Source organism: Lynx rufus, unplaced genomic scaffold (assembly GCF_022079265.1).
Source record: "Lynx rufus isolate CCGP_SWC_20201006 ecotype Redwood Valley unplaced genomic scaffold, mLynRuf1.p SCAF_8, whole genome shotgun sequence".
Lineage (NCBI taxonomy): Eukaryota > Metazoa > Chordata > Mammalia > Carnivora > Felidae > Lynx > Lynx rufus.
Genome location: NW_025814896.1, coordinates 74,783,338 through 74,927,516, shown reverse-complemented (window position 1 = coordinate 74,927,516; position 144,179 = coordinate 74,783,338). Strand labels below are relative to the sequence as shown.

Here is a 144,179-nt window from a genome sequence, read left to right as displayed (position 1 = left end):
CTCAAATGTAACAAAATTAGTACCACTCCAGCACCAGTGTGAATCTGAGTACCCAAAGACCTGACCTGTTTCAGAATTCTGACCTGAAGGCTAAGGGAGAACTAGATTTCTAAGCAGCATGTCTCAAATGACAGAACACTTGTATCCATAAAGAAGAGAAAACTGAATTATAAAATGGCTTATGTCAACTCTGGATACCATTGGTTCAGAGAAACCATAAGCATCATGCAAACTCAGAAGCCCTTCAGTGTAGAAATAGATACACCTCTTGGCCAACACCCTAGAGCACCCTGGTACATCATTAATAAGTCAGTAACTTGAGCAAGGCACAGAAGCAGATTTTAAAAACTTCTGGGAAGGAGGCGTCTGGGTGGCTCAGCCAGTTGAGGGTCCGACTTCGGCTCAGGTCATGATCTTGCAGTTCATGAGTTCAACCCCCATGTCAGGCTCACTGCTATCAGTCTGTCAGCGCAAAGCCTGCTTCAGATCCTCTGTCCCCTCCGTCACTTGCACTCTCCCAAAAAATAAATAAATATTTTTTTTAAAAAGAAAAGAAAAACTTCTAGGAAGGAAGATAATAACGTAAGCATAAATATAAGAGTGGAATTTGGGCACCTCTTCTAAAATCTAGAGGTTGGAAAGAAAAAACAAGTAATTGAGTTAACAAAAGGACATCATGGTAAAATTAAAATAAAACCAGAATTTATTAACTATGTATCAGATTTTGTACCAGGTAGACATTTGCACAATATTATCTCAGTTAGTTGTTAATAATGTCACCCACAAGTATTAACAATGCACAAACTGAATCTCCAAGAAACAAAATGATTCACCTTAAAGCACCACGCTGGTAAGTGTAGTACCAGGAACCACACCCTGCTCTACCTCACTCCAAAGCTCATGTGCTTCCCAACACATGGGCTTCCCTTATGCCATCTTCCACAGTCAATTGCAGGAGGGTTAATCCTTCCGAGTTTTCAGAAGTTATCTAAATAATTCTGACTCTGAGTAAATAACATGATCTTAAGAGAAATATTGAAATTGCAACTGTCTAAACAGATCCAATGACCTAACAGAAACTTCTGTTACATCCAAATACAAATCTATAGAGAGTAAGATCTAAGAGTTTACAGAATTAAGATCACAAATGCATACATTGCAATGCCCCCAAAGATGCCTGTAGGAATACTTTACTATGGATTTAGAGTCTCCCTTCCTTTGGTAATATCCCTAAAATCCTTGAACAGGATGTATGGTTTCAGAAATAGCTTACTTCTTGATACTTTGCTACTATTTTTTTTAGTTTATCTGGCCTATGGACTAACCAGCCACATTAGCATAGCTTTGTTACCAAAACTTCTTTATATCATTGCCCTCCTTTTCCCTTTTAAGTGCCCATGACAACAACCCAGTAAGGTGGGCAAGGCAGCAAAGTATGTGTCTATACTTTCCCCCTAGTGCCTTCCCCACTGCAGTTGTGGGCATGATATACCCTATGTCTTGGGTTCACCTGCAGCTCTTTATTTTCCTCATCAATATACAGTACTTCCAGTTATGACCTTTTTCTAATGTTTTCCAGTAGAGGGAAGAAGAACTACATCTTTATTCTTGCTATCTCTTAACAGTCACTTTCAGTGTTAAACCTTCTAGGAAGAAAGGGAAATCAAATCTAAGGTTAAGAGAAAAGAAAAAAAGAACAAGCCTGCATGTTGCTTTGGAGTTGGATCTGATTTATCCTAACCCCTTGAGAAGAAAGACATGAGAAATGATAGGCCCTTGTTTTTTGCTTAGGATAAAATCCTCTATTTCTTTTTGATCCTGAGCAATTTGACTCCAGAAAATAGACATAGACTATATTTTAAATGCTAAAGTTCAGTGAGAAGACATTTTTATTTCTCAACAAGTAGCCTTCTACTTAGGAGTTCATATGAAAAGCAAGATTATATTCTCTTGTTCTTTCTTAATTGTTTTGTAACTTCATATCTGCCTGAATTTTTTCCTTGAAAAGCCTTTTTTCTAACCAAGCAAATTATCATTATCCTAATTCTGTCAAGCCTCAGTTATTTAGGGACAAGTTATGAGCTGGAATCTATAATACTTTGCTTCAACAAACATTTCATTTAGCTCAACAAACTTTTATTGTGTAACTTTTAAGTAGTAGAGCCCATACAGAGAATTGTATGGCTGAGACTATAAAGATGAATAAGGGTGGTCCTTACATATAGGAGGTCATAGTCTAATGAGGGAGACAACATGTAAGCAAGAAAACATCATTGTGTATAACAGGTGTGAAAATAGAGAGGGTACAAATTGAACACAGAGAAGGGAAACAGAAGAGAGAAAGTGTCTGGTGTTGGTCTTAGATTGAATGTGTGTCAGTCACACAAGGTATGTATGTATGCATATGTGTGTGTATGTGTTTGTTCAAGGAGGGAGGGAGGAAGAGGAAACTGTCCCAAGTATGTGCAAAGGCATAATACAGCTCATTGGATTATGGAACTTCAAGCAGTTTGTTATAGCTTGAGTCTACAATTTAGGGGAAGAAATGGACTAGTATGAAATGAAACTAGAGAGAAAGGCTGGGAAAATCCCCATCAAAATGCAAATCCTTGCCCTAAACCAGACATACAAAATCAAAATCTGGACACGGACTCTGGGGATCTATGTTTGTAACAAGGTCCTCTGATGCTTCTTATACTCCCTGAAGCTGAGAATCCCCGCAGCAGATGATGGAGAACCTCTGCAGTCTCTCCCTCCTTCCTTTCTTGATCATTATCCCTATGATTGATCAGCCCCACTCAATGAATTAGAAGGGCGGAGGCTCATGGCCCAATCCAATGTAACTGAATAAAGCAGCATGAGCAAAGGGAAGGACACAGAAACTACCATCTAAAAAAGGTGAAGACCTGGACCCCCATTATCACACCTGCCCCTTTGGTGAGTATATATATGCTCATTACCTTTTTCACTTACATAATTGTTGTTTGTTGGTTGTTGTTTTTTTTTTTTTTACCTGAGGAACTATTTTAGGGTGTTGTTGGTATTCCCAAATTCCTTATAAAGCTTGCTTATAAATGGTTTTTGAGTGATTGGTTTTGTATCCTCCAATACTTACTGGTGTTTCTTATTATGTAAGGATTAAATAGAATAAATCCTTTCTAAATGCAAAAATTAGGACATGATATGCAATGCTGCACATACCAGCAACGTGTGAATATACGTTTCAATTCACCAAGAGAAGTAGCTTGATAACGTCTCACCAAGAAAAAAGCCAGGAGACATAGTAACTCTTTAGCCGATGTGCTCAGTGAATAGCGCTATGCTTTTACCCAAGGCACCCATGTGCCTCTGCTCACATGATGCTCTTCTTGCAGGTCTAACCTGGATGGCTGTGAGTTGGCTTAATCTCAGCTGGCAACTGTGAGATGTTCATACAATCCCCCACAGTGGTCTCTGGGATTATGCTAAACAGAGCAATTTCCTTGCCCTCATGGATCAAAAGACTTGTAGGCAACCCAAATTACAGTACGGAATTACTAGTTCATGACAAAAAAAAAAAAAAAAAAAAAAAAGCAAAGTTGCTATGGTTACTGTTTCATGTTCAACCTCTTTTAATCTTACTAAAGTCTTTTCTGAAGTCCTGCTCTACGAGAAAGGCAACCAGCCTTGGGAATTAATTTGTCTTTATTGGATTCATGTTCCATTTATAGCACTCCTTTAAGGCTCCTTGGTTTTTTGTTTGTTGTTTTTTTTAAATCAGCCAAGGGAGTTTGGTGTTAGAAGCTAAACCTAAAATGTTTTCCTTCTGAAAGCTCCTCCCACTCTTTCTGGGGGTGCTGTCAGATTCCAAGCAGTCCAAAAGAGGATGATCTGCCAGGCCCTACTCAAACTTCAACTGCCCAGATTCTCACACTGAAAGTCTCTTCCTCATTCCTACTATGAACGTTTCACATTCAACTGTCCTAATTGATACTGAAATTTAGAATCAACTGTGGCTCTGGCCTCAAAGACTTTTTTGAGCCATGCCCAACTCCAATTCTTGGTGACCCCTGGAAACAGGGGCAGAAGACTATTCTGGAAAAAGATTGAGAACAAATGTGATTCCTCAGGATAAAAAAATCAAGGCCAGTTCTCTTTCTCATTCACCCAGCAGCACCAAACCAATTAGATGGAACAAATTTGTAATTAATGTAAGATTAACTTTAGCAACAAAATGTATTAAACATGCTATTTCAAAGGTCTTGGCTGACATGTAGTTCCTTGGGTATCTTCAGGAAGAGAAGAAGCCTGTGTGTCTATCTGATTAGATTACACATCTGCTATTGTGACCTATTAGGTTTCCTTGCCAGAAAGTGATGTTGGGTAGTAGGAAGTCAGTTTGAGGACCAGTTATTCCCAGACTAACAGGACAAATACTGAAATATAAGCCAGAAAATAACTTACCTCTCATAAGAAGAGGGCTTCATATTAATCTGCATCACTCATTAGGGCCCTTTAAAGCTATGAAATTCTCCAGATATCATCTGTATCTTCCTGCTAGTTGAAATAGCCTTTTTTTCCCCATCAAACATTAAAAAATTACCAATTCCAATTCTTGGTGACAATTTTTCAAAAAAGATACATTCTTTTTTCAAAAGGAAAGAAAATTAATGTAATTAAATAGGACAAGAAAAGAATTTTATTTTTTTATTTTTTTTTTCAACGTTTATTTATTTTTGGGACAGAGAGAGACAGAGCATGAACGGGGGAGGGGCAGAGAGAGAGGGAGACACAGAATTGGAAACAGGCTCCAGGCTCTGAGCCATCAGCCCAGAGCCTGACGCGGGGCTCGAACTCACTGACCGCGAGATCGTGACCTGGCTGAAGTCGGACGCTTAACCGACTGCGCCACCCAGGCGCCCCAAGAAAAGAATTTTAAATAGATGAGCACATACTATGTTTCAAGAATTGTGTTTGTGGTCATGTTGGTACATGCGGTAAGTACTGTAGATGTTTGCAGTACTGTCTACACATCTAAGCACCAGGGGAGCTTTCAGAAAGGCCAAAGGCAAGGGCTTCATCACAGTTGAATTAAATCAGAATGACTAGGTGTGGGGCCTGAGCATCACTATTTAAGAGCTGCCCAGCAGATTCTAATGTGCAGTCAGAGGTGAGAATCAGTGTATGTGAGTCCAATGAGAAGGCTGTGGATGGAGTGGAGTGGAGTGAAAGAGAAACTGGTAGGAGATGGAATTGGAGCAATAACTGGGTGGTCCATGGTAAGGATTTGTGGTTTTAGTGTGAATGACTTGAGAAGCACTGGGGGAGAGTTTTTTTTAATTAGAGAAGTAGCATGACTTGTTTACTAGGTAACATAGATCGAATAGGATTTTCTCAGAACTTAATAACTTATAAACTCTAAGGAAAAACATGTGTTGTGGGCTCCAAATAGCAACCTTGCAATTAAACTTGAGAAGCATAGACCACAGGACAGGCAGGTTCCTACCAAGAGGAGAGCTAGTATAAAAGACCAAAGAGAAAACTGGCTCTGGAATTAGGAGTCCCAACTCCTTTTGAAAACTAATTAGCGTTTTTGCTGCTTTAAGGGGGGGGGGGAATCACGTATCTTTTCAGCCACATAGAATCTGACTTGAAAAAAAAAAAACTTAAAAATTTTATCACCCTGGTGATAATTAGCATCGAAATAAGGGAAGGCTTTGGCATCTCTGTCAATGAGACACCCAAAATATTGTTGTTGGATGGGATTAGTTTATGACAGTGCTAATAGAGGATAGAGTGCAACAGGGTTCCCAGCCTTTTCCTATGGAGGCTCTGTCTTTCTCACTATATGAGACCTTGTTAGGGCTCCTGGGAACCAAGTCCTCCCCTCAATCACCAGCACCTATAGTATGGCCCTTGTTCTTCCTTGTTACTACCTATACCATGAAGACTATCTACATCAAAGTGGAAGAAGCTGGTCTCTCTCCCAGAGCAAGCAAGCAGAGCCTACTGCCAGTCTGCAGGCCTGCACCTTAAATGTGTGCTGAACCTGTGATCCTGATCTGCTGCACTAAACCTGAACTCTATTCCTGCTCAGTGCAGCTGACCATGCTCTCTTCATCCTCCAGCCTGTGTGTTCCTGTCTGATCACAGATTGCAACTCACTGTGGCTCTAAGCATTACTCAGGTCAGACCTCACCTCTACACCTGGATTTGGCTTTGCACATAGGAACCATGGTGACCATGTGTCGCCTACAGGCTTCACTATTTGGGGCCCCATGTAAAGGGCATCCCAAGGCTGCTTCTTTAGATCTTGCCTGATTCTTCCCTGACCAGTTGTGTCCCAGCATGTACTGCACATAAACCTGTGGTGCTTAAAACTTGCCCTGAGCGTTCTCTATGCATCCCTGGCTTTGTCCTCAGGTGTACACTTCGAGCTTGCAGGTGTCCCACCACCACCCAGCCCTGGCTTCTACCAGAGTGACAGAAGTCCAGAGATCCATTGATTTCCCCACTGATTTCCTAGTTTTCATACTACCTTCAGTTCCCCAAATGAGCGAAGGTCTCCTCCTGAGCTCATTCCCCTGGACAACTCTTACTGAACCTTCTTAGTGCTAGAAATCAACATTTCAGTCCTGGCCCAAAAAGTGAAGTAAGATTACCAGCCTTCCTTAGACCATTAGTGCTAGCAGTTCAGCTGGCCCAGAAGGCTGACCTTGGCTTTCAGGTACTGCAGGGAGCCCCATGCTGTAAGCCCAACTTGACAGCAGGTTTTATTTATTCCATTAATGAGAACAAGCTAGCTAGATGGTGGTCATCTTTCTGCCTTCAAAGGATTTTATCGTTCTCTGCTTCTGAATGTATGTAGTAAGGAATGTGGGCAGGCTCAAGTCAGCCAGCAAAAATTCCATCTGCCACCAAGAAGGCCTCTGAAGTCACTGACAAAGTCAAAAAGCCCAAGGCATCCTAGCAGCACCCCTATGCAAGCTAAAAGTGACCCCAGGCTCACAATGTCTGTCTTCTCTGTACATCCAGATTAGAACTTGCTGTGGCCCTCTCCAGGCTGTACTACTGGAGAATAAATAGTCGTTGAATGCCCAGAAAGGCCATCTTTGTCTTCCTTTGTCAATTAATTAAATTACTTTAATTAATTAATTAAAAAATCAAAACTAAACAACAGAACAAAGAGGGTTTATGTGTCCAGTGATGATTGCAAGATCTCAGGAAGTCTACAGCTGTCCATCCTATCTAAGACAGAGCTGTCTTCCATGAAGGTGGAGCAGGGTTAAAGAAACCTTTACTGGTTACAGATTCAATCCTCTATTGGCTAGAGCACTTTGATATTAGTAATCTTGCCAGGTACCCAATTTGTACCTGTATAACCCATTCTTCTGAATCATTTTTGAAGCCCAAACTTCTCCTTAAAAACACACTTTCTTTTGGGGGTTATGGCATTATTTAATTTATAGTCTCAAAACCTGCTGCACTTGTATCCCACACTCTACTAGCAACGAACACTGATAGTCTGGAGGGGGTAAGGATGGAGAAGGTTCCAAGCTCAGCCAACATGCTTGACCACAAAACCTGGTTTCAAGTTCTCTCTGTAAGGTACAGTTGCTTTTCATGTTTCATTCAACAAGTACTTAATGCCAGTGAGGTACCAGGCCCTGTATCGGGAATGCAGCAGTAAACAAACCATCCCTACCCTAGTAGGGAGCTGATTGTGAAACCAATCATGGAAATATCTCCATTGTAATTATAGATGGTTACCTGCTATGAGCAAAGGATGGGGAGACCTCATCTGAACAAGGTGAGGTTGAGATTCGAAGAATGGGTAGGAGTTGTGGGAACAGCATGGTGAAAACCTTGGGAGAAGGGAGGAGTTTGATCAACTCTAGGAACAGATAAGTCTGCCACTTAGCTGTACAACATTTTTGTCACCTGGAATGGACATACCAGGAGGCTCTCTCTAAAAAAACCTCTGGGAGATCTTCCAGAAAAAGTGACCCTCTTCTTTTTGGTTCTATTAGAGACACCTCAATTACTGGGAGATGCCCTTGGCCTATACAATGCTCCAAAGATTGCTCAAAACTGTAGCCTAGATTTTGACATTCTCCTGTTTCATAGCAGCCTGTCTCTGAGTTGTCTTTCCTTACTATCATTTTGCTCCATCTACAGGCAGACTAGCTCTATTTCCAAACTCAAGTAATCCAGAGAACTGAAGAGTTTTTAATCTATGATTTTTTTTTGGAGTGAAAGGAAATGAAAAGAGAAAGTTGCAAATGTATTCCTAAAATATCTGTAGTAATATGATGTCTAAAGAGCAACATTCCTGAACTCCAATAATTACTAGGATTTGAATTTCTGTAGATGGCTTCATTCTGGTCCTTTTTCCTTCTAGATCATCACACTCATTTTATCACAGTCCTGGTTGATCACTTGTTTCCAATAGCCCATATAGTCTCAGACCAGGATAGAGCAGTTGTTCTCAAATTATAGTCTCTGAACTATATCACCAGGGAACTTGTTAAAAACGCTGATTCTTGGGCCCCATCCTAGAGCCATTAAATTAGAAACTGATTGTGTATCCCAGCAGTCTTTTAATAAACCTCTGGACAATTCTGCATGCTCAAGTTTGATAACCACTGGCCTGTATAGGAGCTTTTACCCAACTCCATGAATCCCTCTTTCCCCACCAAACTCCTTGTAGCAGTTTGTAATTAAAGATGATACTCCCATAGTCAACCATCCCAGCCACCATGTCCCAGTACTGAGGAGTTTCAAAACCTGTTGCAATACTATACTAGGTACTCCAAATAACCAATAGCCTAGAATCATGACATGTGGGCAAATGGACTTATGTTACTTTTGATAAATGACGCTATTTGAAAATTACAGTGGATATTTGCAACAATCAAATCTTGAGGGATCCTGTTCTTCACCTATTTTTATTTCCTTATTACATTCCTTCTAGCTCACAAATGACATAATACCACCTAATTTCCCAGACACTGCTAGAGTTGTTAACTTAATTCCCTAATCTGCCAAATCTACCTGCTAAACCAAAATTATAAGAGACCATGAGAGCTATAGGAAAATATGGGCTGACTTTTCAGGTCCTGGTCCTGGGATTGCTTCTCCAACAGAAGTCTTCAGGGTCCCCAGAACCATTCTGTTTATAAGTTCTTTGGCTTTACTGCAATACTCTCTATGAAAATATATAAACCTTATATAAACCTCTATATAAACCTTAAGGAAATGCCTGTTAAACAATTGAGATAACGTACTTGATCATAGATAAGAACTCCGGAAAGAGAATAAGATGGAACTTATTTTTATGATAAGCTAGATAGAGTGTTTTAGTGTATTCCAAAATTAAACCACTGATAGAATTAAAACATGGTGAAGTATTAACTCTTAGGCCTACTTGGTATTCAGATAAATGAAGACAGAGAGCAATCAGTGGACTTTCCAGTCTCCATTCTGTGATCTCCACTTTGATTCTATTTCCAAATCCCCTACCCTTTATGTCTAAAATATCCCATGTAAACCAAAAGTTCCACTGACAGAAGGGCAGGATTTCTAGGTAATACTAGAGCCCTTAATTAATTCTATATTTGGAGGAATTTTAGAAGACTAATTAGAATTTTCTGATGAGATCATCAAAAACTGACCTGCAAAATGATCAATAAGATAGGAAACCAGTAACATTCTTGAAATTGTGTATCTGACCATTATGTTCTTCTTGGTATCCTATGCCTCTTATATCTATTAATTCTAATTCTAACCTTATCATTTCAGTGAGCGAGAATTCTAGAATAAAAGACATGATAAATCTATCTTGAACATGTACATGCAACTTATCCTAATCAATGAATCCAAAACTAAATGCTCACCAGGTTGTCTCATTCAAATCTCCTTAGGATTTTAATATTTTTAAATTATCCTTTAAAACAAAAAACAGAAACAAGTGGCTTAAGGCAAGCTGTTTTTAAAATATCCTCTCTAAGGGGCGCCTGGGTGGTGCAGTTGGTTAAGCATCTGACTCCAGCTGGGGTCATGATCTTGCGTTCAAACCCGGCATCAGGCTCTGTGCCGACAGCTCAGAGCCTGGAGCCTGCTTCAGATTCTGTGTCTCCTTCTCTCCCTGCCCCTCCCCAACTTGTGCTCTGTCTCTGTCTCTCAAAAACAAATAAACATTAAAAAAAAAAACTTAAAATATCCTCTCTAAAAAATACTTACCCACACTAGTTTGCCATGAAATACATGATTATACTACACGAGTCTTATACACATCGTGTTTGCAATGTGTCTCTTGGTAAACGGGAAATTACTCATTAGTGTGACATTAGATTGATTTTATCAAATGACAAGAAGCATTACTTAATGGCAAATTTTATATGTAGGAACAAAGGGAACAAAGTTGTTGCATTTGGAAATAAATACTTTATATAATTATTATAGAGTTTTTGATGTCGTAGATACTGCATCAGGAACTGATTGGATAAGAATGGGTCACCATCAGTTCCTAATGCATTGCCTTCAGCATCTAAACAAACATCAGTGAACACCTCATGTTAGATGTGCATGATGTGTTTATGGCTAGACAGTAAAATAAGCACTCTTAATTGACCCCTGAAGAGAAATGTTTCTCAGAGAAGTGGTCCCAAAATGCTAAATCACCTATCATTAGCCTACCACTCTTACAGATTTATCACTGAAACCAAATAACTTAATCTGGTTCTGTGTTATAACACACTGGTACTTTCCTTGCTAAATATATAACTAAATAAAGCAGCCTAAAGTTGCTGATCATTTTTATAACTTGGGGAAAAAATTAAAGACAAATTTTGGGTTTTCTTTGCTTTGTTTTTAAACTTAAGGGTCTATGGGGTTTAAATAGGTATTGCGATTTGAATTGGGATTATTTCCCACAGCTACCACTGAAATAAATGTAATTATAGGAAAAAATGCTACCAAGAAATTACTATAAAAGATAACCTGTTAGTTAAATTCTACTTTTAATTAGCCTAAAGCCATTTGTACTTCTAGTATTTTTTAGTTAAAAGGTTGAGGCAGTTTGACAAACTAGTTCATTTTACTTCACTTACTATTCACCTATCAAACATTTGCTGAACATCTATTGTATAGAAGCTACTATCCTAGGCACTTGTGATATAGGAGTGAGTAAAATCATTGTGCTAATGAAGGATACCTTCCATACTAGTGAAGGGAGTGGACTAAAAGTTAATTTATGACATTCTGTGTGAAATCAAGAGTTTCCAGAAGAGGGGTGCCTGGGTGGCTCAATTGGTTAAGCATCCACTTCAGCTCAGGTCATGATCTCGCCATCTGTGAGTTTGAGCTCCACATCAGTCTCTGTGCTGACAGCTTAGAGCCTGGAGCCTGCTTCAGATTCTGTGTCTCCCTCTCTCTCTGCCTCTCCCCCGCTCGCTCTCTCTCTCTCTCTCTCTCTCTCTCTCAAAAATAAACATTTATATATACATATATATATATTTTTAAAGAGTTTCCAGAAAAATAACAGTCTTGAAATAGATAGACTTTAACATGGTTGGAACAATATTGTATACAAGCAATAATGCAAATTTTGTGTATACATACTTATTAAATTTCAGAAGCAATGTAATAAGTTCCTTACCGTAAACTGTTATATATATATTTTTTTCATATGTTCAGCTGAATATGTTCCCCAAAGAGAAAAAAGGCTACTGCATAGGATCTCTGAATAGTCATTCCTACAGGTAATGTGAGATATAAATTTAACATTTATTACATTAAAAAAAAAAACAAATATGGTCATACAGCCCACTTCCAGTGGAGTGTTCTACTAAAAGAAACACAAGCTAATGGCCATAAGTATTTATAAAAATAATCCCCAATTCTAGTCATTAGTCTGACAAAAACCATTAAAGGAAAAGCAATTTGGGGCCCCTAGGTGCGTCAGTTGGTTAAGCGTCTCTCAATTTTGGCTCAGGTCATGATGTCACAGTTTGTGGGTTCAAGCACCGCATCGGGCTCCATGCTTACCGGGCAGAGCCTGCTTGGGATTCTCTCTCCCTCTCTCTCTGTCCCTCCCCTCTTTGCTCTCTATCTCTCTCTCTCAAAATAAGTAAATAAGAAAACATTAAAAAATTTTAAAGGGAAAGCAATTCATAACCTTGAGCCATGCTTATAGGAATCTCCTCTCTTGTTCTTACTGCCCCACAATTGCTTGAGAGCCTCTGAATCTCAACTCTCTAAGAGCTGCCAACTGCAGGACCCCAGCCCTCCTGGCTTTTTGTATCTTTCTTCTTCTCCTTTCCTCCCATCTTCAGTTCTCTCCCTCTGCCTCCCCATTTCTACCTCCCTTCTCCCCTCCCCTCTCCCTCTCAAGACCCTACAGAACCTGGATTCTCTTCTAGTTCCTTCCATTCTTCCTTGCTTGCTACTCCATTCCCAACCACTCACATAGCTAGCTCTCTCACTTCAAGTCTCTACTCCTCCTCAAAAACACCTTCCCCAACTACTCTATTTAAACTAGGGGCGCCTGGGTGGCGCAGTCGGTTAAGCGTCCGACTTCAGCCAGGTCGCGATCTCGCGGTCCGTGAGTTCGAGCCCCGCGTCAGGCTCTGGGCTGATGGCTCGGAGCCTGGAGCCTGTTTCCGATTCTGTGTCTCCCTCTCTCTCTGCCCCTCCCCCGTTCATGCTCTGTCTCTCTCTGTCCCAAAAATAAATAAAAAAAAAACGTTGAATAAACTAACACGTGTGTCTGGCTGACTCAGTCGGAAGAGTCACAAAAGTGTGACTTTTGATCTTGGGATTGTGAGTTCAAGCCCCACTTTGGGTGTAGAGATGACTTAAATCAATAAATAAACTTAAAAAAAAATAAGATAGCAACTCTAATTTCTGCCACTCCCTACTTACTCAGCTTGATTTTTCTTCATAGTATCTATCACTACTTGACATTTAGTATATTATATTTTGTTTGTTTGGGTTTTTTTATTCTCTGTCTTGCTTATCAAAGTTTAGGTAGCTTGAGGGCTGGGACCATGTAGTGTTCACTGAGGTATCCCTAGCATGTAGAAGATTCCCTGGCATCTAGTGGGCTTTTAATAATTGTTTCACCTTTTGGGATGAGCACTGGGTGTTGTATGGAAACCAATTTGTCAATAAACTTCATATAAAAAAAAATAATAATTGTTTGAATAAATGTGTTTTTTTGTACTGGAAATCATCACTTCTTCTTTTCAGAACAATAGTGCATATCTAAATATGAAATTTTAGAAAGACCTTTAATTAGTCTCACCTAAGGGGTGGTGGGAGGGTGAGAGGTTTTACAATCAAGCCCTATACCTTTAAATACAATCCATATGCTGATGAGTCACAAATTCGTATCTATAGCCCTGACTATTCCCTGAGCTCTAGACTAAAATATACAACTCTTGGATTGGATAGATTGGACTTTTAAAAAATTTTTTTAATGTTTATTTATTTTTGAGAGAGAGAGAGAGAGAGAGACAGAGCATGAGTGGGGGAAGGGCAGAGAGAGAGGGAGACACAGAATCTGAAGCAGGCTCCAGGCTTTGAGCTGTAAGCACAGAGCCCTACATGAGGCTTGATCACAAACCACAAGATGATGACCTGAGCCAAAGTTGGACACTTAACTGAGTGAGTGACCCAGGCACCCCTTGGATTGGATAGATTGGATGCAATGGGATCCTGAAAGTTGAAATGAGGACAGGTCGGAAGTCCATGATGAAGCTGGGGACGTTGAACCTCTAAATTTTGAGGAGTTTGGTAGTGAAAGTGGCTTCTCTACCTCCTCTTCCTTCCCTCCAACTTGAGGGAATTAACCCTGCATTGCCTGAGAAAATTGTAATGACCTCTACTACAGTAGTTTCCATGCCAGACAAAGCTGAGTCTCCTCAGGACCCAATCCCCACACCCTTTTTTGCTTCTAGACCTGTAAGAAGACACAGTCCCAGCACCCAGCAGGCCCTTAAAGGTGAAGTACAAAATGTGACCCATAAGGATATGTGCTCTACTCCAGAAGAACTACTTGAGTTCTCTAACTTACACAGATAGAAATCCAGAGGATAGGGTAGAAAAGGATAATAAGAGTGTAGAAAAATGTTGGAATGAACATAAAGCTGAATCAGGCCAAATTCATTGATATGAGCTCACTAAGTAGAGATTTTGCATTTAATGTTGCAGTGTAGAGAGTTAGAAAGGATCATAATAGTTTGGTTGGTTGGCTGATACATGGACCAAAAAAGGTGATCTACAATGAGTGAGTCAGAAATGCCAGACTTACCTTGGTTTAATGCAAAGAAAGTGTCCAAAGTCTTAGGAAGATTGGAATGTTAGAATGGATTTGTCATTTAAGACTTGCTCACCTACCTTAGGAGGGTCCAGGAAGACATACCTTGACCGCAACTGTGACATACAAATTCATGAGGGAACCATAGATCCTTGAAAAGCTCCTCTAGAAGCCAGATCTTATAGTGGGAACTGCCATCATTGAATTAGGGAACCTAAATATGAGGGGAATAATTGGATCCTGAAGGGGTCGCAGTGCTCAACCAGCAAAGGTGAAGGGGGCATGGTTTGCATAAGCGACAGTGGATTCAAAGCAGCAATCAGAACAGTCTAACTCACGTGGACTATAACACTGGTTAGTCAATCATGGTGTTCCTAGAAGGAAAATACATAGGAAGCCTACTAAATTCTTATTTATCTGTTTAAGCAGAAAAGTTCTAGGCCACGTGAACAAAAGTCTAATCTGAACCATAAAAAGTCACCACTCTCCATCAATTCCCAGACTTGAACCAGTTTACATACCCAGAACTCCTGGAGTGAATGGGAGACTGAATCCCCTTGAGGCAGAACCCCAGGACAGTTAAAAACTTATATTGTTGGAGCATCTAGGTGGCTCAGTTGGTTAAGTGTCCAACTTCAGCTCAGGTCATGATCTCATGGCTACTGAGGTCAAGCCCTGCATGAGGCTCTGTGCTGACAGCTCAGAGCCTGGAGCCTGCTTCCGATTCTGTCTCCATCTCTTTCTGCCCCTCCCCTGCTCACACATACTCTCTCTCTTAAATATAAATAAACATTTAAAAAATTAAAAACAAAAAACAAAACAAAATTTATACTATCTTTTTCCCAGTCATTCCCAAAGAGACCTCCAGCCTTTTACCAGGGTAACTATGAATTGGGGAAAGGAAATAATCAGACCTTTGGGGACTATGGACACTGGCTCTACACTAACACTAATTCCATAAGGACCAAAATGTTACTGTGTTCCACAAATTATGGAGGTCAGGTGTTCAATGAAGCTTTAGCTCAGGTCTGTCTTACAGTGGGCCCAGTGTGTACCTAGACCCAACCTGTGGTTATTTCCCATTTTCCAGAATACAGAATTGGAACAGATATACTCAGAAACTGGCATATTTTTCACATTAGTTCCCTGATCATAATTGGCTACTATTGTGGGAAAGGGTATGTGGAAGTCACTAGAACTGTATATACCTAGGAAAATAGTAACCCAAAGCAATGCTTCACTCCTGGAGGAACTGCAGAGATTAGTGCCTTCATGAAGGACCTGATAGAAGCCAAGAGTGGTGATTCCTACCATATTTCCACTTTCTGCCAATTTGGCCTTTGCAAAAGACAGATGGATCTAGAAGAATGACTGGATTATTTCAAGCTTGATCAAGTGCTGTACCAGATGTGGTTTCATTGTTTGAACAAATTAACACATCCCTTGGTACCTAGTATATAGCTATTGATACGGCAAATGCTTTTTTTCCATACCTGCCAATGGGGACCACCAGAAATAGTTTTCTTTCAGCTGGTAAAGCTGGCAATACACCTTCACTATCCTACCTCAGAGATATATCAAGTCTCCAGCCTTCTGCCATAATTTAGTTCACAGAAATTTTGATCACCTTTACCTCCACAAAATATCATACTGGTCCATTATATTGATGACATTATGCTGATGGACCCTAGTAAATGAGTAGTAACAATTAATCTAGACTTATTGATAAGATATTTACTTGTCAGAAGGTAGAAAATAAATCTGAAAAAAATTCAGGAGCCTTTTACCGCAATGAAATTTCTAGGGATTTGCTAGTATAGAACATGTCAAGAAAGCTCTTGTGAGGTGAAGGGTAAGTTGTATCTGGACCCTCCTACAACAATGCACAGGCACAATGCCAGTGAGCCTTTTTAGGTTTTGGAGACAACATCTTCCTCTTTTGGATGTGGTACTTAAGCCCATTTACTAGTAATTGAAAACGCTGTTCATTTTGAGCAGGGACCAGACCAAGATAAGACTGCAACAGCACAAGGCTGCTGTGCAAGCGGCTCTTCCACTTGGGCCATATGGTCCACAGATCCAATGGGGCTTGGAATGTTAGATAAGTATGTTGTTCAGAGCCTTTGGCATGTCTCTATAGGTGAGTCACAGTTCAGACCCTTAGGATTTTGGTTCAAAACCCTACCAACCTCACCAAATAACTATTCTCCTTTGAGTAACAGATCTTGGCCTGATACTGGGCCTGAGTGGAGACTGAATGCTTTACCATGGACCACTAAGTTATCATGTGACCTGAGATGCCCCTCAAAAAGTGAGTGTCATCTGATCTAGCATGCCATAAAGTTGGGCATGCACAGTAGCATTCCATTATCAAATGGAAGAGGCATATATGTGATGTGGCCTAAGTAGGTTCTAAAGACACAAGTAAGTTATATGAAGTGGCCCAAATGCCCTTGGTCCCCCTTCCTGCTACACTGCCTTTTCTCTCCCAGCCTGCTCCTATGGCCTCATGGAGAGTTCTCTAGGACCAGTTGACAGAGGAAGAAAAGACTCAGGCCCGGTTTACAGGTTGTTCTGCATGATAGGTAGACATCACCCAAAATGTACAGCTGCAGCAGTACAGCCTCTTTCTGGGATATCTCAAAGGATGGCAATGAACGCAAATCCTCCAGTGGGCAGAACTTCAAGCAGTTTACCTAGTTGCTCAGTTTGCTTGGAAGAAGAAATGGCTAGAAATATAATTAGGCATTGATTCATTGGTTGTGGCCAATGTTTTGGCTGGATGGTCAAGGGTTTGGAAGGAACATGGTTAGAAAACTGGTGGCAGGGAAATTTGGGGAGGAGGTATGGGAATAGACCTTTCTGAATGGGCAAAACAACCGTGAAGATATTTGTGTTACATGTGAATATGCACCAAAGGGTGACCTCAACAAAAGAGGATTTTAATAATCAAGTGGATCAGATACCCATTCCATGGATAACAGTCAACCACTTTCTCCAGCCACTCTTTTTATCCTCCAATGGGCTAATAAACAAAGTAGCCATGGTGGCAAGGATGCAGGGTTTGCATGGGCTCAGCAACATGGATTTCCATTCATCATGGCCAATCTGGCTACTGCTGAGTACCCAATCTGTCAGCAGTAGAGACCACCACTGAGTTCCCAGGATGGCACCATTGCCTAGGGTGATCAGCCAGAACCTGGTGACAGGTTGATTACATTGGATTACTTCCACCATGAAAGGAGCAGCATTTTGTTCTCACTAGAATGGACATTTACTCTGGATATATATTTGCCTTCCCTACATGCAATGCTTCTGCCAAAACTACTATGTGCATGGGTTTATAGAATGCCTTATCCACCATCATATTACCCCACCCAGCATTTTTTCTGAGCAAGGAACTCATCTCACAGACAAAGAAGTATAACAATGGACCTATTCTCATAGAATTAAGTGGTCTTACTATGTTTCCCACCATCCCAAAACAGCTTTCCTGACAGAATGGTGGAATGGCCTTTTGAAGACTCAGTTACAACATCAGCTGGTAATACCTTGTAGGATTGGGGCAAGGTTCTCTAGAAGACTGTATATACTCTAAATCAGCATCCATATATGGTATTGTTTCTCCCATAGCCAGGATTTGCAGGTCCAGGAATCAAGGGGGGGGGGGGGGGGAATGGGAGTGGTACCACTCACTTTTACCCCTAGCAACTCACTAGCACAACTTTTGTTTCCTGTTCCCATGACCTTAAGCTAGAGGTCTTTGTTCCAAAGGGAAGAATGCTTCCACCAGGAGACACAACAATGATTCCATTGAACTGAAAGTTAAGACTCTTGCCCAGCCACTTTGAACATCTCATGCCACTGAATCAACAGGCAAAGAAGAGAGTTACTGGGCTGATTGGGGTTATTGATCCTCACTCCCAAGGAGAAATTGGGCTCCTACTCCACAGTGAAGGAAAGGAAGAGTATATCTGGAAAACAGGAGTTCCTTTAGTGTGTCTTTTACTATTGCCATGCCCCATGATTAAAGTCAACGGAAAACTACAACAATGCAATCTAGGCAAGACTACCAATGGCTCAGACCCTTTAGGTGTGAAGATTTGGATCACCCCACCAGGTAAAGAACCATGATCAGCTGAGGTGCTTCCTGAAGGCAGAGAATACAGAATGGATAGGAGAAAAAGGAAATTATAAATACCAGTTTAGCCACATAACCAGTTACAGGAATGAACACTGCAATTGTCATGAGGGGTTCTCCTTATTTTTAATGAGTATGTTTGTGTATGTGTGTGCACACACATACACAGCAAATATCTTTGTTTTCTCTCTTGTTCCCTTATCATATAAGTATTGCTAATTTTAAATCATAGTACATAAGTTATAGAATATCAAGAAGAGTAGACTTTACTCGAAGACCTCCTTCTTCTGGGGAAGGGATTTGTGCATTTTGGGTTATATGCAGGATAGTCCTATCATGTTAGGTGGAATGATAACCTTGTTATTATATTTATTTGGAGATTAAGTATGGATTAAGGAGATGCTGCTGGGTGGCTAAGATGACAAAGAGTGGACTGTGATAGTTTTATGTGTCAACTTGACTGGGCTACAGAGTATCTACATATTCGGTCAAACAGTATTCTAGGTGTGTCTGTGAGGATATTTTTGGATGAGATAAACATTTGAATCAAAAGACTGAGTAAAGTATATTGCCCTCTGTAAAGAGGGTAGCCCTCATCCAATAAATTGAAGGCCTGAATAGAAAAAAAGAGGCTGAACTTCTCACATGAAAGGGGGAGCTCCACTTGCCTGACTCCCTTGAGCTGGGACATCGGTCTTCTGCCCTCATGCTGGAACTTCCACCATTGGTTCTTCTGGATCCCTAGCCTGCCAGCTATAGATCTAGGGACTTCTCAGTCTTCATAATTATGTGAGCCAATTCCTTATAAAAAGCTCTCTCTTTCTCAGTAGGTAGATAGATTAGATAGATACTTTTGGTTTCATTTTTCTGGAGAACCCTAATGTAGTGGGCATCCCCATTTTGATGGACAACATTAACACACCAGAACATAAATTAGTTTTTTGAACTCATAAATTTGCATTTTGCCTATCTTCACCATCTCAGCTAAAAGCACTGGCATCTGTCTAACTGCTCAAGTCATGATGCTAGGATTCACTTTGACCCCTCCCTGTATCATTCCCTCCAGCTCATCCCAACTATAGACCATATCTGACAACCTTCATCATTACTACTGTTTCCATCATAGTCCAAGTTCCCCTGTCTCCTGTATTTCTGTAAAAACTTCCTCCAGGTCCCCCTTTCCATTCCCAGGGAGACACTTCTTAATTGTTAAGAGTAAAGACTCTAGAGTTGGAATGTTCCACTACTTAGTGTTATTGAGAGAGTGGCTTGACTTCATGTGCCTCAGTTTTCCCATCTCCAAAATGGAAATAATAAACTCATGAGGAGCTTATGATGATAAGAGAAGAGTATACATTTAAGTGCTTAAAACAATGTCTGGGATAAAATAAGCCTTCAAATATTAGCTATTAACATAATAATTATTCATTTATTACTTTATTACTATTATGTGTGTGTGTATTTCTAAAAGCCATTTTCTCCCTAGATAGCCGGAATAATCATTAAAAAAGGGAGGGGGGACAATGGAATACTACTTGGCAATGAGAAAGAATAAAATCTTGCCATTGGCAGCAATGTGGATGGAACTGGAGGGTATTATGCTAAGTGAAATCAGTCAGAGAAAGACAGATATCATATGTTTTCACTTATAGGTGGGTCTTGAGAAACTTAACAGAAGACCATGGGGGAAGGGAAGGGGAAAAAACATAGTTACAGAGAGGGAGGGAGGCAAACCATAAGAGACTCTTAAATACAGAGAACAAAATGAGGATTGATGAGGTTTGGGGGAGAGGGGAAAGTGGGTGATGGGCATTGAGGAGGGCACTTGTTGGAATGAGCACTGGATGTTGTATGTAAGCCAATTTGACAATAAATTATATTTTAAAAAAGGGAGGGGGCATGACTTAGACCTACTGTGGTGATCATTTTGCAATATATATAAATATTGAACCATTATGCTTTATACTTAAAACTAATATAAAATAATATGTCAGTTATGCCTCAATTTTTAAAATACAGAATATAATTCAAATATATGTAATGATGTCATTGCCGTTGGCTACCTAGAGATGAGGCTTGACCACAACTGAGAGAACCTCCATACACATATGAACAATAGATATTTCGAAGAGGAGTGGAGAAACAAGGGGCATGATTCCCCTGCCAAAAATCCTCAACCTCACGTTAACTGTGCAATACAATAAATGCTGGTTACTGCTGCCTAATTTGCATGTTTTAATTAATACCTACCCTTCCCAGGTTATGCCAGATAATTTGTTCCCTGTATTTAGGAGTCCAGGTTCCAGCAGAAACCTGATAGACACTCTAAAAGGTAACTTAAGGAACTTCACAAAGGCCTAGACAGGGTTAAAGGACTCAGAGTCTTTGAAGGACCCAAGGACTTTTAACTGTGGCAGTAGCAGAGATCCAATACCACTAGTCTTGGAGGGATGAAAGTAGAAAGAATGGTCACCAGAATTGGCCCTAAGAAAGGAGCCACTGACAAGTGTATATATGTCTTAAGGCAGAGAGAAAAATCTCTATGAAATCATAGCCTAGATGGGTGTGGGAGTTCAGAAAAAAATATTGTAACTTCTTTCCTCCTCTTGCCTTTTGAGCTCCATCTAGTGTTTCCCATTGGTTAAACTCACCTGGAAGACAAAAGGCAAAAGAGCCCAGATTATATAGTCTGAGAGGTGAGCCTACTGGTACACAGAAGAGTAGAAAGTATATATGGAAAGGTAAATGCAAAATTTCCAGTACAATTCATCACTGTTTTTCCTCAACATTCTCTTCTGTCCTTTATCTGTATGAAAAACGCATGTACTTTGAAACAGAAGATCCTGTACCCATTTTATTGACGCTGGGTATGATGTCAATTCAGTTACACCTACCTCGAACCTAAATTGCAAAGTTAGTCATCACCAGTGTTCTTCAAATGTGGCAGAAGATGGGAAGGAAAAGAAACAATTAATGTTCAAACACAGTTCTATTAACTGAGACTCCTGTGAGCTTTTTAAACCACTACACCAACAGGCACTTCTTTGTACTGTCCAAAGTGATTGGCCTCAATTACCAAGGGGAAATTGGGTTGCTGCTACACAGTAGGGGCAAGAAAGGTTATGTCTAGAACCCAGGGATTCATTGGAATACACCATAGTACTCCCAAACACAGAAATACTGGTCAGTGGAAATAGTGGTGGCCCAATAAAGACAAGACCACCAGGGACTTTTATTCTCTAGGTGCAAACATTTGATTTGCTCCACCAGGTAAAAATTCCTGATGAGCCAAAGTTCTGGCAGAGGGTAAGGAATACAATACAATTGATGTTATGATTGTCAACATAGGCCTGTGACCAGCTACAGAAGCAGGAACTACAGCAACCTCCGATTTCGCAGAATTCTGACTTCGGTGCCCTGGTGGAAGTGGATATTCTCTTGGATACTAGGATCTCCAAAAACACCCATCCCAAGACTTTAAGGAGAGGAAGTAATTCCTTAGGTGGAATATTAAGTAAAATGTAAGAGAGGCAATTCCCATCCCCCTATCTCAAACACAAAGAGAATAGGGCCTAATAGATTAAACAACCTGCTCTAGAATGTTATTCCTTCAGTCTTTACACAGCTGCTTCTTATTTCCAAACTCAGCTCAGATGTGACCTCTTCAAAGAGGTCATCCATGACCACCTGTTTTCTAAAGTAATGCGTTCTCCCCACCCTTATAATCACACTCACTCTTAGGTATGTCTTATTTCCTTCCTAGCATTTCACACACTCTGAAATTATTTTTATCTCCTTGTCGACTCTATTTCTTCCTCACTCCAACAAGCCTATGACTTTGTCTTATTTATTCAATAGCTAGAACAGTGCCTGGTGTATAAAAGATGCTCCAGGGGTGCCTTGGTGGCTCAGTTGGTTGAGCACCTAACTTCAGCTCAGGTCATGATCTCGTGGTTTGTGAGTTCAAGCCCCACATCGGGCTCTGTGCTGACAGCTCAAAGCCTGGAGCCTGCTTTGGATTATGTGTCTCTCCCCGCCTCTGCCCCTCCCCTACTCACGCTCTGTGTCTCTCTGTCTCTCAATAATAAATAAACATTTAAAAATTTTTTAAAAAGATGCCCCCAAAATACTTTTGCATAACATAAAGACTGATGACCTCTAAGATCATAAAGCAAGAGAGAACCTCATGCCAGAAGATTTCTAGAGGAGTCTTTTCACTACGTGGAGAAACTCAAAAGTATAGTTCTAGGACTGACAAGAGCATTCTAAGATATTCTGTGATTATTCATACTATTCATACTCTCTATCTTAAAGTGACAATGATGGCATATGGATTCAGAAGGGAAATATTTAAGTAATGCTTGGATTTATTATGAGGACAAAAAAATATGGATTTAGGGGGAAAAGAGCACTAGATGTGACCCATATTTGTCCTGTTATAGTCTTTCTTTAAAAGAGGCAAAATGCAGTTTGGAATGTGTAGTGTGATAAGGACTTGCTTACATTACAAGGACTGTGAAGAAATTTGTGAGGTCCATGAGGACTGTGATTTATTCCTCTCTATCATGCCATCACTTAGAAAAGCTACTGGCAGTAAGAATGGGAGGTGGAAGGGTTTGAGAAACTTTGTGAAATCCTTTTGTGTCCATATCACAGAAGTAAAGTCAGGCACACCCAGCAACCAAATGCCACCATGGAAAATGTACCATCTGAGGTAACCTTTCATTTCCTTAGGAGGCAAGTGACAGACCACAATGCTGTAATTTCTCATCTGTTTAACTAAACAATCCCAATCCTGTTGTGCTTATTTGGACCAGAGACATAGAGTGGACGAGTCTGTTCCCCATTATTAATTCACTGAACTGGACTTACGAACAATTTGGGAATGGAGACCATGGCCCATATCATATCAATCACAGATTTTAAACACACACACACACACACACACACACACACACACACACACAAAAGTACCCTAGTTTAATAAATCATAGGTCCTCTGAGAACCCACATGACATCCCATGTGCTGGATGGTATTTCCGAAAGCTCTGAGAAAGCTAAAAATCATACACAGCAAGCAAGTCCCTGTTGAATACACATCTGAGGAGCTGTGCATGCCTTGTTTATTCCAGCAACTTTATGGAATAAATCACACAAAACAAATTAGTTTCAGATGGTAGGATATGAAGAGCTGATGTACAGTATAAAGGAAAGTGAACTCCCACTTTTGACCCAACTACTTCCCATCTCGAGCATCTCAGAATCCAGATGCAATTCATGCTGAAAATGCAATGAAGATCAGAAAGTTAATAATTGGTGAGGATTGGAGATTTCAAAAAGCAATCTATGAGTATTGTTAACTCATTGTATTGTCTTATGATTTTCTGTTGTTTTACGTGAAACTATGGGTAAAATTGAACCTATCCTTTTTTCTTCCCTTCATTATGGGTAGTAATAAAAAATAAATCTCTTTGTGACATTTCTTACCTGTACAGTAATTCCATAACAGATTCAAATCAATACACACTTAAATACCTCACTGCATAGCACACTGGGACAGTCTTTTGTATTCCTGAAAGAGACATAATGTCTTTCCCCCACCTCACCAATCTTTTTTTCTTTTTTAATGTTTATTTTTTATTTTTGAGAGAGAGAGAGACAGCGCATGAGTGGGAGAGGTGCAGAGAGAGAGAGAAACACAGAATCTAAACCAGGCTCCGAGCTTTCAGCATGGAGCCTGACACAAGGCTTAAACTCATGAACCATGAGATCATGACCTGAGCCCAAGTCAGACGCTTAACCAACTGAGCCACACAGGCACCCAATCTTTTTTCTTTTTAATTGGCTTAGTAAAATTGACTTGTTTTGATGTATAGTTCTATGAATTTTAGTACATGTATAGAGACATAGAACCACCATTGCTCTTCAGGGTACAGAACAATTTTATCACCCCCTTAATTCTCTGGTGCCACTAATTTATAAACTAGTGCCTTTAACCACTGGCAAACCACTGGTCTGTTCTCTGTCACTATGGTTTTATCTCTTCAAATATGTCATATAACCTTTGTTCTCATCTAAATGAAACTTTTCACTCATCTAAATGCCATCGAGATTCATCCAAATTGTTGCCTCTCTTAATAATTTGCTCCTTTTTGCTGCTGAGTAGTATTCCACTGTATGAATGTATCACAGTTTCTTTATCCATTCACCCACTGAAGGATACTTGAGTTTTTCTCAGTTTGGGGACAATTATTAATTGAACTGCTATAAAAATCTGTGTACAAGGTTTGTTGTGAACATAAGCTTTCACTTCTCTTGGGTAAATACCTAGGAGTGGAATTACTGGGTCACATGGTACATGTATGTTTGACTTCATAAGAAACTCCCCAACCTTTTCCAGAGTGGCTGCACACAATATCTTTTTCACAAGTAAACTACTAAAACCAGTTAAAAGCGACCCCCTGATAGCTTGCTCATTCACATCTAGGTGATTACAACAATGTTACTCACCATGATGAAATATTGTCCCTAAAATAATCAGAAGCATTTGATTTCATTTTCTTTCTTTTCACTTTTAAGGCATCAATCAAGTTTTTAATACTTTAACATGATGTTTTAAACAAAATTAGATGCTTGAAAGTTGTAGCAATGTAAAGCCTGAGGAATCTACTTTTAAACGAGGAAATTTTAATGAGAGAGGAAGAACTGAGGGAAAGTTTTCATCATAGCTAAGTTTGAGCAATTTAACCCAATGTCATATGTATGAAGTCCAATTTTCAATTCACAAATAAACCTCCCCCTCCCTTCCTTCAAAAACTTCCACCCTAGGCTAATTGCAAAAGAAGAAAACGGAACATGAGCTCCAGCCAGAAAAGATTCACAGCTGCCACTCTTTAGTTGCTACTTTAATGGAAAACACATGTGCAAGATACCACCCAGGAGACAACTGTGCTCTGACAAAAGGAACGTCACCAGAAAATGAGCCACGTGAGAGGACTTATTCTCTTGGATAGGCCGAACCCAGAAAGAAGGTTGATAGTATTGTTCTTATATAAATATGTGCTGGTCCAAAGATGAGATGTGGGACAGAAATTGATCTGTAGCAACCAAGTTGAAAGGCAATGATGTAAATTAGCCCTCAACAATTCTCACTCTACAACAATTTTACCATCAGATTTGAGGAGTTCTTAGCAAAGTTAACATGAGGAGAAATCCTGCAAAGGAATTGGAAGCCAGGGCACAATGATGAGTGCAATTATTAAATAGTACCATTAATACACATTAGTTTCCTCCTATTAGAGATAGCCAGCCAGCACTGTTCCAAGTGCTGTACACATAGCATTATGTGTGTGTATATATATACACACACACACACACACACACACACACACATCTATACATACCTAATTTATAGGGTAGGGATTATATGCATTAGCTTAGGCTGCCATAACAAAATACATAAAATGGCTTGAAAACAGGAATTTCTCAAAGTTCTGGAGAAGAATGAGATCAAGGTGCCAGCCATTTAGACTGATGAGGGCTCTCTTCCTGGTTCGCAGATGACCACCTTCTTGCTATGTCCTCACGTGGTGGAGAAAGAGAGGATGTGAGCTCTCTGGTCTCTTCTTATAAGAAGACTAATCCCATCATGAGGTGCCACCCTCATGACTTTACCAAAGCCTAATTATCTCCCCCTAACCCCAACTCCAAATACTGTCACATTGGAGTTAAGACTTCAGTATATGAATTTGGGGGGGGGGATACAAGTAAGACCATAGCATCCACATTACAAATGAATGATGTTTTGAGAGGTTATGGAGTTTATAATGGATCATTCAGTCAACAATCAGCACTTGAGCTTGAATCCAGGGCTGTCTGATTCTGGAGAATAATATCTACTATTTATTGACCATCCATTAAGGTCTGGGTGAATTTATACAATATCTCTAATCTTCACAGAAAATCTTGCAAGTCAGTATTCTTCCCATTTACAAATACGGAAACTCTGGCCTAACTCAGGAACCATCTGAACCTAATTTATTGCACATAATGTATCCTGGTGCTTCTAAAAGTATGGTCCTCAGACCAGCATCATTGCCATATTTACATGGAAACAAAATAGAAATGCAACTTCTTGGGCCAAACAACAAACCTACTGAATCAGAAACTCTTGGAATGGTGTCTACAATTTGTGTTTCAACATGCCTTCTAGGTGATTCTGGGTCATGTTAAGGTTTGAGATCAATTTGTTCCATAAATTTATTAGAATAATTAATATATTCAAAACTCAATAATAACTGGTATATCTGAGATTCAAATACAGGTCTACTTGGTGTCAAAGCCTTTTTCTAAATGACACTTTCCCATCTCAACCTTATCAAAGGAAGATCTTGAAGACTGAACATTTTAAATGAAGTGTGACTGCAGAGCATAATTCTGAATTCTGCTTTGCCACTATAATGCTAATCAGCTCTCCTACCTACAGTAATATGATATAGGGAAATGTTGGAAGGACAGTCCCTGAGAATTGACAATGATGCATTCCACTGATAAAAAAACACCTTGTGATATAAACTAGGAAACCAAGCTTTGTGAAATTTTAATTTGGGCCTGACAATTTTGTCTCTCATTTAGTGAAAATGAGAAATAAGCTAGTATAGGAAACAGTACAGAACAAAGTTTCTTTTTTTAAAAAGTGAAGCTAATACCCCTTTGATTTATTTTTTTTAAATCATGCTTAATTCATCTGATCAACCACTGCTTCATCTCCATGAAGTTGCTGTATAGTTACACCATTTTTCCTTCTGAGGAACAAGACCATATTGAAAGTCTGGATAGTTTACAGAAAGAGATAGAAGTCTGACTATAATGGAAATGGCTAATTGTCAGAGAGAGGTGAATAAAGGAGCTTGGTCTCATGTCAAGGCCTTTTAAAATCATTTGAAAGGCCAAAGCATTTTGATAGAGGTTATTGCCAATGCAATTACGATCACCTACACATGTGATCAGTATCACCTCTAAAGCATTTGATTGAAAATATTAATGAGCATTGCTAGTCCTGCTGTGTTTTACATGTAGTTAAGCTCCTTTAATCATCACAAACATGTGAGGTCAGTTCTAGGATTATTCCCATTTCACAGATGAGGGAATTGAGATATAGATAGGTTTAGTAACTTGCCAGATTAAGCCTATTAAAGAACATTTGCTGGACATTCGTTCAGACACGGATGCTTGACTCTGGATGGATGGGCTCAGTGTTGCTCTGCATCTGGATTCGTTCCAAAGGCCCATCTGTGAGGCTGCCTGACGCCTGGGGTGGGACGGTGCAGACTTCATAGCGTTGGCACTCCATCTGGATAGAGTGAAGAAGAGCAGCAGTGTGATGCTGCAGCCGATCTGACAGTCCCCTCGCTCTAGTGAGAGACCAAAGTGATAAAGGGACAGACTGGGAACTATAATTCTATTGGCCTATTTGTTTTCCACTTGATTCTTTTTTTTTTTTTTTAACGTTTATTTTTGAGAGAGAGAGACAGAGCATGAGTGGGGAGGAGCAGAGGGAGAGAGAGACACAGAATCCGAAGCAGGCTCCAGGCTCTGAGCTGTCAGCACAGAGCCCCACACAGGGCTCGAACCCACAAACCATGAGATCACGACCTGAGCTGAAGTCGGACGCTTAACTGACTAAGCCACTCAGGCGCCCCTTTTTCCACTTGATACTTGAAAATAAACCTAGTAATCATTTAGTTTGTGGTTTTCATAACTTCACTGACTCCTAACACATTTGAGTCAATGAGGCGAGGATTAGCATGATCTGTAGACGTTCAAACTTCTCATATGGAAGAGGAATTGAAATCCTTTAAAAACATATCACCAGCCAGCAGAAAGACGTCCGTGTTTTTCTGCTTCAGAGTTGTAAATGGATGTGACTTAAGCCCTAATTGGGAAAGACTGTGTGATTTATAATAGCAGATATTCTTTTAAGTAAACTTCCCATACTCTTTTATTCCATCTACCAAAAACAAAAGCTGTTTTCTGCAGAGCATGTGGAGGTGAAAAGGGCTTTCCAAAGAAATTGTTGTGTGTGATTTTTTATTCTGTCCTGGTTTGGGAAGTTCATCTGAGCCTAAGATCATCGTGTGCAGCTGACAGGAAGTTTGCTTGATGGCTTTTGCCTTTCACACCCCTGCTCCCTTTATCTAAACAGACAGATTTCCCACTTTCATACTTCTTCCCCCCTTCTTCCTTCCGTTCACGCATACCTTCACTCTGCCCATCCACTCTGATTCTATTCACTGACACCAGAAGGAACCCTCTGGAAAGGGAGGTAAAGGTTCTATAACATCCAGGGGAGGCTTTTAGTGCAGTAATTAATTAATCAATTGTCACTGCAGGCTATGTCCAGACTTCCCAAATTGTGTAGGTTGAGAGCCTCCTATTTTGAGCCCCTCTTTTGCTCCTTTGTAAGCATTTGAGCTCATTCAATGTGCTGGGAGCTCCAGAAAGAGCCAGGACCTATTCCTTGCCCTTAATGAGCTCATGCTTGCCTGGGTAGAGGTGAGTGGGTTTATGGGTAACAAAGCTCTCCCTAGTTTATCTGAACCCAAATAGATTCATTTACAGGGCAATTTCTCTTAAAACCCTGTATGAAGAAGGTCCTGTCAGGCATCAAATTCACAAATCTCCTGGGTCGAGAATGGTAAGATTTCTGGTGTAAAATGATGAGTTTGGGAATCAGACCCATTTAAGTCCAAATCCCAACTCTGCCTTGGACAAGCTACTGAGTCTCACAGCGTCTCAGTTCTCTGTACTATAAAATGGGAATGAAACTGGCCTCAAGAGTCTGCGTGAGGATTAAGTGAGAAAATGTCATACAAAGCACCTGGCATAATTCCTAGCACACAATAAAGGTTTGTTTCCCTTTTCTTTTTCCTCCCTTCTTCCCAGACCTCACAGGAAGAGGGGTGTGGCCTCTTTAATGAGAGGACATGAAAGAGGCTTTAATAATACCAAACATTTCTATATCACCTGCTACGTCCCAGGCACCATTCTAAACTCCTTACATATTTTAACTTCCCCCCAAAATGCTATGAGATAAGCACTATTATTATCATCTCCACTTCATAAGTGAGGAAACCAAGGCACAGAGATGCCAAGTAACTTGCCAAGGTCACACACACTGTGATTCATACCCAAGTTATCTAGCTCTTAACCATCATGCTATCAGGAGGCAGATCATGAGAAAAAAGCTAACTGCGGCTGGAATCTGAGTACACAAACCAGCAGTCCTCAGATAATGGGCTCTATTTGTTTGGCAGTGTTTTAAAAATCAAGAGAGTCCACATTAGAGCCTATATTTCTGACTTCTCGCAAAAAAAGTTGGAAGATCTGGCAATATGCAGCCATCCTTGTGGCAATAAGCCACTGACTGGTGACTACTCTCTGGACTAAACACATGTTCTCTAGTTCAGCACAGTTACCAGTGTTCACAGTTTTATTAGGTAGGCCCAGCTTCACTTCTGACCTGCACATGCATTTGAGCTTGTGATCCAGAATTAGGCAATGCACTAAACATACTCTTGTCCATAAAGATACAAGAACTATGTTCAATAATGTACACCCAATGGTCAAAATATTTGAATGACATGAAAGCACAAATGAATGCAGAAAAGAAGTCTGAGTAAGAAGCAATCAACAATCAGGTTCAAATCACAACCACTTATTTAAGTGTGGATTGGCCTTTGAGCCATATGTGCAAGACTGTACACATTTCCACACCTAAACCAAAAGCAAAAAATGCAGGTTTTCTTTTAGGCCATAGGGCTAAGAACCATTTGCCTTCAATGTTAAAAACATCCTTCTTTGTTTGGCATATCTGGATAAGGTAGCTTAAATTTTCATGTACTACTTAATTCAAACAATAACTTCTAACTCATTTTCTTCTTTTAGCTCTTTGGGCCTTGGTGATTGGCACGATCTTGGAGAACAGACAGATATATAGCAAAACTCTCCTAGAAACCTGGAAAATGTGGGGAGGAAAAGGCATGGAACCTTCTCTGTATAAGCCTATGAGAGAAAAGGAATCACTTCAATTTACAAGGAAAGAAACTGAGACTAAAGAGCTATCCAAGACCATATAGCCAGCTGACCCAGCATATTCTGAGCTGAGTCTATGTTCTTTCTAAGACTTAATACTACCTTTCTCAGAGTCTATCAACCTAAAAATCATGTTTAAAGAAGTGATCTATGGTATCACCATTTGTACCAAAATGATATCACACACCCTGTGTGATATCTTCCTAACAAATCTATCTTTGCCCAAGAGGGAGTTCTAATATTACTCATCAATAACCCTGGCTTTGTAACATCTGAATTGTTTTTGTTTTACCTTCTCAGTTTTATTAAACTGAGATCAAAATAAACCTCATTTTTTTTTACCAGTTTATAATCATTTTATTATGAACCTGCAGTAGGGCTTATTATTTACAAATCACTAAGTGAAATTTTTAAAAACCATTTTCTTCCTCTAATCTCTCCCATCCTGCTTTCTTAGAAGTACACAAAGCATTTCAACCACTCCCAAATTCCCTCTTGATACCCTTAATGATTCTGAAATATTTTGTTATTCCCCAAACACCGCCCTAAAGACAAATCATTGGACTCCAGGCTCTTTACACTGCCAAGTTGAATAGAATTCAAATGTTCTATCTAACTAGACTCTAACTTACAACAAAGACACATATAGTAGATGATGTGTAAGATATTCCAAAAATACCAAGGCAACAGGAAAAAAATCTCTGTCATCAAGAGGTCCTCCCAGAATTTCTTGTAATCTGAAATAATAATTTCTATCAGGACCCTGTAACCTGGTCATACCACATATGTGTATATCCTAATACACTAATAACATAAGTCATCTTTCATCCTAGTAATGTATAACTCAAGATTTCTCAATTAATATTACAAAATTTATTATTGTTTCTGTAAACATGAGAGCATGCACAAAGACTTGAGGAGGAAAAAAAACAAGGAAAATAAAAATATCCTGGTAAAATAAAAATTTTAAATAAAATTTTAAGTCATTTAAAATACAACATTGTTTTTTAATTAAACCATTCCTCAGCATGGCATAAATGTGAAAATAGGACGCAGAAAGACGTTTTCCAAAATAATATGGGACCCACTAGAAATTTCTTTTATGTTAAAAAAAAGTGGTCCATGGAAGAACAGTTTTCCAATTGACCAAAGCATAACCAGGCATCTCTTCCACTAGAAGTTTCATCAAAAGACACACTTCCCCTTACCTCAAAGTTTCGATTCCAGAACCACTTCTTGCCCAAGTTTACTGGGAGTTTTTTTAAACTTTGAGATAATCTCACTTAGAAGATCTTTGGAGGCATGTAAAGTTTAAGGTAAATTCTCTTACTATTTTCAGAAGCATATGAACAAAAAAGCAAACTATGTAAAGCTCCATAAAAAAATGATTGAATTTATTTTTCCAACTGTAAGCTCCTTGAAGATAAGGATTCTCCTTTTCTTCCATCACTGTTGTATTACCTGCATCTAAAATAATGCAGAGCACATAGAAGATACTTAATAAATTCAGTGCTTACATTAATAACCTGAAAAACTCTCTGCAGCCCTGCAATTTTCAAAGGTTTCATCATACAGTTTTCCATGGCTCTTCAGTTCACTAACCATAAAGCCACCTGACCTGAAAGAAACCCCAGAGACCGAACAGTAGTTTGCTCTGTCCATTAACTCACAGATTTATAGAATTTTAGAGCTATTGGGATATTGGAACCTGCCTTTGAACTCTTTTCTTTAACATAAGAGGAAAGTGAGGTCTAAGCTCTCAGGTTAAGTGACTTAGCCTTTATTATCCAGCTGAGAGGTGCCAAAGCCCATCTTGTTATTTCCTATACCTGCCTCTTCACTTCCCAAAAAAATACTTGTAGACTTGAGGATTTCATCTTTAATACCCTCCCAGAAATCGCACATGGTTTCCCCTTAAGCCGTGGTGGAATGGGCCACAATTTTAATATAATGTACCAATAGCCAGGGGTTTTGCTCAACTGAAAAACAGGTGTTTGACTGACTTGCAGGGTCTTGCTTTGGGGGAAAGATCTGTTGAGTCCACCTGAAAACCTTAAATGTTTTAATACTCTTACATTACTTAATGAATAGCTCAGGGGCTGAGGGTGGGGCAGATATTGTTGTTTCCTGTCCCTGATGTATTGAGACAGAGGAGCAAAAACTTCAATTTGGCCACAAGAGGGCAGCTACAACATTTCCTCCTTGATTTTTGCAGTTCTAACCCAAGGACAAACGTTATTTCAAGGGCCCAGCCTGCCATAGATCACTGATAGCAACTTTCAACTGAATCCTCAATATGTCACAAAACATTCTTTCACGGTGTTTCTTGGGACTTTTTTGTTTTGTTTTTAAACAAATTATTTTCCAACTTCTTTCCAGATCTAGAGAGCCCTCTTTTAGAACTCTGTGCCAAGATGACCATCTACAAAGATCTTTGGAGACCAATAAATCATTAGGCTAATTTGGAAACCCACAGAAGAGGTTTTATTTTAATTATGCTTGACCCCAGATAAAAATAAAAACAATAATGATCATTTGATTCCTCTACACTTAATAAAGCTTGTCCTGAGTGCTTTACAGGATTTGCCAAGTATTTACCCCATCTCACAGCCATCATTCGTCATTCTCATTTTTGTGATATCCTGAAATCTTTCAAGTCAAAATTTATTGTGGAATTTTATCACTTTTAAACAGTGGGAGGTCTGCAAACAAAAATCAGAGATTAGTGATAGCTAAATTCCGTATCCTTGTAGTTCTACACAAACATAAAGTCAAGTTTATTTCATTTTTTAGATGAATAGAGTTGAGAATTAATTTGAAAAGTAAATGCTAGGTTACATTTTTAAATGTGTGTGTGTGCATTTGTGTGTGCATGTGTGTACTCACTAATAATTACTGATAATAACTACATAGGATGTGTACTACTTTGAATTTGTACACAGGTAGGTATTTCCTTCAAGTTTTTTGAGGGGTTTTCCCTAAGCATCCTATTTTAAATTGCAGTCCCTCCCAATTCCCACATATTCTATCCCCATTCCCTGCTGTATTTTTCTCTATGACATTTATCAACATCTGTCATACTTTTTATTTTACTTGGTTTCTGTAAGTCTCCTCTTCCAACGCCCTCTCCCCAACTGGAGCAAAAGCCCTATGACAAAGGAAATTTTGTCTCTTTTGTCTATTGCCATGTTCTCAAAGCTTGAACAGTGCTTAGAACATCATAAGTACTCAGTAATTCAGCAGCTTGGTGAAATCACACACACACAAAAATGGGAACATGTTACTACAAACTGGCATTTTAAAATCTTCAGTAGTGCCTAATTTGTACTACATTTAAATAGACCGCCTTTAAATAGATATAACCTACTTAATCAGAATTGAAGCATATTTCTTAAGCAGGTATCTTAAACAATACTTGAGTTCACAATTATTGCTGAGAGTACCCTCTTGTCCCAGAAGTCAATTAAACCAGGACTGAATTCTCAGTGAACTTGATCCTTTAAGAGATATCACAGCATCACTTGAGCAAAGCAGTGGCATAAGAAAAGGAGCAATAAGGGGTTCATAGTTCTAGTTCTGCCCTGGCCATTAGTTAAACAGGAGTAAGGCAGTTCATTTAAACTGTTAGTGCCTTAACATATCCATCCAAGAAAATGGGTATAACACCACCCCAGTCTATATCAAAGAATTTTGTAGTCTCATGAAATAGTGAAATGTGAAAGTATTTTGGTAAGTATGGAGTATTTTTCAAGTGCAAGATGATCTTAAAATCAGTGTTTCTTGCTCTCTGCTATGTAATGCCAACATTTGGTGTGGTCAAAGAATTATATATGATGGTTTAATAGACAGTTATAGGCTAGATGCAGTTCTCTCAGTCAAGAGACATTTGTCAGGCCCTCCTTGGTACCCAGCCCCCAGACCTTCTTCTTGCCACAGCTGGGCATATTTGGCCCTGGCCTCTCTACCCCATCCTGTCTCCAGGATACATTCTGATCAAAACAGAAGGCATTTAAGGGAGCTCTGGCCCCATAACAAGGAATTCACACATGTCACAGTATTCAGTCCAGCCCTGATCATGTGCCCCGATGCTGGTAACTAGGTATCTTCCTTCTTTTCCCAAGACAACCAGATCAGGAATTCACCTCCTCTTGGAAGTATTTTCAAGAGGCATTTGTCTTAATCCATTCAGGCTGCTATAACAAAATCTTTTAGACCAGGTGGCTTATAAACAACAGAAATTAATTCTTCATAGTTCAAGATCAACATGCTGGCAGGTTTAGTGTCTGGTGACAACGTACTTCCTGGTTCATAGCTGTCTTTTCATTATGTCTTCACATGGGGTCTCTCTCAGAAGGATGCAAATCCCATTCATGAGGACTCCACCCTCATGACATAAGCACCTCCCAAAGGACTCCCACCTCCAAATACTGCCACAATGGGGAATGGGTTTCAACATTTAATTTGGGAAGACACAAATATTCAATAAATATTGCTGAATGAATGATAAAAGGCTTTATGCCAGTGTTCCCCTAGGTTTAGAGCTCTGCCAGGCACTTGCCAATATTCCCCTCGTATACAACACCTCTTACCTGCTGTCAGATTCTCTGATGCTGGCTGACCAATTAGCACTCAACACTAATGAGGTTCACTTCTTCCTCAACTTCTACCACTTTATTTAACCACCTTTGGGATTTGTCACTGATTGCAGTCGACTCTATAAAGTCAACTGCTTGCCTTGTATGTTCTTGGCTGCCATACCCAGGCCACCATGTTCTATTGCCACCCTGTACTCCCTCAGGACATCTATAGTGGTTCATGTCATCAGGGCCTGCCTCTCTTGGTTCCTGATGCAGCTCATGGCTTACCCCAGACTGAATGACCCTCACTACAGTTAACTGAAAGGATGCTATTTAGTCATGCCTATCATGGGTAGAGCCCTGGGAGTACACAAACAGGGAAAGCAATGCCCAACCTTGAAAAATGCTATGTTCCAAAAGTTTGTTTGTAAATACTTTCTCTAGCACTTGAGAATGCATTTCCCAAGTCTTCATAGACAATTCACTTATTTTAATAGTCATTCCTTCAAAAATATTCATTATCTCCCTACTTTGCACTAGTCACTGCTCTTGGCACAGGGAGACAAAGAGAAATGAGACTCAGTCCCCCATTTCCAGAAGTTCACAAAATAACAAAGGAGACAGTGGTAGAAGTAAATAATATATATGCAGTTCAGCATGTGTAAAAATAGAGGAATGTCCACAGCACAGCAAGGACAAGAAAGAGAAGGCGATCCCTCTGCATGGGCAGATCAACAAGGTTCCACAAAGAGACATTCCTGATGAGGCCTAAAGAATGAGGAAATGTGCACCGGGCAGATGAGTGGAGAAGGGTGTTCCTGGTATGTGATTGTCAAGCTGCCAGGCCAACACCCAAGTGTCAGTTTAACCCCTAATGTAGCTCTGCCAATGCCACAGCACTGTCAGAGACAGAAAGGGAACAGGTTTTTGTAGGATGGTCTAGGAAAATGTGTTTCTGTTGGGAGATAAGTTCTAAAACCTTCAATAAGACAAAATTGGTCCTGGGCTCATACCAACACACACACACAGACACACACACACACACACACACACACACACACACACCATCACCACCACCACCACTCATCATGTGGGACAAGAAAGAAAAGCAATTCAGTGACAGAAACAGTAATTCTTGCACTTTTACTTTCTTGCAAAACACGAGCTGAGTGCAAGGTCATGAGTAAAGCTTGTTAGAGACTACACATAATACACAGGTCCGTACCCCCAGGAGTTTAACAACTAGCTGTATAGGCAAGATTGGTGCATGTAAAGTAACTAAGAGCCCAAGGCAGTAGCTGCCAAAAGAATGACGCATGCTATAAGCACCGTACTTCTAGCCATCACTGCTTTCTTCAGAGAATAATTCAGTTTAGTTCAACAAGTGTTTTATATTAAATGCCCACTACAGGTCTGTTGATGATGTAAGGCTGCATTCTGAATTTCACAAGCAGCATCCACCAGGTTCTGTAAATGCAAATAAGTTTTCCTCCCAAAGGTATTGGGTTAAGTCAACTCTGGAAAGACTCTGAGGGGGTGGGGCACTAATTAATAAGAATTCTGTTTTACTCAATACAGGAAACCCATCAACACTGAGTAGGTATGAGAAAAAATTTCCCACCAGCCGGAGCTGTCCGAATTAGAATGAACCGCCTTGGGAGGTAATAAGTTTCCCGTCAGGCTAGATAATTAGTTGGCTGTAATTTGTAGAGGTGACTCAGGCATTCGATGACCACTAGGCTCCCTTCCAATCCTGTGATTGTGTGAACTTTTGCAGCTCCTATTTGATAGCACAATAGACGAGTCTGGGAACCCACACCACACAACAGCCACAATGTTGAAGATTAGCCATGGGTTAGGCTCATTCAGGGCACCAGAGCCCAGAGTGAATAGTGATAAGGAAACAGAGAAAATGGGAACGTGTAACTTTTACCAAGAGCCTAACCAAACTGCTGAGGTCAGAGTGTCTGGGAGAGCCTCAGAACACCAAAACTCATTAGTACTGAAAGGAGATAATGGCTATTGGACAAGGAGCACCCCAAGACAAAGTACGAAAAATATAGCCCATTGGAGAATACACGTAGGACTCTAGAGTATTTTGAAAGTATCATCTGATGCAGGCTTTCCTGGTCCCCACACTGAGGGGCCTTCCTGGACATTAAGGCATCAAAATTCTTGGGAACATTTAAGCAGAGGTGTTGCTAGAGATGTGCCCAGGAAGAGAGTATCTCCAAAGTGACACAGCAGGGGGTGGACAAAGCAAAGTTATACAGGCCTCCTGGCTGAAATATGTAGGCACAGGATGGTGGGTGTAAAAAGAGAGGCAACAGTTTGAAGGTCCTAGAAACCAGGAACTAGCTGTTTAAAATCCTGATGTCACTTGACACATCAGGACAAATTGCAAAGAGTGTAATTCACTGAACTCCAGGTTTCCTGTATCTAAACAAGGTAATTGCATTGATGTGGGCATGATAGGAAACGCAGTATGGAGTAAGAAAGTACCCTATTTAACTAATTCTAGGCTCTGTGACTGAGGCAGTTTCATTCCTATGAGCTTCAGAAAAGAGGACAGTGAAAGAGAAGACTTTCATGAAGTCCCTTCCAGCTCTAAGATCTGTAATCTCAATGCGCAAAGGAGAACATCTTATAGCTGAAGAAAACAGAAAACAGGTCATCACAAAATATGCTGGAAGAAACTAAATAAAGCAAAAACCGTGATTCCTGAATTTTGATCTGTGACCTCTTTTTTTTTTTTTCCTTTTGGGATTAAATTGTGGTTTAAACAGTTAAGCCAAATGAATGGAAGTGAAATCAACATACCACACACCAGCAGCATTCTTTTTTTTTTTTTTTCGGGGAAGGAAAACATGTATGTGCTATTTGATTGTGTAGGAAAGATCAATCTACAAAGCTTCCAGAGACAAAGTTCCACTAAATCAATAAGGGTTCTGCCCAGTGCCCAGGGAAACCCACCAAGAGGAGCCAAATTATTTCTTTTTTAAAAAAAAGCTATCAACTTAACATTACAAATCATTTGCTATTCCCAAGAGAATCGCCTGGTATTGCAAAACTTGATAATTACTGATTCATGACTGATTTAGGAAAAACATGGGCTTAAGTAATCAGGCCAGAGCCCTGCTGCTGACCGCAAAGCTGGCAGGAAACCTATCCTTTCTTTCATCATTCCTTTTATGAATGTTTAACATTCTACAAAATTTAGCTTTCAACATATTAATAGTGGTTTGGTTTCCCCAAAAGACTACAGAACATACAGTTGCATGTTATCAAGCACCTATATGTTCTCTTTTATTCAAGTATCACAAACCAGAAACTCAGGAAGCTATGAAAAAAGTGATTTCAGAAATCAGACTTGGTAAGACATGAGTTGTTTTCTGTAATGTATCAGATCTTAGACTCTTTGAAAGAATTCTGCAAACACATAAACATCCCTTCCATGAACTGACACTATGATCTATATAAGCTAGCAAGAATTTAATTAATGTTTTGAGCTGACCTTACACACCACAAGCGACACATGCCTACGTTCAGGTAATATATGTTTCTCTCAAAAAGTTTTGCTGAAGAATCACTTCATTTGGTGAGCAGATAACAAGCACATGATAAAATGTTCATCTGCACATGCCTGTGGGAAGACGATTTCTGTGAGGATATGTGAACCCCATATCTGCAGAGAGAAAGCTATTCCCTCTCTGTTGGAACTGCTTTTCTGCTTAAAATTAAGAAATTAAGAATATTTTCTTTTCTGCAGAGGAATTACAGAGAAATCCAAGCCAAAATACTGTCCCACAGATTCAAACAGACTGCCTCTAAAACCATATCAAATTCTCTTCTCAGATCTTTCTTTTTCTGAGATTCTGCTTTCCAAGTAAACATGCTTTTGTTAGTGAAAGGCGAACCCTTGTCATCAACTTCGTTTCTACTATCAGTCCTTAAACACATGTATCACGAAAAGTATCAGAATTGTAGGTTTATTCACTGACACACACCATCAGTGTTCTCGGAGGAAAACAATCAAGTATTTAAAGAGCAGAAAATTTAAGTAAACATTTTAGCAGGGCTGTGGTAAATAGGGACTCTTATAGATTGCTCGTGTGCATGTTGGTAGAACTCTCTCACAAGCAACTTGACAAGACATATTAAGGTTTTAAATATTTATACCTTGGATCCAAAAAGTCCTTTTTGGGGAACGTATCATTTAAAAAAATCTAGACTAATGTAAAGCTTTGTGCACAAAGATACTTACTGCAGCATTATTTATAACAGAAAAACATAGAAACAACTCATGTTGAACTTAAGAAAATAGTTAAGGAAAAATTAATATAACCTCTCAACAGAATACTATGAAGCCATAAGAAATATTTGTTAACATCAGTAATGACATGAAAATGCTTATATCATACTAAATTTAAGAGCAGAAGACAAACATATATTACCAATACACATAGATAAAAAAAAACACTTGCTTTTAACTATGCTTATAAGAACAATAAATGTAGAAAAAATGAAAAGATTGGGTAATTTTTTTCTCCTTTCACCTGTTCTATATCTTCCAAATTTTCTTCAATGAGCTCCTTTAGGAAACATTTTAAATAAAATAAGAGGGACAAAACAGGCACAGATTAGAGTTAATGCTCAATATTCCTGACCAAAATTAGATTAGGCCTGAGGGAAGTCAGATGTGGAGAAGGGATTTTGGTGGTATTAATATGTATTGAATTAACTCATAATTAATTCATTCAATAAATAGTTATATAAATTGACTGTGGGAGGGAGGAAGAGAATCACAGAAGTCATAGTTAAACCAAAAGAATCATGTAGCCCACATTATGCAGCAGCAGGAAGAATGAACCCTGGGGAGACCAAGATGTAATTTAAGAACTGGAATAATATAGCAGCAGAGAATTCATAGGAAGAGAAACTTTCAACAAAGCAGAGAAGATCAGAAATGTTAACGCTGCAGAGATGCAGGGAAGTCAAGGAAAATGAGGAGGAGGGAAAAGGCACTGGATTTAACAAGTTAAAGGCTAATCAGGAAAGTAAAGAGAGAATCAAATCCCAGAGGGTGAGTGGTGAGGAAATGGAGGCAGTAAGTGCAAAGAGAGATGGGAGGGGGTGGCAGACTAGACACAGGGTAAATTGTTCTGTCCTTTACAGAATAGGGAGACCAGTGTGAGTTTGGAGGCAAGAGAGGGAATGGATGACCCTGAGAGACAGAAGATTTGAGATGTGGAAATAACCCAGAACCATTCTGCTCCCTGCTCAGCCACAACAGTCAGAGGCTGACCACATACCTGCATCCAGCACAGAAGTATACTTCAGATTGGTTCTAAATACCTTTGGGACTCTATCTCGAAACCATCTCTTGACACAAATTGTCTCTTCTGATGAAACCATGCTTGCACTCATCCACACCTGCACTCACATGGCTCTTCCTTCCCTTTGGGACCTTTCCTTCTCTGCCTCTGTCACAGGTCCCCAGCTACCCTCAATTGCCAGATTCCAGGGTCCATCCCTAGTCTTTGTATTAGTCTCCTAGGACTACCACAACAAAGTGCCACAAACTACGTGGCTTAAAACAACATAAATATACTCTCTTACAATTCTCAAGACTGGAAGTCTGAAAGCAAGGTGTCATCAGGGCCTTGCTCTCTCTGAAGCTTTTAGGGGAGGATCCTTCTTTATCCCTTCCTAGGTTCCTGGCAATCCTTGGCATCCCTTGGTTTACATAAGCATGACTCCAATCTCTATTTCTGTCTTCACATGGCCTTCTCCACCATCTCTGCTTCTGTTTTTCTTCTTAAAAGGACATGAGTCCAGGAGCCCAGGTGCCTCAGTCGGTTAAGTATCCAACTCTTGACATTGGCTCAGGTCATGATCTTGCAGTCATGAGATCAAGCCTCGCATCAGGCTTTACACTGACAGTGCAGAGCCTGCTTGGGATTCTGTCTCACCCTCTCTCTCTGCCCCTCCCCTGCACATGAATGCTCACTCTTTCCCTCTCTCTCAAAATAAATAAACTTTAAAAAAAGAAGAAGAAGAAGAAGACTAGTCATTGTATTAGGGTTCATCTTAGTCCAGTATAACTTCATCTTAACTAATGACATCATAAACGACCCTATTTCCAAATAGAGCTATATTCTGAGATCCCAGGTTGACATGAATTGGGTGGGGGAGGGAATACTACTCAACTCAGTACAATTCTGAACCATTCCTCAGACAATGGCCATTCCAGTGTGGTCTCATCTATTTCCAACCCATCTAATCTCTGCTCATGACTCTGAAATCTGTATCCTCAGCTGTAATCACAACCCCACTTCCCAGGCCTGTATTTCCCATTGCCAACTGGACACAGATGAGCAAGAAATCCATGGGCCCTTTACACAAAATATGTCCACTTCCAAAAGAGAAGTGCCTCCTATGGTTTATGTTTTAATTCATGATAAATTCATCTGGTCTTCTAAGTGAAAAGCTTTAACATTATCTTCAACTTTCTCTTCTTCCTAATCTCCTCCCACCACATCAGATCAGACAATAGCCATTATGGATTCCATCTCACAAACATTGTTCAAATTTGATCTCTTCTTTCCATCTCTACTACTAAGGCTTCAGTCTTACTGGGCTCTCAACCTTTCCTTAAACTACTCAGGCTACCAAATAAGTTTAACTCACTGAAATATTATAGAGCACCTACCATGTGATGGTGCTACCTACCAAGTGATAGATACCAAAGGGGTTAAACACAACCTTGCCCTGTGTAGCTTTCAATCTTAGCTGGTCTCCCAGCCACAGGCTTAATGAATTTTCTTATAGGAAATAAAATCTGATGTCATGCTGTGACTTAAAACTCTCTTTTGACTCCTTTATTCTTCAAGATGAAACATAAGACCTCCCCTTATCATAAGAGATGTTTCACAATTTGCTTTCCCAGGTGCCACAACCCTCACCCCCAGCCTTTTGTCACTGCCATGGTGGCTTCTTTTCCTTTCCAGATCCATGCTTAGGAGGAGTGCTTTCTTTGATCTACTATGCGTTTCTTCCTTCTGCACCCTGAGAAGCCCCTACCTACCTCTAAAGTGCAATTCAAGGGGCACCTGGGTGGCTCCGTTGGTTAAGCATCCGACTTTGGTCAGATCATGATCTCATAATTCATGAGCTTGAGCCCTGCGTCAGGCTCTCACTGACAGCTCAGAGCCTAGAGCCTGCTTCAGATTCTCTGTCTCCCTGTCTCACTTCCCCTCCCCCATCCGTGCTTTCTCTCTCTCTCTCTCTCTCTCTCTCTAAAAAATAAATTAAAAAAAAATAAAAAATTTTTTCTTTAAAAATAAGGTACAATTCAAATGACTCCTCCTTTCTTACTTCCCATCAGAATCTAACAGTCCCTGTGCCCTGACAGGACTTTGTTCCAATCCTTATACAAGCACATTTACCACATTGTATTGAAATTTATCTTTTTACCTGTTTGTCTCCATCACTACACCGTGAACTCACAGAGGACTAGTACCAGAGAATACTCATTTATCTTGGTCTAAATGAATGTGGCTATGAATGCACCCTGTCCTCTGCTTATCTGAATCCTACTCAAGCTTCCAGGCTTGACTCAGTCCCAGCACTTTCAAAGACTTTTTCAGGGCACTCACTCCAGGCAGTGAGTGTCTCCCTCTTACACCACTTACCTTCTGTATCACCAGCTTGACATTTACAACACGATGCTTTGAACTATTAAATATCTCTGTTTTCCCTCCTACTGCACTTCAAAGCTCCTTTTCTAAACTTTACTTCAATATTTACATGGTTGTAGGTATTCCTTAATATTGGCTGATTTGGTAGATCTTTTAGGGGATGGAATTTTAGAGAAAGTGAGTGGGACACAGAACAGGTAGTGGTTTTAGCTTATGGAAATATAGAGTATATTTCCTCCCGCTAAACTAAACAGTTGAAAGGGAAGAAATAGAAAAATGATAAAGGAGAATACAAAAGTCCTGAGTAAGAGAGCCTCAATCTTATAAAAATAATCATGAAAAATTAATATACTAAGCTAAGTATGCCACACAAATGTTAAATGCAGCCAAGCAAAAACAAAGCAGAAATTACCATGAACGAGTAGATAAAGAGATGGCAAGAGTATGTGTAACTTATATACAATGGAACATATCATATACACATTTAACTTGTGTAAAGTTACCTCTAGAGACTTGATAGGAGAGGGTGAGGGAGAAAGAGCTATAAAGTGTGGACAATTCTGTCACCTATTCCAGTAAAGGAGCAAGCGATGCGGAACCAGTCAGATGCTCTCCCCACGCACCCCTCATTGTACAAGAAGCTCATGATGCTGAGGCTGATTTTGGGGCTTTGAATACAAATTCAAGCCAGGTTCCTTAAGGATCTGTTTATACAGTAAACAAAACACTAACTGAACAGAACTTGCTAAGAGAGAATATGTGTCGGTATCCAGTGTAGTACCTATTTATGACTATATATAGTGAAATTATGAGCGATTTAAGAGACTTTCAAAAATATGCACTTCACATAGTTTTTATATTGTGTATTGACTTTGGCACGTCTCCCCCAAGTAAGATGTGACTCCATGGGCTAAGTCATATATCCTCTACTGATACTTAACCTCCATTAGAAGCACTTACAGTACATGCTGTTTGCACTGTTTATTTTCACAGTTAGTCATACGCTGTCTTATGCCGCTATTTAATTGCCAAATGCTCAGATGTAAATATGATCACCTCATCCAGACTGTAAGCTGTTGACAGTAACCACATCTTAAAATTTTATACCCCACAGTGTGCAAGGCACAGTACCATGGAAAAAAGTGTTTAATTATTGACAGGTCACTTTATCAACATCACTGTCTCTATAGGCAAACTCAGAGTCTAAAAGATAACCAAATGTGTGATTTTCATATTCTCTATTGTGCCTTCTAGGGTACATTTAACAGCAGTAAAAAAATTTTTTTAAAAACCTGGCAGGAGGGGAAAAGCCCTTGTTTGATCCAAAAAATTTTTTTTAATTTTTTTAATGTTAATTTATTTTTGAGAGAGAGAAGGAGACAGAGTGCAAGAGGGGGAAGGGCAGAGAGAGAGGGAGACACAGAATCCAGAGCAGGCTCCAGAATCTAAGCTGTCAGCACAGAGCCCGGTGCTGGGCTCGAACTCAGGAACTTCAAGATCATGACTTGAGCCGAAGTTGGACACTTAACCAACTGAGCCACCCAGGCACCCCCAAAATTATTCATTAATATTAAATAATTGACTGTTATAGTCATTTGGGGAAGAATGAAGAGGTTCAGTATAAAAAAGGTAATAAAAAATATATTGTCATCAGCAATATTTTCTAGGGAGATAATAAAAAAAATCATTTGGGAAAGATGCCTGCCTTTATTAGTGGCCTGGGAGGGAACATCAAATCAAGCTAAGATCCACCCACTCCTTGAGAGAAAATAGAAAACAACAGAGCAAAATCTCGCAGGATTAATCAACAAAATATAGATATATGAAGAGATTAATCAGGATTTCTTCAGGTTTAACTAAATTATTATGTATCATTTCTAATTTAAAAACATTTTTAAAGTAAAATGAGGCTTTTGCTTCTGATTCCTGACATGCTATTTCCTTAACTCTTTTCATTTTATTAATATAACTGTGTCCACAAGGCAGCAGGGATCCGATGAAGATTGAGCAATTACTTAGTGTCATGGGATTATAAAGATAAGCTATTTGGATAATTTAAACTAAAAAAAAAATAACTCTCCTTTATCTCCTGGGTGGTTTTGGTGACCTGGGTTATCCAGATAATTTGGCCAACCTACACTTCATATTACCATAGTAGATATTTTAAATGTGCTTCTCACACTAGAAAATTATTTCAAACTGTTTTCAACATGTTCTGTGATAAAGAGATGTGAGGTTAAATATCACCCCAGTTAAAAAGTAAGTTTGCAGCTATTTTTACTGTATTGGTCAGCTAGCTCTTTTTAACTCTTGGGTCAAAGTTTTTGGACATTAAAACAAATAAATTCACTCTGTTTTTTCAAGCATAAATGATATGCAATAAGCCTCAGAGAACAGAGGTTACTCATTTGGGTTATGTTTTACTTTCTTGCAAACACATACTCATGCTCAATTGAACTGACTCCAAGTGATTTTTAAGTATTAAAGGTGAACACAGCCCTCCTTTTTCAAGGATATTTTGGGCAACTGTCATGAAACAAAATGCAAATCATTAAAAAAAAAACCCTGATGTTAAATAAAAAAGTACTAGTTAAGAAATCACTCAAAGTTAGGCTCACATAAAAACAAACTAAAATTGATGATGGGTAAGCACCTCATAACATTCGACAGGAAAAGCATTCAGAACTCTTGACAACGGGTTCAAATTTCCTGACCTGCTGAACAACCTTCCCTTTCCACATCTTTCCTAGATTCTATCAGGTCCTGTTTTTCTCTCTATAATAAACTGCCATTTATCTAGAATGCAATCAACCAGAATTTTAAAATAAATAGGGTGATGGTCTATGCTCCCTTTTCAGTTAATTTACAGATGTTTATTGAATGCCTATTATGTTCCTAACACTGCTTTGGATTCTATGGTATATGTAACAAATGTTGCTTAGAATTGCATAACTTCCCTTTTATAAGGAAAAAAATAACAAGTAAACAAGCAACTTCTAACACATCAGAAAGTAATGTAGTCCCCAAAGCAACTTCTAGCACATCAAAAAGAATCCTAATTCAATTCCAAACTGCCTTGTTCATCTCTAACCACAGGCCAATAGCAGCCAATGCTCTGATGGTAAGTGGAAAACACTATAACATCTGGAAGCATGAAACAGAGTCAAGTCTCTTCCACGGACTTTTAGTTTCAAACATACCCCTATTATTTGACTTTCTGGGGAAAAAACGTGGCTAATAATTCATATGTTCCATTAATAAAAATAGCCTCTTCTCCTACATTATAAATAAATGAGGGATGAAGTCTCTTTGTATCCTACACAAAACCCAACATGAGATTTCAAAGGGTCAACAAATAATTGCTGAATGATTGAGAGTATGTCCATAATGCAAGTCCTCATAGAACAGCAAATTTCTAGTTTGCATGGAAATGAATCTATAGATACAGGGAAACTTGACTAGAAAGCACAATCTAATCTATGAAAAAGAGCCTAATATTCTTCCATTGAGGTTATCCCTGCACCCCTCTCAAGTTCCAATTTCCCCTTCTAAATTAATGTGTATCTGTTTCTAATTCTCTAGTAGACCACCAATAATCATGTCACAATATAATTCAATTCATGAAATTCAATATATGCAAGATTCTGATTTCAGAAAAACAGAATCTATACATGAGGTCAGCAAAAATCTCCAGTTCCCCTGAGTTCCTTATTTTAATGCCCCATTTTATAGTATCCTGGGAATTTTTAAGGAAAAAAAGATATCTTCCACAATAGGCACTGGCAAATAAAACCAAGGAGGCAAAGTCCATTATCTTTGCAAGAGTACAAAGGAAATTAAGATACTTTAAAAAATACAAAACCATTCATTTTCATAATTGGTTTTCCATATTATGCAGCTAACAAGTACCCCTTCTCATTGGTGATAATTAATTCAGCCTTTATTATTTCATATTTTTATGTTTTGACAAATTACCTAGATTTGGGGACAACAAGTTAACTGCCTAAGAAAAAATAAAAGTAGATTTCTACTTCTTGTGTTTCATCGAGATAAATTCTAGGGGCGCCTGGATGGCTCACTCAGTTAAGCGTCCGACTTCAGCTCAGGTCATGATCTCATGGTCCGTGAGTTTGAGCCCCGCCTCGGGCTCTGTGCTGAGGCTCAGAGCCTGTGCTCAGAGCCTGGAGTCTGCTTCAGATTCTGTGTCTCCCTCTCTCTCTGACCCTCCCCTGTTCATGCTCTGTCTCTCTCTGTCTCAAAAATAAATAATCATTAAAAAAATTTAAAAAAAAGATAAATTCTAAATGAATTAAATATTTAAAACATGAAACCATGAAAGTACAAAAAGAAAATATATGCACATATTTGAATATTCTTGAAATGGAGCAGGACTTCCTAAGTTTAATACCAAAACCAAAACCCATTAAAGAAAACGTTGATAGATTTGACTACATCAAATATTTAAATTTCTAGACTTACAATTGCAGCAACATGGTGTACCCCCAAGGAATGTTTCTGTACCAGAAAAATTCAGAATAAAACATTTTTAAAACCTTTAGGACCATAGCCTCGATGGAAGAAAATAAAGGAATTCTTCAGAGGCAAAAATTATTTAATAGCTGGAATGCAAAAAGAGAGTCAAGCACTAAAGGACAGAGTTTTCTGAGGCCACTTGCTGATATTTTCTGATTTCTAGAAGTCTGAAGATTTCAAGTTTAATAAGGAAAAGGAAACAGAGTCAATTTAAGGCAAAAATTAAGATTAAGATACTTCCACAAAGCTGAAGTCATGAAAGGAAACATTCTCAGTGAAAAAAGATAAGCTGAAAAAAACAAACAAAATAAAACAAAACAAAAATCCCTATCCTCTGCCACACAGAGGAAGGGCTCTGGATTCCAGATTCTGGAAAAGATGGTGAGAATGCCTGAAAACTAATAGCTTCAAGTCAACTTTCCTTTTGATTTGATAACAGACTTCACATTATCTAAGTGGACTAAAAACAAAACAAAACAAAACAAATTTAAGGTAAACCAAAATAGCTCTTGATTTTGTAACACCCTAATTGGCTTACAGAAGCAAATGAAAATTGTCTCTTACAGAAGACACTTCCAAACCAGGCCTCATAGACTTCCCATGGACAGAGTTCCAATAACTGTGAGTTTACAAATAAAAACCACAAAACGCAGAAGGAACCAAGTCACCATAAACAAGAGTCAGCAGAAAAATCGATTCATTCAATCAGACTATGGAAATTACCGATATTGGAATTATAGTATATTCAATAAAAAAGTGTGAGTTTAATGTGTTTTTAAAAGTACTGAAAATTATGAAGAAATAAGAAATGAGAAAAAAAATGGACAGGATTTTAAAAAATGAAATGTTGGGGCACCTGGGTGGCTCAGTCAGTTATGCGTCCAACTCTTCATTTCAGCTCAAGCCATGATCTCAGGGTTTGTGAGATCGAGCCCCAAGTTGAGCTCTTCACTGACAGCATGGAGTCTGCTTAGGATTCTCTCTTTCTCCTTCTTTCTCTGCCCCTCCCCTGCTTGTGTTCTCTCTCTCTCACTCAAAATAAATAAATATTTTTCTAAATGAAATGTTACTTCTAGGAATGAAAACTACAATAATTAAGGTTAGAAACTTAATTGTCAAATTAATGATCAGATAAGACAAAACTGAAGAGCGAACCAGTAAACCAGAAGGTAAATCTGAGTATCCATATGCAGCAAAGAGAATCAAAGACTGACCATAAAAAAAGAGAGGTCAAGAGACTTGGCGGAGAGAAGAGATAGAAATATGTTTGAAAGGACAGCCAAAAGAAGATAATAAAGAGAATGAGGAGATGCCAGAGAATTGCTAGAACTGTAGAAAGATTTAAATCCTCAGATTCAAGAATTACAACAATGCCAGTGTAAATAAATCCTTATTTAGACACATCATGAGAAACTGCAGCATACCTAAATTAAAGAGGTCTTAAATGAAGTTAGAGAGAAAAGAAAGAATATGTACAAATGACCAATTAAAATGACTGCTAACATCTTGAAAGTAATCATAGAAGCCAGAAGATTATGGAAATAATACCTTCAACATGTTGAATGAAAATAACTCTCAGCCTAGAATTGTGTAGTAAACTTTCAAGATAAGCATAATGACATTTTCAGACAAAATTGGAGAAAGTTTATCATTGGCAGATGCTTACTAAAGGAACTTCTAAAGGAAGGACTCTAAGACAAAGCCCCAAAGATCTGAAATGCAGGAGGAAATACTGGGAGAAAATATAGTAAATATGTTGGCAAATTAAATAAACATTGAATGCAATGATAACAATGTCTAACTTGTGGCATTTTTAAAAAGATAAAACAAAGGCACCTAGGTGGCTCAGTCAGTTAAATGTCCAACTCTTGATTTCGCCTCAGGTCATGATCTCATGGTTCATGGCATCAAGCCCTGCCTTGGGCTCCACACTGACAGCACAGAGCCTGCTTGGGATTCTCTCTCTCTTTCTCTGCCCCTTCCCTGTTCACATTTGTGTACACTCTCTCTCTCAAAATAAAGTTTAGGGGTGCCTGGGTGGCTTAGTCAGTTGAGTGTCCGACTTTGGCTCAGGTCATGATCTCACAGTTCATGGGATCGAGCGCTGCATTGGGCTCTGTGCTGACAGCTCAGAGCCTGGATCCTGCTTCGGATTCTGTGTCTCCCTCTCTCTGCCCCTCTGCTGCTCATGCTCTCTCTCTCTCTCTCTCTCAAAAATAAATAAATATTAAAAAGAATTTTTTAAGTAAATAAACTTTTAAAAAATAATAAAAATAAATAAAAAGAACAAAAGTAAAAGAAAACAATAGTACAGAATATGGTTATCAAGAATATGGTTAAGGAGTTCTAAAGTCCATATAATTTTCAAGAGGATTAAGATAGTGATTATTTTTGAACATTTTTAAGTTAAATATACATACTCAAATTTTAAGATAATCACAAATTTAATAGAAAGGGTATATTTAATTAAAAACTAGAAGAAAAAGTAGAATGAAAAAAAACAAACATAATAACAAACAAGTCCCAAAGAAGGCAAAAGGGAGAAAAGAAGAACATAGAAAATGTAAGACAAAGAGAAAAGGAAAGTTAAGATGGTAGAAATGAATTCAAAATCATAATAATCACTATAAATAAACATGACTATGCTTTCTACTTCGAAGAGCAACATTGTTAGATGGAATTTAAAAAAATGATACAGTTAACCCATAAGGACTAAAAAATAGGCTGAAAGTAAAAAGATGGAAAAAAACTTAATAGGCAAATGCTAACCAGAAGAAAACCAAAAGACTAGAGATATCACTATATATAATGAAAAGAGAGACAATTGGTTTTCATCCAGAAAAAAAAAGAAAAGAAAAGAAATTGAATCAGCACCTGTATCAGTTAACTAGTGTTACAGAACTAACCACTTTAAACCCAGTGGCTTAAAACAGTGATGGTTTATCATCAGTGACAAGTCCTAATTATTTGGAATTCTATTGAAATCCATTGGGCTCAGCTCAGGTTGCTTGCTTGGAATAGCTCTCTTCCTCTTGGGACTGGTAGACAAGCCTAGACATGTTTTCCTCGTAGCAATGGAAGAAGCAGAAACACACAAGGCCTCTTAAGGCCTAGGCTTGAAGCTCATTCTGTTAGCCAAAACAAGCCAGAGACTGATCCCAATGCAAGAGCTGGTTAACAAACATCTAACTTTGTGGGAGGAACTTGAAGTCACAAAGAGGATAGGAGAAGAGGTGAAGAACCGGGACCATTAAAATAACCTTCTACCGCAGTGAAACCATTCACAAGAATCAATTTCAGGGGTGCCTGGATGGCTCAGTCAGTTAAGCGTGGGACTCTTGATTTCAGCTTGGGGCAAGATCTCACAGTTTGTGGGGTCACAGCTCAGGATTCTCTGTCCCCCTCTTTCTCTACCCCTCCCCCACTCGTGCTCCATCTCTCTCTCTCTCAAAATAAATAAATAAGCATTAAAAAAATGATACCTGTGATCAGTGGAGGCAGCAAAGGGGTTGACCACAGTGCCTACCATTTGGTGACTGTTAACTGTCATCAAGTGCTATTTAAAAAAAAACAATTTCAGATGTATAAAGGAACATAAATATGAAAAACAAACTTGTTTATCTTTCAGGAAAAAAAATAAGTGAATATCTTTATGTCCTTAGAGTAGAAAAAAATTTTAAGCAAGAAATTACAAAGCACAAATCATGAAAGGAAACCTTGATAAATTAAATTATGATGACACCAAAAGATACCATAAAAATAAGTGGAAAAAATAAGTCACAAACTGAGAGAAGGCATTTTCACAAATAAAGCTTATTTAAGATTAGTATCCAAAATATGTAAAGAACCCCTCAAAATGAAAGAAGAAAGAAAGAAAGAAAGAAAGAAAGAAAGAAAGAAAGAAAGAAGAGAAAGGAAGGAAGAAAGGAAGAAAAGGAAGCAAAAACAGACAACTCAACAGAAAAATGTTCAAAACGCAAAAAAATAAAATAAAATAAATAAAAAGCGTTCCTCAGAAGAGTATCCACAAATGACCAATAAACACATGGAAAAGATGCTCACTTCACCAGTAATATTTACAAAAGTAAACCTTTTGTACATATCTCCTGGTGCTTATGTACAAAAAGTGTATTCTCAGTATTGGAATTTTGGTTTGTAGGGTAATCATATTTTCTGCTTTAAAAAAAGCCAAATTGTCTTGCAAAGGGTTTGTACCATTTTGTACTAGCACCAGCAGTGTACAAGGTAGCATTATTATTTTATAATAACAAAAAAACTAGAAATAATAGAATTAATCAATAAATTGTGATCTGGCCACATAATGGAATGCCTTTACATGCATTAAAAAGGGTGCCTCCATGTGGGTGAGTGTCAATGGGTCATGTTTAGTTAAAAAAATAAATGGTGTTGGGCACCTGGGTGGCTCAGTTAGTTAAGCATCTGACTCTTGGTTTTGGCTGAGATCATGATCTCACACTTTGTGGGATGGAGCCCTGCGTCAGGCTCTGCACTGGCAGCATGGAGCCTGTTTGGGATTCTCTGTCTCCCTCTCCCTCTGCCCCTCCCCAACTTGTGCTGTCTCTGTCTCTCTCAGAATAAATAAATAAACTTAAAAAAATAATAAATAAATAAATAAATAAATAAATAGTGTCACAAAAGAATTTATAAAGTGTGATTCTAGTTGTATATATTCAAAAATATACAAAATTAAATAATACGTTATTTAGGAATTATCCATATATGACAAAACTATAAAGAAAAGAAGTCAAAATTAAAGAAATCTGTTGCCTCTGAAAGAAGGGAAAATGTGATACGATAGGAGTTTTGCAAATGTACTACCCTTAAACTGGGATGTGAGTACAGGGTTACTTGTTTTATTATAATTAGTGTTTCAAACACTGTATGTAGGCATGTTCTTTTGTACAAATATTTAATTTTTTAAATAAAACTTAAAGGTCTAAACTGCATATCAAAAATACTGCAAACATTGAAAGGCAAATGACAAAATTTTTTGAATCTTGTATCATATCTAATAAACAGAGTTATTGCATTTCTTAAATTCTATAAATAGACTTAATAGAAAAATAGGTTAAACACTGAAACAGACAATCCGTTTTAAGAAATCACAACTGTACCACTAAATATATAAAAATGTATTCAGCCTCACTGAAATAGAAATCGTGTGATGTCACTTTCAATAGTAAGAGAGCCAAAGATTAAAAAGAAAGGGATAGTATGGGATAAAATATCACTTATATTCAACAGGAAGAACTATATATTGATGTAATATTTCTTGGGACCAATTTGGCAAAGATATCAATGTGTGCTTACTCTTTGACCCAGAAATGATGCTTCTAAAAATTCATCCTGGGGCACCTGGATGGCTCAGTCAGTCGAAGGTCCGACTTCAGCTCACATCATGATCTCACAGTTTGCGAGTTCAAGCCCCACATAAGGCTTGCTGCTGTCTGCGCAGAGCCTGCTTTGGATCTGCTATCCCCCTCTCTCTGCCCTCCTCTACTTGCACTCTCTCTCTGTCAAAAATAAACATTAAAAAATAATAAAAGAAACAAAAATTCGTCTTAATTGTCAAATGCACAAGATACATGTATAAGGACACTCGTATACATTGGAAAACTCTTTATGACAGTATAAAGTTGGAAACAATTTAAATATCCAATTATTAGGGGTTAGCCAAATAAACCACAGGAGTCTACAACAACACCATTAAACAACTATTAGATGATAGCATTAATACCTAATCGTGGACAGGAGAATGTGTTTATAAAAATATTAGATGGGAAAAAATAGTTGTGCTCTAAGTAGGCATAGTATGACCCCATTATAGATACATAATACATGTATGTGTATAAATGAAAAGATATTAAAAGATATAAAGCATATCAAAATGAAAATATTAACACTTGTTACCTCTGGGTGATAGGATTTGAGTGATTTTCATTTATGCCTCTTTGCCTGTCATTTTCTTATTTTGTACAATAATCATGTATAATGAATAACTTCAAAAGAAAAAAGCTTAAATGTGGTATTTAGAAAAATAATACAGTGGGGCGCCTAGGTGGCTCAGTGGGTTAAGTGTCTGACTTCAGTTCAGGTCATGATCTCATGGTTTGCGAGTTCAAGCTCCGCATCGGGCTCTGTGCTCTCAGTTCAGAGTCTGGATCTTGCTTCGGATTCTGTGTCTCCCTCTCTTTCTGGCCCTCCCCTGCTCACACTCTGTCTCTCAAAAAATGAATAAACGTTAAAAAAAATTTTTTAGAAAAATAATATGGTGTGTAAACAGCACCAGAGATAATATTGCCACTTCTTAAAACTTCGCCTTTTTCTTTACGGTAGATCTAATGCTTTCCAAGGGAACATGCTGAAGCTCAAGAAATACAGGGGAATCCATGAGGCACCTGGGTGGCTCAGTCAGTTGAGCTTCCAAATTCAGCTCAGGTCATGATCTCACAGTTGGTGAGTTCAAGCTCCACATGGAGCTCTGGGCTGACAGCTCAGAGCCTGGAGCCTGCTTCAGATTCTGTGTCTCCCTCTCTCTCTGCCCCCCACCCACTCATTCTCTCTCTCTCTCAAAAATAAATAAACATTTAAAAATTAAAAAAAAAAAGAAGTACAGGGGAATCTAATACAAGACTATTCAACTAAAGAAAATAATGGAAGTCACAGGTGAAATTATTTTCAAACGCCATATTTGATGTGGACACAAATTTAATATAAAGAGAAGAAAAGAAGTCATAAAAATTAAGATCCAATATCAGGGGGAAAAATGAAAAAATCTGCAGAAATGTAACAAAGAAAAAGTTATCTAGAGTTCAATAATGGTATACATTAAATATGAGGACCTTACATCTAAAATAAAGAATTTTCTAAGGTATAAATTGTTTGTACTTTGTGCTTCCATTATGGAAATGTGATGTATCCCCTGACATTCTATAGTTAATAATGTAATGAGAAGAAAAACAAAAGGAACCAAAGAGGCCATGGGGATTTGTAATTGGACCTAGGGACTTTCACCTCTAGCTCATTGTTTGGAATTTGGCCTACATCAACAAATAACTCAGAATTACAACCTACACTTCATTCCCAGTGGTTACAAGCCCCCTTTCCTGCAGAAAATGTATTCAATCCAAAAAGCTACCTACTGAGGTAGTATTTCTACTAGGACCCTGCAAACTCTATAGAAATTAAAGATCAATCCTGATTTTTACTGATTCTCTAAATTACTGTGTATGTATAAAAGAGGTAATGAGAAAGTGAAAAATTCAGGGAAACAGGTGGCTTAAATTCCACCTAAAATCATCCAGCTCTATCTTTCACCCAAGTGTTGGTAACTTTTTGTTAAACAAACTAAACCATGCTGTAATTAGAAGACAAACTTGATCAGTCCAAAAATATCTTAAATTTCATTTCAAATTTGCTTCCCTAGCATCAAATTGCAAAGACTTCTGTTACATTTAAAGCATGATTTAAACCTCCCAATAATTACCTCCCCAAAAGTACCCTCAATTCATATATTTTATATTTTCATAGCAAAATGTCTTCCCAATGAAGAGTTTTCTATCAAATAATGAACAATTATGCCACAACTTACTAACAATTGTTCTTTATGGTTCTTTACAGTGAAGACCCAATTAGTTGTGTCTGTTTAACTCATGCTGACTTTCATTCAGAGACTAAATTTATGTGGTGAGACCAATTCTTTTCTAAAGATATGACTCTGGTGATTGAATAATGCTAAGTATACATGGCTAAGATCCCAAAATCTGACAAACTGGATTATTGCTTATAGAAATTTAAATTCCAGTTGAGACCATCTCACAGTTCCCAAGGGCTATCACATACTGTAATCATAAATGTTATTTATTCATGACTAAATAAGACAAAATTAGTAGGTAGGGGGTTAGAAGGGCAGGAGTGGGAAGTTATTGAAAGGATAAATCTGTCAGCTATTCAGGTTAAACATAACATTCAGAAGCAGCACTTTCAGCTATAAAATGATTTGGTAAATTTCTAACAGGAGATTTTTATTTTGTAATTTAACAAATATATAGAGACCCTAAAAATGTTACTAAAACTAGTAGATTCTGCCTGATCTCAGCAGCTTTTTTTTTTCTTCTAAAAACCAGATTTCAGATTTGAAACATAAAAATAAACTATGCTCAGAGTACCAGGTGCTCTTTAAAAATAAAATATTGCTGGAGTGTGGGGGAAAGTAAGGAAGGCCTTACTAGTCTGGAAAAGCCTATAATAAACAATGAAACCCTTTGCAGGCTTCTAGAAAGAATTCTGAAGATTAGGGATCAGATTGAAAACACAATTACTACAGGAGGATTCAATTAAACATACACTTGGTTCTATGGAATAACACGACTCCATTTTGGTAATATAAATGCTTTGACAGCTGGGTACAAAAATGGAATGACCTGCTCTTTAGCTACTCATGGAAAGCTTTACAATGGATGAGATTCCTGACTCTGGCTATGTCTACCACAAGCCCCGTGCACACTGAGTATTTTAGTGACAAAATAAATCTTAACTGTTTGTATGACAACACGTATCTGGGTCATATAAGAAACTATTCAAGTGTATTTTTATTGAACATTTTTACTGAATGTTTCTTTTTCCCATGGCCATAGCTAATTTAGGCCCATCTCTTTCATTTTATTTTGTCAGAAGACTATATCTTTACCCCTCCTTTCTTAAAAAGTCAATTTCCTGATAGCCATTCAAATGTTAGCCATTCAAATGGTCCCAGCACCATTTGTTAATTGTTATGGGCAACCAGTGGTTTTGAGTGGTTTAGTGCTCTCCTGGGGTGGAAAATAAATAAAACACTTTAAGTAGAACAACTACCTAAAATATACCAAAGGAATAAGCCATCATTCATCAATGCTAATGATGCCATAGACAGATTCACTCTTGAAGAGACATAAGCTTAGATTCCCTTTTCCTATGTGGTCATGGATGTGCCCTGACCAGCCATGGCCCCTAATAGTTTCCTTATGACAAAGGGAATTTGCCTTTATATATATATATATAAATATAAAATTTGCCTTTATATATATATATATATATATATATATATATATATATATATATATATAACTGTGTAGGCCTCAGTTTTATCTTTGTGCAATGCAAACAGAAATAGGTCCTACTTCCCAGTCTTGCTGTGTAGATTAATTTAAACCTAGTTCACAGTGAGTCCTAAAATTGTGGCCTCTTACTGGATAACAAAGCCACCCAAAGATAATATAAAATTACTTAGTTGTAGAAATGTTTTGCTTTGTTGGTTTCCAAGAATATTCTCTACTCATTGACACTTGTTTAAAATTTAAATGTGAGTGTTTATCCCTTCAGTAGCCTATTCTCCCAATTTCTTGTTCAAACTAGAAGCTTTAAAAACTTACATTGGGTTTCTTTTTCTTTTTTTCTTTTTTTTTTTTAAATGTATGAAATTTATTGTCAAATTGGTTTCCATACAACACCCAGTGCTCATCCCAAAAGGTGTCCTCCTCAATACCCATCACCTACCCTTCCCTCCCTCCCACCCCCCATCAACCCTCAGTTTGTTCTCAGTTTTTAGGAGTCTCTTATGCTTTGGCTCTCTTCCACTCTAACCTCTTTTTTTTTTCCTTCCCCTCCCCCATGGTCTTCTGTTAAGTTTCTCAGGATCCACATAGGAGTGAAAAAATATGGTATCTGTCTTTCTCTGTATGGCTTATTTCACTTAGCATAACACTCTCCAGTTCCATCCACGTTGCTACAAAAGGCCATATTTCATTCTTTCTCATTGCCACGTAGTACTCCATTGTGTATATAAACCACAGTTTATTTTTCCATTCATCAGTTGATGGACATTTAGGCTCTTTCCATAATTTGGCTATTGTTGAGAGTGCTGCTATAAACATTGGGGTACAAGTGCCCCTATGCATCAGTACTCCTGTATCCCTTGGGTAAATTCCTAGCAGTGCTACTGCTGGGCCATAGGGTAGGTCTATTTTTAATTTTTTGAGGAACCTCCACACTGTTTTCCAGAGTGGCTGCACCAGTTTGCATTCCCACCAACAGTGCAAGAGGGTTCCCGTTTCTCCACATCCTCGCCAGCATCTACAGTCTCCTGATTTGTTCATTTTGGCCACTCTGACTGGCGTGAGGTGATATCTGAGTGTGGTTTTGATTTGTATTTCCCTGATGAGGAGTGACATTGAGCATCTTTTCATGTGCCTGTTGGCCATCGGGATGTCTTCTTTAGAGAAGTGTCTATTCATGTCTTCTGCCCATTTCTTCACTGGATTATTTGTTTTTCGGGTGTGGAGTTTGGTGAGCTCTTTATAGATTTTGGATACTAGCCCTTTGTCTGATATGTCATTTGCAAATATCTTTTCCCATTCCGTTGGTTGCCTTTTAGTTTTGTTGATTATTTCCCTTGCTGTGCAGAAGCTTTTTATCTTCATGAGGTCCCAATAGTTCATTTTTGCTTTTAATTCCCTTGCCTTTGGGGATGTGTCAAGTAAGAAATGGCTGCAGCTGAGGTCAGAGAGGTCTTTTCCTGCTTTCTCCTCTAGTGCTTTGATGGTTTCCTGTCTCACATTCAGGTCCTTTATCCATTTTGAGTTTATTTTTGTGAATGGTGTAAGAAAGTAGTCTAGTTTCATTCTTCTGCATGTTGCTGTCCAGTTCTCCCTGCACCATTTGTTAAAGAGACTGTCTTTTCCATTGGATATTCTTTCCTGCTTTGTCAAAGATGAGTTGGCCATACGTTTGTGGGTCTAGTTCTGGGGTTTCTATTCTATTCCATTGGCCCATGTATCTGTTTTTGTTCCAATACCATGCTGTCTTGATGATTACAGCTTTGTAGTAGAGGCTGAAGTCTGGGATTGTGATGCCTCCTGCTTTGGTCTTCTTCTTCAAAATTACTTTGGCTATTCAGGGCCTTTTGTGGTTCCATATGAATTTTAGGATTGTTTGTTCTAGTTTTGAGAAGAATGCTGGTGCAATTTTGATTGGGATTGCATTGAATGTGTAGATAGCTTTGGGCAGTATTGACATTTTAACAATATTTATTCTTCCAACCCATGAGCACGGAATGTTTTTCCATTTCTTTATATCTTCTTCAATTACCTTCACAAGCTTTCTATAGTTTTCAGCATACAGATCTTTTACATCATTGGTTAGATTTATTCCTAGGTATTTTATGCTTCTTGGTGCAATTGTGAATGGGATCAGTTTCTTTATTTGTCTTTCTGTTACTTCATTATAAGTGTATAAGAATGCAACTGATTTCTGTACATTGATTTTGTATCCTGCGACTTTGCTGAATTCATGTATATGTTCTGCAGACTTTTGGTGGAGTCTATCGGATTTTCCATGCATAATATCATGTCATCTGCAAAAAGCGAAAGCTTGACTTCATCTTTGCCAATTTTGATGCCTTTGATTTCCTTTTGTTGTCTGATTGCTGATGCTAGAACTTCCAACACTATGTTAAATAACAGCGGTGAGAGTGGACATCCCTGTTGTGTTCCTGATCTCAGGGAAAAGGCTCTCAGTTTTTCCCCATTGAGGATGATGTTAGCTGTGGGCTTTTCATAAATGGCTTTTATGATCTTTAAGTATGTTCCTTCTATCCCGACTTTCTCGAAGGTTTTTATTAAGAAAGAATGCTGAATTTTGTCAAATGCTTTTTCTCCATCGATTGACAGGATCATATGGTTCTTATGTTTTCTTTTATTAATGTGATGTATCACAATGATTGATTTGTGAATGTTGAACCCACCGTGCATCCCAGGAATGAATCCCCCTTGATCATGGTGAATAATTCTTTTTATATGCTGTTGATTCGATTTGCTAGTATCTTATTCAGAATTTTTGCATCCATATTCATCACGGATATTGGCCTGTAGTTCTCTTTTTTTACTGAGTCTCTGTCTGGTTTAGGAATCAGAGTAATACTGGCTTCATAGAATGAGTCTGAAGTTTTCCTTCCCTTTCTATTTTTTGGAACAGCTTGAGAAGGATAGGTATTATCTCTGCTTTAAATGTCTGGGAGAACTCCCCAGGGAAGCCATCTGGTCCTGGACTCTTATTTGTTGGGAGATTTTTGATAACTGATTCAACTTCTTCACTGGTTATGGGTCTGTTCAAGCTTTCTATTTCCTCCTGATTGAGTTTTGGAAGAGTGTGGGTGTTTAGGAATTTGTCCATTTCTTCCAGGTTGTCCAGTTTGTTGGCATATAATTTTTCATAGTATTCCCTGATAATTGCTTGTATTTCTGAGGGATTTGTTGTAATAATTCCATTTTCATTCATGATTTTATCTCTTTGGGTCATCTCCCTTTTCTTTTTGAGAAACCTGGCTAGAGGGTTATCAATTTTGTTTATGTTTTCAAAAAACCAACTCTTGGTTTCATTGATCTGCTCTACAGTTTTTTTTTAGATTCTATATTGTTTATTTCTGCTCTGATCTTTATTATTTCTCTTCTTCTGCTAGGTTTAGGGTGTCTTTGCTGCTCTGCTTCTATTTCCTTTAGGTGTGCTGTTAGATTTTGTATTTGGGATTTTTCTTGTTTCTTGAGATAGGCCTGGATTGCAATGTATTTTCCTCTCAGGACTGCCTTCGCTGCATCCCAAAGCGTTTGGATTGTTGTATTTTCATTTTCGTTTGTTTGCATATATTTTTTAATTTCTTCTCTAATTGCCTGGTTGACCCATTCATTCTTTAGTAGGGTGTTCTTTAACCTCCATGCTTTTGGAGGTTTTGCAGAGTTTTTCCTGTGGTTGATTTCAAGCTTCATAGCATTGTTGTCGGAAAGTATGCATGGTATGAGCTCAATTCTTGTGTACTTATGAAGGCCTATTTGTGACCCAGTATGTGATCTATCTTGGAGAATGTTCCATGTGCACTCGAGAAGAAAGTATATTCTGTTGCTTTGGGATGCAGAGTTCTAAATATATCTGTCAAGTCCATCTGATCCAACATATCATTCAGGGCCCTTGTTTCTTTATTGACCATGTGTCTAGGTGATCCATCCATTGTTGTAAGTGGGGTATTAAACTCCCCTGCAATTACCACATTCTTGTCAATAAGGTTGCTTATGTTTGTAATTGTTTTATATATTTGGGGGCTCCTGTATTCGGCGCATAGACATTTATAATTGTTAGTTCTTCTTGATGGATAGACCCTGTAATTATTATATAATGCCCTTCTTCATCTCTTGTTGCAGCCTTTAATTTAAAACCTAGTTTGTCTGATATAAGTATGGCTACTCCAGCTTTCTTTTGACTTCCAGTAGCATGATAAATAGTTCTCCATCCCCTCACTTTCATTCTGAAAGTGTCCTCAGGTCTAAAATGAGTCTCTTGTAGACAGCAAATAGATGGGTCTTGTTTTTTTATCCATTTTGATACCCTATGTCTTTTGGTTGGTGCATTTAGTCCATTTACATTCAGAGTTATTATAGAAAGATATGGGTTTAGAGTCATTGTGATGTCTGTAGGTTTCATGTTTGTAGCGATGTCTCTGGTACTGGGTTTCTTTTTCTAGAGATTATCTATTACAGAGAAATCAAAGATGACCCAGATTTTTGTTTGTTTGCAATTTATATAATCTGGGGGCCCTCTTTATGAAAAAGAATATGAAATTAAAAATACAAGAGTAGGTATAAGACCCTAGAAATTAGATATACAAAATTAGGTAGGTGGCTGTGCAAGTGAGGGGGCTCTGAAATTTCATTAACTTCATGGTAAATCCACTCTTGATAGTAGTTTTAACAACAGAAGTATCATCTTTTGGCTTAATTTTTAATGCTGATAGCCTGAAAAAAATTTTTATTGGAAGGTAGGCAGCATGGTACTTAACAGGACAGGTGGACTGCTTTGTATGATATTTTGAATAGAGTATTCTTACAAAAAAATAATATTACATGTAGAAAATAGCCCGGGAAGTTCTACAACCAGTGTTTTTATAATGTCAAGAATTATTGTATGAAATGAAAAATTTACTTCCAAAAATTAAATTCTTGTTAACTGCTTTATTTATAGCAGTAACTACTTTAACATTTCTGAGATTCTATTAGTTTTATATGTACAACATAATGGCTCGATATTTGTATATATTGCTAAAGGATAACCACAATAAGTCTATCCATCACCATTTTAGACTTATGAAAATTTTAGTTACAAATTTTTTTTCTTGTAATGAGAACTTTTAAGATCTATCCTCTTAGCAACTTTAAAATATGCAGTATAGTACTATTAACTATAGTCAACATGCTGTACATTATGTCCTCATGTCTTATTTATTTTAACTGGATGTTTGAACCTTTTGACTACCTTCACTCATTGTACTCACCTGCCACCCCCGCCTCTGAAAACTACCAATCTTTTCCCTGTTTCCATGAGCTCAGTTTTTTTAAATTAGATTCCACACACAATATAATCTACTTTAAGTTCTCTCAATTAGTCACAATGAAATGAAACTTTGTAGAAACTTCTCAGATCTCATATGTACCATAATTCTTTTTAATGTTTATTTATTTTTGACAGAGAGAGAGAGAGAGAGAGAGAGACAGAGCATGAGTGGGGGAGAGGCAGAGAGAGACACAGAATCCGCAGCAGGCTCCAGGCTCTGAGCTGTCATCACAGAGCCAGATGCAGGGCTCAAACTCACAGACCAAGAGATCATGACCTGAGCCAAAGTCAGACGCTCAACCAACTGAGCCACCCAGGTGCCCCTCATATGCACGATAATTCTTAAGTAGAAGGCATTAACCTTGATCATGAAGACTTCTTTTTGGTGGAAACATTTTTATCACCTAACATTATTTTCTTCATGGTACTCTTGAAAAATAAAATTAACACATATCAAGAGAGATATATAATAGTAATACTATCCTCTCTTATTATAGCCAACCTAACGTTCCATACTAACTCCATACATTTAGTGACTTACAATGTTTAACTATTTCATAAATTGAATTAACTTCTTGACAGCAACTACCAACTCTATAGCATCATTTTTTATCCATTCTTCAACCTGCTACATTCTGCTTTCCACTCCCACCCCTCCCATTAATTGCTCTCTTCAAGGTCAAATATAACCTCTATTTCTAAATCCAGTTAACATTTACCAATTCAAGACAAATATACTTGAAACCCACTTACATAGGACCATGTAGTCCAGATTGCCTAGCCTGGCAAACAAAGGACTCATAATCTAGCCCTAATTTATCTCTCCAGCCCCAACTCCCCTATTTGTTCTCTCTACCCCAGTTATAATTTACTGCTTACTGCTTCTCTGGAGGCTCTCTGAGTCTTTGTCAAGGGCTGTTTCCTCCCTTGCCCTGGCTAACCCAATTTATTCTCCAGAACTCCCCTTAGATGTCTCTCCTTCCAAAGAAAAGCTTTCCATGACCTCCCAAGGAGGGATTAGTTGCCTCTTCCTTGACCTCTCTGTGCTGCCCTAACACATTGTGTTATAATTGCCTGCTTAGGTGTTTCACACGCCTCCAGACTATAATATCCTTAGAGGTATGGTGGTAAACCCATGCTTAGAACATAGTACTGGGTACTTTGTACATAGTCTGTTGATCAGGTTTAAATACATGACTAGGAGTTTCCTCACATAAACATTATTTCCACAGATCAGAAGCTAGTCAAACTTAAAGCATTACCACTTATAAATAACGGAAATACACATTCATTTCCATTTGGAAAGGAGTTTTGAGTTTGGGTGCTTTAAAATCTCACTGTTGTCCAAACAAAATGGGAAATTGAAAAAAAAAGGACATAAACCTTCACTTCTACAAATTTGCACTTTAAGAAAACTAGTTGGATGGACTAAGACATATTCAAATTTACTCTACTGTATTTCTAAGGTCTGTCAAACAAGCAGTCTCTTCAGGTTTTTCAATATTTAAACAAATAGTAGCAGGGGCACCTGGGTGACTCAGTCAGTTAAGTGTCCAACTTCGGCTCAGGTCATGATCTCATAGTTCGTGGGTTCGAAACCCGCATAGGGCTCTGTGCTGACAGCTCAGAGCCTGGAGCCTGCTTTGGATTCTGTGTCCCTCTCTCTCTCTGCCCCTTCCCCTACTTGTGCTGTCTCTCTCTCTCTCTCAAAAATAAATAAACATTAAAAAATTGTTTTAAATAGTAGCAAAACAGAGTTGAAAAGGAAACTGATAAACATTTGTTGAAGCCAATCACTCTTTAGCAGAAGGTGGAAAGAAGGAAGCCATATTCTTGATAATATCCTCATAATGTTCTGTGAGATTCTTCAACTAAGTTACAGCTTCCAGGAAAAAACTAACTATTCATTCAATAATTCATCCAAAACATTTTTGTTGAGAACCTATTCCATGGCAAGCATTGACACAGAATCAGACAGACAGAAACAGCCTCCGCCCTGTAGCACTTAGATTCAGTTGTACTCTATGTTTGACAGCAGCTTTTTACTGAAAAAAAAATCTGAATCTCTTAAGTCTTAGCCCCAATGCATTTATAATTTTACTTGTTATTATAAACTACTTCTCAGACCTGGATAACTACCTTATAAACATGTATTGTGTGTCTCAAAAAATATCTTTGATTCTTTAAGAAAGGATTAAGCATTATCTGTCTCCCCTCATCCAAATTAGAATGGGCCACAGTCTGGACTTTCTTTTTTGTATCCCTGAAACCAAGCCCAGGTCCTGGAGTATAGCAACCATTCAAAAAGCCCTTAAGAATGAATGAAGAGATGAATATTATATAGAATAAGAATCAAGAAAACAGAAATCCCAGACCCAGCTCTGCTGTTAAATGTGTGTGTGTGTGAGTGTGTGTGTGTGTGTACGTGTGTACGTGTAAATTTCTTCATCAATAACAGAGTAGGATTTAAGCTCTAGCTCTGAAGTATAATCATAAAGGAACAAGAATGGCATGGGAGGTCAAGGGATTAAAGATCTAGTTCCTATTTAATGTTGCAGAATTTTGATAAATATGAAAATATGAAAAACGAGAAAGGTCTAAAAAATGATTCTCAGGCTGAAATTTAGAAGACAGATGCTTTTATATAACCCTGAAATGTTTTATTTTATTTAAACTAATTCTTAACTTGCTCAACTCAAGTTTCAAAGCTCTTTGTAGAAAAAGGAATAAAAGTGAAAGGGACAAGGATACCCTTATTTTTTGTGACCCAGTTGTTACCTATTTCATGTCAATACAATGATGTTGGTTTAAGAAATCTGGCTTTCTTCAGCAGTTAGTAGAAAAATAAATGAAGGGCTAAAAGGTGCTAGGGAAGAAAGACATATAGCAGATACTATGCGGAAGAGAAGAACAGTAATAGCAATTAGGCATACCAGTAAGAGCCAGCATGTAGCAAGAATAGCAAAACTTGTCAAGAAAAATCCAAAAGGAATCCTAGAATTAGCAAATGTTCAAAGGTTCTTCACTCTGTGCTGGAAGCTCAAAATCCTTTTTATCTTCATTATCTTCTATCAACCTACAGATCACCTTTGCAGACTGAAGTGTAATTTGATATAGAGATACATATGTCATGTTCTCCACTGAAATCCAGACATATGCGTTTGTCTGGTAAACTGGTGGGGTGGGCCTGCTGGAAGATGATTTGCACTGGGAGACTGAGGAGCCTTCTGGAGAAAACCCAGTTTGACTCAATAGCAAAGACACAGTTGCTGGGGAGGAAGACAGGAGGGTAGCAGCATGTCTTGAGTATCATGTCATTACTGAGATTTGTCCCATTGGCCAAAGCCTCCCACATTGATTCCTAGACTCAAGAAACTGTTTCTGCTATTGAGTGTATAAATATTGATGTCCAATGAAATGCCACTTTGGTACCCATGTGATAAAATGTAGCTTAAGAGGAAGTAAAAGACATTTCCCTTATTTACCATGGGTCCAAGGCAGTGTCAGAGCATTGGAGGTCCCAGAAAACAGTTCACTTTGGAAACCTTAAAGGCTCCAATCCAAACATGGGAGCTTCAGTGCCCAGTATAATGCCTTAGACTACATCCTCAGGAGAGCTACTCCTGCAAAATGGCAGGCTCAGCAGCCCTTAGCTCTCAGCAGAAGTGAGAAGGACACATTCATGAGCCCATGTGGGACCACCAGTCCCAGGCCTGACCTGCCCAGAAGAAAAGACTTTAGAACTAAAGGTCCTGCAGTAACAAACAGATACAAAGGCCATAAAACAACTTATCATTCTCAGTGCAGGCCGCTGTGGTTTGCAGTAACTTCAGTAGCAAAGAAACTAGGGCGATCAGCCCTGCCCTCTAGCAAAGAGACCTAGACTAATTCTGCTCACTGGGATCATTTAATGTCTCTGGGCCTCCATTTCTTCATTTTTATTTAATAAGCATATATGGAGCACCAACTGGAGCCACACTGCTGAGTGCTGAGAATATCAAAATTAAAACAACCTGACCCTTCAAGGAGATTTTATTCCCACAGGGGACACAGACACACAGACATATATGCACAGTGCAATCATAGACTGTAGGTCAGTATAATGAGAAGGGAAATACACGTGGTGCTGTTGTAGTATAGACAAGTAAGTATTTAACCCACTCTGTGTCATAAAATGGAAGGGAAAATTTCCCATGAAAGCCAGATTTTCAATCTATGAAAGTGGAGCATGATTATTATCCAGGAAATTATGGTTGTACAATTCAGTAATGACCAGAACCTAGGTCTAGAGATTGCTCATAGAGAAAATAAGAGATAAGCTTTACAAAACATTACAAAATATGAAGAAATGTTCTAAATATAATGTTGAGGAGTGCCTGGGTGGCTCAGTCGGTTAAGCGTCCGACTTCTGCTCAGGTCATGATCTCATGGATCGTGAGTTGGAGCTCTGCGTCAGACTCTGTGTTGACAGCTCAGGGTCTGAAGCCTGCTTCAGATTCTGTGTTTCTCCCTCTCTCTGCCTCTCCCTCACTCACACTCTGTCTCTCTCCCTCTCAAAACTAAATAAATATTAAAACTAACGTTTTAAAAAATAAATATAATGTTGATAAAGGAAAAACAATAAACAACATTTGTACACGTGTATAATGTATAATGCTTCAAAATAACACCATTGTCTATATTTGCACATATACTTAATAAATGTGTAAGGAGAGAGAAATCAAGGAAGACTGAATATGTGTATATATACATATATATAAAAACAAATATGGAAAGAAATACAACAAAATGTTAACTGGTTCTCTTTTAGATAATATTTTCTTAATTATTTAAAAATGTTTATTTAGTTTTGAGAGAGAGGGAAACAGAGCACCAGTGGGGCAGGGGCAGAGAGAGAGGGACACACAGAATCCTAAGCAGGCTTCAGGCTCTGAGCTGTCAGCACAGAGCCCAACGCAGGGTTCAAACCCATAAACCACGAGATCATGACCTGAACAGAAAACACATTTAAGCTACTGAGCCACCCAGGTGCCCTTCTTTTAGATAATATTTAAGTTGTTTACGGATGGATAATGGATGACTTCATAGCTTCATATTTTCCTATATTTTGTAAAATGTGTACATTGAGCATATATTACTTTTATAACCAGAAAAAAAACACTATTATTTAAAACAGTCATTAGGAAGAAGAAAATTATAAAATGCTTAGAAACATAATAAATTCATTTTTAAATGTTAGCAAATCACTGAAAAAGAAGCTTCTAATCAAATTGCAATTGCTAAATTCATTGTTCTCTCCTTTCATATACTTCTGCAGAAGAAAAATATGTTTATTTTTTCTAAGATATAGCTGATTCACACATTATTTTATATTTTATTTATTTTTATTTTTTAAAATATTTATTTTGAAACATTTTATTTTTTTTAAATGTTGATTCATTTTATTTATTTTGCACGCACGTGCAAGTGGGGAAGTGGAGAAAGGGCAGAGAAAGAGAGGGAGAATCGCAAGCAGGCCCTAAGCTGTCAGTGGAGCCCTACATGGGCCTTGATCCCACAAACTGTGAGGTCATGACCTGAACCAAAATCAGAGCCTGTGCCCAACCAATGGAATCACCCAGGTGCCCCTGATTCACACATTATTTTTTAATTGCTAGTTGTTAGTTAGCTCCAACCCAGAATTTCTGAAAGTGTTTAAAAGAAAACTAAGTGATAGACATTCAGCATGTGTTTATAGCAAAATCTTTACTGATTAGACAGGGAAGAGAAAATAATCCCTTACTATAGCACAAAATTCTATCCAAACTAAGTCTTAACAATACTCAGAGAGGGAGAAAAATAACCAGTTCTTTATAGAATTCTCTAAGTATTTAAAACCAAACATCTGGAGGTTCAAGACTAAGAGTAGGTTTTATTATATGTATCTGAGTGGGATCAATTGAACCACAGGCCATTTCACATCACACACAGTGCTTAACATCATCTCTCCAAGCTAAATGTTCAATAGAAAGATGAAAAGGATGAGGACAAAGATAACACTATGACGTGTCTTCACTGTTCATTCCACAAACTCTATTAAGTATCTACCACGTGCCAGGCTATCTTCATTTCCTCAGCAATACAAAGATAAGACAATTTGAGGTCCCAAAGATAAGATAATTTCAGGTCCCAGACAAGCGGGGCATGGGCAGTAGGTTGGGCTGGGTGCAGTGCCCCAGAAGTTTGCAGTAGGGGCAGAGATGTGGATCACTTGCCCAAGGTCTGCAGAGCATAGTGTTAAGCAGAAAGAATATAAAAGGTCATTTCTAAGAGATATACAAAAATCAAATTCAGGCTGACCAAGAGAATTGTCAGTCCTAAAGGGGTACTAGAGAGGAGGACTCCTAGTAGGAGACAATGGAACAGAAATCAAAACAGACAAGAGGATTCACAAGGTAGGGACAAGTGGAGAAATTTCCTGAGGCAGAGTGCATTCTGCATAGAGAATATATTTGCAATGTGGAATGGGAAAGAAGTGGACAAACATAATCCCTGCCTTCAAGATCACAGCTTGGCAGAAAAGAGAGATAACACTCATTTCATTCTCTATGTGTCAGCGCCACCCAACAGTTCTAGAAATACACCTCAGTCAAACACTCAATTTGTGTTGTATGAATGGATGATGATAATGAAGATTGTCAAACAGACAAAGGAGGCTGTACATATTTTTTAATGTTTATTTTTATTTTTGAGAGAGACAGAGACAGAGTGCAAGCTGGGAAGGAGCACAGCGAGAGGGAGACAAAGAATCTGAAGCAGGCTCCAGGCTCCAAACTGTCAGCACAGAGCCCGAAGTGGGGCTTGAACCCATGAACAATGAAATCATGACCCGAGCTGAAGTTGGACACTTAACCAATGAGCCACCCAGGGGCCCCAAAGAAGGCTGTAGATAAAGAGGGCAGGGAGGTGGAATGCTCCCAAGTCGGGGAATCAAGACACCTGGTTCTAGTCCTTGGCTCTGCCACTAACTAGGGTGAACTTGGACAAGTTATTTAGGTTCCAAGTTTCATGAGGGAGTTGGAGCAGATGATTGCAAAGACCCCCTTTTCCTCTATTTCCTTTTTACCATAAAAGGAATTCATCTATCTTAAATCAGATTGTAAAGTCTTTTCTGATTTTGCCATTCTTCCAACTGAGTTGAACAAACTTGAGTGTTTTATATCTCTTGGTCCTTTTAAAAATCAACTGCATTTTGAAGCATCTGCTTGAACAGTTATTTAAAACACACACACACACACACACACACACACTTAAATCTAAGCAATATCCTTGTGATATCTCCCTTGTGGATATGTAAACTTTCAACCTCTTACCTTAGATAGAGTTTCCACATTTGTCCTATTTAATCAACAATAAAAGTCAGATATGTCATTCCTTATATTTTTTGCATTAGCAGCATACTATAAATTCCAAGTACAAAAGGTTTTTTGGGTTTTTTTTTTTTTTTGGCCCTTCCACATTCTACAGTAAGAAAGAAGTTAATAATAGTTAACCAAAATAATTTATGCTTTAAAATTCCTCAAAGAGCAAGGAGAAAATAATAATATCCATCCCAATGTAGGCTCTGGTCTCAGCAGTTCCATTTGTATAGGATATGACATACTAAGGGGAAAAATCATAAATCAGTATTATTAATATTATAAAAATATCATTACATTTTTCAAGTTTTAGATTTCAACAAAAACATCTCAATTTTGTTTGAACCATTGCTTCCTAAAAAGTTAATTTAAATATTTTCAAAGAGATTTTAAAACCCATTTTGTTATCTGCTCTCAGTATCAAGATAGATTAAGTCTTCACAAAAGGACAGATAAGAAGAATTTTCTATTCTAATAAAAACCCACAGAGTGAGGGAAAAAATAATGCACATAAGGTAAAATCAAGTTGGAAAGTAGAACATAGAAATTCTAAAAGCCCACAAAATATTATGTAAGGATTCCAAACTGGCAAAAGTGGGAGAGTGAGGGCCCATTTCTTTAAATTACATATTGAAATCAAATTACTAATTTTCAGGAGGTACTATTTCTAATTCCATGCCCCATATGCAATCATCTTGAAACCCCATCAGACTCGATTAGCCAAATGAAGTTTCCGGAAAAACTGTTTGAAAAGAGAGGGAGGAACTTAGAGCGGAAAACAAAATAAAGTTTCACATCTGTGTCAGCATCTGAAGTTGCTCTGTAAGATCTGATAACTTGTTAGAAAGCAATCTTTTTTGCAAGGCAGTGGATTTACATCATACATTTTATCTCTCCAAGGAAATTTTAATTACTGGTTCCAATCATTTCTGATTGATTTGCTTTTTATTCATCCAAGGTATCCTCCGCTCTGTGATGAAATCAAGCCTTCAATAAAATTCCAAAAATTTCAGAACAATTTACAAGCTCCAGATGACTGAAAGTTTTCTCATGTCAGTTTGGCATTCAGGAAAAGAGTTTCACCAAATGCATTCTGAAGAAGAATACATCTGGCATTCACTAAAATAAAAAACTCACCAATGACATACTTGAGGCAAATTAATGTCACATAAATACAAATTTGCCAATATTCTTCGAGGCCAGAGCTGCAATCCAACCTTCATGTATTTCAGTGAGTTCTCTTCTAAAGCGCAAGCCACCAGTCACATGGCTTAATGTTTGGGGTATTTTAGCAATCAGTTTAATAAATACATACCATCTTCTGTATACAATGGTTTGTGTATGTGTGTCTGTTGGGGGGAGGTGTATTAGAAAAGACTTCACATCTTCTGAAAGCCCACTTAAATTCATCTTTTCTCTTGACCTGATGCTGACTCCAAAAGACAAGCTAAAATCAAAGAATTTTAGAACTAAAAAGAGTATTAGAAGCTATCTCTTCCAAGGATTTGTTTCAATAATGGCAAGTATATCAGAAATCCATATGTGTATTCACCATGAGAATATTTTCACAGATAATAATGGTAAACTTAGCTATTCAAAAATATTGAATTTTTAAGCATCAATATGACAGCACCCCAAGAAAATACATAATTTAATCAACATTATTCTTGAAAGAGTATGTTACAGGGCTATCGTTAGTCAGTGATCAATTTTTATCATGTCACTAAGAACCCTAGTATTTAACAAATGAACTCTTTCTATGAAAGGCAGAGGCTTTTACAGCCAATTCTGGCTCCAGTGTTGGCTTTTCCTTCAACAGCTTCATAAGGGAATATACTTTTACAAACTGGACCCAACTATTGTCTGGTTTGGCAACATGGCCAGGAATTGTAGGCAAATTCTACAATTCATGTCTTGGGATACTCACTGTGGGTTCTTGCTGGGCACAGTTAGCCTATGCTTTTCAGTCAGTCACTCTTAGAACTGAGCCACACTGTGAGGACATCTTTGATTCAGATACACATTCTAAAGCATGTGGAAACTTAAAGTACAATGCATGGTCATCAACATCTGTGGATCTCTTCTGAAATTATGATATTTTCCCCACCAACAAGATCTTCAAATCTTTGAAATCTCAGGTTCCCTTGAGCTCATAGCAATTTAGCAAAGTGAATTCATTGCAGTCTCTAAGTGCAGTCTTCTCAATCTATTCATCCAGTTTGAATCTCTGGAGTTGCATTACATTGAAAACATCATTCATGACCCTATTCTGTCCCTACAAACCTAGATTCAGTTGATGGCGGGGAGTAAGTGACATAAAGGAGCATTTAGAGCAGGGGTTTTGACACCAGACAACCTACTTTTGAACCCCCACACTGCTGCTCACTAGCTGTACGATGAGGGCAAGTTACTAAACTACTCTGTGCCTCAATTTCCTTTTTAATAAAATAGGCATAGTAATAGTACTATTGAGTTAACACATATGAACTGCTTACTATAGTCCTGACACAGTGTAAATAATACATAAGTGTTAGCTATTACTATTTATTATCAGTAAGGAAGTATAATTTTATAAGCCATTTGAAATTCAGAATATTAGGTATCTCAGAGCCACTTATTCCAAAAATACTGTCATCTCAGGATGTTGCTCAGTATGGGGCCACACATTTCCATGACCCAGTCATAAAACTGCAGGGGACTAAGTGTCCAGACCCTGCTTCTTCTAAATATCCCCTGCACTACGAATAGTTACAAATGAAAATATGAAGACAATTTTCAACCTTAGTAACTTCTTTTATCCTATTATACAATGAATCTGATTTACTAAGCTTACAGCACAGACCCATGAGTGATAGGTCCTTGTGATTAATAATAACAGCAGCAATAGCTATGTGTAAGGAACTGTACAAAGGGCTTTATGTGCATTCTCTTAATACCATAAAAACTCTATAAGATAGGAATTATCACTATCCCCATTTTCCATATGAGGAAACTGAGGCCCAGAGAGGTTAAGGAACTTTCCCAGGTTCACACAACCAGTGAATGGCACAGTCAGGACTTGAACCCAGACTCCCTGGAATCCTAGTCTTCAGTGGGGGTTGTCTTAGGGTGTATCTATCATTTCTGACCCAATTACTTTGGATATAGGAGACTTGATATTATGACTGGCAGAGCCTGGGTCACATAAGCTCCATGCAAATCACACAGATTGGAAATGTTCAGGACTAAATCATGGTGTCTGGATTCAAAGATAGAAAGAATCAGCCAGCAAAGGAAGCAATAAAATAAGGGCTCCTGGAGGATGCCCCAGTGCCCTGCCTGCCTTGTAGCTCATAGAGGCCGGCCTAAAGCCTAGAAGCATTGACAGTCCTTGCAGAATGGGCTCTTTCCAGGCAGAGGAGCATGGAATTATGGGCCTGCATTCTTTATATCTTCAGTCTTATCAGCACGTGGAAATAACTTAAGACAATAATTGTGCCACATCACCAGACCTAATAACCATGTTCTGGGCCTTGACATTCTTTTTGTGCTGGCATTGGACCATTTCCCCTTATTTTTAGGGCCTACGAATTTTCCCTTTATGTATACTTAGTGGCATTCTACGGGAAGGCCTGGTTATGGCTTATCACTGTAAGAGTTGGTATCCAAGGGAAAATCAAGATATTATTACCAGAAAAAAAGGAGCTGGCAAAAACAAGGTGACAGATACAGGTAACGTATAATATAATAACTGCAGTTACAAATGTTGTTACCCTGGTCAACATTTGTGTAGAACTGATTCAAAGTGATGCCATGGTAACCCAGCTAGAGCATAGCAAAGTTCAGGCAGGAAGTCCTGGCTACTTGTCCTACTTTCTTTCCACTACACAAACCTTTAAATTTGTCTAGAACTGGAGACTCTCCCAAGACACAGAACTTTCAGTGCAGAAAGTGGATAAGCCCTGGACAAACTGGGGTGAATTGAGCACCCTGCTATTAATCCCTACGTAATTGTTTCATTTTTATTACCTTCCTCCTGAATTCATTATTTTTAATACATTTCATTCTCCAATTGCCCACACACCAGTGAATATTCTTTTTTTTTAGTTTATTTATTTATTTTGAGAGAGAGAGAGACAGCACAAGCAGAGGAGGGGCAGAGAGAGAGGGGTTGAGAGAGAGAATTCTAAGCAGGCTCTGCACTGTCAGCACAGAGCCCAATGTGGGGCTTGAACTCACAAACTATCAGACCATGACCTGAGCCAAAACCAAGAGTCGGATGCTTAATGGACTGAGCCACCCAGGCACCCCACCAGTGAATATTCTTAATCAGGTTTCAACCACAGGATTGGTTGACTCCATGACTCAGTTAACGAAAGAGCCTGTGGGTCCTCGATACTTCTAATTATTTTTAGGAAATTTTTTAAAAGGGAAATATTAAAATACAATATAAATTTTTCTTTGCAACACATATAGTGTAATAGTTGGTAAACTAGGAAGCAGAAGGCTCCCTTATAAAAGTTAGTCACTAATCACTTTTCAAATCACATGAAGAGAAGCCAGAGTTACCTTCTTGAATTAAAGGGAGAATTCAAATCTTAAATCTTTAAAAATCACACACACACACACAAATGCCAGTGGGTGGTGGGGAGGAATTCAGAAACTGATCCAAGCAGAAGTGGCTTGAACACTCAGCTTGCCCAAGGACAGAAAGCCTGGGAATCTCTCCCAACAGCCTCTCCCAAGAAGCACTCGCAGGCTGTCACTCTGGAGTGCAGGATGCAAGCAGGGGATATCACGAGGGCCTGAGCTCCCAGGGCAGGAGGCTTTGTCACGCTGCAAGTGAGTATATTTTCTGCCGCAAGTAATTGAACACCTGACTGAGACTGGCTTGAATCATAAGAAAATATATTACCTCACAAAACTGGAGTGCAGAGGTAGAACAGAGTCCACGTATGGCTGATTTGGAAGTGCAACAATCAGGGCCACATTATGACTTTCATGGTCCCTGGGCACTTTTGCCTTTATGGGCCCCTTCCTCCATTAAAAAAAAAAAATTATAGTTCATGACTGTAATAGAATTAAGACAAATTAATCCCGGCTGTATGACATTTATTTTTTCCTCTGACTTCATAAGAAAATAAAACATTGTGGAGAATCCCTAAAAGTATCATGGGTCCTAAGATCAGTCAGCCCTATGAAGAATCCATAAAGTATCTAGGTTCTGTTCGTGGTTGGCCACCCACATCATGTACCACCTTCGTGGACAGGCTGGCTTGCCTCCAGGAGATAACATGGCTGTCATTGGCAACTCAGGCAAAGGGCTCCATTGTTCCCGTCCACTGTGAGCTTTGAAGGCCTTTCCCCTAACTATGAAAAGGAAATACTTCCTTCTAGTTTTTATTCATTTGAAGTGGGACAAGTTTGGCACTTGCTTTTAAAGTTAAACATATTTTAGCATATAACCTAGTACTTCCTCTCCTAAATACCTTAAAGAAAGGAAAACATATGGCCACACAAAAAATGCATGAGTGTCCATGACAGCTTTATTCATAAACAACCCAAAATCTAGCAACAAGTGAACAGATAAACAAGTCAGGGTATAGCCACACACTAGAATACTATGCAGCAATAAAAAGGAATGAACATCTGGATGCATCTCAAAAGCATGCTAAGTGAAGGAAGCCAGACACAAAAGAGTACATATTCTAGGATCCGTTTATATGAACTTCTGCTGAGGAAAAAAAAAAAAAAAACTCCAGGTAGACCAATTAGGAGGCGGTCATAATAATCCAGGTGGAAGATGATGCATGCTCAAACCAGGATGTTAAGAAAAGAAGTGATGAAAAGTGGTCTGATTCTGGATATATTTTGAAGACAGAGCCAAGGGAATTTTCTAAAGAATTGAATACAAGGTGTGTGAGAAAAAGAGAAATCAAGGATGACCCATGATCTTGGACCTGAAAAAACTGGAAACTGGTATTAATTGGGATGGTAAAACAGGTGGATAGAGCAGGCTGGGAGAGAGGGTGAGACCCAGCAGACTTGCTAAGTTTGAAATGCCCACTAGGTGAGATGAAGATAACAATGTCAGCAGTTGGATATTCCGGCAGGAAGAGTTCCAGGCTGAAGATAGAAATTTGGGAGGTTCAACCCACTTTTTCTGGGGAGAGAGCAGAGGATAGATAGAATTTTAAAAAATAATAATAACAGAAGAAAATGTCTGGGTAGATCTTTTTTTACTAAACAAAGGTTTTTTAAGTTTGGAGGTCATTAATGACTAAGAAAACAAACTTTTTGAATTTGATAGTAAAAATTTTCAGTACTATTAGCAAAACCCCACATACTTATGTAAGGCTCAGGGCCATGAAGCTCCTTTGATCTTGCCCAATGTTGTGTGTCTTGTAACCAATCTGGCAAGGTCTGGGCAACCCACTGCATATCCCAGAGATAAGGAGTGAGGCCTCTACCCAACAGCCTCTCACTCTGGCACTGTCTACCACCTTCTCCCCCGTGGCCAGCAGGAAAGGGAGCAGATCCTCTCTCTCCCACCCTCTCTCTCCTGCTCAGTGTCAAGGTCCTTAGCATCTTCAGTTTGCACATTGTCTCATTCATGAAGTTGTAGTTGGCCGTTTGCTTCTTAGAAGACATGACCGCCTTGGAAGCAAACTATTAATCTGACTGTAGAGTTGGAGCCTTCAGAGATAACAGCAATCTGTGTGGTATGATTTGAAGAAGCCAGAAAAAAATTTTTTTGCTCTCCAGATTCCCGAAATTCCACCATTAGTATGAAAGGTGAAAGTGAAATGCCCAACTTTGAATGACCCATCCTGGGGACTCCTGCAAGTGAACCAGTGCAGAAAAGAGAAGCAGTGGATAAGAAAAAGGGCCCATAAAAAGAGGAGGTGTGTGAGACCAAAATCAAAGCTGGTTATTTTGTTAGTGTGTGTTATACCTGGCCCATTGCCAACCATGGCACATAGTAGGTCAACAATATTTGTGGAATGAATGGATTCTATTTTTTTCTACTTTTGAGGAAGCAGACCCTCCCCCACGAGCAAAAAAAAAAAAAAAAAAGCATTTGAGAGAAAAGGCAAAAGAACCAGTTCAATGAATGGGTTAATATACTGTCCTAGGAGTCACTTACTGGGGGGGGGGGGGGAAGATTAAGCAGTTCCTCAGGACCCTCAGCAGCTCTCTGGGAGAGATGTTTCCCCTCTAAAGGGCACAAGATACTGTCCGGAAGGCTGGAGCATCACCAAGGCTGATTCAAACCCAAGACCTCACACGCCAAACGTGCCATCTTCGGCCTGGGATTCCGGGTGTCTGGGAACTGGGGTGGGGGCTGACAGGAGAGGGCAGGCGCGGACGCAGAGTGCGCTAAGAGGAGGGGGCGCGGACCGAGAAGCGCAGCACGCTCTCCCGCCCGGCCTGCAGTGCTGGGCTCAGCTCTTGCACCTCCCTCCGCTCTCTCCTCCGCCCCCCTTCGCCCTCCCCCTTTCCCTCCCTTTCTCCTCCTCCTCCTCCTGCCGCCGCGGCCGCTGCCAGACCTCGCCAGTTCAGACCCACCGGGCTGCCCTCCCCTGCGCTCTCCCCCTGCTGCCCAGGCCCGGAGCGCAGCGCGGCCGCACAGGTAGGAGCCCCCGGTGCACCCGGTGCCCGCCGGGCAGCGCTAAGGGAAATAAGTGGGGGTGACCTCAGGGGTGCAGGGGTACCCGAGAACTGTCCCAGACTGAGCAGGATCTCTCACGCAGAGAGGAAGGTGGAGGTGTGCGGTCTCGGAATGCGATCTGTCAGCATGTGCGAGTACCCGGGTGACATCTGTTTGGATGGGCAAGTGTGTGCGCGCCGACAATCAGCCGACTGGGCTTTGCCCATAAACGAGGCTTTGAAAGTTTCAGGGGGCTAATGTACGAGATTTAAGCCACACCTGGATTCCACAGGAGCTAGTTTGAAGCCGGAGCGCTGAGCAGCTCCCGAGTACTGCCGCATGTTGACTTTCTGTTGCGAGAGGGACCTCACCTCCCCGGGCGCAGGCCCGCTGCCCCGAAACTGGACCCGGCTGCGGTGCGGTTCCCCGGTTCTGGCCCTAGGCAGCCAGATTCTGATACCAAAGGACTGATAATGCGCAGAGAATCAGAAGCTTTGGGCTGCTTCTCCACAAACCTGGGGCTTTTACACAAAGCTGCAGGCAGAGAACTGGCGTGAAAATGCCACTTAGAGAGTTTGTGTTGGAGGATATAAGAAGGAACTCTGAAGGGCAGGTATTCTACTAGGGAAGGAGATTGCTCTTCGAGTTTTGTTTTGGTGTTTTGTTAAAAAAAAAAAAATAGCTTGAAGCCAAGGTAATTCATATTGATTCACAGGTATTTCAGCTGAGCTGTGCAAGGAACTTCCTTTACTAGCTGGAGGTGAGCACACAGGGAAAGCCTTAACGTTCAAGGAATCTGAGATTTGCTGCCCCACGTTCTCTCTCTCTCTCTCTCTCTCTCTCTCTCTCTCTCTCTCTCTCTCACACACACACACACACACACACACACACACAAATGCACCATCTCCTTTGAAATTAAGCACCCTCTCTTTTCTTTTCCACCCCCTTTCTGGAGCCTGTTGTGTAGGTACAGTATAAAATGCTTGCTGAATATCCTTTGTATATGTTAAGCGCAGCTGGATGGAGTAAAGTGAAATGTAATTCTGCAGCCGTTTTACAGTCTTTGGTGCCTCGTTTGGCCACGAAGGTTGAGGAGGGGGAGGGGGAATGAGAAAGTAGATTGGAAATTGGGTATGATGGAACCTAAACCTCTCCCTCCTGCCCTTCCTTACTTGATACTTCACAGCTAAACTTTTGTTATTCCGCCCCCCACCCCTCCAGCAGATACTAAGCACCGGTTTGTCCTGTGTTTTCTTTGAGATTCATGATGTTGAAAGCCCTTTTCCTAACTATGCTGACTCTGGCTCTGGTCAAGTCACAGGACACCGAAGAAACCATCACGTACACGGTAAGGGGTGATGGAATTTGAGATAAGTGCGGTTCAGCGGGATTCAGTGACACAAGAGAGACTTTATCCACTCCTGCCAGTGTATGTGGGCTGTAGGCTGTGGAGGGTAATAAATTAAACAACACTTTAGTATAGTTCACATTTTAAGATTTATTTAAATTGCCCATGGTTCCTCCAAAAGTTCATTTAGATCACCAATTGAGATAGGGAGCAAAATGTAATGATTCTGCAAAACCAAAAAAGGAGAGAGACCCTTTTAAAAACAAAAACCTAAGTAAGGTACATGTTTCCAAAACATGCAATAAATTAATGGAGGTAAGGAATTGGAAAGCCTGGATCCCTATATACAGGCAGATAAAAACAAACATCACAAAGAAAGCATATGCCTCATTTGGGTGTGTGACTTATGTTCTCATGTAAATGGCCTGTATTGAATTTATAAAGGCTATATATTCATTTATAGTATAAATAATAATTCATATAAATGCCCTTCAGGTAAACTTTATGTGCTACCAGGATGCAGCATTGGCTAAAGTGGTCTTAAAATGCATTGTGTGAAATTTGGTTTTGCATTTTCTAATTAATTACATCTGATTATTTCCAAGTAATATTTGATTAATTAGTGAATTGCATGGGTATAACCAATGTTTAATAAAATATTGAAAACATCATCAGACCCATCCCACCATCAGGAATGAATGTGGTGAGAACAGAGGGCAATACTTAACCTCACTTCTGGTGAGTTTCTGTGCACCTCTGTTTTGTGTTTTCTTTTTGTTTGCTTTTGTTTTGTGTTTTCTACTCTTTAACCTGTGTTGTGAGACAAGTGGTATTTGTCCTGGATCATAATATGAAAAACATATTTTTCTATTTTCTCCCAATTTAAAATTAAGTAATCCTACTCAAAAGAATGTGAAAAATTTTTGAAAATAAAACTCCTAAAAGTGAGCTAATGTCAATTACTGATAATAAGCATTATCTCACTTTTTGGTATCCTATTATCCCTAGAATGTTAGTATTCATCTGGAAAATGTTCCTTGTTGTTGTTCAAATCAACTATAAATCAAATAAGTTTTCACATAAATATTTTGTTAACTTAATGATAAATATAGTTGCTTCCTCTGCTGAAGATAAAGCACAAGAAATGATTGTTTATCTTCAAATGAGAATGTTTTATTATTCAGGCTAAACTTACTGCCTTCTTAGGAAGCTAGAATGAAGTTAACTACACATTTTTTATATTCATCCAATAAAATATTTTATTGCTACAATTGCTTGTCTTATACCCCCTTCTCTTTGGTTAATCAGCTAAATCACATTCATCTTCAGCAGAGAAAGTTCCTTGTGGATTAAACACTATAATTTTAGACCACTAACTAGGGTTTATTATTTTTATAGCAGATTTTCCAGATATGACATCCTTTTTGTTTTAAGATTGGGTCTATTCTCTCTTGAACTGTGTATGCCTAATGATTCATGGTTAAAGAATAAGATGTAACTACTTTTTGAGTACCCCACTGTGGAGACACCATCTCCTTTCATTTTCGTGGTGGTGTATGAGAGAAGTGGTATCATCTTCCTTTCACCAATAGGAGAACCGCAGACCAGAGAGAGTATCTAACTTGCTGAAGGCTACACAGCCAGCAAGTGGTGAAGCTAAACTCAGTCCAGGCTTGTTTAATAGTAGATCCATATTAAATGTACTGGAACTAAATACCTAAAACAATCTGCATGTCTTCTCTAGTTAGCATACAGATTATTCAAGTGAACTGTCATTGTGCCTGACTTGAAAGGTAGAAGATTGAGCCCATATCCACAAGACAACCTCATATCCCCCTTCCATTTTAAAGTTAAAGTCTATTCAGCCATTTACTCACCAAGTACCTGCCATGTGCATAAGCAATTCTTACCAATAGCAAAAGAATTTAAGTTCTTTTGTTTATTAAGAAAATTCAGATCTTCATCTTAGAGAATTTACCCTGGGAAAATATTGTTGAAAACTACAAAGTTCCTGAGCAAGTACAAATATTATCATTATATAGACTATACAAGTTGCTAAAGAAATAGAAAATCAAGGAAGCAATTGTCAGTACCGGCATATTGGAAGAGGTTGAGCTCCATGCTGAACCTTAAAGGAAGTAATGACTTCAGATTAACCTAGAAAGGTTGAAGTGGCCCCTGAATCAGCGAAAGTGACATAATTAAAGTCTAGAGGTAAGAACAACCAAGACAAGTTGAGGAGATGTCAAGGTTAGATGGGCTGGAGCTGGGTAGTGGAGGGAACCTGCAGATAGCAGTAGTCAGAGTTGAGAGGTCTGCAAACCAGTGTGAGCTCTTAAATGCAGGAGTAACATAACCAAGACAGCAAGAAAGGCTGTCGTGGAAGCTGTGTGTGGCACACAGAGTTATGGAGACCTGCCAAGAGCGTTGCCTACTCATGAAGCCAAGAAGGCTTTCACCAACGTGGTAGATCTAGAAATGGACACAAGGTTGGCAGAGCTTGCAGGAGAATAGTTGGAAAAGTCAGTGTGGATATTAAGGTTGTAATCCTGGGTCCTAAGAAAGGTGGCAGTGCCTTGGACAGGTTGGGGAAACTAAAAAGAATTAGCTTAGAAGATAAAACGAGTTTAACTTTCACCCTGTGAAGTTTCAGATATCATTAAAATATTTTAACTGAGCTGTCTCCGTTCAGCAATTTACTTGCCAAGCATCTGTTGTGTGCATGAGCAACTCTCAGCTCTATTAAAAGAATTCAAGTTTATTTGTTTGTTCACTGTACTTTTGCTCAATCTTTCCTGAAGCATCTCCCTCAAATCTGCATCTGGTCAAATGTTTTCCTGAGCTTAAAAATTGTGGAGAGAAAAAAAAAATAATAATTAAAAAAATTCTTCAGGGGCCTCTTATCACTTACAGCAGTGTTTCTCAGGAAGTAGCCTATAGGCAACCTGTGACAGGGTCACCTGGGATGCTTGTTAGGAATTCAGATTCCAAGACCCTACCCAGACCTACAGAATCAGATCTTTTGAGTCTGCATTTTAACAAGCACCCTGGGTGACTCTTAAGCTTGATTATAAAGCTTGAGTTTCATTGACATTCAAGATAGAATTCAGTTCTTGCCTACCCCTCTAACCTCATCCTCCCCCCACCCAGACTACTCCCAGTTCCTCTTTAACAATGTCACACCTTTGCTCACATGGTTCCTCACCCCTAGAATTCCCTCATTTTGCCTGGGAAGAGCATATAAGGCCCAATTCACTTGTGGCCTCCCCCATAAAACTTCTCTGCCACCCTGTCATGCCCACATGCTACCCTGTATAGCATTCATCACTTCTTCCACATACATGCTTGTGTCACGGCACCTGACATCTTGCTCCAACTTGTCTACCTGTCTGTCTCTTCTGATCTGTGAGCTGCTTGAGAACAAGCACAAGGTCTTCATGACCTCTGCATCCTGAAGTACTAGAATGGTGGCTGGTAGGAGAAGGTACTCAGTAGATGGTTTGTTCAGTGATTGAACTAGAGAGGACCTGTAGGAATTGAAGCTAGGAGACAGGTCAAGGTGTGAGTGCAAGACTTGGGACTCAGTTGAACAGGAATAAGGAAAGCCAGCTGCTAGAATGCTTTAAGACAATAGAGAGAGGAGGGGAAGTGTCAAGTGAAGGAAAAAAAGAACTTGGTTGAATCTATCTTTCTTTCTTTTGGTAAAATTTATAATGTGGAAGGAGGGCAAATAAAGCAAAAAGAGCATTCAGGGAGATTAGAGAAGATGAGTATCCTGACAGAGAAAAGAATTCCAGCATGGTGATGGGCAATTGTTCTAAATACAACAGAAGTGGTGAGGCAGCTGGTGATTGAGAAGGGACCTCCTAAAGTGATCCAATGCACAGATATGTCTGAAAGAAAGAAAGAAAGAAAGAAAGAAAGAAAGAAAAAGAAAAAAAGAGAAAGAAAGAAAATCTAGAGAATGTTAAACTACCCATCACATCATGTATCTAAGACTCTAGAGCAAGGATTGTTGCCATAAGAATGAAGCTTTTAGAGTGACTTCTTAGGAAGTTGGATACACAAATTAACTGTCTCCTGGCCCCATCTTTGATGTTTCTTCACAGCAATGCACAGATGGATATGAATGGGATCCTGTAAGACAGCAGTGCAAAGGTGAGCCAACTTCAAAGACTTCCCATCTGAACATAGCTTTCTGTCTCCATCTCATGTCACTCTTCCTGTCCTGTTTATATTCTACCAAAAAGGCATGAGTATATATTCACATGTTCAGATTTCCCTCTGAGAAGATTCCTGATTTCTTTTATTGCTGACCACAGATATTGATGAATGTGACATTGTCCCAGACGCTTGCAAAGGTGGAATGAAATGTGTCAACCACTACGGAGGATACCTCTGCCTTCCTAAAACAGCCCAGATTATTGTCAATAATGAACAGCCTCAGCAAGAAACACCGGCGGCAGCGGAAGGTGTGGGTGCCACTGCAAATGCTGCCGCCACATCAGGTGCAGGCGCTGGGGGCATGGCAGCCAGTGGCATGGCAGCCAGTGCAGTGATGCCTGGGGGTGGCTTGGTCGCCAGTGCTGCTGCTGTTGCAGGCCCTGAAGTACAGACTGGCCGAAATAACTTTGTCATCCGACGGAACCCAGCTGACCCTCAGCGCATCCCAGCCAACCCTTCTCACCGGATCCAGTGCGCAACGGGCTATGAGCAGAGTGAGCATAACGTGTGTCAAGGTAAGCATGACTGATTATGCTAAGGAGAAAGTTCTTGTCCAGGTGCACCTCGTGGTGAGCACGATAACAGCTCACATTTGCTGAGAGCTTCCCACATGCCAATAATCATTGCAATAATGAATGATTATGAATAATTAGTCATTGTTAATAATAACAATTAATCATTGTAATAATCCTAAAAGGTGGTTGCTGCCTATATGGTCATCATTTTACAAAGGAGGAAACTGTGGCTCAGAGAGGTCATCAGGGCTTCTAAACCTTAGCTACACATATTTAGAGTCTCTTGGGAGCTTTTAGAACTTCTCTATATCCAAGCCACACCCCAGCCCAATTAAATAACAGTCTCTGGGGGTGGGTTCCAGGCATCAGTATTTTTTAAAGCTCCCCACGTGATTCCAGTGTGTAGCCAAGTTTGAGAACCAGAGGTCACACAGGTGGTGAGAGCAGAGCTAGCCTGAAAACCCCGGCAGTGGGGCCAGAGTCACAGCTGTCAGCAGGAGCAGTCAGGTTATTCATTCGGAATTTGAAATTGTGCCTGTCAAGCTACTCCATAAATGTCCTTTGGGTTCTCAAGATTTCATTTCACTTGCCACTAACTTATTTTCCTCACTGAGGGATAAAGAGATGGGACTTCTGTTTCTTGTTACCTTTGAGGGAATCTCCCCCACTCACATTTATGTCTTTTTAAGTTGTCATGGGAGTACATTTCACTTATATCACTTGCACCATAGCACCATCTACTTGGGTTTTTCTGTTTATTTTCACAAAGAGTACACATCACTGTGCATTATTCTAGAAACAGCTGTAGACTCATGCTAGCAAAATGATAAGAATCTTGGGCTTTGAAGATGTGTAGGATATTAGCTAACTGGACTGTGCTAAGAGATTTTGTTCCCCTTTTCCTTCTTTTTGTTATTTTTTATTTAAAAAAAATTTTTTTAACATTTATTTATTTTTGAGACAGAGAGAGACAGAGCATGAACAGGGGAGGGTCAGAGAGAGGGAGACACAGAATCTGAAACAGGCTCCAGGCTCTGAGCTGTCAGCACAGAGCCCGATGCGGGGCTCGAACTCACGGACCGCGAGATCATGACCTGAGCCGAAGTCGGCCACTTAACCGACTGAGCCACCCAGGCGCCCCTCCCCACCCTTTTCCTTCTTAGCAAACCCTTTCAGATCTGCCTGGTGTGGAGACTGTTACGAAGATGGGCCATAGGAGCCCCAGACTCCTTTTTCACTGCCAGGGGCTGAGACAGTAGACCCCATATTATACCACAAGTGCCTGGTGCACACTGGCCAATGGAAAGGGCCCAGGAGTTCTTACCTTCTACCTGCTCATGAGTGAGGAAGAGAGCACCTTCCTCCCTCAGCACTGAGGGGCTCAATTGGGATCACCTACATGCTACATTAAGTGAAAGAAGCATCTTCTGGTTCCCTGAGGTGCTGCCTTTCCTTCATTAGTGTTGAGTTTTATCTTCTGTAGGAGATAGATTTCAAATGGCTTATAAATGAAGTAAGGACACCTATCACGCTCTGACTTTTATTGTTTTATATTTTGTGTTCAAATTTTTAAGTACCCCACATCAAGAGCTAACCCGTGCTGTGATGGTGTCACTTTTCAGAGGGCGCATCATATTAGCATCTGTTTCGTGTTACTGTCATGAGTCAGAATTCCAATATTGATGATGAATGCTTCAGCATCTGCTTGATATTCTGATATTTAATTTAAGGATTATGTCAAGGAGATACCCTCACGAGGTTACTTTATGTATACGTATTTGAGTGAATATTGGTGAAAGGTATCTTGAGCTTATTGAAGATACCAACTTTTTAATTGTGTTATTTAAATATATAGTTGAACTGGAAGGGTTGGTGGAATTTTTCCTGAAACTGAAAAGTTATGCTGAAATTTTTTAAGAATTGACTTTTATGTACTGAATTATTTTTCATGCTTCAGATGTATATTTTAAATGGTACTTAGGAGAAAAAAAACATAAATGAATAGGTCATTTCCCAAAGTAGCTTATAGTCTATCATTGATGATTATGGTTGACTTCAAGAACAAAGCCTAGAACCAAGTGAAGAAGCTCTAGGATAAAGCATATTCAAGACTTAGAATATGTACTGGTTACAGTAGAAGCTGTGTAATAAAGTGTGAATAATAAAAATTAAATCCTATTTACTTTTTCTGAAAAAGATTTAGACTACCTTACAAAGTTATTTTTCACATATTACAACATTTGTAATTCTTACTTCTATGAGAATTTTTTTCTTTACATATAAGCTAAAACGATTAAATGCCGTGCTTATAATAGATGCTAAAAACATACACTTACTGTGTGCACACAGAGTATTCCCAGCCCAACTGTTCTGCATAATTCAACCAATTTCTAAAACTTGGGATTGGGGTCTGTATCATTGAAAGCAGGGTTAAAAGTTTTTTGGATGACTTAAGGCTTAAGTTGGATTTCTTCCCACCTCACAATTTTGCAAAGTGCCCATAAATGTGGATTTACTTAATTGTTGATAAAAGGGGGTTATTTCATATGATAACAACAGGATAATCTGTCTGGGGAATCTGACTAACATAAGTCGAGTCACACTTGTGCCCGTTTATTATTGAGCTAATCAAACATGCAGTCCAGCTTCTTCTAATTGCCTGCAGATGTATGACATTCCCAGTCCAGGCCAGCAGCACAAAATAATGTTTTATAACCAATGTGAAAGTACGGGGACCTCCGCTTAAAACAATAATGTGCTCCAAGGACCTATATTTCTGACATCATTGTGGAGTTTGAAGAGCCTTCTGTTTTAATAAAGACCTCCACTCCCTTTTAAATATTTCGTACTATGCCCAGTAATCCAAACACATTTACCATGGTTGCTGGATCGGAATAAATGAATGCCTGCAGATGAGTCATATTTGTATTAAAATTATTTCTTTTTTCCACATATATTTTTCAACAGGTACAGTTTATCATTACATAACCTAAAGCTAAGGACATTTTTTATTTAATGGCTGAAATGTGTACTGTGCTTTGGTGTTAAATTCAACTGTACCTTTGAACATACTATTACTAGCCACAGATGGCACCCAATAATTTAAATACCAGTAGGTATTTTTAAGTGTGTTCTGCTTTATAAATATATTTTTATTTTTATATTTTTAATGTTTTATTAAACATTAAAAGAGAGAGAGTAAGATAGACAGAGCATGAGTGGGGGAGGGGCAGAGAGAGAAGGAGATACAGAATCTGAAGCAGGCTCCAGGCTCTGAGCTGTCAGCACAGAGCCCGATGTGGGGCTTGAACCCACGAACTGTGAGATCATGACCTGAGTTGAAGTCCGATGCTTAACTGACTGAGCCACCCAGGCATCCCTATATCTTTAAACAACTGTCTATGTTTTAACATTCAGTGAAAACATGATTTATTATTTTTTTTTTACTCCTTTTCATGTATTTGTCCAGAACTTTTCAATTTAGTGCAAAAGCAAAGGGGTTAAAAGAGTAACATAACACGCAAATATCAATTCACACTGAGCAAGTTTTTTCAAACAAGTTTTGCTAACCATGGGTGATGCTGAAAGAGCAGTTTGCCCTGAGAATTTCAAATGAGCAGCACCATCCTTGGCAGCCATAAAACTACATGAATATCATTTTATTGCCACATACTTGGAGTCATATATAAATAAAGTTTTAGAAATTATTTCTCTATGAGCTGTCACCTACCTATAAGACAACAGATATTCATCTATTCCAAAAGGAAGTTAAATGAACGGGAAATACATTATAACCCATCAATGTGTCACTTTGTTTCTACAACTTCATTGCATAGTCTCTGTGTAATCTTCCTCAAAGGCAATGGCTTTGGAAATCACTAGTTTGAGTTAAGAAAGGATTTTTAAATTTTTTTTTAACATTTATTTATTTTTGAGAAACAGAGCATGAGCATGGGAGGGGCAGAGAGAGAGGGAGACAGAATCTGAAGCAGGCTCCAGGCTCTGAGCTGTCAGCACAGAACCCGATGTAGGACTCGAACCCACAAACCATGAGATCATGACCTGAGCCAAAGTCAGACGCTCAACCTACTGAGCCACTCAGGAGCCCCAGATTTTTTTTTAAATCATATACAACTTTCTAAAAGCCTCATTCTTCTAGGAAAAAAAAAAAGTCTTTTGGGAACTTGCAAGTAAGAGAAAGCATCGATTGCCCAATTTGAAGGAATTTGTTTACTCAATTGAACTTTCAAAAAATTAAACATAGCGCATTTTGTTTAGCTGGTAATTATGCCATTACTAAAATCAGTCAGGATTTACAGGTATCATTACTAATTTGCTAACGAAACTGAAACATCAAAAAATGAACTTGATACAAGGGCTTAATAAAGCTGATTATGGAGCCAAATCCAGGATGCAGCACCTAGCTTGTATTAGATAAGGTATAACTGAGAGGCGAAAATACAACCTAGGGTTTCCAAATGTCCCTGTTTACCCAAGACTATCTTGGTTTGACTACTGAAAGCCCCACAACCCAGCAAATGCCTCAGTCCTGAGCAAATGGGATGGTTGATCACCCTAGCACATCCTCAACAACCAAATCTCTTGCACCTCACTGCCAAGAGTAAGGAAATCCTAATGTTAAAGCCATTTTTTCAGGTTAAGGCATTGTTTGTCCAGTGGAATTGTTTTTTCAATTTGTTTTGAACTTTTAAAAACCAAACTTCACTGATTTTTAAGTACCTGGACAGAGTCTTTCTTTACAGTTGACAGGCTCCCACTTGCCAGTTTGTCAGTGAGCTGTTTTCCACATTGTTCTAGACTTTGCATGTGTGGAATACCTAGTCATTAGCACCTACATACTTAGATACATGTTATACCTTGGTGGCTCATCTTTCCACATTTCTACTGGGGAAAAACGTACCACACAGCCAAATTAAATACCATGCTTCAACTATAAAGTTTTGTTTGTCAAAATATTTTTTCTATTTTTAGCTGTATTTTAAATGATTCAATTTGATTTTTATCACTATTGTCTGTGATGCAGGAGCAACTAAAACACTAAAAAGAAAAAACTGTATTTTTTAAAAGCCTTTAAGAACAGAAAAAAATATGCTCAGGGTTTAAGAAGCTCTACGCTCTTGGGGATCACCTATTATCTTTTGCACATTTCTTCATAAACATAAGGATAACTAAGATACTATTTTGAAAAGGAAAGAAGTTATTATCTATACATCTACTTTAAAAAAAAGAGAAACTTGAGCTAACATGTACAGATTCTCAGATGCTAGGAACATCTTTCCTTGACTTCTTTCATTTGAAATTTAAATGATCGCATATCCAAAGGTGGATTTAGAAATTATAGTGTAATCAACTGTCTTAGCATACCTGACATTGTCATTACCAAAGAGCTTTCAAACACTACCTTTTTTTTTTTTTTTTTTTTTGATCCTCACTAATGTCATTAGGGTTTCTCATTGCTTTGGTTAGTTTTGTGAGGAAATGTCTAATTTTTGTTATGTATAATTATACAGCCCAGTGAAGGACTTTGATCACAGAAAATAGATATTTTGCTAAAGGAAGACTATAATTGAGTAAATTATGATATTAGCAGAAACGAATACTTCAAGCAGAAAATAAAATGGGTATTTAGTCTGCTTACTGCTTTTCATTGCTTTTAGTTGTTAGTTGCCTTTGAGTATCTAAAAATTCTCTAAAGCCAGGCCACCTGGGTGGCTCAGTCGGTTAAGTGTCCGACAGCTCAGGTCATGATCTCACACTCCGTGAGTTCAAGCCCCACGTCGGGCTCTGTGCTGACAGCTCAGAGTCTGGAGCCTGCTTCAGATTCTGTGTCTCCCTCTCTCTGCCCCTCCCCTGCTCATGCTCTGTCTCTCTCTGTCTCAAAAGTAAAAATAAAAACATTTAAAAAAATAAAAAAAATAAAAAAAATAAAAATTCTCTAAAGCCATATAAATGGATAGGAGTTGATTTTATGGTGATACCTTAATTACATTTTGAATAAGCTGATGCTGTGTGGATGGAAGTAATTGATTTTCTCCTGAAAAATCTAGTACAGTTTCATAATTTTGCTTCTCCAAATACCATAACCACTGACTGTTCAGTTAACTTAAGACTATTTCTAGGGGCACCTTGGTGGCTCAGTTGGTTAAGCGTCTGACTCTTGATCTCGGCTCAGGTCATGATCTCACAGTTCATGGGATCAAGCCCCATGTGGAGCTCTGTGATGACAGCACGGAGCCTGCTTGGGATTCTCTCCCTCCCTCTCTGTCTCTGCCCCTCCCCTAATAAATGCATATTAGAAATTGGACTTATTTCTAATATACATTTGTGAACAGTGTATATATGTATCTGATTCATGCACACTCAAAAAGTGTCCTTAAAATTGTTTCATAAAAATTGTATGGCAGCTATTAGGTAAAGGGATGAAAGAAGTCAGTATGATCACACTTCTGCAGCAAAAGACTATGCTATGTAACTACCCAACTCTACGATTTCCACAGTGTGGTCCCTAGACCAGAAGCATTAAGCATCATCCAATAATTTATTATAAATGCTCATTCCTGGGCCCCATCAGACCTACTGGATCTGGGGATGGGGCTCGGCAACCTGTGTTTTAACAATCTCATGATTTTGATGTGTGTTCAAGTTTGAGAACCAATACCCTAACTTAATCTTAACATCAGGAAATTGCATTCAGCTCTAAAAATCAGAGGGCAGGGTCATAATACTTCACATGGAAAATGTGCAGTAGAAAAGAGAAACCATCAAAAATATATATTCTATTTCTAGGATATTATAATATTTCTCTTTTACTTCTCTTACCTTTATTACTGTCATCATCAGTACTCTAATTCCTAAACATGAGAGGTCATGAGTCTCATTAGTAGGGCATGAGAAAGGGAAAGGAGGCATCTAAGGAAAAGAAGAGACCTTGCATCTCTCTATAAAACCTGCAAATGTGAAATACTCTAATGGTCCTTAAATTGTCAGTAGGACCAGTAGGACCTTAAATTGTCAGCAGAAGCTCTAAGTTCTGCTTTGGCTGTGGTAATAATTGGTGCTAAGAGATACTCATACCTCCTGTAGGCATAACCCTTATGCTCATGACACAAACTGGCAAGATGAGGTAATGCTCTTTGGAAGTTCAGTCCATGCAGAGTCACAAAAGAGGAGGTTGACTCTGACTTTGGCTTTAAAAGCATCTTTCGGGGCGCCTGGGTGGCGCAGTCGGTTAAGCGTCCGACTTCAGCCAGGTCACGATCTCGCGGTCCATGAGTTCGAGCCCCGCATCAGGCTCTGGGCTGATGGCTCAGAGCCTGGAGCCTGTTTCCGATTCTGTGTCTCCCTCTCTCTCTGCCCCTCCCCTGTTCACGCTCTGTCTCTCTCTGTCCCAAAAATAAATAAAAACGTTGAAAAAAAATTAAAAAAAAATAAAAATAAAAAAAAATAAAAGCATCTTTCATTTCACCAAAGTGATAGGAGATCCTTCCAATAACAGAGGCCCAGCTGACATCTCATTCTATGTAGATTCTGTGTCTATCACCAGATAATAGAAGAATATTCACATAGTGTCTCTGTTCAATTCAAACTTGATCAAAGATTTACTTCTCATCAAAGATGAGATTCTTGTTAAAACTAGTTAACACTTAATCTGTGGAATGAATTTCCCTCTCCCCATAGCAGCAAAAAGAAACAGATTAGAGTAGAATTGCAAGCTTCGGTAACTTCAGGAATGTGCACTGGTACTGGCTCATTCTTTCTTTCTCCAGCAGAAAGTCTCAAACTGTATTCTCTGAAATCAACAAGTTGCCCCATTTGTAAGGATTTGCCTTTGCACTTGCTGAATTACTGGCACAATTCTATTCTTTGAAACCAACGAGTAAACAAAATTTGTCCCAAATGTGTTTGATTTTGCACGAATGTACAAATAAGTAATTCATGCCACATCTGAAATCCATTAGCATGCTTCTTTTTCCAGGAGGTAACTGCAAATTGCACACTCAAAAACAAAACTGATCAAGAAAACTGCATTCAAATACTGGCAGAAAACTACAGCTGTCATTGCAAGCATTTAGCCACAATTTCGGTCTTGTAGCTTGAACCTAAATGATTTGTAAACATTTAATAAAGATGAAGTGAAGAAATGACATGAAAAGAAGGCTGAGTAGCAAGATACTGGCAGCAGCATGGATAGCTTATCGCTGTCAATTTCATATGACCGCAGATTCAAAGGAGGGAGAGACAGTGAATCAATGTTATGTAAATGTGTACTAAATAGACTAAAAAACTTGAGATTTGGGCAAAATCAATTTCGAAAACTTGAACTACTTTTCAAATAATTGTGCACCTGTACTAGTCAAGGGTAACCAGGCAATACCACAAGTGAAATTGATCAAACAGAACATAAACCCATTCAGTTCATGTTCAGTAAATTCAATCAAGTTTGAGAACCACTTTCTGTTGCGAGGCACTTTGATAGAATCGGAGTGGATGGAATGAGTAGTAATTGTCCTCGGGGAACTTGGCATCATCAACCCCTCAGTTACCAAAAAGTAACAAAAGAGGGGCACCTGGGTGGTTCAGTCAGTTAAGCGTCCGACTTCAACGTAGGTCATGATCTCATGGTTTGTGAGTTCAAGCCCTGCGTCCAGCTCTGTGCTGACAACTTAGAGCCTGGAGCCTGCTTCTGATCCAGTGTCTCCCTCTCTCTCTGTCTTTCCCCTGCTTGCACTCTGTGTCTTTCTCAAAAATAAATAAACATTAAAAATTTTTTTCAAGAAATTAAAATAAAAAAGCAATAAAAGAAACCAACAACAGCCCAGCAAAGTAACACATGGGACATCACAAGAAGTGCATAACAAACTGCCACAAGGAGAAGTAAAACAAGTGTGTGCTTTAGGCATCCTTCCAAGTTACTAAAATCCATATTTGGACATAAAAAGAAAACATGTCCCCAGAAATTTGGTCAAGAACAAAAGTCTGGTTCCTCCCTCAAATGGACCATTTAGAAAGGAATGATGAGGGGAAGTTGAGAGGTATAAAGTGGAAATTAAAATCCAAACAGTAGAGGAAGTAGCCATCATATAGTCAAGTGGAACTGGTAAGAATCAGCATTGTGTCCATGTTCCTTCTACCTTAGAATGGTTTCCCAGGGGAGTCCTCCAGAAACACAGTGCTGCAGATGGGAACGTTAATGAGGAAAGGGGTGGGAGGTGGAGGGGAGGAAAACCCAATCAGAAAATACTCATGATACTGAGCCACTGCACAGCAAACATCTGTGACTGTTTCCATCCTCAGCAACTCTCCCCAACAAAATACTAGTAGGTTCCTCCAGCTCTGCCTAAATATCATCCCGAACTATGTCCTGTTTTACTTATTTTGAATAGACACTAAGCAAATGCTTTGTGTGTGTGTGTGTGTGTGTGTGTGTGTGTGTTTAATTGAATAAATTAATGGTTTCTAACCATCAGGGAGCTCAGGCTTATTGTTTACTCTGAGTTCTAAAACCATCCTTGTAAATGAACTATTAAGTACCATATGTATATGAGGTATATTTCCCAACTATGTATTTTATCAAATTTCTCATTAGTAATGGAGGGCTTAGATATCTTGTTCCCATTTTAAGCTTAAGCCACTTGAAAGGAGCTATAAAGTCTATTCTTTATATCCTGGATTGTCAGGTTTTCAATAAACATTGGTGAATAAACAGGTTTCTATTATTCCTAGAGCAAGACTAGTAATTGGATATACCAAAAAAAAAATTTGTTTTTTGCTTTCTGGCAAGTCATTTAACTAGTGAATGCATCTTTGTATCAAATGTATAATTCCTCAGAAATCTAATGGTGAATAGTGAAAATACAGTTGTTTGGGGGAAATATTATTTGTAATATTTGAAGTGATATAATCATAGGGCTAGAAAATAGGTAAACTCTCTGATACTGTGAACAAACTCAAGGCACTTGATAAAGCTCCCTAAAACAAGGGTAAGAAAAAAGGATCAGAGAAATCCATCTTGGTTGTTTTCCTCAACTGCCAGCCAGAAATCCTTTTTTTGTTTTTTAATGTTTTTTTTTTTTTTGAGAGAGAGAGAGAGAGCATGAGTGTAGAGAGGAGCAGAGAGAGAGGGAGACACAGAATCTGAAGCAGGCTCCAGGCTCTGAGTTGTCAGCACAGAGCCTGATGTAGGGCTTGAACCCACTAACTGCAAGATCATGACCTGAGCTGAAGTCAGATGCTTAAACGACTGAGCCACCCAGGCGCCCCAGAAATTATCTTTTTTTAAGTCAATTTTGTTCAAGTGCTGAAGGGTAGAATCCAGGAAAGTCACTTAGTTGGGTATAGGTGACTTAAAGACGTGTAGTTCTGAGCTGGCCCCAGGGTAGGAAGAGCTGATTTGCTTAAGAGGTGAGAAGAAAAGCCATGGATCCCAAGGACCCAGGAAGAAAGAACCCAGTTTATGGAGAGCCTCTTGGGAACTTATGACTAGCTTATACTTGAACTGTAGATGAAATAAGAGTGTGAACCAGAGACATGCATAAAAGCAGAGTGTATGGCTTCTATATATTTCCAGGTAAAACAAGAATCATGATGGGATACATGATAATGAAATAAGCCTTGCACCCTAAACAGCTAGGTGTGCTGCAAGGAATCTAATCCTACTCCCTTGAGTAGAGGTGTAGAACATGATCGAGAATGAGAAACAACTCAAGGGGCTGTATTCTGTGTCCTCGCTGGAGACCAGGTCTATCACAATCTGGATTCAAAGATTTTTTGTTCAGTGCTGATTAGTTAATTTCACTTGTGAAATATTTTGCAGCAAAGCTCTCTTGTCATACATATATTCACAAATGAGTATGCCTTTAAATTGTGGCTGAATTTTTTACTATTTAGTAAAAAACTTAAATATCTCAGTATTTTTAATTTACCAAAATTATGAAGAGCAGTATGTCTGTTTCTCAGAGTCTGCTGTTGAACCTTCAAACTATTGTTGAAGAATCTTCTTAGAGAATTAGTTCAACTCTAGTTATTCTCCTAAAATATAGGAGCAATTTAGGTATCTGGCATCATTTAACTTTACTAAATCCACCAATGAATTTTTTTCTAGTCACTGCTTTTTCATAATTTGAATGCTGAAGAGAGATTTTTGTGTAAGACGGTTTTCTCTACTTAGCCATGTTCTTTCCTGAGCAGTTTGTGATATCAGAAGATACCTCATCTTTAAAAAGAAGGACATTCTAGAAGACATTATTAAAAGACACCCTAGGAATCTGCCTATGCAGGCCCAGTGCCCCCTTTCTTGCCTAGATTGCATTTATTCCAGCTCACACACATATATGCACACACACACACCAAGTTCACAGCCATTTATGGGCACATGCACAGACATATATGATGTACCATCATTTTGGTAGGAAATTTCATATCAAAATTAAGCTGATCAGGGGCGCCTGGGTGGCGCAGTCGGTTGAGCGTCCGACTTCAGCCAGGTCACGATCTCGCGGTCCGGGAGTTCGAGCCCCGCGTCAGGCTCTGGGCTGATGGCTCGGAGCCTGGAGCCTGTTTCCGATTCTGTGTCTCCCTCTCTCTCTGCCCCTCCCCCGTTCATGCTCTGTCTCTCTCTGTCCCAAAAATGAATAAACGTTGGAAAAAAAAAATAAAAAAAAAAAAACAAAATTAAGCTGATCAAAGCTGATAAAGCTTCTAAAATGATTCATTTACTCGCTCGTTATTTCTATAAAATCAACCCTGGAAACTGCTTTCTAAATTCATGTGTTTACCTACCGCAGGAAAACAGGGCACCTTGGACAGCTACTGAATTATTTAATCAACAAGTAATTACGTTAGATGGAGTAGAGTCAGGGTCAACAAAATAGAAGTGAAAGCACTACAGTGTAGCCTCAAAGGCCCTGCTCTCTTACACTTCTGAAGCGTCCTGGTCATCCTGCACATTTCTTTACTAATCTTTCTCACAGATTTACTGGGATTCCATCCTGACCCGCCTTTGCCTTCTACGATGGGCAACTGAATTTTTAACAAAATAAACTTTTTATGTAGACCATCATAGAATGGATTAAAAAATCACTTATCTGGACCTGACACTGAATCCCCAAGCCCTTTTATTCTTCAGACTTTGGCAAATTATATGGTCAGGAGGTAGCCTGGAATAAAACTCCACTCAACAAGCAAACCAGAAAATTCCAGTAATTCATGATTAAGTAAACTTCCCAGTAAAAGCTGTGGGCCCTTTTTGTAAAAATAGTTCATGACCTGGCATATCAGAAGAACCCTAATCCAGGGAGGTAGCCAGAGGGGGGGAAAATCCTCCCACACAAGCTGGTAAAGATGCAGGGCTTTGTTCTGAACTTCAATTGCATGACTTCCCTTCTTTAGTGATTGAAAAAATAAATAAATAAATAAATAGTTAATGATAAAAAAAAGAAGCTAAATGAAAGAAGGAAACTTAATCATCATGCGATTTACACAGCTAATGACAGTTCTGAAATAGCAGGAAAGATTATTGGGCGACTACCTCATTCAATAAAAAAGTTAAATAACAAAACCATTGTAAATTAGAGTTCAACTCTAAGTAAACTAAAAAATCTTCTCATTGATTTTTCAATTTAAGCAGAAAAATGGATTGTGTAACCATACCAGAGCCATAGTTTCCAATAAACCAAGCTGTCACAGATGGTTAATACCCCAAATAGACCATCAGAATATTGCTCTATTAGAAGATCGTGACCTATTTAGTTGTCATTGTAAAAACCTGGCCACAAACAATATTAGGGTTCTAATAGAAAGTTTTAAAGAATTATTGGAAAATCTGGTTATATCAGGAGTAGGCAGAACTACACATTACCAAAAGTGTGAATCTATTACAAAGTGCTTTTACCTGTATTTTTCTTTGAAAAAATACACTTTCTGGTCTAATATTAAATAGGGAACAGTTTATAGAGACACAAGAAAATAAGGAAGACCTCTAAAAGGAAGAGTACATGAATTATTTGATTAAGTATGAGTGGTGTTTTGAATTTTCTCAAGCTTAAAAAATCAAATAAAGGTCCTGTTAAGTGGGTAAAACTACCTGCTAGCAAAGGGCCTGCCTGTTACTCAGTGTAGATCTCAGGTTAGAAAAAGAAGAATCCGTGTAGATTCAAGTTCAGACCACATCTTTGCACTTGATTTGGAGAGCTACATTTACAAATTATTCTAACAGATGACACACCACTAGTATGTAAATTCTACTACCCAGCAGGAAAAAAAACACCACTTTCCCTTCAAGAAGAAATAATTTCTTTTCTTTGTTACAGTTAGGGGAACCTCTTATCCACAAAGTTCACAACTGAGTAAATCAGTTGCCAATAATTCATGACTGAAATATTGCTTTCTCTTTGATTGATTTTAAATGTGTATACCAAATATTATTGGGATGAAATGGCGATACATGTTATAGGACTTCTCTGGCTCCTCTGCTAAGTGACTCAACTAACAATGACACTCTCCCCCAACACCACCTACCATCACCACTTATCAGTATGAAAATCACTCATCTAGGAAAAAAGCAAAACCTGCAATGAACACCTGTTCAGGTAAAGGCCAGGACCATAGTCACACATTGGTGGAGAGAAAAAGCAAGATAGAGCAAACAGGTGAGTCATATCCTTCTCTTCCAGGAGTCTCCTCTTACCCTGAATGACAGGAGAAGCTGTAAGAAGACTGAGGGGCAGGGAAAAAAAATAAGAGAGATGTAGAATGGAACATCTACATCTGGAAGAGAGATGTAGAGAGAGAAAGAGAGAGAAAGGAGAGCAAGATAAGAACATTAAGGACAATGAGCAAGTGTAGACTATACTAATCAAAAATAGGTTCTACTGAAGTATCTCATAAAATAGTATTACAGTTACCAACTTCCCACTTATGTTCATACATATAAATGCATATTTTCCTCAAAGAAGAAACCGATGAAGGAAAAAAGGAAAGATGGCCCTGAATAAATCAGGTTTACTGTTTTTTTGTTTTTTTATAAAATTGGCTAGGGGAGTTTTAAATTTGGAATTCAATTGTCTAATGTTTTTTGAGAATCTTATATATGCTATGTGTGATAGACCAGTGCTTCTCAAATTGTAATGAAATATGAATTACCTGGAGATCCTATTAAAATGAAGATACTGATTCAGTAGGTCTAGGATGAGACCCGAGATCTCACATTTCTACCAAGTCCCCAGATTTTGTTGATATATAACAGAGCGTGTCTTTCAGTAGTTGACAATTTGTGCTTCCCACCAGGAAGCAGATATATCTAGATATACTTGCTGCCTTTAGCAAAATGTGGTATAATGTGGATAATTTGCATGTGGTGAGTTGTTTTTTGTTTTCAGAAAGGTATTTTTCTCCTCTGGTTAGTACTCAGTTTCTCCAATGCAAATTCCGTTGTAACAGCTACAGCTGTAATACATAGATATTTTCTTTGCTTACTAATTAATAGAATTTTCTCCTGCAGTAGAATGTTTTTATGCTTGAATGCTCAGGAGGATCCCAGAAAGTAGTCTTTGGCAGCCAAGAGTGGCAGAAATCCCATGAAACTCAGCAAAAGACAAAGGTTCCCATCTGGGTCTTCCCCTAAGTGACTCAGACTGTGTTAAACCAGTTAACCTCTCTGGGCCTCAGTCTTCTCAGATGTTAAAGTTAAAAGAATTGTCCTTTCCAGCTCTTATTGAAAATAATTTTTAAAAATGAGAGAAAGTAAGAGAGAGGTAAAGAGAATGCACTTTGCCTAGGTTATAAGCTTTACAAGGGTGGTAGCTATATGGCTCTTGATTGATACATGCCTGGTATGTCAAGTGGTTCTATTGATAGGAGTTCTTCTTTGCCTTTCAGATGGTATTTTTATCAGGAAAACATACCGGAGCAAGTTATAATCTGCCCAGGGAAGAATGCAGGTGCCTTCTGTGACTATAATAGCATTAATGACTCAGAAACAAAAAGCCAGACAGTTGTAATGACGTGAAGCTTTATTGACAAAACAGTTCACACCTTGTACTGGTTGTTTGTTAAAAGTCAGGACCAAATCACTGAAGCTTTAAAAGCTAGATCACTGCAGTCTTTTCTCCAGGCACTGACAGGGGTAATTATTGTGGTTCATGGCACAGCCCAGGACTCCCATTTCAATTCTAGCATAGAAAGGAGTTGTTTTTACTTTGGTGCACAGTAAATATACTTTTTGCATGTATTAATATAAACTGCTTTAAAATGTAAAGGTGCCAACACTAAATGTTAAAGGCTCTGTATTATCTTCTTGATTTTGAATTAAGATTTCCTGCCTTCCTAAGTACCTTTCAGCAAAGAACAACCTGTTCATTTCACATTTTGGGATTGTTTTTAGCCTCAGACTCAAACCAGATTTACAACCAAAATAACTAGTCCTTACTCAGCTTATGTTTTATTATCCATCACACAGAAACCATAAGGAAATCTATGCCCTAGTTATCTGTTGCCAGATAACAAATAACCCTAAAACTTAATGGTTTCAACAACACTTACTATCTCACATTTTTCCTGGGTCAGGAATTGAGGTGTGGCTTAGCTGGATCCCCTGGCTTTGGGTCTTTCACTAAGCTACAGCCATCTCTAGATTTGACTAGGAAAGACCCTCTCCCTAGCTCCTTCCCCAGTGGTTGTTGGCAGGATTCATTTCCTGCCTCTATTCCTCATGGGTTCTTCCTCCTTCAACTCTTTGCTGCATGTGCCTCTCCATAGAGCATCTTACAACATTGCAGCCTTCTTCATCAGGGTAAGCAAGTGAGGGGGCAAGAGAAAGTGCCAGCAAGAGAGAGAATGCTACTAAGACTGAAGTCACAGGCTTTTGTAACTTAATCATGGAAGTGACAACCCATCACTTTTGCCATGTTCTGTTCACTAGAAACCAGTCACAAGATCCAGTCCACTTTCAACGGCATAAATGCCAGAAGTCTGGAATCATTGGGATCCATGTCACTAGCTGCCTACCATAATGTGTAATTAAAATTCCCCCCTCATTGATTCCAGCCAAACCTTTAGAGTTACATCTAGAATTATGAATAGTTTCAAAAAGCAAAATATGAATTAAAAAGCAAAATGCACCCACCTCCACAGCAGTGCAAGAGACTGTATGACTCATTCAGATATAGAGTCTGATAGGTGTGGTTGAAATAGGCAAAGTACTATCCATAAGAACCTCACTCTTCTGACAGCTCCTTTTGAATGAATGGGCCTTTCTCTCCTTCATGGACTTGTAATTTCTAAAATCCTACCAATCCTGCCCAAAACTACTCCTAAGTAATTATGACCATATCCCTTGATTTGAAAACTTTGTAATTAAAATCTCCTTTAATCTACTCTACAAATAAACAATAGCCTTGAAACAAAAACTTTGTGAGCAAACACAAGAACTACCTTTGTTCTTGCAGATTAGCATAAGTCTACATGCCTGTTACCTAAAATAAATTTAATAAACATCCTTTTTGCTTCATGTTAACTTTTGTCCTAGACATCTATGATATTTGTGTGTTTGGTAGGGAATTGTGGAAAATGTTCTCCATCTCTCCCATAGAAATCTCTGTTTAACCATGTTTAAACATGTCTATACCTTTTGCCTCAAAAGTGTACTAGGAGACATGGGAAATATAACCTAAGGTTACAGTAAATAGGTTATGTAAGATTTAAAAATTCAGAAGCCATAAAATGTAACATGGACTTTCTTGGGATTCTAAGGAGTAGGTATCTTGATAAGGAGGCAGGATAGTGGCTTGTTTTTCAATAAGAAGACAATAATGAAGTGCACTCTGAAGGAAAAAAAAGGGAAAAGATACATAAGCAAAAACAGAAAAATCAATGAAGGTGGAAACCAAAAAATGGAACAATGTACAGAGGAAATTGTAAAATCAAATGGTGACATGGGTCGAAAGCCACCAGCCACATCCAAACTCTCTTAAAAGAATGTTCTAGTAGCTAAATTGTGAATTAGCCAGATGGAAAGGATAGATAAAAGGCTAATACGGCTATTAAAAGGAGTAATTAAAATCCAAAGGAAGTGTTTTATTTTTTCTTAAAATGAATATGAACCAAATGTTGTTAAATTGCTTTTTAAAGTGCATTAAACAGCTCTGTGTGGAGTTCAGTACCTTTTCTCTTTGGTTCACTTTCCCCAGAATTAGTTTCCAGATTTTCCCAGGTGTCTCTGATGCCAATAATAAAAATCTCTTTGGGCCTGTTGAGTAGGTACTAGATAGAGTACAATCCTAGGTACTAGGATATCCTAGGTACTAGGAAACCAGTTAGAGGCCAACCTCTGGCCTCAGGCCTGAAGCATCCTGGGGAAGTGGGTCTGGTTCATGAAGCAGTCAGTGAGAGCTTGGGCAGTCTTCAAGGGGGCTCCCAGTCAGATGTAGTTCCCCTTACTGTGAAATCCAGAAAGGGGAAAAAAAGTATTATGCTCATAAGATTTCCTCATATTCAGCCATCCATTTGCTAATACATTCTCTTGACATAAGTAGCCTACTAAATTCCTCTTTCCTCATCACTAACTCTAAAATGACAGCTTAAGGATTATCCTTTCTGCCATTTACCATGAAACATAGCTCCAAACCAGTTTGTTGTAGGTTTCTGAGCTTAACCACATAGCTCACATTGAGTGGATAATCAATCATTCTATGACTAAATCCATCTGGAACAAATTTGAAGAAGTGGTCATGTAGGTTTTTTTTTTTTTTTAAATTAAACTGAAACCAGAGTTGATTTCTTTTTTCAAAGATTTAAAAGAAAAAAAATTATAAAACTCAACAATGACTTCCCCCACCCCAGAACTCATGCATGCTCTGAGTAAGATTGGTTCTGTCCTGCCCCCATTTTGCATTTCATTTAATTTTTCAGAGAGATAGTCCTTGAGTGCTTTGGAGGAGAATCCCTTCTCAGAGAATGAGGTCACATTCCCTCCTTGGATGGAAGGAAAAGGAGACATTTTGTGGCCAGGTTGTCGCCATAACTTCATGCTGATCTTAAATTCCCAAACACAATCTTAAATTCTCAACTGAGTGATTATGGAACTAAAAAAGTCTGTTTCTAGCCATTCTTGCTGGATCCACTACTTTTTACCCTGTAGGCATAAAAGGATAATTTAAATATCATGAGGCTTGGCTTTAAAGAACTCCACCTTTACCTGGCTAGACCCCAAATTGTTAATGTAAATTTAGAATACATTTTCTCATGTACACCCTGAAATATGCACCATGCATGCATTCATTTGTTCAGCTTTTAGTCGTTTATTCTCCAAATCATGTATCGATGTGTTCAGTTTATATGTATTCAAACTGTACTAGATGCCTAAACATAACACCTTACTTGCAAGGACTTTTCAGGCTAGCTGAAGAGGTAAAGTAAGGTCCGATTTTTAAAAAATTAGATGACACAAATAATTCAGCTTAACAATTCAGGTCAACAAAACATTAGTTGAGAGCCTCATTCCCCATGTAGTCAATGGTAAAAGCAGTGGTAGAGTCCAGAGGAGGAATTGGTTGCTGCAAACAGAGGCCATAACGGGCTTTTTGGAGGTAGTGGATGTAATCAGAGTCATGAAGGATGAACTGGATATAAATAATCCTGAGAAGAGAAGGGGCAGGCTTTGCTGGGTGGATGTCCTGTATACAGAATAATGGTGACAATATCATGTCACTGTTTGGGGTGAGGGAAAGGGGGGCTGTTGTGGGGGCTACAGGAAACAAGATAGGAAAAGTCACTGAATCATTGGAGGACAGTTTATATGAACCCTGAATTCTTGGTTAAGCCATTCAGATTTAGTAATGTCGTAACTAGTAAAAGATTTTGAGCAAAGAATGACATAATGAAAACACTGCCTCCAGACAGTTGTAGGATGAGGAGGAAAAATAAATATACACATATGGTTAAATACGTTAAATCATCTTAATAGGACTGGGATGTATCTGACTTCTTGTAAAGTGAGTTCCTCAAAAAAGAATTGCATTAATTTTCAAGCACTGTACATATAATAACAATGCTAATACGAAACATAAAAAGAGTTTGATCCACAAGGACTATTTTCAGGATCACAGTAATTTGTTTAAAACTATTTCTAACAGACACATTCATTATTTTTGCATGTAAGTGATGACTCAAATCTTGAGTCAAAGATGACTCTAACTAAGTAGGGTAAATGGTTTATAATATTGTTTGGCAACATATTTATTCATAAGTATTACAAAGGTAAACATCAAATTGTAAATTAATAATATTTTGGTATAATTTCAGCTCTTACACCCCATGAAATAACCAGTTAGAAGCTAAACAAGCCCTTAAATGATCTCCTGAACAATCAGCCTTTCGACCTCATGTTCACATCCATTAAACTGTAGAATGTTCATTAGTCATAATATATGGCTGAAGGAATACAGAGTAAGTCTCTAACCATAAACTATGTCTGAACATAGACCTTTAATAGTAGTCTCCTATTTCTAATATGGTTAAGGCTGTGATGCTGTGAAATGCAATGAACATAACCGAAGCAGAGTCATGCTCTGATTATAACAAGGTTTTCGTAATTACAGGAAATTATGGCAAGAGGTAATTATCCATAGGCCCACTTTCCTCTATATGCCCCCTATCATCCATTTTGCATGTAAGCATGAACCAAGAAATAATCTGGTTATATACAGAGGAGAGCAAAAGTTCTCCTGGTATGGCTAGGGGAAATGCATTTCCTAGTTAAAAATTATCTTCATTAAAAATAAGAATTTAAATGGAATACAAAAAAAGAAGGGGCTGTTTGAGAGTGGGAGTAAGGCTGGACTGCTAAGCTAATAAAGCAAGAACTTAAGAACATAAGACTATATAGTTTACCTTATGAAATAATCCAAAGGAGTCTTAACTAGATTTAGATCTCCCTTCACTAAGTCGTGATAGTGTGTGGGTGTGTGTGTGCGCGCGCGCATGTGTGTGTTTAAGACCTACCCAACAGCTAGAACTTTGCAAAGGTAAAACACCTATTTTGTCTGTTTATTGATCTGTTTAAGCTTCCATTCTAAAACACTTCATAAGCAATAGTCACGCCTGTGCTTCTCCTTTACAAGAGTGGTGTCTTCTGGAGATTATGTATTAGTTGTCTAGATTTACTTTATTCTTTTACATTTGATTTGGGAATAATATGGGGAAAGAAAGTTTTAACATTTGCTTTGATAATTACAGTTTGGGAGATAGCACAAGACCACAGACTCACTATCCTATAACTGTAAGATGATTCAACAAGCTTGAGTTGAGTAACTATTGTGTGCAGAGCACACAATACAAAGATGCTGAGAATACAAAGATAAAAGCTTATATTGCCTGCCCACCCTCAAAAGTTCACCATCTATGAGGAAGTGGACAGCATTGACAACGTGGCATTTTGAGTCGCATTTTAAAGACTTCCCAGAGAAGGTGACATCAGGCTTCAGTCTAAGGAAGTTGTGGGCATTAGCCTTTAACAATTTGGAGAAAGAGAAGGGGGGAAAGGAGAAAGAATGTTCCATGCAGAGGGAAGAGCACTTGCTTAGGTCAGAAGTAAAAGACAAAAGAAGGGGACAGGTGTTCTGTATGATTCAGTGTGCAGCACATGACCGTAGGTAAGGATCAAATCATGAAGGGCCTTGCACGGCACATTAAAAAGTTTAGATTTCATCCTGAAGATGGTGGAAAAGGACATAGTGAGTTTTCCTCTGCACCAAGTGAAAGATGTCCTGTACAAATATGGGACTACTGCAAACCCAAAGGAAGTCTGCTTGCTTCGCTCACAGAGGAGATAAACACATCATTTACTTTTAAAACATTTCTGAATCCTAACTTTGTTGACTCAGATAATTTCATTGTAAGTAATCAGGACTGGTTCTAGTCTCCATTTATAACAGTGCTATAAGGGCAAATTAAGTATGCATTTCATTCTAAAAATAGCAGAGCTCAAATTTTTAATGAAATGCAATGCAATAGGGAAAATAGCTCAAGAAACAGCTAAAAACATCAGCATTAAATATCCACTCAGCAGTTAGTGCGTTGTTCCAGGCCATTATGATTTTATCCATCCAGAATATAACTGTAACTCGTAAAGGATTTTTACTACTTGGGATTTATTCCATCTTAAAGCTTGTACTAAAACTTATTGGAAGACTAATTTGAAAGTAAAATTTAACTCAGCCTTTGCAGAAGCTACAAGAAGTTCTATACATTCACCTTATTTGGCAGGGAATCCCTTAGTCTTGTAAAAGAAAAAAATAATGTCGTAACAATTGTATAAATACTATGGAAGCATTGAGTGTTATTTATTGTGTTTTGCCACGTTGTAATATAACGGTGCTAGAATTTATGCATCAAATCCAATGGAAAGCTCAGTTGGTACCTTCAACAAATTGGGGCCATAAAATTTATATGGGCCACTGATGTGTACCTCGGGTTATCCAGCAGCTGGTTTCCTAATAAAGAATGCCAGCATTCGGTAGTCAGAGCACAACTTGTTTAGGACCCTGAACCAGACAAAGGGGCATGCTTTTACCCTTAAGAAGGCTCTGGTTAAGGAGGAGGTTGGGAGCAACTATTTAAGACCTCTCAAGGCAGTTGACTTTCTAGAGATAGCAAGTTTGCTGCTACTGTTCTTTCTTAGCGAGGATACAGCTGTCCCAAAGTCAACTGGACAAGCTGCTTTCTGTAGTGATCTTACATTGACCCAAAGTAATCTGGGAAAAGAAGCATAAAGAAGGTGGGCACGAGCTGGACCTTGAAAAGAAATCTATCCTATTAAAGTACAGGGGCTGGGGAGAGGCTCATGGGGGGCAAAGTCAGACAGACAGTAACATGTGTCTTACACATGGCGGTATGTAGCCTGGCTGATGATCATATAAGAATACATTGATAAGTTGGAATTTAAGGAAAAGACTTGTTTTTATATTAAACCACCTGTTATGTTGCAGTGAGGTGCAAGCTAATCATACAGGACCTTCTGCATTTTATCAACATCTACATGAGTAATGATGAGACTAGTTGCAGGTGTTGGAGTTCTGGGAGCCTGGACAGCAGCCCACCTTCACTGAGGAGATAAAGATGGCAGGGGCACCCTGCTGAGCTCCCAAATGGTGCACTGGAGGGTCACAGCGCTGGGCCAGGAAAACAGCCCTCCCAAACCATTGGTGAAGCAGCAGTGCCCAAGGCCTACAAACCAGGAAGAGATGTCCTAACACTAGTTTGGATGTGACAGCAGTCAGAGCTCTCAAGTTAAAAGAATAGTCTGTTGCGGCACCTGGTGTCTCAGTTGGTTAAGCATCAGCTCTTGATTTCGGCTTAGGTCATTATCTCACAGTTGTGGGTTTCAGCCCCTTGTCAGGCTCTGTGCTGACAGTGCAGAGACTACCTGGGATTCTCTCTCTCCCTCCCTCTCTCTCTGCTCCCCCCCTGCTCACGCGCGCTCTCTCTCTCTCTCTCTCAAAATAAATAAACTTAAAAAGAATGGTCTGACTGATCAGGGTGAAATTGAGAAAGGGCAAATACAAAATTGAATGTTTAAAGAGCAAGAAGGAGTCAGAGGTGGAAGATACAGAAAGATAGTATAAGAAGATGACGGAAAGAAGTCAGCCTAGCCACCTGCCGGTTTGTCGCACTATAACCATATGCACAGTGTTTTTCTTCAAGCTTGAAATTCTTTCATTTTTTTCCTGTTAATTTTCTCAGTTAAACCCTTGATATCGAAACAAGAGTCTGTCATATCCACATACATAATTTACCTACGACTATAATGAAAGCATTGGGAAGAGGTCATTTAGTGTTTGAAGGAAACCAAAATTAATCTTCCTAAAGACTATTTTTTTTTTAATTTTTTTTTTCAACGTTTTTTATTTATTTTTGGGACAGAGAGAGACAGAGCATGAACGGGGGAGGGGCAGAGAGAGAGGGAGACACAGAATCGGAAACAGGCTCCAGGCTCCGAGCCATCAGCCCAGAGCCTGACGCGGGGCTCGAACTCACGGACCGCGAGATCGTGACCTGGCTGAAGTCGGACGCCCAACCGACTGCGCCACCCAGGCGCCCCAAGACTATTTTTAATATGCCACAGTCTTACCATATTACTAGCATTGCATTTACAACAACAACAACAAATGGCTCAAAATCAAACTTTCCTGTATGATGTGATTGAATGAATGCTTCATCAACTGCAAATTATGCAGATCACCATTATGTTTTGTGGAGACTCCTCATGTGAAAAGTCAGATGTCAATGTTTTCATCTTAGAGTCTAACTCTGAGCCTTGTCCTTATGAATAAACAACCAGAAATACTTGTCCTGACTTTACATGCAGTTGTTTCCACTACACTTGAAAATATTCCCCATCTGTTCTTTGGTTCTGATTTGTAACTTCAGCACTGTCTTGAAAGATGATGACCATAATATCCTCTTCTTAGCCAATATAATAAAAATTGCTGCTGAAATTTACATTTTCATAGCTTTTTCATAGTTGGAACTTGTTCACACAAAAGTTCTTTCTCAGAGTAACATATAGGTTCTAATTAGAGCTCTAATTAAAGCTATGTTTGCTAAGTAGCCTTTATAAACATTAATACTCCATTGCTGTGAAGCAATTAACTGTCCTTTCGTATCACAAAACAATACTAGATTTCTTTTTGTTTTGCCATATCTCCTTTGTTTAAATGCAGTTTCCCCAATGAGAAAAACTTTAAGAAAGGCTGATTTTGCCTATTCTCATATCCATTTATCTGGACTATGCCAAAGGAAGGGAAGTCATTCAATGCTGTGGTCATTCTCCTGACTGGATTTCAGTCATGACAGACCACATTCAAAATAGGACAGTGAGCAAGGAAACAAGGATAGGATATGTAATTATAGACAAGTGCATAGAAAATTATATTAAAAGCCCTGACTTTCTGCAGTTTTTTGCTTCCTTCCATCTGTAGACAACAGAGGTGCCAACCTGATATACACTGACTTATAGTCATCTCACAATGTTAAATACAATTTATTGAACACTTAGTGTCAACCAGGTACCATTTGCAGGAGAGGGGGTGTTATTTCAATTAGTACTCACAATACCATTATGAAATAGGTATTATTCCTCCTTGACAGATGTGGCAGTGAAACTTGGAAAGGTTAAATAACTTTCCCTGAATACACACCTAAAATGTGGTATTTCTTGAATTTGAACTGAGACCTACTCGATGCTAAGACCTGTGATCTTACCCACTCTTGTGTCTCAGTCATATTTCATATCATTCTGTCAGTGAGTTCCATAAGAAAAAAAATTTATTCTAGGGTTCTCAGACTTTCTAAAAAGATCAACAAGTCCTCCCATAAACTCTAATTCTTGGTATAATAAATTCTTGGTATAATTAGGTTAGAAAAAAGCTAGCACAAGCAACAAAAAAAAATCTCAAATATAATAACCTACGATTTAAAAATATTGTGCAGTGAGAAAATAGTATGATTGTTGTAACTCTGGAAGCCCTGAAACAGATCCCTGGCTGATAGGTCCTTATACCTATCTGGCAGCCTCACAATCATCCACATTAACCACATACATGCCTGAAGCCAAAGATTTTCATTTTGAGGTTTCCATAAACAAATTATTACATTTCTAGGGAAAAATAATTCCAGGCTAATTTCAAAATTAACAATATGAACTGTTCAATTTTTCCATTTTCTTCTAAAATGAAAACTTGGAATATGATAGACTCTACGGATGTGCTCCATGCAGTAACCATTTTGAGTATATATATATATATATATATATATATATATATATATAACAGATCTAAGAACACAGTCTTTCTTTTCTCTTCTGTGTTGATTCATGCCAAGAAATTCCCTTAAAGACTGACTTAGTTTGGCATCTACCTTTAACATATTGACTGTATAACTGGCAAAGGTCCATCTCCCTTTGTACTCTACAGACATAGAAACTGTGTATGGGGCGTGTTTCCCCATGAGATTTTTTTTCAGAGTTTATGCTGCCAAACAAGCATTAAGCAACTCTAAATTCCTGAAAGTATGTAACTTTACAGGTACACAGTAGTGCATTTAAACATGAAGGAGCACTTTCTGTTCATCCCACTCTGCTAACAGAGCCATTTAATCCTGAAAGATGAGTCCACTTTTAGATGCTCCTTTTATACTATAGATCAGAATCCACTGCTGAAAAATGAAAAAGAAGGGAAGAAGAAATAGAGACCTATGATCATGGTTCATCAAAAAGCAAGAGCATGTTATTCAGGTTTCCCAGGATCCAATATTTTAAGTTAGAGAGGGCAGAAGAAAGAAGAGTTGGAAAATGAGTATTTTTTACAACAGTATTCAGGAATTCGGTGAAGTAGGCGTTACTTTTGGATTTTTAAAACTGAAAGAGATCTCCGTCTCTCAGAACAGATCTCTGTCTCTCAGATCTCAGAACATACAGTCCATGAATTTGCGTGTCATCCTTACGCAGGGACCATGCTAATCTTCTGTGTATTGTTCCAATTTTAGTATATGTGCTGCTGAAGCAAGCACAGAGAATACATAGTCCAAATATAATTTTGCCTCCGATGGAAATGTAAGGTAAAATGCTTCAAACTCATTTAAAAGCCCAAAGACTATTTAATATGCTAGCTTGAGAAGTCTTTAGGATTGAAACACTCACTGGGTCAGTAGTTATATTGAACAGTATTTTCTTTAGTTTCCTATTGCCTTTAGGTACTCCTTGAACTAATACTCAGGAGTTACTTGAATGCTGTTACCTCACAACACTGAACGTGTTTTAACACGACAGGAGGGGATATCCCACATCCTGCGTATGTCAAACACAATTTATCAGCAACTTAAATTCAAATATGCATGATAATTCATGAATAACTTGGGGAAAATGGCAACTGTAGTATCAATTTGGAACAAAACCAAAAAGTCAAGTCTCACTTGGTTTAACAGTATATGAAAGATTTGGACACAAGCTGATAGTTGTTCAAATTTAACATTTTGATCACTGAATAATCTTATGCCTTAATATGATGAAGGTTGCAGAGCGTTCCTTCCTGAAAAATAATTCATACAGGACAAAAAAATACTAAGTCTAGATTTTAACTCCTACATTGCTCAAGGAAGAGGAATAAAATAACCACTGAAGATGAGATCTTTCCTTGCTATACTTTATCATAGAGCAAGGTTTTCAGATGGTAGGGGATAAATTATGAAAGTATAGAAGTAAACATTACAACTCTACAGAGATATATGTACGTGCATCATGTGTCAAATGAGAGAACGCATAGACATTGAATTTTGTTGAATCCTCACAACTTTCTACATTAGGGTTCCTGCAGCATCTGTTTTTTGATTTTTTGATTAACATTTTCAAACTCAAAGTTGAATGTGTGATACAATGAACATTCAACACCTGCCATCAGATTCAGATTCAGAAATTGTTAACATTCTGCCATATTTTCATGCAGTGCCTTCACATCGTTTTTAAACACAGATGACCTGTCAAATCCCCACCACCACTGAGATCCACATTACATCATTTGCATATTTCCAGGGACGGGAACCTCATTATTTATTAATATATTAAAATGTCCAATGACCATAGTTTTTTTTTTTTCTTACCCTGAACTAAAATCTGCCTTCCTTGGGGCCCCAGGGTGGCTCAGTCAGTTAAGCGTCTGATTTGGGCTCAGGTTATGATCTCGTGTTCGTGGGTTCAAGCCCTGGATCAGGCTCTGTGCTGACAGCTCAGAGCCTGGAGCCTGCTTTGGATTCTGTGTCTCTCTCTCTGCCCTCCCCTGCTCTCTCTCTCTCTCTCTCTCAAAAATAAACATTTTTTTTAAAAATCTGCCTTCCTTGAATTTCTACCCTTGTGTTCTAGTTCTGCCTTTAGAAAGACATGGTCAAGATTTTTCCCTTCTTCTCTAAGTGGCCCTTCAAAACCCTAAAGTTCACTTTATAACAGACCATCTCAGATACAAATTCTATTTGTATTTTCTTCTCTTGTAAATTGAGTGCAGTGGGTAAAAAGATAAGGAGGTGTAAGGAAGGAAGGAGGGGCTATAGGCCTTCTTAAGGGCCCACAAGATTTCATATGTGATATTTTCATTTTCATTCAGTTTGACATAGTCTCAAATTTCAATTTTATCTTCTTTAAACCATGAGATCTTTGGAAGTGTGTGTCTTCTTTTCCAAAAGAAGGAGATTTTTCTGGTTTTGTTGTCATCAATGTTGTTTCTATCAGATTTGCATTGTAGTGAAGGAACAAAATCTGTATATTGTAATTTTTGAAATGTATTTAGACTTGCCTTAAGGCTAGCATATGATCATTTTCTTTTAACATTCTCTCAGTGCTTGAATAGATTATGTATTTTGTGTAGCCTTCTATGTATATCAAGTAGTTCAAAGTTTTTAATCGTGTTATTCATATTTTCTATTCATTTCTGAAAATGTATGTTTATTTGTTTAGTTACTAAGAGAAATATGTTAAAATCTCTTAGTGTAATTGTGTGTATTCATTTTCCCTTTAGTTTTACCTACTTTTGCTTTATCTATATGGAGGCTCTGTGATTAAATGCACTTCTATCCTGAATTTCTACATTTTCCTGGTAAACTAAAACTTTTTTCACTACATAGTATTATTTTTTATTATCTAGTAATCTTTTTTTTCCTTAAAGTCAGCTTTGTCTGATATTGATATTGCAAAGCCAACTTTCTTTTGATTAGTGTTTGCATAGTATTTTTTCATCTTTTTTTCTTTAACTTGTGTCCTTATATTTAAATTGTTTCTCTTGGGGCATCTGGGTGGCTCAGTCTGTTGAACGTCTAACTCTTGATTTCACCTCTGGTCATGATCCCAGGGTTGTGGGATCGAACCCCACATCAGGCTCCAAGCTGGCGTGGAGCCAGCTTGAGATATTCTGTCTGTCTCTCTCTCCCTCTGCTCCTCTCCCCCACTCACTCTCTCTCTCCCTCTCTCTCAAATTAAAAACAAATTTTTTCTCTTAAAACAGAATTTTTAGGTTTTTTTCTTTGTAATGAACATGAGCATTTAATCTACTTATATTAATATAACAATTGCTTTGATTCGGTTTAAACTACCATTTTACTATTTGCCTTCTATTTGTCCTGCACATTTTAGTTTCCTTTTCTTTCTTTTCTTGCCTTCTCATTTTGTATTATGGCATTTCTCCCCGAATTAGATTTGTAGTTTTATGCTATTTTACTGTTCCTTTAGTGTTTTCCCTAGGGATTACTTTGATATGCATCCTTGATTTATCAAAGTCTAAAATAAATTAGTAGTCTTACTTCTTCCCAGACAATGCAAGGACCTTCAAATACTTAAACTCTATTTACCTTCCTGCCAACGTATTATTCTCATGTATTTTAATTATAAATACTTTATAAATCCCAAATATGTTATAAACCCCAAATATTTTATAAATCCCCAAAGACCTTCCTATTATTGTAACAAATACAGTCAGTATTCATTTAGATTTACTCACATATTTATCCTTTCATTGCTTTTCATTGTTCTGGAATTTTGAATCAAAAAGAGAAAGGAATTTAGTGCAAATTTGGTGAGTTCCACCCCTCCTTCATCCTACCTCTTTGCTTCATTTGGAATTCAGAAAAACATAAGGGCCCTGAGGCATATGGGGAAACATTGTGCAGAAACATCCTAAGTAAGATGTAATGAAATGGGTAGGAAAATATACACAAGAAGGTAACATGCTCTGAAGGCAAGAAGCACAAAGATGTGCTTTATTTAAAAAGCCTTAAGCAGTTAATGATTTGGAGAAGTATTGCCAAATTACACTCAGCAAATTTAGTAGTATGCCCCAATTTAGTGGGCACAAAAGCTGTTTATTGTTGAATGAACAACAAGTATAATGTAATTGGTTTCATACAATTAGGAGGTCACCAAGCCATGCTTGTTATAATTGGCATTGCCATAGCCAGGGGCTTGTGTGACCTCAAGCGATGATTGGCCTGAAGGAGTAAGCCAAGAATGTGTGTGCTTTGGGCTAGGAAGACTGACTAATCTGGCTGCAAGGCTCAAGGAGGGGGCCAGGAATCAAGTCACAGTGCTTAGGCAGGGCATGGTGGATTCAGCTGAATGTAGTCAGTCTCCATTCAGTTCATCACTCTCCAGGGGTTTGATCTGGAGCCGGGGATGGAAGGTGGTTGGGAGGAGGGAGGTAAAATGGTAGGGCACCAGGAAACCACAATTGAAATGTCAGTTCAAAGGCATCCCATAATAAGATGGGATCATAATGCTTCTGAAAGCCATCCAGTTTGAAGCTGGTCCCCAGCTTGTATGGAACTTTCACACAGACTGTCTTTAATTCCTGGTACTGAACCACCCTAAAGCAAAGATTAATGGTGCCATTTCTTTCAAAATACAGTTTTACCTACACAAGGTTGTGGGTTGATGACTGGTTGTAATATCAATCCAAATACCAGGGTCATCTTTTCCCAAACATATTTTTAATAGGTAATTAAGTTTAAGAAGTAAAAAAAAGGGAGTTTACCTGAGAAATGTCATATTCACAGAGGTGTGAGAGAACACTCTTGACGACTAGCAATCATTTATCAAGTAGAAATGTTTTTCCTTAAGATTCCGAAAGCAGTAAGTTTCACTTTGCAAGTGTGCAAAAAGAGCAGAAAAATAATTAAGGACTCCATTTCTTTGCTTGCTCTGTTTTGGCCTTGTGAGCAATTGGTTCCTTTCGTCTGTGTGTAGTACAGGTGAGTCACGAGTTGAACTGGTCATGTGTACCACTTGGTTTTCTCCCCCATGTTCATGAACTATGTGTCTAACCTCATCTCATCTGATCATCTTGCAAATGAGCACCACTAGCCACAGAGGAAACTGCTTGAGAAAGGGTCCATTTGTAGTGAAAATCAATCATCGTTGCTGGAAAAGCAACTCCAAGTCCATGTAGCATGGTTTTTCCATATGAGAACAGCATATTTCAAGGTTCTGATAGAACACAGGGCAATGACAAGGACTTCCAGGACACTAGATTCACCACCCTCTAAAACAAAGAAATGAACTATCAGTGAGGCTGATGTTTGTTGATTTTGGTGATATTTTTGTTTATCATTTAAAGCACACCAATTATTAACAATCTGTTTTGCCAGAACAGATAAGAATCTAGAACTATAAATCTACTGCTGGCCATAGATGAAGACAGTTCTCTTTTGTTACTTAATATCAGTATTTATTTTCTCCACTAGAACTGCTTAGCTTGGGCGAATTCTAGCTGATAATTTCAGAAGGGTGAAAAGCTAACTAGAACTGGGCATTTAGCCCAGATAAATCTGATTCCAGTACTATGAAAGAAGCAGCAAGGGAAATAGAAAGTCTTTGACAAAAATTGTTGATAATTGGCTAAGGACTGGGGAGGGAAACAGAAGACTTGGAGAGCTATGAATGTTATTCTAATAGAGAAGAAAGACACAAGGGAGGAATCAAGGTACTACAGATTAACAACCATCTCTTTAATTCTAAGAAAAATTGAATATATATACATATATAAAACTACAATTAAAGGTCTGCTATCCAAAACTCAGGAAATGAATCTTTCTGAAGACCAAAACTGCAGGGGCAAAATGGAAATCTAGCATTTCAGTTTCTACTCTGTGTGACCTTGGGCAGGTCACCTCACGAATCTACATTTCAGTGACGTCCTCCTGCCTCATCCATAAGTTGTGCATGATGTGACCACTTATTCCATAGAGCTGTTATCAGGATTAAATCTGAGGCTTGCAGATCCAAATTTCTAATCAAATAATAGATGTTTAAATATTGCTAAGTATTTGTCTATTTTTGTACCAATTCATGTTAGAATTTTAACAAGTTTGTATATGAAGTTATATAACATGTCACACACCACTTTGTTAATCAAAATTTAATCAAAATTCAGCTTATCATTATTAAGAGCCATGAATGAATGAGGCAGTAGTAAAACAGCACTGCTCTCAGCACTTATTCAGATGGTTCCTGCTTTCCAGGATTATACTGAAAAATAAGATGAAAACCCAGAATAACAGTAAGATCCTTACACAATGAGTCCCTTTTATTTAAAAAGTTCTAGGGGCACTTGGGTGGCTTAGTTGGTTAAATGTCCTACTTTTGATTTCCAGTCAGGTGATGATCTAACAGTTCATGAGATCAAACCCCATGCCCCTACCCTCTCAAAATAAATAAATAAACATTAAAAGAAAAAGTTTTATACAGTAAATAGAAACAGTTCTGGGAAACAATTTATTGTCCTGTCACTAGAAAGGATTAGGACCAATCATTCTGAGCAGATGGGTATCTATTTAAACTGTTAAGAATGTGAAAGAAAGGGAAGGGAAAGGGAAAGGGAAAGGGAAAGGGAAAGGGAAAGGGAAAGGGAAAGGAAAGGAAGGGAAGGAAAAGAAAAGAAAAGAAAAGAAAAGAAAAGAAAAGAGAAGAGAAGAGAAAAGACAGAGAAAGAAAGAAAGAAAGAAAGAAAGAAAGAAAGAAAGAAAGAAAGAAAGAAAAAGAAAGAAAGAAAGAAAGAAAGAAAGAAGCCAAGAAACCAAGAAAGAAAGAAAGAAAGGGAGGGGGAAAGAGAGAAGGAAGCCAGGAAAGAAGGAAGGAAGAGGAAGAGGCTAGGAGTAAAGTAGCTCCTTCTTATAGCAAACATGAATCCTTGACCTTTTTTTCCTACTTTACTCCATTTATGAGATTAAATTAGTATGGTTGTAGAAGATACAATAAGATTTTAAATCCACGCAGATGAAGAAATAGCAGCAACTTGAATTTAACCACTGCCTTTTCTTTTACCACAGGAGTTCAAAGGACAGCACCATCAAGTAATATTTACAAAGCATGCACAGTGCTCCCCACAGAACTAGTAAAGATATGGCCATTTTACCCTAAGTGTTTACAGTCTGGAAAACAAAAAGATATATTTTGAAGATTCTGAACTTCAAAAAATCTATGCATCATTAAGGATGGGCAGTCTATTTTACAGATGGAGAAACAGAGAAAAAGAATTGATGCTGTGGTCCTAGATCACCTAGGCAGTGACAGATGCAAAATCATTTCAGTTCCCTTCCTCCTATTTCAGTGTGTTCTCAACCTTGGTCAGTGGTGGCTATTTCCAAAGTAATTCTGATTTACTCCTTAAATCTAAAGCAACAGTGTCTAAATGGTAATCTAAAGCATTTAAGCTACAGAAAACATGTTTGCCCATGAAAACACACTGAATGTCCATGTCGTGGTAAGTTATCAAATTATGAAAAGAACATTGCAGAGATTAAAATGTTGCATAAGAGAGAGAAAGCAGCATGAGTCAGGGGTTTGGGAAATATGAGTCAGAATGACAGGAAGGAGCCAAAAACATAGAGAATGAAGGCCTAAGCAGGGACTTAATGGACACCACAGAGATGTGGACACAGTTGCCTCCATTAACTTTTGAGAGGAAACCAAATAAGCAGTTCCATAGACTGGGGGTCAGTGTGATAAAGAGGCTAGAAGTGAGAGCCGAGCAAAGATCAGACTGCATTATTTGAAGCAATGATGGTGCCAAAGTCAGCAAGAAAGGGCCCTACAACAGTATAAATCACTAGGAGGGAGAGTGTGGGCACATTTTTGAAAAATGAGGGAATCACCAAATACTGCCATTAGCTATTCTTAATGCATTAGAACGATGAAATGTGAGTTGATTTACGTGTTGTGATATTTTAGGAAGCACACTCTATTATTTTGTTCTTTGGCTATGTTTACATTAGGCTGTGTCTACATAGTTTAGTGCAGTTCCCTGTGGTGTTCAATTCAAATTCCAATCCCACCTTTCAGGCCCTGAATTTTTGCTTATGACTTGAGCCACCATGTTCTGAGCATCTTCAAGCAGGCACTGCACCAGGCTCCTCACACCGCCCCTCCAGCCGTGCTGACTCCAGCTGTCTGCCACTCTTCTCATGCAAACCTCTTTGTTTCATGGCATGTTTTCTAATGTGACCTGCCTCCTGCCTAGAAATAGCCTCCTCACCTTCTTCAAAATGAAGCTCAAAACTTACCTAGCCTGGCAAACCTTCCACAGTTGCCCACCTCTGATGCTGCCTTATTCCTCCTAGTTTCCGCCCTTCTCGACGCCATTGCTTTACTTCAGTTTCCGTTTGCTGACATCTTGCTGCTTTTGCTGTTTCTCACATCTTGCCTGTTACCCTTCCACGTAAATGATTAGTTCAATGAGATAAAACACTGATCCTACTTTCCTTACACTCTAGGTATCAGTTCCCATCAAACAATTATCATTCGCTCATCCATTTATTGAACAAACATTTACTGAAAACCCACTATGTTTCATGCACTCTGCTAGGAGCTAGGAATATGGGGGGTGGGGGTTGGGAAGTGGGGCGCCTGGGTGGCTCAGTCAGTTAAGCATCTGACTTTTGGTTTCAGCTCAGGTCATGATCTCACGGTTTGTGAAATGGAGCCCTACATCGGGCTCTGCACTGACAGGAACCTGCTTGGGATTCTCTCTTTCCCAGTCTCTTTACTCCTCTCCCTGCTCACTCTCTCTCTTTCAAAAAAAAAAAAAAAAAGGAATACAGAAAAAAGTGAGATATAGACCCCATCCACAAAGAGCTTGGGTCCAGGGCCCAGGGAATGTATTAAGTAATAACTGCTTAAGAACCAAGTAAGCTAGTTGAAAAGCAAAACAAAATTTCCTCTCCCCCAAGTACTTTTTCATAAATTACCAGGAAAATCATAGCTGACCTGAGTTGCTTCCCATATGAATAAAGCAGTGCTTTTGCCACTAGAGATATTCTCACCACAGCGACCTTTCATGAACAAAAAAGCCTGGGAAACCAGGTCTTCTGGTGCACCTGCATGAGGATAGATGTTCTGCTCCAACTCTCTGACATAGATGTGTGTTTTAGTGACTTTCCTATTACATTAACTTTCTGATATTTAAGAAATATAGAAATGCACACAAGTCGAAAAAAGCATAGGGGTGCCTGGCTGGCTTAATCAGTGGAGCATGTGACTCTTGATCTCGGGATTGTGTGTTTGAGCTCCACATTGGGTGTAGAGATTACTTTAAAATAAGATCTTTAAAAAAACAAGAGTAAAAGAGTTTAACAATTTATAATGATTCTTATATGACTTTCTCATATGACGTATGCTTTGTGAATAAGTAATGACAGGGTTTTAATTTTTTTATGGTTTTATTTATTTTTTTGAGAGACAGGGAGAAACAGAGCATGAGCAGAGGAGGGGCAGAGAGAAAGGGAGACACAGAATCCAAAGCAGGCTCCAGGCTCTGAGCTGTCGGCACAGAGCCCAATGTGGGGCTCAAACTCACGGACCGTGAGATCATGACCTGAGCCAAAGTTGGACGCTTAACTGACTGAGCCACCCAGGTGCTCCAACAACAGGGTCTTAAAGTACAACTTTTAAAATCATAAAATTGTGTTATTTAAATAAACTAATGAAAAAAAAATTTTTTATAAACTAATGAATTGATAGTATAATCAAAGATAGTTCAAAAAAATCCGGTCCATGTGTCCTTTAGCATTAGATAAAGTGCTAAGAGCAAAGGAGAGGATAAATATTCTCAGCTTGAGTTGGAGAAGCCATAAAAAAAAATGTAGTCAGTTCATTTCCTAGCAGATCCAGCTCTAAGTATGTGATGAAGCAAACAATCAACTCCTTTGGAATAATGTCTTAAAGGTGATTTGATGCAATTGTGTTTTATTGAATTTCAAGAAGTTTCCCATCTGAAAGAATTAAAAATTAAAGTGAGTCCAAGTATGTACAAAGTATGTTAAAAGTATCACAAGTCAGTGGTAGGTGCAGTGAGTCCTATGGAAGTTTTGGTTGTTTGTTTGACAGAGAAAGGATAGAATATAGTGGCAGTGGAATTTTTTTTTACTATTAAATTATTTTAACTCACTTAATATTTTTATTCAATAATCTTTCTCGGAAAGTAAATGGACCTGGTTCTTAAGATGGAGTAGGTCCAGGTGGCACAATGTTTATGTTTAAAACCTATTTAATGATATATTAAGGCCACTGGAAATATTAGCCTATTTATCAAAGAGCCTTAGAACTGAACGCAAGTAGGAAGGAAATTGTAGGACATGGGGAATGTGATGGGGTGGAGGCGGTTTGCAGAGAGGTCTCAGAAAGAAAAGCCGCCCTCACTGGCGAGGCCTCCCTTAGAAAATGCAGCAGCCAGCCCCAGTCCTTGATCTTCTGCCAGCGTGTACTGAGGGAACTTGCCACATCTGAATCTCACATTTCTGTATCTCTCAGGGCTGTTATCACTGCAAATCCTGGCAAATGTTCTTGACATAAAACAATAGGAATTCTGCTGTCATTTCTGCATTAGCGAGTCATAAAGCTCTGAAAGAAACCCCAGTAGAAATGTTTTCATCAAGTGCATAAGAGAAAATAATAGAAGACACAAAAAAAAAGAGCAGATAATTTCAAAGCAAGATCGTGGCATCTCTGCATAGGACCTTAGAAGGACAGAGTTACAATCACTGATGTGAAAATGATGGTGATGATGAAGATGATGATGATGATGATGATGATGGATTTCAAAACAAAAATTTAAAAAACGTAACAAAAAGTCACCAAAATTTTAAAACCAGGTTCAAAGAATTATGTGAAGTAGATGCTTTTATAGGGTATTATCCAATAAACAGACATACATCCCCCAAGTATTTTCATCTCCCCTCCCTCTTCCTTTTGGAAAGAATCTCTTTTATCATTCAAAGCTGACATCTGAGGACAAGTCTCTTCTAACCGGAACCTCCTACATTATTACATTAGTAGCGTAAGTGCAGCAGTTCTCCCTGGAAACAGACTTGAAAGGCAACATACTAGGAGCCACTCTCTGAGCTTCTTTAAAGGAAGTCAGGAATTGAGGAATACATTCTCATTGCAGATGGCTCATTTTTTGTATTGAATTTTAGCCCACTATTTGCTCCAAAGCACCACCCTGGGTTTGCCACAGTGATGATCAAAGGCTCCCTAAGCCTGTCTCAGTTTTTATGCAAAATTTGTCATCTAGGAATTCCAAGTTGTACAATTTTTTTTTAATTTAAAGATTTCTTTAATGTTTATTCATTTTTGAGAGAGAGAGAGAGAGTGAGACACAGAACCTGAGTGAAGCAGGTTTCAGGCTCTGAACTGTCAGCACAGAGCCCAACGTGGGGCTCAAACTCACGAACCATGAGATCATGACATGAGCCCAAGTCAGATGCTTAACTGACTGAGCCACCCAGGTGCCCTGAGTTGTACAATAGTTTTTAACAAAGCTTAGACTGTTCAGTTGTTGAGGAATGCCAAAATCACATAATCCTTTCATCTTCTGAACTCATCTATTTAACTTCATAATGTAAGAGAGTTAATTAAATGAGAAGGTAAAAAACGAAACAAAACAATGCGAAGGTAATGTTGAAAAGACAAAATTAAACTTCACTTATAAATTACTGTAATATGAGTGCACACACACACAAATTCACATCACACTTTGACCCCAGAGGAATCCATTATAACAGATTCATTATATTATGACAGCATTTTTTACTTTTCTAGAACTAGAAAATGTGCCCTAATCCTTAGGGCACACTTAGTAAATTATACAACTGCTTTGGGGAAATATCTGTTTTTTAACTGAAATTTAATGCTTTGGGAAAATATGTATTTTAAACTACACCAGTCTATCTCCCCTAGACAAATATGATCTAGTTGAATCCTTTGCATTTTGAAATTTGCAAGGAAAGGCAACAGGAAATGCATAGTATTAAATTTGATTTATACCTGGTTATTGGACAGATTTTTAGAGATTTGACAACATAATGATCTCAAATGCAATATATTGGATGGAAAAGGCAAGTATTATACAATTTATTTACACTTTAAAACACAAAACAATATTGTGTGTTCTAATGGATGTAGATCTATGTAATACATGTAAAAAAAAAACATCTCAGGGAAGGGTTCACACCTACCAGGATAGTGGCAGGTGGGTGAGTAAAGAGATGAGAATACAGTAAGGCTTTAGCTATATCTCAAATGGTTCATTTCTGAAAATAAAGTGAGCCAAGGCAAGTACAGCTAAATGTTAGCGTGTGTTAAATCTGAGAGGTACACACTGGCATCTACAAAATTGTTATCTGAACACTTGAAATCATTTATAATTTTAAACATTCCCAATATAATAATATTACAGAGTATTATCTTAAGAATAGGGCAAAAACTTTATTTCCTTAAAAGAAACTATGATGGCATTTCAGCATAGGGCATATAGTCAATGGTATTATAATAGCATTGTATGGTGACAGATGATAGCTACACTTACGGTGAGTATAACATAATGTGTGGGGTTGTTGAATCACTATGTTGTATTCCTGAAACTCGTGTAACTCATTTGTCAACCATACTTCAGTTTTTTTTAAATGGGGGAGATAGCAACATCTGCCCAAGCAACTCAAACTCTGTGCTACCTTTTAACAGACATAGACGAGTGCACTGCGGGGACTCACAACTGTAGAGCTGACCAAGTGTGCATCAATTTACGAGGCTCCTTCGCCTGTCAGTGCCCCCCGGGGTACCAGAAGCGGGGAGAGCAGTGTGTAGGTAAGTACAGCAGAACAATAAGCAAAATCCTGTCCTAATCCTCTTACTTGCTTAAACCTCAGTCATTCAAAACAAAGCACTCATATTTATTTGGAGAATGATGGCTAACAACTGCTTATTCTTTCATTAACTACTGATCCGTTTTCCACATTAATGAGAAAGAGCTAACCTAAAGGGTGAGCGTATTCTGGGTATAAAGTGTTGGTTACATGGTAGACTAAGCAAAAGCATAAATTTGGCATATGGATGGGACCACAAAAGCAACCAAGGAGATCATTTTAAATTAGCTGTTTGGGGGCCATAGCACTAAAACACTGATGATATGAACCTTATTCACTGGTTCATAAAATAGCATAGCTTATAGGGCAAATGGTGAGGTTCAAATCCCAGCTGTACCCCCAACTCACTTTGAGGCTCTTCACAAGTGACTTACATAGGCTGTGTGTTAACTTTTTTCCTTTGTGGTATGGAGATAATACTAGCCCCTACCTCAGGAGCTCACATGTGGGAGTGCTTAGAACAGCGCCTGGTCCTGGGTGGAATAGCTGTGTACTATCATTATGTGATGAGTTAACAGACATGTACTAAACATTCTTTATGTTGCAAGTGGGTGCAGTGCTGGGAACGCAAAGCCAAGTATAGCATGTGCCTCTACTTGAGAGCTCTACTTGAGCTACCTGAGGGCAGGGGCCAGATCTGGTTTGTGTCATTGCTGTCTCCCCAGTCTCTGAAGAGTGCCTGCCAAGTAGATGCTCTGTGCATTTTTTTTTTGAATGACTGTAAGAATATAGTATGAGGAGGCTGACTGGAAAATAAGAAGTAAACAGTAAAAAGTAAATGTGTTCTGGGATCAGTCATGAGGTCCAGCACCAGGAATGAAACTTTCTAAATTGACTCCCTGTGTCAATTGCATTCATATGATATTGACATTGATTTACATACCGCTTTTACCATACATCAGTGGAGAGTACTTCTTTTCTCTTAGTAACAGAGGATAAGAATGTGGGGACAGGGAGCTAGCATCAATTTTCGCCTGAGAATGCTGGCTGTTGACATCAGGATGTCAACACTGAGCTCCTCATGGGCCCTGGCCCAGTTCTGCCTGCCATGGGGTTGTGCCCAGGTGCTGGGATTGGTGCCCAGCCTCTGAGAAAGGCCCAGAATTTGTGGGACTGAAGCTGTGATTTAGGAAAAGACTGTGTGGAAAACTCCACAGGCACCAAAGTTTTGCCCACTGGATTAGTCAGGAGAATAAACACCTTAGGGTATAAAAGGTATAGAAAAAGAACTAACTCAACCTACTACGGGAACAATTAAAAATAAAATGTATTCTTATAGCCCTATATGATATGGCAGGAAGAAACATTCTTAAATTCAGATCTAATCATGGGGCTGCCCTGGTGTTCCCCTCACCCACAGAACCAACTCTATATTCGTCAACAGAACATATAAGATCTTCTTCCATCAGATCCTCTGTGGTATCAATACCTCCCCTCCCCCACAAAATATTACACTTCAGTCCTGTCCACTAGTTATAGTTCCGCACATACATCACACAATGTCACACCTTAGTGTCTGTACATAAGCTCTTTCAGCACCAGGAACACGCACCCCTGGCAAACTCCTATTCAATTTCCAAATCCCAGCTCAGGGTTACTTCTTCTGAGAAGTCTTCCATGATTTACCCAGATATGATTAGTTACTCCCTCCTCTTTGTCAGTACTTCTCAAACTTTGATGGATCTTTTTTTTTAATGTTTATTTATTTTTGAAAGAGAGACAGTGTGAGCGGGGGTGGGAGGGTGGGGGCAGGCAGAGAGAGAGAGGGAGACACAGAACTGGAAGCAGGCCCCAGGTTCCACGCTGTCAGCACAGAACCTGACGCGGGGCTCAAACCCATGAACTGTGAGATCATGACCTCTGAGCCAAAGTAGGAGGCTTAACTACTGAACCACCCAGGTGCCCCTTGATGGATCTTTTTTTTGTAAATTTCTAGTCTGTTACAGATCAATACTACTGTAAAATACAATAAAAATGTTGTGGCAATACCAAATTGCTATTCCTAAATACATATTCTGAATTTCTGTACTTATTTGTCGTGGACTGGTCCAAATAGTCCATGGATCAGCAGTGGTCAGCAGGCCACACCTTGAGTAGAGTGGTGCTCTCTCTGTACCTTGTGTAGCTTTCTTATTGTTGATCTTATCATTCCATGCAGTGCCTTTCTTCCATGCTAGACAAGGTACAATGTACATGTATTTATCATCATTAAAAACCAGCAGTGCCAAACACAGCACTTGCAAATAACAGTGATTCAGTAGATGCTTACTGGTTGAGAAGACATACATCAAGTATTACTGAGGGCTGACTATATACCACATACTGTTCTAAGTGCTGGGCCATCATGGTGAACAAACACAGTTTACAGAATCACGGCCCTCATGGAGCTATTAGAAGATACCATTTATAGAAACTAACTGTCAGTACTGGCACCTGGCTATAATACTGGGTACTAGGAAGAACCATGCTAAAATTGCTCTTAATTAGTATGAAGTCTACACTCATTCAACTAATGTTTATCGAGCACCTACTATGCCAGACTCTGCTCCAGGTATTAAGCACACAACAGTGAACAGACAAAAAATACTTTACCTTTGCCTCAAAAGGATACAGGTCTTATTTGCCATGCATTATAGTGAGGGAGACAGACAAGAGGCAAATAAACACATAACACAATCCCAAGGAGTATCAATGGCTACAAAGAAATATAAAGTAGGAAAAGGGGACAGATGGGGCAGAAGAAGCTATTTTATATGAATGGGCAGAGATGGCCTCCCTGAAGTGACATTTGAGCAAACACCTCAATAAATGAGGTAGAAAGCCATGTCAATATCATTACCTTTTATTTCAATATTCAAGTGAAATCAAATCTATTTTGCAGCTTATTAATAATAGCTGCCATTTATTTTTACCCATTTTGTGCAAGAAAGTTTGCCTACATAATTTCATGTTATCCTCCCAACAAGTCGACCATATTGTAGTATTATCACTTACAGAGGAGGAAATGGAAGCTTTGAGAGGTTAAGACCATGCTAGTAATTGCCAGAACAAAGATTCCAATTCAGGTTATCCTGAGGCCACTTGAGCATACTGCCTTCCACAGTTTTAGGTAGAAGGGTTCAGCATTATTGTTTTGTTTTTGTTTTTTATCAGAAGTTAGTGTCACTACATAGTCTTACATATTACGTGCATAATTGTTATTTTAAATCACACACTCCATGTTAGAATTGTCACAAAGCGTAGAGTTAATGAAATTTTATTATGCTTCTAAGATGTTAATCCTACTCTGCAAGTTCTCAGCTGAGCATTTTATAGTTGGAAATATTTATCTGAGAAGAACACAGCCTGGAACACTTCATCAGTGTGTCAGAGGTCACTCTCAAGAGGTAATTTGTGTAGCGTCCTATTCCTTCCATGGCATTCTTTCATTTGATTCTCACAGAAACTTCATAAGATACACATAGCAAGTATTACTATCCACATTTTACAAAAGAAAAAACCGAGATACCAGACGTTTATGTGACTTTGCCAATGTAACCAGCTGAGCAGCAGACCACACCTCCTGTCGCTTAGATTATGCTACATCGCTCGATTCTTCTGCAGTTTTTTACTTTTACCGTTACAAATAATTTTTTAGATCCCCAAACTAACACTCATATATATGTGAAATAGTCATAATTACTCTTCTGTCTTTAAATCTCAACCCACTCAACCAGCTTTATGAAGTCTTTGTTTCTAACATCTCACTCAGCTGCAGAATGCAGAGTATATTTAAAACACAAACACTAATTTAAAAAGATAGGGACAATTATTTTAAGGGAGATTTTCTCCAGCTAGGTTTCCTAGATAATGTCCTGCTGAGAACTTAAGAGCTAACAACTATGGATAGTTAATAATTTGGTTCTCTTTGTGTGTGTGCCTGATAACCCAGACATAGATGAATGCACCATCCCTCCATATTGCCACCAAAGATGCGTGAACACACCAGGATCATTTTATTGCCAGTGCAGTCCTGGGTTTCAGTTGGCCGCAAACAACTATACCTGTGTAGGTAAGCTTTTGGGGCGCTGCCATACTGACTGATTTCTATCTTCAAAAAAAGGAAACGTCATACCATGTTGTTCTATTTCCAGTTTTTCTGTGTTCTTGAGTGAACTGATTTCCATCATCTTCCCTGCACAAAGCTGAAAAGACAGTAACCAATTTGTCTCTTAAAACACATCAAGATGTGAATGGAAACTTTGTTAATGTTGGTTTTTAGTTGTCCTCTGTGGGTTTATCAAAAATATAAAAAACTACAGATCAACTGATATACGCACACCAATTAGTCAGCAGTGTGTGATATAAATGCTGAAGGTGCCAAAGGGTTACTGCAAGTTCAAGTACATAAACTTTCCACTGAAAGTGCATCTGATTTTTACATGCTTCTTCTCCCCTTTCAGAATGCAGTGTCATGGCACAAATTTTAAGATTGGCATGACATGGAAAGAATCTAGTGCAGGAAAAATGCCTTTTCACAACATTTTCAGTGCCTTGGAGCATTGCAAAACTCTGTATGGGTCTCAACAGCTTATGCTATAATTGTAATGGAATTTAACAGAACCCATTTAAAAAGTAATAAATAGCACAGATAAATCTTCACCACAGCATGCTGAGAGACTGTATCAGTACAAATGTCTTATATCAATTATTTATAGACTTGGCACTTTGCATTTGAACAACAATAAAAGAAAATAGATGCTGGAATGTATATTTATTAGAATCATTAAATTCTTTTGGAAAGACTCATCAAACACAAAACTAACTGTCATCCCCAGAAAGAAATATTCTGGTATTTCTAAAAGAAGTGTATGGCAGATGTTTGAAGTTATTCCAACAAATATGAAACCTGAATGGATGTTCTCCAGTGAGCTTCTGCAGGGCAAAGAATCCAACTAGGGAATTATTCACTTATTGTTAGATGACATAGGTACAAAAGAGCAAGGATATGGTTGAAGACATAGATATATGAGTGTATATAACTTTTCCTTTCAGATATAAACGAATGTGATGCCAGCAACCAATGTGCTCAGCAATGCTACAACATTCTTGGTTCATTCATCTGTCAGTGCAATCAAGGATACGAACTAAGCAGTGACAGGCTCAACTGTGAAGGTGAAATATTTTCCAAATAATTTGCAATAACAGTTCAATCCCTATATTTTCTGCTGCTTTATCCAATTATGTACCTGTTTATGAAAACAAATTTTTATCCATGGGAATTCTATTCTTTAATTAAGTTCTGTGATAACATTGGCTTTTTAGTTTGTCACCAAGAGAAAGGAGAAGGGACAAAATAACTGAAATATTAGATACAGACTGGGTCTAATAATTAGAAGGGGTGTTCTGGTGTCTCGCTTCTCAAAGTGATCTGATGGCCAGCAGCATTGACACTTCCTTTTCTCTACTTGCAAGAAATAGAGATCTCAGGCCCCAGACCAGACCTAGTGAGTTAGAGGCTGCATTTAACAAGAATCCCAGATGACTGGTACACACACTTAAGTCTGAGGAGAAATGATCACATTCAGAAACATTATAATATAAACCAAGAGACCTGTCCTGTAGTCTTATTCCTGCCACTGTTTGACTTGGGCACACATTTCTTAAGTTGCCTGGGCTTCGCTTTCCACATGAGTAAAAAGAGGGCCATTTAATTGGAAGGATGACCTTCAGAGTCCATTGCCCGTGAGTGTTCCACTGTGCAATTCAAAAGGCTAAGACATCCTGAGGGGAATGCCATTGACACTTGATGTCTTTGACTTCCTTCCAGCTTTACTTGGGGCCACAGAGGTCATACCCCACCTGGAGAGGTTTCACATCATGCCACTATGCTCAAAACCAAAAGGGCCTGGCTCTGGACAGCTGCTTCTGCCCTTCTGAGCAAACTACAAAGACATCACCATTGGGAAATACAAAGCAGTCTTCACTTGAATTCCCAATTCATTCATTCAGTCTGTTCAGTCAGTATTGTGAGGTCTGAGATTTGCCAAACTCTCAGCAATAATTGAATAAAACTGATGTGTGGCAAAGTTCTAGGGGAAATGAGCTGATATTGTATAATTTTCCTTTGAGCTTCTTATAAAGTATTATATTTCTGTTTTAGAGTTTATAGTATTTTTACCCTCTTACCTTATCTTTAAAAATATTACCAAAGTAGTGACCTGTACGTTTTTCAACTCTGTGTCCTTGCTCTTGTCTAATTCAACAGATATTGATGAATGCAGAACCTCAAGCTACCTGTGTCAATATCAGTGTGTCAATGAACCTGGGAAATTCTCGTGTATGTGCCCCCAGGGATACCAAGTGGTGAGAAGTAGAACATGTCAAGGTAAGCTTATTGTTTTCCTATCTGTTAAGTGTTCATTTTTAACCAGGAAAAGCAGGGACAGAGTTACAGGATTCTCTACCATAGACTTTCATTTTTTCCATCTTGCATATAATTTGAACTCTTTTTTCCCTTGCTCATCATCCATTATGCAAATCTCATCAAAAGGGTATTATTCAGTTACCACTGACTTTTTTGAAATTTAAAGTAATTATTTTTCTTTCTTAAGATGTAAGTAATTTTAATAAAATACTGATATCTCTTCTATATAGCCTATATAATCTCTATGATACACATCTTTTAATCACCAACCCAAAAAGATTCAATTATTAAAATATCTTGCCATGAGTTTGAGTCCAGAGAATAAACTTAACATGTGGGTTAGGCAAACCTCAAACTAGTCTCAATTCTCTAAAATACCAAGATTATAAATTGGGTAGTAATTTAGGTACTGAGAAAATCAGCCTCATGTGTCTTAAAATGAGCTTGAATTGTTCAGCAAAAAAACCCTATAGATCCAAAAATAGCTAATATCCTAGGGTCCAGTTTTAAAATAAACATTCAGGTAATCTTCACACCTATACACCTCCAATGCTACAATGTCGTTTAAAATTTCTTTAACAGGGAAAAGATTTGCTCGGATAGAACCAAAAGTATAGATAATCCTAGAAAGGCTAGTATAAACCCCTACATTTACATAAAGCAGTGAACAAGTAAAAAAAAAAATGACTAAACTTGAAGACAGAAAATCTGAGTCCTAGTCTTCTATGTAATTCTGAACAAATTATGAAAATCTTTGACCATTAACTTTGGAAAAGGGAGTTGTGAGAATGAAATGAAATAATATACATAAAAATTATAAAGCCTTACATAAACTATAAAGCCTTACAATCCAAGATTTTTTTAAGTTTATTTATTTTGATGGAGCGGGGAGAGAGAACGAGCAGGGGAGGGGCAGAAAGAAAGGAAGAGAGAGAATCCCAAGCAGACTCTGCACTGATAGCATAGAGCCCAATGCAGGGCTCGATCTCACATACAGTGAGATCATGACATGAGCCAAAATCAAAAATTAGATGCTTAACCGACTGAGCCACCCAGGCACCCCCAAGATGTTCTTGTAACATGTACTTAGCCATGTAAGTGACTAGTAGCAAATCTTCTCTAGAGAGTCCTTTTTAATCAGAACTGGGAAAGGACATACAGGAGCAATAAATCCTTCAAGAAAGGAAAAGACCAAGGAAAGGAGACACTAGGGATTCTCAGTCTATATCATGATTTTATAGGAAAATATTAATTCACCGGAACACCCAGGACCTGTGGTTTTATAGTATGCATATGGCCATTCAACTAGACTCCATCTACTAAATATGAGCATAATCAGAATGGCATTCATTGCACAATGAACCCCTTTAATCCCCTTTCCAGGTTACTGGGGACTTTAATGTTAATTGTGGGAAAACATTGCATTCCAATGATTTTGTTTTTTAAAGCCTAACTGAGACTTTTAACATATTACACGGAGGAAAATGTTAGCCAGTGGGATGTCCTAACCAATTTCCCTGGAGTCCTGCAAAAAAATGTCTATGTGTTTTTTTTATCACAAATGGATTTGATCCTCAGCAAAAGACAGAAGCAAATTAACATACAGTGGAATCTTACCTGCTTACTCTAGTATATGAAAACATTTCAGTTACAACTAAAGGTGAAAAATGCACTAGAATTGCAAATAAGGGATTCATGAGTGTTATATCTTGAAGATATGCAGCTCCAGAATGTTTGGCTAAGCCAAAAACATTTTTTATAAGAGAGACTTAACATTCTTTTAAGGTACAAAGCAATTGGTTTTCTCCACTAAAATCATCTCTTCCCAACGTCGTCCATAGACTAAAGTAAAAACGAAAGAGTTCAGATTCTTACCTTTACACAAAAAGCTCATTTTGAGGATGAAATAACTGTTCTCATTTCCACAGCCTTGCAAAAATGAAAACACTGTGTGTGTTTGGATGGGGTGGGGGAGGCCACAGAGAAGGAGAAAGACAGAGAAACAGAGAGAATACACATATACACAGACACACATTCATCAAATATTTTAATACTATTAATAATTTCTGAAAAACATTCCAGAATGATTAAGGTGTTAATTATGCTAGGCTCTAAATTAATGGAAGTAATAAATGAAATTATTACATAAAGTTTCCTTTTGCCCTTCTTGGTCTCCACATAACAAACCAGTCTTAGTTTTCCTTGTAGCTAAACAGCATCTTTATTTTTCAGAGGAGTGAAGAATATTGAAAGGACAAGTTGATTGTAATTTCTTCTAAGGGATCTAAATTCTTTCTTTAGCCGTAGCCACTCCAAAAGAAGACACTTCTTATAACTGACTCTTGGAAACTCTTGGAAACTTCCAGTCTCTCTTGGGTTCCAGATAGCTTTGGCCAGTTTGGAAGGGAAAAATACATTTTTTTTTTCCTCCAAAGACAAGGCATGGAATTATTCTCATTTAGAGGATGCAGTATCTTACAGTGGAAAGATGCCTGTCACTAACTGTATGAACTTGGGCAACTTACTTAACCCTTATCTGTTTTTCTTCCATGTCAAATAGAGATAATATCTTTCTCACCTATGTCTACATGATTTGTGTGAAGAACAACTTAGTTCAATTTAATATTTCTTAAAAGCCAGGTGCCCCTGAGTTACATTAATGCTAGGTGATGAAGGGATATAAAGATGGATACTACAGCCCTGCCCTCAAGGGGTTTATAAGCTAGTGGAAGGGTTAAGACAAACATGTAGATTTCAATAATGCAAAGCAGAGAGCAACAAAGGTCTCCCAAAAAGAACATGAGGTATGAGATTCTGATAGGAAAAACAGATTAAATCCCAGCAACTAGCCCATTGCTGGCTTGCAGCAGGGATTCAGTAAATTACTTATGGAATGAGTAAATTAATGAATGAACATACCTGATTATGAGGAGGAATGATTCAGAAAGGCTTATATTGAATAAAATCTAAATCATTATTCAAATGTAACAGGAGATAGACATAGCCAGGATGTTAACATTAATATAATTTTCATCATTGCTATTGTTGTTGTAAATATAATGGCTCTCCAGTGAAAGTGTTCTCTCAGATGTCATATGAAGGCTCCTAATTCCCAAATCTAAAACCAGTCCTTGTCCAGCCTGGCCTTTCTATGGCCCTCTTTTTCTGGGGCTCTCTTCCCTTCTGGCTTCCTCACACTGCCTCTTCCTGGGTTGCCTCTCATCAGAGCCCCTTCTTTATTTCCCCTTCTAACACACTGTCTCTAAATAGCTATCTATGCTGCCCAAGGTGGAACACTTCATAGCTTCACTTCTTGTGTTATGCTTCCTCCAGACAGTGTCATCCCCCAGAGCATCAAGTCTCCACCTGCATGCTGTACTCCACCCGTATGTCCACACCTCTAAGCCTCACCTCTTTTGGGAACTCCTGAGCCACACATTCAGATGCCCTCTCCATAGATTTTGCTTCCTGCTTTCTCAACCTGGAAGACCCTCCCTACCCCAACCATGAAAATCCTGTCTACCCACCACACTTCAAGGCCATACGGAGATGCCTCTTCCTTCCTGAAGCTTTCTAACCCTCCAGGCAGAATTTATTCCGCTTCTAATCTGCTAGTGCACTTATCTATCTCTTGTTTAATTCCATTTTATTTTGTAATTATTGCCATATCTGTATTCTTAACTAAATTACAATCTACCCAAGGGCAAGAACTGGTGTCTTTCACTTTTTTTTTTTTAATGTTTATTATTTATTTTTGAGAGACGTAGAGAGGGGTGTGTGTGTGTGTGTGTGTGCAAGCAGGGAAGGGGCAGAGAGAGAGGGAGACACAGAATCCGAAGCAGCCTCCAGGCTCTCAGCTGGTAGCACAGAGCCCCATGTGGGGCTCGAACTCAGGAACCACAAGATCAAGACCTGAGCTGAAGTCAGATGCTTAACTGACTGAGCCACCCAGGCACCCCTCTTTCACTTTTTTATAAGTATGGCCAATGGCTAACATTTGGCTTTGAATTCAACAGATGAACAATAGGTGCTTGATAAAAAATATTCTCAAATGACACATACTAATCTGTCTAGGATGACTTAGCTACATCTGTCCTGAATTAAATGCAATGAATTAAATGCAAGTCCTACTCAGTCTTGTGTCTAAAAACAAATGAAATTTAACCTAGATCCCCATATATCTCTTACCTTACAAACCTGAATCTGCCACTTACACAATTTATTTACATCAGTAAATTCTTTTACCCTATGTGTCTACAGATATAAATGAGTGTGAGACCACAAATGAATGTCGGGAAGATGAAATGTGTTGGAATTATCATGGTGGCTTCCGTTGTTACCCACGAAATCCTTGTCAAGATCCATACATTCTAACATCAGAGAAGTAAGAGAAAATTAGAACTTTTGAAAGCAGGAAGCTTCTGGTCTTACCAGCCAAACTGGGAAATATTTCTGTTTTTCTCTGCAGCCGATGTGTTTGCCCAGTCTCAAGTGCGGTGTGCCGAGAACTTCCCCAGTCCATAGTCTACAAATACATGAGCATCCGATCTGATAGGTCTGTGCCGTCAGACATCTTCCAGATACAGGCCACAACCATTTATGCCAATACTATCAATACTTTTCGGATTAAATCTGGAAATGAAAATGGAGAGTTCTACCTAAGAGTGAGTACACTGAGGGCAGCCATAGTTGTTGGGAAAAGTGCAAGTTTGCTGTTGCTGTTTGGTGGTATTCACTTGGAAGGAAAGCTAACATTTAAAGAGTTTTTATGTGCAAGCATTGTGTAAGGTCTTCCTGTGTGCATTATCTCGTTTAATCCCCTTGGTAACACTGTCAGAGAGATACTAACATTTCATCTCCATCTCTATAGAAAAGTGAGACTCAGATTTAGGAGCTTCTCTAAAGTCACTCAGAAACCGAGTTGAAGACTCTAATGGAGTTGTGTGTGACCTACAGAACACAAGCCTACACAAACACACATACCCCAAATAGATACCACAAATCAGTGATAGTTATTCAATTGTACATAGAAAAATTAATTCCTGGAGAACTTTTCAGAAACTATAAATTCCTTGTCACACCTGCAAAATTATTTCCATTCACACTAAAACTGAAACCTGGAAGTCCCTGAAAAATGACCCCAACCCCCTGCACCAAATGTGCCAGGAGTTGTACCATTGTTGCCAAACCTCCAGGCACACAATGTGAGGTCACCTTTGTGTTTTCCATTTCTTTCACTGCCTAGATGAAATCTCTCTCTAAATTCTGCTATTTCTTTCTTCACAGTATCTCCTGGATTATCTTTGCTTCCCCATGCCCCTGCCTCTCTTCCTTTAAACTGGCTCTCACCACCCCCTCATCCTTCCAAGGACTTCCGAGCAGATCTCCCTGACTCTGATGCCTCAGCCTTCCAGGCCCCCTGCAAAGGCTCAAAAAGTTCATTTTAGGTTAAAATTCTGACATATTTCAAATACGGCTCACCACTTCATGTGAAAATGATGGCACCCCACCAAGCAGTTTGCAGGGTTACGGTAACTATTTCACGCTAAGGATGTTATTCATCCAGTTACAATTTTCTCAAAACTCCTTTGGGCACTCTTCATTTTTAACCAAATTTTAAAGTCAATATTTCATTTTGAGAACATGAAAAGTAAATTGGGAAATTCATCTTTGTGGTGAAGTTTACAGATTTTTAATGTTTACATGTTTATCCTGTTCTTTGATATTTTAAGTTCCTTTCCAACTCCAGAATTATGTGATTCTGTTTCTTTGCCAGTAAATTAGAAATGATTAATTTCTTATGACCAACTTCTGAAGAGAAAAAATCCAACCCCAAATCTATTGCTATTCTTTTTTTCTAACAGCTAAGAATAAACTTCTTTAACATTTGATGCTTTCAATTTGAGATATACTAGATATTTGTAAGAAGTTTACTCTAAATGAATTTCACACAGTTCAGATAATACCAATTTAATAATTCTAGCCCAAACAAATGACATTATTTGTAACCCATGGCAATAAAACAGGTTCATCTCAAAATCTTTTTAAAAAATAACTTTCCATTTGGAACTTTCAGCTATAGTTTAAGAAAATAAAATTTCTAGCATAATCGACAGTTAAGCAAAGTTCCAGCATGTTATTTTCCTTGCAATAAACATAGCAGTTTAAAAGTTTTATGATTCATATCAGTGCATTTATCGACTTGATATTTTCAAATATAAATTCTCACAGTGTTTTTCTCAAGTAAAATCTTTTTTTCCCATAAGTGATATAAAACATTGCCAATTTTTATAATCCCAGACTAAATTTTAAATTATTTAAAACAAAAATTATTTGAAATAAAAAGCCATTCTAAGATTATTTCTTATCACGTAATTCAAAAAGTAGCGGGGTTAAATGCTACAAAATTTCTCCACTGAAAACCCACCTGTGTAGAAGGCATGAGTCAATCTTCAGGCCTTAATTAAGCACCTACTGTACCCTCAGACCGATGTGAGGTGTATGTAATACACGCTTATTTTAAACAGCTTTAAATATTGCTGTGTGGTGAAAGTTAACACCTTTGGGCAGGGAAAGGGAGCAATTTTATGTCTAATTCCGTGGTCCAAGACATCAAAGAATTAATGTTGGCTGGAATAGACAAAGAATGTTTTTTGGTGGTCATGATACTGGACCTGGTCTTTGAAGATTCTAAGATATAGGATTTTACTTATATTCCTTTTCGGAGAATACTGAGAAAACCTTCTTCCCTGGAAAAGGGGACATATTATAAAGAAGTAGTACACAAACTAGAAGGCAGAATACCATCCTCCCCAACCATACCACCCAGTATCTATGCCTTACTGAGCCTATTTTCTTCATAGTCTTTATCACCACTTTGCATAGTATTCATTGGTCTATGTCATGCACTACAGTATGGGTGTAATGAAAACAGACTTCCCCTGTTGATTCACTCTTCTATACTCAGCACATGGAATGTACCCGGCACTTGGCAGGGGCTCAAAAAATATTTTTAAATGAAAGAATTAATTCAACCAAAGCCTTCAAGGAATTACTATTACCTTCAAGGGGCAAGCACCTGCTGGATTCTAGAGACACAACAGTGAATGAAACCAAGCCAATCCCTACCCCAGTGGAGGTCATAGTCAAGACACTGAGCAAGTGCTCACAGTTATGCTGAATGTTACAATAGGGAGTTGCAAGTGCACTTGGATGCCTAACAGGTCAACTGCTAAGAAGATAGTAATGGTCTGGAAGCCTCCTGAAAGAAGTGGACTTAAGCTGAAGACTAGCAATTAAAGACTAGCAAATAGAAGGAATAAAAAGCAGTCCAGTTGGTCTGAAACTCCAAGTGCTGTCAGTGGAGTGGCTTGAGAGAAGCCTAGAGAGATGAGCAGGGCCTTAGGGATATTAAGGATTCAAGTAGAGAAGTTGCTATTGGATTATCATGTTAAAAATGATGCCAATGCAGAGCCTGGATTGGAGTAGGACAAGAATAGAAATGAAAAGACTAGTTAGTAGTTCAAGAGATGCAGTACTAGTGTGGTAGTGGTAGCAGTGAGTCCAAAAACAGTGAACAGATTTATGAAGATATAGGAAGAACTATATGAGTTGGTAAGTCATTTGCCATGGGGAAGTGGAGGAGGAGGAATCACCAAAGATAACCTCCAAAGATAAGTTTCTGCCTTAAGCAATAGTAAATGGTGGTGGTGCCATTTATTAAGATAGGGAAGAAGGAACCAGTGTGGAGAGGAAGGTGAGTTCAGTTTGTACATGCTTTAAGTTTGGACCCTTCCCCTACTTTTCTGAAACCACTGAGACCAACAGACATGAATTACCTGAATTTCCCACTCACCCCTGCAAATTAAGTTCATGTGTCCCCCTTCTTACCTTCTCCCTTGAGTTTTTCCAAGATGAGGTTTCACTTCTGTCAATCAAGGCCAATCCACCACCTGTATTTTTCCTTCCATCTCCTCTAGAACCTTGCTCCATCGAACTCCCATTTACCTCCTACGTTTTCAACTTGCCTCCCTCTAGATGTTGCCCTTGTTCTCCTCTCCTTTCCCAGCCAAGGTTCTTAAAGCACAGCCTGTAAACACAGTCTCTGCTTTCTCACCTCCTGGTCACCTTTCTATCTTCTGTTCCCATTACCCTACTGAAGTTGCTCTGAAAAAAAAAAAAAAGCCACCAATGACATCCATACTGCTAAATCCAGAGGGCGTTTTTCAGTTCCAGTCTCCCTCAGCCTCACTACTCTGTTGGACACTGCTGGCATTCATTTGCTTCCCATTTAATCATCTGCTTCTTCTCAGCTTCCCTCAATGGCTTCTCCTCTGCCTACTCCTTAAATACTGGCTTCTCCCAGATCCAGCCTTATCGCACATACATTCTGTCCCTTAGTTTAGTGTACACTCATTGAAGTGACTGCTAAATCCTAATCTTCTGTCTCTATCCCTGCTTTCCTCTGGCATTCAGATTCGCACATCTACTAACCTACCCCTCCAAACTCATCTCCTTCTACTCTCCAGCACTCATCACATTCTTCATCAGAATGAAACTGCATTCAGTTCTCCTGAACACACTTCTTAACAAAACTTCCAGTTATCTTTGGTGACTATCCTCACACATTCAAAAGCCTTTCCTCAATGCTTTAGGGTCCCTCCTCTTTTCCCCTGTATTTTTCACCTAGTGTATCTTCATACATACCCTACATAACCTCATATATCTTAGCATTTGCTATATTCTATTGAAATTAACTATTTACATGTCTCTTCACCTACTAGAATGTAAACAAATACATAATGCTAAGAAGTGAAAGATGATAATTTTGTTTAACAGTTCAAACATTATCACATTCTCACCTGAACTACAGTCTCTATAAAGACTGGTACTATCAATAAAAGTGAAGAGAAAAATTAATACTGAGGGATGTATAGAAAACACAGAACTATCAGAAAAGCAGGTCCCTGTAACTTGGAAGTAATGACTATTGTGTGGACAAGGGAAAAAGAAACAAGAAAGATTGAAACCAAGGCGGAGTTAAGTAGTGACTTTTATTCTACCCTCAAAATTCTTCCCCTAATTCTTATAGGATTAGGTATACTCACAAATAATAGAAATTGCAATTCAAGAAAAATTCTCCTCTCCCTCCCTCTTTTTTCTTTTATTTTAGCAAACAAGTCCTGTAAGTGCAATGCTTGTGCTGGTGAAGTCGTTATCAGGACCAAGAGAATATATCGTGGACCTGGAGATGCTAACAGTCAACAGTATAGGAACCTTCCGCACAAGCTCAGTGTTAAGATTGACAATAATAGTGGGGCCATTTTCTTTTTAGTCTTTTAAGAGTCCATATAGGCATTTAAATCAGCCAAAGAATATTGTTACAATAAAGCACTATTTTATTTATAGACGTATCTAGTACATCTACATCTATATGCTGTACACTCACCAATAATTCAAACAATTACACCATGGTATAAAGTGGGCATTTAATCTGTAAAGATTCAAAGTTTGTCTTTATTACTGTATGTAAATTATACATTAATCCACTAAACTGGTCTTCTTCAAGAGAGCTAAGCATACTCTATCCAATGAAACTTGGATTCTTTTCTGTAAAAGTGGGACAAAGCAATGATTATCTTCTGTGGTGCTTAAGGAAACTTACTACAGCCCCACTGACAGTCTCATAAGGAGGCAGCCTCATAACATTGAACAGCATGCAAGTTCAAGGATGAATTTTTTAACTGCTTTGTAACAAAATGGAAAAAGTCAATAAAGATATATTTCTTTAGAAAATGAGGATCTGCCATATTTGTGTTGGTTTTTTATTTTCATTATCAGTGTAAACACAGTTGTTTATTACTTAGTAATAAATAATTATTGTATAATATGCTGGTTTCTGTTGAATATTTTAAATTTTGTCAGGAATTTTTTATTATGAATGTAAACAAAAAAGTAAGCAAAATTTCCAAAATGAATAAGGTAGCCATAGAACAATTATTATGTGAAGAAATCTGCAGAGAGTAGATGAGAAAATAAATTATTTTTATACCATAGTGGAGTTGACCTGAAGAAGCAAATTCAGTGTGTTCATCAGTTCAAGCTGCCATAATAAAATACTATAGACTGGGTGGCTTATAAATAACACAAATTTATTTCTCACAACCTAGGGCCTGGAAGTCTAAGATCAAAGTGCCAGCATGATCACGTTCTGGTGAGAGCTCTCCTCAGGGTTGCAAACTCATATCCTCCCATGGTATAAAGACAGGAGTGAGCTCTTTTGGGGTCCCTTTTATAAGAGCACTAATCTCATTCATGAGGGCTCCACCGTCATGACCTAATTATCTCTCAAAGGCCTCAGTTCCTAATACTATCACATTGGAAGTGGATTTGGATTTCAACCTGTAAATTTGGGGAGGACACAAACATTCGATCCTTAACACTCGGTAAATGTAAGAACATCCCTGAATTCAGGACTTCCACAGGATGTGGAACAAAATGAAGAAAAGGTATTGTACTGAGGAAGTTTTAGTTTCTGAATAAAATTAAAATTCTAAGACTTCACTTATAACTAAAATTTCTCATCTTTATTTCTGATGCTCACAGAGGAATAAAATGGAAATTGTTCTTCTTGGCATCCAGAGTGACAGTGAACTAAAGCAAATTATCCTCCTTCTGAGTTCAATGAAAAGGTTTTATGTCTTGTTTAAAGTGTAACTGCTTCTCTTTGATGTATTATATTTTTTAAATAAAAATAAATATTCTTTTAGAGGATCACTCTATCTTTGGAAGTTTTTTAAAGGTAACCAGTAACAGCCAATATAATTTTGTCTGGGAAAAAATTAGTTATAGCTGCCAGAGCAAGAACAACCATTTGATTTTTTTAAGAGATAATCTAGGAGATAAGGGAACAAAAAGACTGCTAAAATCATGCCCCAAAAAGGTGTGCAGCCAATTTTCTCTTACATCCCGTTTGAAAGCACATATGAATAACTTCTGACCCCCAGGTAACCTCGACACTGAAACAAGTGTTTCTCAAAGAGTTGACTAAATGTGCAGTAATTGTCAAAAGGAAAGTTCACCAAGAAATCAAGAAACAAAACAAACTTCCTGTGTGAGCAGAGGATGGGCTTTTGTTAAAGGGGCACAGAAACAGTGATGAGAGAATAGGTCTAACCAAGAGCCATATGAGGAAGCAGAATAAACAGCCAGCCACAACACAGCAGGATGGTTGAGTGCGTTGCTCACTCCATCTGCATGATCACTTTCAGTCCAGATAAGTTAAGACTTGATTTAAACTTTTCTGTTTTAATCAGTCTATTGATTTTTCTACATGTAGTCACAGTTCTCAAGTCAGTGATGGGAATGGTGAGAGTTTAAAAAGAAAGTTTAAGATCTTCTTCCAACAGATTTTTGTGCTTAAATAAGGAGGCAAGGTCTTATCTGTGACTCCACAGAGGATTATAGAAGAAACAGGAATTTCTCTGAAATATTTATACATAAGCCCTGACCCTCCACCCCCACCTCTAAACAGACATATATCTTCTATAATTATATATATTATTATATAATTATATGTTATATATTATAGAACATATATTATAGGATAATATATTTTATATATTATAGAATAATATATTTTATATATTATACATAAATATATAAATTATTTCTGTATTACATAATTAATGTATAAAACATTATATAATATGTAATAATTTATATATGTTTTTATAATAATAATAAAATAATAGTGTATATATATGTATATTTGGGACATATAGAAACCATTAACTGCAGGCAAGATGGCTGCCCTTTCATCCCAAAGCCTAGCCCTATTCACACATCATAAACACATGAAAAGGGTTGATATAGTGAAGAGTCACAGAATTCCTTTTTTTTAATTGTAAAATACACATCCAATTCACCATTTTAAAGTGTACAACTAAGTGCCATCTCGTACATTACATTGTCATGCAAATATCAACACTATCTAGTTTCATACCTATTATAAACCCCATATCCATTAGCAGTCACTCCTCATTCCCCAACCCACAAGCACTGATAGGAGTTACCACTAGTCTACTTTCTGTCTGTGGATTTGCTATTCTGAACATTTCATACAAATAGAATTATACAATAGGTGCCCTTTTGTGTCTGGCTTCTTTCACTTATCATAGTGTTTCAAAGTTCAGCCATTTTGTAGCATGTACTTCCATATTTCATCCCTTTTATGACCGAATAATATTCCATGTATTACCACACTTGATCCATTTGATGTTGGCAGACCAGGTCCAAGGACCCAGAGGGGCTTCTGCAGGGCCAGCCAAGAGGGTCCTTGGCTTTGCACAGGATGGAAATCAAACATGAGCCAGCAAGAAGTGAGAGCAGAGTTAATTGAAGATATAGAGAGAGAAGATACAGATGGAGTGTCTGGGAAATCCAGAAAAGAAAGGAGAGCATCTGGTCTTTGCTTGGGGTCTGGGGATTTTTACTGAGGATTGCGGTCCGGTGTACGTGTCCTCTCAGGCATCCAGGGATTGGTTAGAATAAAGACAAGGGCCCAGGTGTCATTCCTTGGAAGCAGGGGGTCTTAGTGTCAAGAAGTCAAGCTCCGTTGGTCTAGGACATACATATGATGCCTTCCTCCCGTCATTCTCACTTGGTCCTTCTTTAGATGTTATCTATTCTAAAGAAATCCTTAACTCCTTGTTCCTTACAAGAAGGACATACACTACATCCTGTGGCACATGTAAAGTGGGGGGTGCAGGTTGCAGCAAGAATAAAAGTTGAAAAAGGAGCAAAAAACAAATTTTTCTGGAATCCTTCATTTTCCCTGTCTCATATTCATCAGTTGATAGACATCAGTTGTTTCCACCAGCAATTCCTTTTTATCTTACCTATCAAAAGGAAACGGATTTCTAGGTGACTCATCCACTCATTTCACAGCCTAAATCACCCATTCTTAGTTTCATTTTTAACTAAAAAAAAAAAATAGCAAGTGAAAAAAATTTTGTTTTTCAATTCACAGAAGCAAAATCCTGGAAAGAACTTTGGAAAGCTAACACATGAGCTCCCTTACAGGTACAACCATTCAAAGCAACATAAAAAATCTCATGTTCTCTTTTTAATGTAATTTGAAATTCAAAATAAAGTAAACATCTTCACTAAAAACAAACCAAAGCAGTAAGACAAAGACCTGCTTTGTTTTCAAACTACACATGACTCCCTCCCCCCTTCCTCTGTGAGAATCACTGATTTAAACCAGCTCCCCTAGATGGGAATTACAAGAAAAATTCATCTTCAGAGTCATTATTATTCAGGAGCAAACATTTATTGAGCAACTTCTATGGTAACCCCTTGCAACATTTAAGAGTGTGATGTAGTAGAGAAGAACCAGGATTCTAGACTCCGTTCTAACATTAACTACTTGTGAGACTTCGCTCTTGGGGCCCTGGGTTTTTCTTTACCCATAAAACTGAGATATCGACACCAGAGCTGTTTTTCACTTTTTAAACATGTTTATTTATTTTGAAAGAGAGACAGACAGAATGAGCAGGGAAGTTGCAGAGAGAGAGAGGGAGACAGCATCAAAGCAGGCTCTAGGCTCTGAGGTGTCAGCATGGAGCCCAACACGGGTCTCAAACCCACGAACCATGAGATCATTACTTGAGCCTAAGTCGGACACTTAACCAACTGAGCCACCCAGGTGCCCCTTCAGTTTTAACAACTATAACTAACCCCACCCCTGGGCTGCATTGAGAGATAAAGTGGCTCAATTTGCCAAATTTTTCAAAGCATCTGAACATTCCTTGTATGCAATGGCTACTGGGAAGCACTGGGCCTTGGTGGGAGAGAAAACTAATAGTTTCCTCCCCACAACAGGTCTTCACAATGTGGGTTTGTTATGGAGGTAAAGAACCAAATTAGCTACAAATTTTTAAATTACAATTCAAAGTAATTCTTTTTTTACTATTCAAGCTGTTAAATTATGCATGTTTTTGCTCCTTTTCACCTATACTGAAATATAAAAACTCATGTTAAATTAAAAGTCATTTTGCCTTGTTTCATCAGTGAAAACATCCAGCCATGGGTTCCCACACTTCCAAACATGCTTCCAGGGAAATACGTATATTCTTAGTAAGTCTCAGGAATGAGGTCACAACTAGTTGTTTCCATCACTTCACCATTCTGTTACTATACCTGGGCTCAGAGACTTCCATGCTCTTCGAATGGACAGTTACATTCTGACAGTGATTACGAAAGGCCTCTTGGTTGTTAAGATTGCCTCAAAACAGAGTACATTCCCTTCAGGTGCCAAATTTCCCTCTTGACTAATCTCATTGACAACTTGTAATCTCCACCCTCTCCAAACATAAAATCTCTTATTACATGCACTTCTTTTTAACAATAATAATAGGAATCTAAATTTAGATGCCACCTAGTCAAATCATCTCATTTTTAAGACTTGCTCAAGGTCACAGTTTGTTGAGCAACACTGCTGTGCCTAGAATGCAGGTCTTCTGACTTAGATTAGAGCTCTTTTCATTGGCCAAACTCCAAATTCCAACACCAACAAGCAATCGCTCTTCTTCCTGCAAAGCATCCACCCCAAATCATGGACCAGCTTTGCTGATTGTCATGACCAGTTGTCACCACTGCTGTTATGTGCAATTGTGTTGAAATAACACAGATACCAACCTGATTCTGATTTATTCTCTTAAACTTTAGCTGACTTGTTCTCTTTAAAAGCTCCAGAGAGGCAGAAGTAATTGTGCTACACAAAATACTCCTAAACTCTAGAAACTCAAAATCAAGAACCAGTCATGTAGACATTACTATACTGGAAAGGACAGCAATTCCCAAAAGATAAAGTCCATTACTAAAGATCCAGATGTAGTTCTCTGCATGGAAGAGCTTTGAGAGCAACAGTGGTGAGGAGGGAATGAGGCTGACGCTCTCCTGGCTCAGAAGCTGAGCCAAAAAGACTCTGTAAGAGTCCTTTCATAGGATTTGTGTAAGATAAGAAGCTAATGTAAAGATTACTGCCATTCCTTGACACCAGGTAATATTCATTAGGTGATTTTTAAAGGAAGAAACAATGAACATCATCACCTGGAATAAGATAAGATGACTCATTTTATTAACAACTCAGTCCTCAGTGGGGCTTTTAGTTCTTTCACAATATGTTTAAACAAAAATGGCAAAAACAAGTAGGGCTTTTTTATTGTAATTTAATAATGTAAATATTGAAGGGTAGAAATCAACTGGAAACCAATCCCCATGTCTAATAAATATAATCGTCTCTACCACTTTGCCTCTACAAGGGAGATGTTTTGGTGAATCCAAATGATGGAAATAGAAAGATCATTCAGAAAGACCACCTGAACATAGCCCAGTGGGATTATTATTTTTGGGGAAGCCTCACAAATACAAGCTTATTGTTGAATCCTGTTTCCATGACTCCAAGGAGTTGCTTATGTTTTGAATAGCCATGTATGCTTCTAACTTCTAACTCTTCTTTTAAAATATAGAACAGCTGCTGGCCTGCTCATATGGTATGCATAAGAAGTCCACAAGGGACAAAACCTTCCATTAATATGTCGAATTATTTTTAACAGACTTATATTTCTATCCCGAATCATCATCTCAGAAGGATGGCACGTTTCCATACTCCCAGCTGGGGGGAGCACCTGCAAAATACAAACCCAAACTGTGACACATCTGGTACCAAAAAACCGATCTTGTTTCATCTGGCCAGAAGACTAAAATATCAAGATCGTTGAACAGAAACAAGGCAAAAAGTTAACTGCCTCTCATATGTAGTCAACACAGATGTCTAGTTAAGCTGTTTATATTGTAAGTGCGTGTGTATGTTAACGGAGCACAGACCCCTTTCTTTAATAAGCCAGAGTTGGAATACAAACTCAAGAGAATTTTAAAGACCTGAATGTAAGAATTAAGTTCTTTTTTTTATCTCCCCATAGAAACCAAATTTCTGCAGAATCTCAGCATTATTTTTAAACAGATGCATATAACACAAATAAATAATTTTGTTGAGTTTTTTTGGTATCTCCAAATTATTTATTTCCTTTAAAAACTGTATTCCATGTTTTTGTATTTTAATATTTAGATTCCATTTCTTTAAGTGGTAAATTACTTGCATGTGACTTAAGCCAGGTATCTTGGTTTGTGTTACCCTCACACAAGAATTGAGTGTGGGTAGTTTGAGAGGTTAACTCAGAAACAACAGGCAAGGAAGTAGGGAAAATGAGTCCAGGAAAGGAGAGATGCCAATAAATGAGTGAGATAATGAGTAGATCACTTCTATGGGAAACTGGTACACATTTCCTTTAGGATCCTCTGAGAAATTCTGTGGAACTCACCCCAAAATCATCCCACCAGGAGCTTCCTAGGCTGGGACATTTATCTACCAACTTCCAACCTCTTGTGAGGGCTGCCCCCAGGGGCACTAACACCACACCCACTTATAACTTAAAACTACCTGCAGGAGAGGGAGCTCCCTAGCACTGGAGAAAGCACAGGCAGACAAGAAGAGACACAGAGGCATGTTGGATGCTGGCAGTGAGCTAGAAATTTCTACTGCAGCCCCCAGTAAACCCATGTGGCTGAAGGAATTGGGGGAGGCATGAAAATCTGCTGACTGAGGTCAGCACACTGTGTGATGAGTCTGACATCTGAAGCACATGTAACTGGCCTGATGGCTTCAAATCACATGAACCTCTTCCTGGACTTTTCCTGTTGGTTCTCCATTTTTTTTTCTCTTTCTTCCTCTTTCTCTTCTTCTACTCTAGTTTTCTTCTCTTCTAAGTATCACTTAACAAATTAGGCACCAACCATGTCCAAGACACATGGTTCCAAATTAGATGCAAAGACACACAAGATGTTATATAAAGTGGAATCATATAGTTAACACCATGAGCCTCAGTGATTCCAGAGCATATCACAAGTCCAACTACAGACCATTGTATAAAATTAGTTGTCCTTCAAAGGTGAATTTTCAGGGAAGCTAATGAAGCTAAATCTTCAAGGCCCTTCCCTTGCACCAGTCTCTTCCAAGGCCCTGAAGAGACTCTAGCAATGTGTTGACATGGTCATATTTTTTTTTAACTTTGCAAAA

The 144,179-nt window shown here is 38.5% G+C and overlaps 1 protein-coding gene and 1 non-coding gene across 2 annotated transcripts; one reads left to right on the top strand and one right to left on the bottom strand.

The window, feature by feature from the left end:
• The first annotated feature begins 78,067 nt into the window (after positions 1–78,067).
• EFEMP1 (EGF containing fibulin extracellular matrix protein 1) lies at positions 78,068–136,373 on the top strand. Its single transcript, XM_047069648.1, has 10 exons — positions 78,068–78,151; positions 82,261–82,309; positions 82,474–82,890; positions 120,452–120,574; positions 124,565–124,684; positions 125,668–125,787; positions 126,881–127,000; positions 131,300–131,423; positions 131,508–131,703; positions 136,212–136,373. Exons 1-10 carry the CDS (start codon positions 78,068–78,070, stop codon positions 136,371–136,373), a joined length of 1,515 nt encoding a protein of 504 aa, XP_046925604.1.
• On the bottom strand, positions 108,368–108,471 carry LOC124504416 (U6 spliceosomal RNA). The gene has a single exon (XR_006960399.1). It is a non-coding gene; the product is annotated as a U6 spliceosomal RNA (small nuclear RNA).
• Positions 136,374–144,179: the final 7,806 nt, after the last annotated feature.

What these genes read in the sequence shown, in the direction of transcription:
- EFEMP1 (XM_047069648.1), top strand. Translation starts at nt 78,068, where the DNA reads ATGATGTTGAAAGCCCTTTTCCTAACTATGCTGACTCTGGCTCTGGTC. An exon ending in GCGGGGAGAGCAGTGTGTAG is followed by an intron (nt 120,575 to 124,564) that starts GTAAGTACAGCA and finishes CTGATAACCCAG; the next exon opens with ACATAGATGAATGCACCATC. An exon ending in TGACAGGCTCAACTGTGAAG is followed by an intron (nt 125,788 to 126,880) that starts GTGAAATATTTT and finishes CTAATTCAACAG; the next exon opens with ATATTGATGAATGCAGAACC.